Here is a 143,362-nt window from a genome sequence, read left to right as displayed (position 1 = left end):
GCACCTCACCAGGAATATTTTTAATCCAAATTTGTTTTAAAGTCTCCCAAACTAAGAAATCGACCTGATATCTCCTGATGTGATGCACTGAGACGAACACAACATCCTTCCTGGTGTTCTGGCCTCAAATGCACAGCCTGAGTCTGCTCAGGGCAAACAACAGACAGACCCAAACTGAGGGACATTCTGCAGAATAACCGGCCCGTGCTCTTCAAAAACGCCAATGTCGTGAAAGACAGAGAAAGCCTGAGGAACGGTTCCAGGACATTGTTGGGACGGTTAGTGAAATCTGAATCTGAATAAGGTCTGTAGATTAGATAATTGTATTGAATTAAGTTTCCTGAGTTGGGTAATTGCACTGTAGTTATATAAGAGAATATCCTTTATATTTTTAGGAATTATATAACTGAAGCTTTGGGGGTAAAGGACATCATATCTGCAACTTATTCTCATATGATTCAGAAAAATATATATATACACACACACACACAGAATCTGGGTGAAGAGTAAAAAAATTCTTTGTTCTATTCTTGGAATTTTTCCATAAGCCTGAAATTATGTTAAAATAAAAAGTTAAAAGAAAAATGATTCTGGCACAGCTCAGGCCCCACAGCGGCTGCAGCCCTCGGGGCTGCCCTCTCCTAACGCGCGCCTTTGGCTCCATGACAGGAACATCTCTCTCTCATCTGGGGTCTTGTCCTTCTCTCCCCTACAGCTCCAACTCCTTGCTGAACCTTCGGATTTCCATTTGGGACTCTCTCAGAATCCCTTTCTCTAATGAAGACAGAGAGGCCTTTCCAAATCCCGCTCTAAAGCAGGAACCCCTGCCGCCGTGGGTCCCCCTCAGCTAGCACAGTGGTTCTCCGCCTCCAAAGCTGAGAAAACACCCTGGGTCAGAATCTCTGGGCTGGGACCCCAGCGCCAGGGCTGTCGAACGCTCTCCAGGTAATTCTATTGAGTAGCCAAGACTTTGAGCAATCGACCGTGCATCCCACCTGGGGAGAGATGCCCAAGCTGCGTGGCAAACCAATCAACCAAGAGCTCTAGGGTTAGAACTCAAGGGACCGATTTAACTCCCCAGGAAATTATACCTCCATGATGCTGATTTTTAAATACAAAAATAAAAGAAACAATCGAAAACAAATCAGAAAATTCAGAAAAGCAATCAACTGGAAACAGGTAGTTTCAAAGAGCAGCCAAGTTTGAGAACTAGTGATTTGGAACAGCGGTTCTCATTAATGCAAACATCAGCTTGCAGCTGAATCGCCAGTAAGGCTGATAAAACACAGGCTGCTGGGTTCCACCCCAGAGGTTCTGATTCAGTAGGTCCAGGATGGGGCCCGAGAGCGTGCATTTCTAACAAGTCACTGGTGAGGGAATGCGAATGCTGCTGGTTTCAGGACCACACTCTGAGAATGACTGATTGAGACCATCTTGCTGTTTACGTTGTGACCCTGGGACCAGCAATGTGGTGACCTGGGAGCGTGTTAGGAACACAGATTCTGCACCCTCAGACCTCCTGAGGCCGAATCTGCGTACTCACAACATGTCCAGGTGATCTGTGCCCACAGGAAAGTTGAGAAGCGCTGCTTTAAAGGAAATCCACACCGTCTCACACGCATACAGGTGTGTTAGGGCCAAGAGCACTCGGGACTCTCGATGGGACAGCTGCAGGTGTGGAGAACAGTACGACTGAAAAAAACCCTCTAATAAAAGATTGTTAAATAACCCAGACAGGCAGAGGCAGCTGGTCTGCTGGACCCAGATGGGGGTTCCAGCTGGTCTGTGTTTTTCTAGCCCCTACTGTGGTCAGGACCCTGAGAGGGAGAGAGAGGGCGGAGGCCATGCAGGGGTTAACCGCCCAGAGAGCACAGGTGGGGTCCAGCCTCCTGGTATGCCCTTTGATTTTGACCTCTGGGTGAATGAAGTTGACACAGCAGCCTGACTCCTAGGCGACTGCTGACTAATCCATTTGCTTGCTGTTCTTGACCTTGGACTGTGTCCTCACCCTGGTTCAGCCCCCATGGAGACACGCAGCAGGAAGGCTGCTCAGAGCTGGGTGGTCTGTCCCTGCCAGGTGGCCGCCAGCAGAGGCCGCAGGGCCGTTTGTTGAGCACGTACTGTATGCTGGCTCTGCACTGAGGGCTGTGTTTCACTCCTCACCGTAGTCTTGCGGTTGGTGTCATTATCCCCAGTTTATTGAGAAAACTGAGACTCGGAGAGACGAACTCACGTGTCCAAGACCACAGCAGCAATTGAGTGGCAAGGCCAGAACTGACTCCCCAATCCCTCTGTCTCCACAGCCTTACACTAAACCAACCTGAAGTGGAATTGTCATTGGGGACATCGGTGAGGAGGGAACTTACTGGCTGCTGCCCTATTCTTACATTTCCTCTCTTGCTTCTCCTTTGCCAAAATGATAGAAACAAAAATTATTCTAAAGCTGTGCTGCTTGATACGGTGACCAGTGGGCACATGGAACTATTTAAGTTTAAGTTAATTAAAAATAAGTAAAATTTAACATTCAGTTTCTCAGCCACACTAGCCACAAGTCAAGTGCTCAATCATTACACGTGGCTGGTGGCTACTGACACTGGACAGCTCAGACTAGAACAAATTGCCAAACGTTCTATTGAACAGCGTTATTCCAAAAAATCTTACATACCTTTCACCACCCCTGGTCACTGTTCATTCAAAGTCAACATTTTTTTAAAAAAATAAAACCTCAAACCCACACAATTTACTTTTACAGTATTGTCGTTTGTCATATGGAAACCAAAAATTTTCAGCCATGGGAGCACCAGGTGTTAGAAGAGAGGCACCTACTGGCAGCATCTGGGATTACAACCTAGCACAATCAGACACTGGAAACGGGCCAGAGGCTGGGGTCCAACAGCCATCAGTGGGGTATCAAGGAATCCACAGCTGTGGGAGGAATCCCATACCAGGAAAGGATCAGGGATGAAGCGTGAGGAGGAGAAATTGAGTCAGAAAATCCATCCACCACGAATCTGAAATCTCCAGTATCATGTCCCTCATGCCATATCCCGTAATGCCTGGCACCAAGGAGATGAGTAATAAATGCTAGTTATTTGAACAAATAAGTAAATAACTGATTGATTAATTAATTCTGAGGATTCCATAACTGCACCACTGAACATTTTATCCTCTTCCTTAACGTTTTTTTCCCATTTGAACACATCTCTTATATTATGAAGTCAATGCAGAAAGGGGATTTACTGTTTCAAACAATTTAGCTGACACAAAAATGTTCAATCATCAAAGGAGGTTAGGACTTTACGAAATCATCAAGAACAAGAAGATGTCAAAATTTTTGAGTCTCTGGTAAAACGTGAAAAGACGTTCCTTTGTTTTCTTTGACCCAAGGTAGCAGACATGAAAGAGGGCTTTCCTGATTTGGAGATGAACGAGACCCTAAATCATTCATTTACCCATTCAGTTCACAGATATTGATTGGGCCACTTGGAAGCCAGGTGGCAAAGGAGACAAGCTGGAGGCTGCTTATCTGAGTCCTGCACATTGAAGAACAGAACGCACCCACGGTTAATCCCTGATCTGGACATCGTCCTGGGCTGGGAGGGCAGCCTGCAGTCTCCGAGGAACTCTTCTGGGGATCCAGGGGTCCAGATGCTGGGAGACCTCTGCCACTGGATGCAAATCTTGACTTCGAAGAAACTGGAGTATAAATAGTGATAAAATCCCAGGAGACTGTGGAGGACCTCAGCTACGGGAGAGGTTTTTCGTGGGATCCAAGCAGGCTATCAACAAGTCTGAATCAGGGCTGCGTTAGAAAGCTGGTGGCCTAAGGCTACTTATGGGCCAGTTGTCCAGAACTGGAGGGGACCAGGGTCTGGCCTTGCTTCAGAGGGACAGAAGAGTAGAAAGTGAAGAATATCGTTCATTCCAAGGTCCGTAACAGTCCACTTCCCCACCAAAAAGCAAAGGACAGTCCCCCATATCTGACGAACTTCTAGTGGGGTCCAGTTTCATGCCTGGCCCTGTTCTAGGTGCTGGGGAAATAGAGATCCATATGCTTGAGGGTCCTGGGGGGCAGATTCATTAAGAAGGGCCCTCCCTCTCATCCTCCTCTTCACGAGCCCGCCTAAGCTCCTCTCAATTCCTGGCAAAAGAAAGGCACGGTCTCCCAACACTTTTACCTTAATTAAAAGGTCTCAGATATCCAAGAGGAAAAAATGGGCAAACGACTTGGACAGGCACTTCACACAAAGGGACATCCAAATGGCCGGGAAACATATGAAAAGATGCCCAGCATCAATGATTACAGGGAAATTCAAATGAAAACTACAATGTGCTGTGACTACACACCCTCAGAATGGCTAAAATCAAACCTCTGAAAATATCAAGGGTGGATGAGGATGTGGGGCAACCAGAACTCTCATACACCGCCGGTGGGAGTGTCAACTGGGACCAGCACTTCAGAGAACTGTTTGGCAATTTTTTCTAAAATTGAACATGAAGATATGATGGAGCAGTTCCACTGCTGGGTATCTACTCAAAAGAAATGAGTGTTCATGCACACTGAAGAACACATACAACAATGTGCATCAGAGCTGAACTGGTAACAGCCCAAACCTAAATAAACCCAAATGCCCTTCAACAGAAGAATGGATAACTATATTGTGCGCAAACAGAAGGAAAATGAATGAACTGCTCTTAAACACAATAATATGGATGAATCTCAAAAACAAGGTTAGGGGCCAGCCCGGTGGGGCAGAGGTTAACATATTAAGCTCATACGTTCTGCTTCGGAGGCCTGGGGTTTGCTGGTTCGGATCCCGGGTGCAGACATGGCACCACTTGTCGAGCCATGCTGTGGCCCACGTCCTACATATAAAATCGAGGGAGATGGGCACGGATGTTAGCTCAGGGCCAATCTTCCTCAGGAAAAGAGGAGGATTGGCAGCAGATGTTAGCTCAGGGCTAATCTTCCTCAGGAAAAAAACAAAAAAACAAGGTTAAGAAAAAGAAACCAGACAAAAAAGAACACATCCCGTGTGACTAAATTTATAGGAAGTTCAAGATCAGGCAAACTCATCTACGGTGATAGAGGTCAGAATAGAGGTCATCTGTTGGGGCAGTGGCAGGTGGGGATTGACTGGAAAAAGGCTCCAGGGAACTTACTGGAATGATGGAAATGCTGATTTGGGTGTTACACAGGTGTATACATAGATAAAAATTCATCCAACCGTCTATGTAAGATTTGCGCATTTTACTATATGTAGATTATGCCTCAATAAAAGAGTAAAAGCAGTGAAAAGTCTTGGTGACCACATTTGATAGAAGCCAGCTGAATATCAAGTTTGCGTGTAATACAGTGAACGCAGTCATTGGGGAGCTTCGTAGAAGAGCCTCAAACACAGTCACAGTCCCAAAGCCCTTGGCAATAGTTTCAGACCTTACTGCTCACCGGCACTCAAAGGGACTTGTCCCTTTCCAGCCAAGGAGGCTGTGGCTCCACAGAGCTCTCCACGGACTAACTCCCCTGAGTTGTCCTCTTACTGCTCCGACAGCACCTGGGGCCCAGCACGCGTACTGCCAGCCTGGCCCGGCACCCCAGGAGGCTAGACCTGCTCAGAGACTCCGAGAGGGCCCTGCAGGTCCTTAGGAGAAACTTATGGGCACGCTGGATGTGTAGGGTTGGCCTGTAAGGAAAGATTAGACAAAGGAAGAAACCCTTTAGGAAGGTTCTGTATTTAAAAGGCCTTTTATTCCCCTGGAATTGTGCAGATCCAGCTGTGTTGCACCTCAGCCCATGGATGAGGAGTTCTCAACCTCAGCTGCACGTCAGAACCAGAGGGAGCTTCTGAACTGTAGGCTGCCTGGGCCTGCCCGACCCCAGACCAACTGAATCAGAACCTCTAGCACAGTGGTTCTCAAAGTGTGTTCTGGGAGAAGGAACTAGAAATGCAAATTCTAAGGCCCACTCCAGACCTACGGGGTTCTGGAGCCAGCCCCAGTAACCTCTGTTGTAATGGTTCTAACAAACCGTCCCAGTGACTTTGACGCACATACTCAAGTGGGGCCCTACTGCTTTAGTTAGAAATTTGCATTTCTAACAGGTTCCCTGGTGATGCAGATACTGCTGTTCTGGGGACCACACTTTGAGAACCACCACTGTCTAACTGCCCAATGGGTAGAGTCAAGCTCTGGTGGGCGGGGGCATGGCAGGAGGCTAAAGCTACCCAGGTGAGTGACTCTGATGCAGGTGAGGGTTAATAAATGCATCCATAGATTTTCATCATCTAATCTGGACAAGAAGCCCACACAGATGAGAATGTTCTGGGAAAAGAAATACAATTTGTTCCTCAATGTGACCTGTCTGGGACCCATTTTCATCCCCAAATATAGTAATTTTGGGTTCCTGATGTTGCAAGACTTACCTTTTAGGTGCCCATCCCTGAGAGTTTGTTCTGGCAATATAGGACCTGGAGAAGTTTCCGGCAGAACACTTTGCATAAAAACTTCAATTTGAGGAAAGTCCTGATTTTACCCTCAAAGGTTAATCTTTGGTCCAAGATAGACGGGAAACAAGAGCAGGAGAAATTAAGGAGTAAAGGAAATGAAAAGAGATTCATGTGGGGCTGGGTAAGAGACAGGGAACGGGGGAAGGAGAGAGAGAGCTGTAAGGGAGAAAGGCAGAAAGACACTTTCTTCTTCCCAGGGAGGCTGACCGGCTCCCTCTCTTTTCTTGTTGGTAATTGAGCACTGAGAAGGGTTTTGTGCAAGGTTGGAGGGAGGAGCTGGGCAAGCTGATCTGCAAAGCAGGAAAGAAAAGGATTGAAGGGAGTCAAGGGGGACCAAGAGGAGTGAGTGGGGCAGGAGGCCACACACTGGGGGAAAGGGACAGATTTCTTCAGGATTCAAACTTCCTGCCCTGAAAAGGCAAACCACAGCCTGGGGGGGAAATCTTCAAAACACGTATATCCGAAAAAAGACTTGTATTCAGAACATAGAAAGAACTTGGACAACTCACTAGTAGGAAGGCAAACCACTGAATGAAGAAAAATGGGCAAAAGACATGAATAGACACTTCACAAAGGCGATACAAATGGCCGACAAGCACATGAAAAGATGCTCAACATTATTAGTCATCAGGGAAATGCAAAATAAACCACAGCAAGATACCACATAACACCCAATAGAATGGCTAAAATCAAAGACTTGCAATACCAAGTGTTGGCTAGGATGGAGAGCAACTGGAATGCTCATATCTTGCTGGCAGGAATTGAAAATAGTACAGCCACTTGGGGAATGCTGGAGATTCTTTTAAAGTGAAACATACACCTATCACATGACCCAGCAATTCTACCCTTAGATACTCACCAAAGAGTGATTTAAAAAAATGTCCACAAAAAGACTTACACGCAAATATAAACAGCCACACGTAGCTAGTGACCACCAAGTTGGATTTGTGAACTCTATATTTTGTGGTTGCTCAAATGCTTGTGAAATTAAAATGCATGTTACCTTAAGAAAAAAAAAGACTCGTACACAAATGTGCATAGCAGCTTTATTCACAATTTCTAAAAACTGGAAACAATTCAAATATCCATCAACTAGGGAATGGGTAGACAAAATTTGGTACATCCATAGAAAGGATTGTACTAAAAATGGTGAAATGACCGAAAGATGCAACATCATGGATGAATCTCAGAATCACTGTGAGGAATAAAAGAAGCTAGATGCAAAAGACTGCAGGCCACATGAGCCCTTTTGTATAAATTTGTGCGTGTACGTGTGCGTGTGTGTGTGAGGAAGACTGGCCCTGAGCTATCATCTGTTGCCAATCTTCCTCTTTTTGCTTGAGGAAGATTGTCACTAAGCTAACGTCTGTGCCCATCTTCCTCTACTTTATGTGGGATGCTGCCACAGCATGGCTTGACAAGCAGTGCTAAGTCTGAACCCGGGATCTGAACGTGCGAACCCCGGGCTGTGAAAGCAGAGTGCACAGACTTAACCACTGCGCCACTGGGCCAGCCCCTAAAATTTTTAAACAAGCAAAACTGATGTACAGTAACAGAAAGCAGTACAGGGGCTCAGAACTGAGGGACTGCAGAGAAGGACTAAGGAACTTTCTGGGGCCATGGATAGGTTCTGGATCTTGTTAGGTGTACGTATTGGTCAGAAGTCACCAAACCGAGTGCTTAAAATGTATGAATGAATTTTATTGTATACAAATTATACTCAGTAAAGTTGATTTTTAAAAGAGTAAAAAATTTTTAAGTGTAAAAAACAAAAATAGCAAAAGAGAAAAGAGAACAAGCATTTTAAAAAACAAAAAAGAAAACCAAGAAAAAAACAGGGGTTATTCACCTAAAACTAATGTAATATTATATCTTAATTATATCTCAATTGAAAAAGAAGAGAGAGACTTAGTGGTAAAATAAACAATGAAGTGCTACAATGAGAAGAGAAATGGCCCCGGGCGGAGGCCCTGAAGAAGTATATGAGAAGAAAGAGCCCGGGGGCGAGAGGCGCAGGCAGTGGTCGGCATGAGCTCCCCTGGGGGTCAAGGAAGTAAGAGGCTGGGAGGAGAACAAAGACAGCGGAGACTAGAGAAAGCCGAGGGGCCTGGAAGCTTGGGGCGTGGGGCCGGCTGTGGGGTGAGGAATGGTGACGGAGGCCAAGAGTCAGGGAGAGCCCCGAAGCCGAGCGGCTTTGCCAGGAAGCTGGGGGAAGGAGGGTGGGCTCCCATGGGAGGTTGCTAGAAGAATTCCCAGGAAAACCCGCCCTGCCGCCTGGATTTCCTGACATCCGTCATGTGTCAGTTCTTGTTTCCTATGGAAGGATGGATATTGTTATTTTAACTGCTGCTCCCGGGCAAGGCATGCCCGAGGCCCCCGCCGCCTTCCCTTTGCCCCCAGGAAGGCTAAATGCCCTAGGTGACTTGTCCCACCTCAGGTTCCCAGGGGCGAGCCTGGCTTGCCCACCCAGTCTGCCTTTTCCACTTGCCTGTGTGGCAGGTGGAAGTATGTATTGGTAGAAGCTCCATGGGATGAAGTTTGGCACAATTTATCAAAATTACAAATGCACATACCCTACACTTCTGCCTTGAGGTATTTATTTTCCAGATAAACTTGTACACACATGAAACTGTGCATGTACCTGGTTATTTACCACCTTGCTGCTTATGACCCTATTTGTTCAGAAACAACCCAAATGCCCCTCAATAGGGGCATTAAATAAATATTAAAATTTATTAAATTATTTATATTGAATATTTGTTATGCTTATGTCTATTATTTAGTATATGTGTTTTTTAAAGTATGGCACACACAAGCAATGAATACTATTCAAGTACAAAAAAATAATGATGATGCTGTCTATGTACAGACATTGAAAGTTTTCCAAGATATCTTATTATATCTTTTTTTTGTTTTTCTGCTTTTTCTTCCCAAATCCCCCGGTACATAGTTGCATATTTTAGTTGTGGGTCCTTCTAGTTGTGGCATGTGGGACACCACCTCAGCATGGCCTGATGAGCAGTGTCATGTCCGCACCCAGGATCCTAACCAGTGAAACCCTGGGCCGCTGAAGCAGAGCGTGCGAACTTAGCCACTCAGCCATGGGGCCAGGCCCCAAAGTTTTCCAAGATGTCTTATCAAGGGGAAAGAAGGAAGATGCACAACAGTTGTACAGTATAAAACCACTTGTCCTAGAGCCAGCCATGTGGCATAGAGGTAAAGTTTGGCACACTCCGCTTCGGCGGCCCAGGTTCATAGTTTCGGATCCCAGGTGCAGACATACCCCACTCATTGGCCCTGCTGTGACAGAGACCCCATATAAGTGGAGGGAGATTGGCACAGATGTTAGCTTAGGGCTAATCTTCCTCAGGAAAAAAAACCCAAAACAACGTTTGTATTAAAAAATAATAAATAAAAGGTGTATAAGTAGGGTTCAGAAGATTATGTTTATTTATATATACCCCCAAAAAGTCGTTGCAAGTGTCCTCTACTGTCTTAGGTTTAGTGAGTGGGGGCCTGCAGATTAAACTGACAAAAGACAGATTAGCAAGAGAAAAGACAGAGCTTATTAACACAAAGAACACGCGTACATGGAGGAGCGCTCAACAATGAGTAACTTAACGTGCTCATTACAATTGGAGCCTTACATACTTACGTATCTAACTTGGTAGGAGAAAGGAAGGGGGAGAAAAAAGGCTTTTATGGGAAGAACAAATAGGTTTCTTTAGGAAAGACAAATGGGTTTTTAGGAGAACAGACCGGAGATACAGAAGGTTTATGATAATGTCTGTTTATGCAGATACGGGTGGTCTTTCCATCTTCTTCATGCCAAGCAACTCCCCCAAGGGCCTTTATGGGACGTTTCGTCTTGGTCTCTCTCCTGGAAGTAGAAGCTGCCAGCAAGAGGGAATTTACGGCAGCGCTTATTTCTCAGAAGTTTCTGCTTTTAGTCAGATAAGGGAAACTCTGAGATGGCTTCTTTTTGCGTCTGTTGAATCTCAAACGTCTGAGCTTAAATTAGTCTTAATACCAACTCTGGGTTCCTCGTGGGTCCTCACACAAGGACATGCAAGAAACTGAAAATAGTGGTTATGCCACTGGAGGGAGGGGATGGAGGCCAATGGGAAATGGGAGGCTGGGGCCAGCAGTGCAGGGAAGATGTTTCTTGGTACACTTTTTTATTTTGTTTTTATTAATTTCAGAAAGATATGAATTCATTGCCCATTCAAAAAAAATTTAAGTTCTAAGTGTGTTTCTAATCTACTTAAGGAATGGTTCCCCCCCACCACCTCCTTTAGGAAAAGATGGATTTTTGCCTCATTAGCGAAGCCTAATGGGATCCAGCCCTGAGGGGGGTGAGGTTTTTATCAGCACTGGCTGCGATTTTTACCCGGAAAGGTTATAATAGAGTCAGGTCAGCCTTTCCACTTCACTGGGAGGGACACTTAGAGCAATGTGTCAGCTGTAAGTCCAAGGCCCCTCCATCATTGTTCCTCTCGGGTCTCCAGGAACGTAAAGGCAGCTACAGAGGATGGAGGCGTGGCTCGGGGTGGAGCCAGGACCCAGCAGACAATGGAAACCCTCCCCCTTCAAGCAGATGGAGGAGGCGGTATTTGGGCTTTGCCTGTGGGAGGCCGGTGAGAGGAGCGGGGAAACTGACAAATGCCGGCACCTTGTCCTAACATCCAACTCATGGCCAAAATGAGAATCAAAGTACTTTCTAGCCCAGAGAGGGAGCCATTCCTGATCTGAAGAAGATTCCAAAATAGGAATTCAAGGTCATTGGAAGGTTTTTTGGAGAGAGTTCATGAGAAAGTCTTAAATGCCCTGGAATTCAAAAATACGAACCAGAAAGAGAATGGATCAAGGTTTTACTTCTGAGGACACATCTCAGTTCTGGAACATGCCAAACACATTCCCACCCGAGGGCATCTCAACTAACCGTCCCGTCCACCTAGAATCCTCATCTCTAAATCTTCTCAGGCTGGCCCCTGCTTCTCACCCTGATCTCAATTTAAATGTCCCCTCCTCAGAGAGGTCTCCTCTGATCACCCAAAATATAGGTCCACCCAAGCAGTCCATAACACATCCCCTTTTCTCATGTATTCTCTTATAGCCCTTACCACCATCAAATACTTTTTTATTTGCATGTCGTCTATCTCTCCCAACTAGGGTGTCCTTTAATGGTACAGTCAAAACTGGTTTGTTCTCCATGTCCCCAGTGTTTAGGACAGTTACCTAGTACATAGTGGGCACCCAGTTTTGCTCAATTAATGAACAAAAGAGTAATAGTTAAACTTGAGATGTCTGTGAAATACCCAAGGAGAGACGTCAAGTAAGAGAGCTGTCGAGTCATCAAGTGTGGGAAACATCCAGGCCGGAGGTGAGTGTTTGGACATCGTTAGAACAAATGCAGTTTTTAAATCCATACGAGTCAATGAACTCATGTGAGAAGAAAGAGTCTGAACTTCGACAAACCCAAATTTTGAAGCTGAGAGAGAAAAGGAGCAAGCACCAAAGAGTGAGAAGAGACAAGAGACATGGAAGGAAAACCAGAAGCACATGTCCTGGAGGCTTAGAGACAAAGTATTTGGAGAACAAGGGAGCAGCCATCTGTGTGGACCGCTGCAGGTGGGGAGCTGTCGGGAGCTTGACAAGAGCCATTTCAGCGCCGTCAGGGGCAGACGCCTGCAGGAACGGCTGGAAGAACAGGAAGGGAGGAAGTGGTAGAAGTGAGCATCCACGACTCTGTCCAGAAGTGTGGCTGAGCTAGAGGGCACATCACCTGGCTGTAGCTATAGGCTGATACGGATCAGGGGAAGCGTCTTCTTTTCTGCTCAACTTTTTATTTTGAAAAATTTCAAACCTGCAGAAAATCGAAAGAAGAGTACAATGCACACCTCTTCACGTTTACCTTAATTCATCATTTGTTAACACTTTGCCGCGTTTTCTGCCCCCCACATCCATAAATATTCATTTTAGGGTGAATTATTGGAAATAAAGTTGCAGATACTCCTAAATACTTCAGCATGCTTTTCCTAATATCAAGGCCATTCTCCTCAATGACATATCCCATCCAAAGAAATTTAACATTGAATCAGGAACTTCTTCTAATAAGCAGACCATATTCACACTTCCCCAACCGTGCAGAAACACTCTGGATAGCTGTGTTCTTTTTTCCTGGTCCGGGATCCAGTCGAGGTTCACGCATTCCATTTGGTTGCCATGTCTCTCTCGTCTGCTTTAATCTGAAACAGTCCGTGGTCTTCTTTCGTCCTTCCTGGCACTGACATGCTTGAAGAGTTCAAGCCAGCTGTCACGTAGCATGTCCCACATTCTGCATTTGTCTGGTTGTTTCCTCATGATTGGATTCAGGTTAAACATTTTTGGCAAGAATACCACATAGATGACGTGAACTTCTCTCAGGACAGTTTTTTTAAAGATAGAAAATACTCAGCCTATGTAAATGCTGATGTAAATGATGCAGTAGATTAGGGATGGATGATGGAAGGAAAGCGGGAAAATGAATGAGGCAATGAAGTCTTTGAATTGGCGGGGGAGCGTGGTGGAGAGGGTGGGGTGGAATCAGATGAAGGGGCTTGTCCCAGCCGGCAGTGGACATGTCTCCTTGCTTGTAGCACACAGGAAGGAGAAGGAAAATATGGCGTAAATGAATGAACGTAGTCTGGTGCAGGGAGGATGAATGAGTTTGAATTTGATGGCTTCTCCTTTCTCAGTGAAATGAGACAAACTCAGCACCTGAAGCTGAGAGTAAGAGTTTGGGACGGGAGGAGGGAGTTTTGTGGAAGAAACTACAGTATGACATTGTCATTGGTGGAAGTGGCAAAGTAGGCTTCCTAGAAAAATATAAAAATTTAGGCAGCACTGTTGGTGGGAATGTAAAATGGTGCAGCTGCTACGGAAAACAGTATGGAGGTTCCTCAAAAGATTAAACAGAGAATTATCATACAAACCAGCAATTCCGCTTCTGGGTATATATCCAAAAGAATTGAAAGCAGGGTCCCAAAGACACATCTACACACTCATGTTCATAGCAGTATTATTCACAACAGCCAAGAGGCGAAAGCAACCCACGTGTCCATGTATGGATGAATGGATTAAAGAAGATGTGGTGTATACACACAATGGCATGCTATTCAGCCTTAAAATGGAAGGAAATTCCGATATATGCTACATCATGCATAAACTTGGAGAACATTATGCTGAGTGAAATAAGTCTGCCACAAAAACTCAAGTCCTGTATGATTCCGCTTATATGAGGTACCTGGAGTAGTCAAATTCATGGAGATAGAAAGTAGAATGATGGTTGCCAGGGGCTGGTGGGAGGGGAATAGGGAGTTGTGTTTAATGGAATTTTAGTTGTGTTTAATGGAATTTCAGTTTTGCAAGGTGAAAAAGTTCTGGGGATTGGTTGCACAATAACGTGAAGATACTTAAAACCACTGAACTGTACAATTAGAAATGGTTAAGAAGGTAATTTTACATCATGCATTTTTATCATAATCAAAAATTAAATAGAAGTTAGGCAGGCCATGTTTAGTGTCCAGCTGAGGGTTGAGATAATTCATTTATAGAGATACAAGTCAGCTCAGTTGCACAATTTTCTCTGGTAATGTTCCGCTTCTCAGATATGTATAGAGAGAAGGTAAGTACCTGTGTTCACCCAGGATTAGGTTCTACAAAGCCGGGGAACTGAAGAAGTTTGTAAAGTGTAGTAGACGGTACCATTGTTGAGCAAATATTTTCTCTCTCTGCCCTCCCCCCATCCTAAGGGATGGAAGAGAGTTCCCCAGCCCAGTGACTTTGGGCTTGACCATTTGACTTGTTCTGACCATCAGGCCGGCAGAAGTGACAGTGTGCCTGTCCGAGTGTAACCCTTATGAGGTGACTTTATTGTGTAAAACACTGAGATTTGGGGGCTGTTTGTTACTGCAGCAAAGGCAGACTAATACAGAAATTATAATGGTAGACCTACAGTGGGAAGGAAAGAAAGTAGTGATGGACAGTGAGAAGCTGAGGGGTTATTAGAGTTCTTGAGGATGTGGAAGGATTCCAGCAGTGGGAGGACTTCCAGCAAGTGAGCTGGGAAGAGAAACAGTTGTCACAGAAGAGAAATGTTTGGAAACAAGATTTCCGCACTGGTGTGATTTCTAGTGATGACTTGGTCCAGGGTGTAATTGTAATGGTGGGTAGCTGGGGTAGACAGAGGAAAGTCTAACCGGGTTGGAAAGTTTATCTCATTAGTGTAGAGTTTGAATGGAAACAACTGATTGTGGTCACACAAGATATACACATTAGGAATGAGTCAGTTTTAACTGGTAGGGAGAGAACGGTAGCGCTCACTTTCCTGTGAGCGCAGTGATGGCCCCAAGGTTAAGACAGAGCATCTCATGGTGTTTTTAAAGTCATTGGAAGCTGTACTGCCACCTGATAGCCAGAGACCCTTTGCGGTTGAAAACTCCCTTATTTTCCAGAACCCATGATGCAGGGAGTTCCCAGAAACATGACTGAGGAAGAGAAAAGTGAGGGAAGGAAGAGTACATCTCCCTGAAGGTAAACAAGAGCCTCTGTGTTAGATGGAGGCTCACCCAGGTACTAATTGAAAAGGCTATCTCAAAACAAGCCCACAGGCTACAGCTGATTTTAAACGGGATAGAAGAATTTGGAGGCTGGAGGCAAATCGATTCTTACTAACTGTGTAGGCCTGAACAAATTACTCAAGGACTCTAAACCTCTTTGACTTTCTCATTGTAAAATTGGAATAATGCTGCTTGGCTTACAGGATCAAAGATAAATTATAGAGAGCCAGGCACATGACAGAAGGTAGAATGGAAACCATTTTTATTGTTGTTGTTGTCATTGTGTCCCTAAGCATGAAAGAACAAATGTCTCTTTAATAAAAGTACCTGGAACGTTATCGAATGTAGGAGTAGAAATTAAGTCAACTGGCTACACTGAGGAGGCCTAAGGAGGGCTAGTGAGGCCATAGGCAAGCTAGCAAACATGCATGGGTGGACTGGAAACCAAGTTCAGTAAGCTACACAGGGATGGACTGGTCAATCAAGAATTTGACCAAGTGCAATTTCAATTTCAATAAAGATATTCTATGCAATAAATTGAAAAACCATCAATATGTTTAAATCCATGAGTTTATAACAATATTTTTCTTAAATACTAACTGGTCATTGTATTAGTTTCCTATTCTGCTATAACAATTTACTGCAAATGTGGTGGCTGAGAAACAACACAGACTTATTCTCTTACAGTTCTGGAGGTTAGAAGTCTAAAATCAAAGTGTGAGCAGGGCTGTGTTCCTTCTGGAGCCTTCAAGAGAGAAGCAGATCCCTTGCCCTTTTCAGCTTCTGGAGGCTGCCTGCAAGCTTAGTTCACGGCCCCTCCTTCAGTCACTCCATCTCTTGCTTCTCTTGTCACAGGTCCCACTCCTAATGCTGATTTTCCTGCCTCCCTCTTTTAAGGACCCTTGTGATTACACTGGGTCCACCCAGAGAATTCAATATAATCTCCCCATCTCTTTTCTCACAGCAAAGAGAAAAAGAGACTGAAAAATGGAACAGAATATCTAAGAACTATGGAACAACTACAAAAAAAAAGGGTAACACATGCATAACAGGAATACCAGAAAGAGAGAATGGAACAGAAGAATATTTGAAACAGTAATGACTGAGAATTTCTCCTAAATTAATGTAGCAGGATCAATGCAAACAAACAAACAAAAAACCTACAACTAGGCATATCACATGCAAACTGCAGAAAAACAAAGATAAAGAAAAATCTTGAAAGTAGACAGAGAAAAAAACAATTTATCTATGGAAGAACAAAGATAAAAATTACATCCAACTTCTCCTTAGAAACCATAAAGCAAGAAGAGAGTGGAGTGAAATATTTAAACTGTTGGGGGAAAAAAAAAGCACCAACCTAGAATCCTGTATCCTGTGAATTTATCCTTTAAAAGTGAAGGAGAGCAGCCGCCCCATGGCCGAGTGGTTAAGTTCGCGCACTCTGCTTCGGCGGCCCAGGGTTTTACCAGTTTGGATCCTGGGCATGGACATGCCACCACTCATCAAGCCATGCTGAGACAGCATCCCACATGCCACAACTAGAAGGACCCACAACTAAAAGTATACAACTGTGTGCCAGGGGGATTGAGGGGTGGTGCTTTGGGAGAAAAAGGAAAAATAAAATCTTAAAAAAAAAAAAAGTGCTACACAAGTACTTAAAACAAAAAAAGTCAAGGAGAAATAAAGACTTTCTCAGGCAAACAAAAATTGAGGGAATTTGTTGCCAGTAGATCTGCCTTAAATAAATGCTAAAGGAAGTTTTTCAGAGAGAAAATTATATAGCCAGAAACTAGGATCTACATAAAGAAAGGAAGAGCATCAGAGAAGGAACAAGTGAAGCTAAAATAAAAAGTTTGATTTCTCTTTTCCTGAATTGCTCCAACAGTTAACAATTTGTTCAAAATAATGACAATGTATTCAATGATTGTAGCTTATCTATAAATGAAATGAATGACATAAATGATACAAGGGATGAGAGGGAGGAATTAGGATCACTTTGTTATTATAAGATACTTGCATTACTCATGAAGCAGTATAATGTAATTTGAAAGTGGACTTGGGTTAGTTGTAAATGTATATTGCAAACTCTAGAGCAATTACTGAAAAAAGCAAAAAAAAAAAAAAAAAGAAAAAAGGAATTGACAGGCCAAGAAAGGAGAGAATACAGAATCATATAAAACACTCAATTGAAATCACGAAAGGCAGAAAAAAGAGAAAAATATCAACAAAGAACAAGGGCAACAGATAGAAAACAGTAATGAATATGGTAGGTATTAATCCAATTATATTAATAATCACCTTGAACATCAAAGTCTAAAAGCATCAATTAAAAGACAGAAGATTATCATAGTGGATCAAAAAACAAGAGCCAACCAAATGTTGTCTACAAGAAGCCCACTTTAAATAGAAGTACACACATAGATTAAAAGTAAAGGGATGGAGAAAAATATACTATCCTAACCAATCGAAAGAAATCATGAGTAGTTATATTAATATCAGATGAGCAGACTTCAGAGCAAGGAAAGTTATCAGGTATAAACAGGAATATTACATAATGTAAAGAGATCAATTCTCCAAGAAGATGTAACAATCCTTAATGTGCATATGCCTAACAACAGAGCATCAAACTATGTGAGGCAAAAACTAATAGAATTGCAAAGAGAAACAGATAAACCCACTATCATAGTTGGAGACTTCAACACTCCTTGATCGGAAATGAACAGACCAAGAGGACATATCAGTATGTGTGTCCAAATCAGTAAGGACATAGCTGACTCAGCAGCACCATCAATCAACTGGATATATATAATTGGCATCTATGGAGACTACTTCATCCAACAACAGCAGACCACACATTCCTCTCGAGCTCACAAAGAACATTCACCAAGATAGACCACACTCTGGGCCATAAAACACATCCTAACAAATTTAAAAGAATAGAAATCAGACAGTGTCTGCTCTCAGACCACAATGGAATTAAACTAGAAGTCAATAACAGAAAGATAACTGGAAAATCCCATGTTATGTGGAGATTAAACAACATATTTCTAAATAACAATGGGCCATAAACAATTTAGAAATAACATTTCTAAATAACAAGAAGAAACCTCAAAAGAAACTTAAAAACGCTTTGAACTAGGGGCCAGCCCAGTGGTGTAGTGATTAAGTTCGCACACTCCGCTTCGGCAGCCTGGGGTTCATGGATTCAGATGGCATGTGCAGACCTATATACCATTCATCAAGCCATGCTGTGGCAGCATCCCACATACAAAATAGAGGAAGGTGGGCACGGATGTTAGCTCAAGGACAATCTTCCTCAAGCAAAAAGAGGAAGATTGACAACAGATGTTAGCTCAGGGCCAATCTTCCTCACCAAAAAACAAAAACAAAAACATTTTGAACTAAATGAAAATGAAAACACAACTTATTAAAATTTGTGGGATGCAGTAAAAGCAGTACCTACAGGGAAACTTATAGAATTGAATGCATATGTTAGAAAAGAGGAAAGATCTAAAATCAATAATCTAAGTTTCCACCTCAGGAAACTGGAAGAAGAACAACAAATTAAATCCAAAGTAAGCAGAAGACAATAAATAATAAGAAAGCAGAAATCAATGAAATTGAAAACAGGAAATGAATAGAGAAAATCAGTGAAATGAAAAGTTCGTTCTTTGAAAAGATCATTAAAATTGATAAGCCTCCAGTTAGTCTAATTAAGAAAAAAAAAGGAGAGGACACAAATTACTAATAGCAGAAATGAAATAGGGATCATCACTACAGATCTCATCAACATTAATAAATAATAATAAAGGAATACTATGAACAACTCTATGCTCACAAATTTGATAACCTAGATGAAATGGACCAATTCCTCGAAAGACATAACATGCCAAAACTCACACAAAGAAAAATAGACCATCTGAATGGCCTATATCTTTTAAAGAAATTGAATAAATAATTAGTAACCTTCCAAAACAGAAAGTAAAAGCCCAAATGATTTCACTGGTGAATTCTACCAAACATTTAAGAATGAGATTATACCAATTCTTACAATCTCTTTCTAAGTATAGAAGCAGAGAGAATACTTCCTAACTCATTCTATGAGGCCGGCATTACCCTACTTCCAAAACCAGACAAGAGATTACAAGAAAAGAAAACTACAGACCAATATCTCTCATGAACATAGATGCAGAAATTCTCAAAAAAATATTAACGAATTGAATCTAACAATGTATAAAAACAATTATACACCATGACCAAGTGGGATTTATCCCAGGTATGCAAGGCTGGTCAATAGTCAAAAATCAATTAATGTAATCCTTACATCAACAGGCTAAAAAAGAAAAATCACATGATCATATTAATAGATGCACAAAAAAATTTGACAAAATTCAACACCCATTCATGATAAAAACACTCACTCAGTAAACGAGGAATCTTCATTCTGAAAAAGAATATCTACAAAAAACCTACAGCTAATATCATACTTAATGGTGAAAAACCTGAAGCTTTCTTACTAAACTCAGGTACCAGGCAAGGATGTCCTCTCTTACCACTTCTTTTCAACATCATACAGGAGGTTTCAGCTAATGCACTAAGACAAAGAAAAGGATATAAAAGGTATATCTATTGGAAAGGAAGAAATAAAACTAAACTATTCACAAATGACATGATTGTCTATGTAGAAAATCTGAAACAATCAACAAAAAGACCCCTGGAACTAATAAGGAATTATAGAAAGTTACAGGATACAAGGTCAATACGTAAAAATCAATCACTTTTTTATATACCAGACATGAACAAGTGGAATTTGAAATTAAAAACACAATACCATTGGACTGCTGGGGACCAATGGTTCCAGATCCAGGAACCAAGTGGGCCTCTGGCCTGAGACCATCCTGCCCACACTCCCAAACTACCCATCTTCTCCAGCTGACCCGCAATAACCAAGGCACCCTCACACTCCCAACCCTTTCCATGTCCCTCCCTTGCCTCTGTCCTTGCCCCAGTGGCCACCACCACTTTAAAAAAATAAAGCCTATTTAAAGTGGGGGAAAAACCAGAGGAAAAACTAACCTGGAAGAAACAAACTAGTATCAGGAGCAGAAAAAATTTTCTCTAATATTATAATTACAAATTAAGTATCAGAGAGATATGAGAAAATATTACATCCAAGAAACAAGAATAAGATGTCAGGGGGAAAAGTAACAATTAGGAAACAAGAGTCTTTGGAAATTAAAAATATGATAGCCAAAATTTTTTTAATCAATAGAAGTGTACTTCCACTACCAGAAAGATGGAGTAGACATACTTCTCCTTATACTTCCTCTTGCATACAACTAAAAACCCTGAACATTATATATAAAAGAAAGATAAGAAGATTCTGAAAGGTTTAGAGAAGAAGGCACATGATTAGGGGCCTTGGAACCCAAAGAATGACATGGCAATGAGTTCCTTGGTTTTTCTTTTTGCCTTATGTATCCCGTTAGGTGCCTGAGAAGTCCAGAACCCAGAAATGCCAAAGGCACAGCCAAAAAACCCCAAGAAAGCACTGTTCTTTAGCCAAAGGCTTGGGGGAAAAGCAGCCTTGCAAGAAAAATTGGAAGATAGAACTCTAGAAATTACCTATTCTGAACAACAGAGAGAAAATAGACTTTAAAAAGGAGAACAAAGCCTCAGAGACCTATGGGACTGTAACAAAATACCTAGCATTTGTGTCATCAGAATCCTGGAAGGAAAGTAGAAAGAGCGCAGGACTGAAAAGTTGCTCAAAAAAATAATGGCTAAAAACTTCTCAAATTTGGCAAAAGACATAAACCTGTAGATTCAAGAAGTTCTGTAATCCCCAAACAAGATAAGTCCAAAGAAATCCACACCAAGACATATCATAATCAAACTTCTGAAAACTAAAGATAAGAAAAAAAGATCCTGAAAGCAGCTAGAGAAATGATGTGTTACTTTAAGGGGAAAATTTGAATGACAAGGGATTTCTCATCAAAAACTATGGAGGCCATAAGGAAGCGGTACAACATTTTTCAAGTGCCAAAAGGAAAGAACTGTCAACCCAGAGTCCTATATCCAGCAAAAATATCCTCCAGGAATAAAGAGGAATCATGACATTCTCAGACAAAGGGAATCTAAAAATTTGTCACCGGCAGACCTACACTAAAAGAATGGCAAAAGGAAGTTTTCTAAATAGTAAAGAATCAATAAAGGGAGGAATCTTGAAACGTTAGGAAGAAAGAAACAGTAAGCAAAAATATGAGCAAATACAATAGACTCTCCATTTACTCTTGAGCCTTCTAAATTACATTTGATAGTTGAAGCAAAAATTGCAACACTATCTGATGCAGTTACAACAATTGATAGAACAACTAAACAGAAAATCACAAGGATATAAAATAACTTAACGCCACCATCAAACGACAGAATCTAATACACATTTATGGAACACTTCACCCAACAGCAGCAGAATACACATTGTTTTCAAGTGACCACAGAACATATGCCAAGATAGACCATATCTTGGGCTATAAAACAAACTAACAAATTTAAAGGAATTGAAATTATACAAAGTGTGTTCTCAGACCACAGTGGAATCAAAATAGAAATCAATAAGAGAAAGTTAACAGGAAAATACCAAAACACTTGGAAAAAACACACTTCTAAATAATTCACGAATCAAAGAGAAAGTCCTAAGGGAAATTTAAAATATATTGCATTGAATGAAAATGAAAATACAACATATCAAAACTTCTGGGACACAGCTAAAGCAGTGGTGAGAGGGAAATTTATAGCACTAAATGCAGACATTAGAAAAGAGAAAAAGTCTCAAATTAATACACTAAGCTCCTACCTAAAGTACTCAGAAAAAGAAGAGCAAAATAAACTCAAATCAAGTAGAATAAAGGAAATAACAAAGAACAGAAATCAATGAAAATGAAAACAGGAATCTATAGAGAAAATCAAGTAGAATAAAGGAAATAATAAAGAACAGAAATCAATGAAAATGAAAACAGGAATCTATAGAGAAAATCAATAAAACAAAGAGTTCATTCTTTGAGAAGATCAACCAAATTGCCAAACCTCTACCAAGGCTGACAAAAAAAGAAAAGAAGACCCCAACTACCAATATTAGGAATGAAACGGGGGCTATCACTGTAGATTCTGCAGACATCAAAAGGACAAAAGGTGTGTTACAAACAGCTCCACACACATAAATTTGACAACTTAGATGAAATGGATCAACTCTTCAAAAAATACAATCATAACTCACCCTACGTGATATAAATAATTTAAAAATCTTTGTAACTATTAAGGAAATTGAATTTGTAACTTAAAAATTCCCCAAAAAGAAATCCCAAGCCCAGATGGTTTCACTGGAGAACTCTATGAAATATCTAAGGAAGAATTAACACCAATTCTACACAATCTCTTCCAGAAAATAGAATAGGAGGGAGCACTTCCCAATTCACTTTATGAAGCTAGTATTACCCTGAAACCAAGACCAGACAATGACAGTGCAATGAATGTAGATGCAACAACACTCAACAAATGTTAACAAGAAAAGTCAGGGGCTGGCCCCGTGGCCAAGTGGTCAAGTTCGTGAGCTTGGCTGAAGGCGGCCCAGTGTTTCATTGGTTCGAATCCTGGGTGCAGACATGGCACTGCTCATCAAACCACGCTGAGATGGCGTCCCACATGCCACAACTAGAAGGACCCACAATGAAGAATATACAACTATGTACCGGGGGCTTTGGGGAGAAAAAGGAAAATAAATAAATAAACAAATAACAAGAAAATTCAGCAATATATAAATTGAATTATACATAATGACCAAGTAAGGTTTATTTCAAACAATAAAATATTTGAATGCAAAGCTGGCTCAACGTTTAAAAAGTCTGTCAAGGTAATTTGCCATAGTAACAATTTTAAGAAAATCACATGATCACATCAATGCAGAAAAAGCATTTGACAAAATTCAACATCCATTGATGATTTTAAAAAAACTTTCAGAAAAATAGAATTAGAAGGAAACTTTCTCAGCTTGATAAAGAGTATCTACCAAAAAATTTACCACTAATCTTACCCTTAATGGCAGAAGACTGAATGTTTTCCCCATGAGATCAGGAAAAAGGCAAGCCAAGTTGTAGCCAGTGCAATAGGGCAAAACCAAAACAAAACAAAGCAAAACAAAAGAGTGAGAAGGGATAAAAGGCATACGACTAGAAAGGAAGAAATTAAAACTGTCCCTATTTGCAGATGACATGATTGTCTTTCTAGAAAATCCCAAGGAGTCTAATAAAAAAAAAGAATCCTAGAACTAATAAGTGAGTGCAACAAGGTCTCAGAATACAAGTTAAACACACAAAAATCAATTGTATTTTCATATACTAGTAATGAATAGTGGGCACTAAAATTAAAAATCAATATCATTCACAATTGCACCAAAAAAAGAAATAGGTGTACATCTAACAAAACTTATACAAGATCTGTATGCTGGGGCTGGCCCGGTGGCGCAGTGGTTAAGTTCGCATGTTCTGCTTCGGTGGGCTGGGGTTTGCCAGTTCAGATCCTGGGTGCAGCCAGACATGGCACCGCCTGGCAAGCCATGCCATGGCAGGCATCCCACATATAAAGTAGAAGAAGATGGGCATGGATGTTAGCTCAGAGCCAGTCTTCCTCAGCAAAAAGAGGAGGATTGGCAGCAGATGTCAGCTCAGGACTAATCTTCCTCAAAAAAAAAAAAGATCTGTCTGCTGAAACTACAAAATGCTGATGAAAGAAATCAAACCAGATCTAAATAAATGGAGAGATATAATATGTTCACGGATTAGAAGACCCAACATAATAAAGATGTCAATTCTCCACAAATTGATAGACAGGTTTAAAGCAACTTCCTCGAAATCCCAGCAAGACTTTTTTGTAGATTTTTCTTACCTGTACAAGAGTATTTTGAAATGTACATTGAAAAGCGAAGGAACTAGAATAGCTAAAACGATTGAGAAAGAAAATTAGAGAGGGAGGAATCAACCCATCAGATTTCAAGGCCTACTATAACACCACAGTAATCAAGGCTTTATGGTATTGGTGAAGGGACGGACATATAGATCAACGGAACAGAACAGAGAACTCACAAATAGATGCACGCAGACTTACCCAACTGATTTCTGACAATGGTTTCTAAGTGATTCAATGAAGGAAGGAGAGCCTTTTCAACAAGTGGTCCAGGAGTAATTGGACACCCATAGGCACAAAAAATGAACATCAACCTAAACCTCACACTTAATACAAAAAGTAACTCCAAATGGATCATGGACTTCAATATGAAATGGAAAACTGTGAAACTTTCAGAATTAAGCATACGAGAAAATCTCTGGGCTCTAGGAGTTACACTTGATACCAAAAGCACTGTCCATCAAAGGATAAATCAGTAAGTTGTATTCAACAAAATTAAAATATTTTGCTTTATAAAAGACCCTGTTAAGAGGATAAAAAGACAAGCTATAGACTGAGAGAAAACATTTGCAAACCACTTATCCAACAAAGGACTAGCAGCAAGGATATATAAAGAACTCTCGAAACTCAATAGTAAGAAAACAAACAATCCAATTAGAAAATGGGCAAAAGACATGAAGAGACATTTCTGAAGAGGACATACAGACAGCACATAAGCACATGAAAAAATGCTCAACATTATCAGCCATCAGGAAAATGCAAACGGAAACCTATGAGATAGCACATTTATCGGCATGGCTAAAATACAAAACAGTGACAACACCAAATGCTGGCAAGGATGCAGAGAAAATGAATCTCTCATATGTTGCTGGTGATACTGTAAAACGGAACAGCCACCCTGGAAAACAATTTGGCAGGGTCTTAAAAAATCTAAACATGCAAATCTGATATGACACAGCAGTTGCAGACCTGGGCAATTATCTCAGAGCAATGAGAATTTATGTCCAGACATAAACTTGTACAGGAAAGTTAATAGCAGCCTTATTCCTAATAGCCAAAACTGGAAACAAACCAAATTCCTTTAAGGAGCAAATAGTTCAAGAAATGGTAGTACATCCATACCATGGAATACTACTCAGCAATAAACAAGAATGGACTATTGATACAAGCAATAACCTGTATGAATCTCCAGAGAATTCTGCTGAGTGAAAAAAAGCCATTCGCAAAAGGTCACACACTGTGTGATTCCATTTATGATTCCTTTGTTGAAATGACAGAGTTATGGAAATGGACTAAGGAGGGAATGGCTGCGGGAGGTAAGTAGGTGTGGCCATACAAGGGCAAATGAGAGATCCTTGTGCTGACAGAGTGTTCTGTATCTTGACTATATCATTGTCAAATTCCTGGTTGTGATGTTTACAATTGTTTTGCACGATGTTACCATTGGGGGGAGGGGTAAAGGGTACACAGGTTCTCTCTGAATTATTTCTTACAACTATGTATACCTACAATGATCTCAAAATAAAAAGTCTAATTGAAAAAATCTGATAGAAACATAAGACGATAAAGCCAATGACAGTTTCCAAAAGTAGAACAGCAACCAAAAAATGATAAACTAGTAAATAGGAAAGAAAATGTAAGAAAAATACAGCGTTAATCCAGGCAGTCTGCCTTCCAGCTAAGAAGAATTCCTGAAAAAGAAAGAGCAGAGAAAACAGTGGGGGAGGAGATCATCAAGGATATTATATAATAAGACTACTGGAATGAAAAGAAGTAGTTTTCCATATTGAAAGATTCGTATGAGGGAAAATCATCATGAAATGTCCGGAGTCTGGGGTCAAAGAACTCAGAGAGGAGAAAATAAAAGGGCCCTTGGGGGGTTCTGTGGTGTAATTCACATAACTTTGCATTTCACCACTGCTAAGTCACCGACCACTCCTCCACCCACCTTCCAGCTCCATTCTCCTCATCTTTGTGGGTTTGTCTCCCTTTCTGTCTCTTGAGCCAGGGTTCAGGAGGAGCCGAGACTGTCTGTGCTCAATCTACCCTCAACTCAGGAACCAGGGGCCAGAATTTTACTCTACATTTGAATCTAAAACCCAAATTCTTTCTTCCACCTCTGGCCACCTTGCAAGAGGCTCCTATGGGGCTAGCCAACCAGCCAACCTCTGTCCCAGCCTCTGAGGCTGCACCCAGGGCCAGGGCGCCTTCTTTTCCAGTGAGTTCGTCCTTGATACTTACATCCCTTTAATCCACGTTCCACCTACATAGCAGAGTGGGTGGTGGGTCCCTCTGTTGGGAGGTAGGGAAGAATCCAGAAAAGTCGGTTTCTAGCATAACTCAAGGGGTGGGGAGGGGCTTCGGCCTGCCGTAGATCAACCTTGCCTAGATGTTAGATTTCTGAAATTACACAAGTAGTATTTGAGTGCGTTCTTTTCATAAAAATTAAACCATTACAAAAGATTCACCCTTTACCCACCATTCCTAATACCAGAGGCATCCATTTCCAGTCCCTTTTCTGTATATTTTCATACATATTCATGTACCCATAGGAAATACATGGTGGTGTTCTGTTTTGTTTTGTTTTGTTTCCTAAAGATTGGCACCTGAGCTAACAACTGCTGCCAATCTTTTTTCTTTTTTCTGCTTTTCCTCCCCAAATCCCCCTAGTACATAGTTGTATATTTTAGTTGTGGGTCCTTCTAGTTGTGGCATGTGGAACGCCTCCTCAGTGTGGCCTGATGAGCAGTGCCATGTCCGCGAGCAGGATCCAAATTGGAGAAAGCCTGGGCCACCAAAGCAGAGCGTGTGAACTTAACCACACAGGCACAGGGCCGGCCCCCTGGTGTTGTTTTATTGTGGATCTTTTTTTTTTTTTTTAAAGATTTTATTTTTTCCTTTTTCTCCCCAAAGCCTCCCGGTACATAGTTGTGTATTCTTCGTTGTGGGTTCTTCTAGTTGTGGCATGTGGGATGCTGCCTCAGCGTGGTCTGATGAGCAGTGCCATGTCCGCGCCCAGGATTCGAACTAACGAAACACTGGGCCGCCTGCAGCGGAGCGCGCGAACTTAACCACTCGGCCACGGGGCCAGCCCCATATTGTGGATCTTTTTTGACCTTTAATTTATGAGAAAATTGTGTATCATTTTGCAGGTTTTCTTTTCTTCTCACTCAAAAATGTGTTTCAGACAGCCTTCCACGTCAGGATTTACAAATCTCCCATCTTTATTTTTTATTGTTACATGGATTTTAGGATATGGCCATAATATGTTTATGTAGTTACTCTTTTATTGATAAGTATTTAGGTCCTTTCCAGTTTGGGTTTTTTTTCTTTTTGTTTTTGGAAGCAACAGAGCAGAGCAATGCTGCTTGAAGTCTGCGGTCCAGCGCCCAGCACAGCCCACGAGCTGTTTATCAGCAGTCGACGATGAAATAAGAACAGAGACTGGCGGTAAGCACTGAGGAACTTTCATAGCGATTTGGCAGAGTAATGTTATGTTGAATCCCCAAATGAAAATCGGGGGCTTCTATTTTGTAAGTCTTTGGTTTTTAAAATTTCATTTCTCTAGTAATTCATTTTTCTGTAAAAGTAAACCTGTACAGGGTTATAACAGACTGGAAACAAAGACTAGAACTTGCCTAGAAATTGTCGAGAAGCGCTGCTTTTGTGAACAGCCTCGTGCACACCTACCTCCTTATGTTCGTGTGCAAGGGTCTCTCCGCTGTAGATTTGAAGGAGTGATTCTCTGGGTTATAGGATATGGACATTTTTTATCTTAATAGATAGCGTCAACTTGGCCCCAAGAGGGGCCAGACTCCTCCATCACTAGTATCTTCTTGCAGTTTCCATCTTCCTGAATACCACTGAGGTGGAGCTTCTTTGTTTATGCTTATTGTCGTCTAGACGTTTCTTGGAGCCCAGGAAGTCAGCCAGGCCCTGGGTTGTGACAATCCTTTTGTGACCTTGTCTGCTAGGCAGTCCTAGGAGGTGGACTGGGCAGGGTGACTTCCTCTTTCAACGCTACTGTTCCGCCAGTGAGAAATGGAGGCTGGGCTGCACCTCAGCCCCCCACACACGTACACTTGTTGGCAGGACCAGGTCTCCTGGCCCAGATTTCCCCCTCCAGACTCACAAGGATGGGCCAGGTGCAAAAGTTCACCAGGGGAACAGGCTGGGACTATATGAGGGGCGGGGGGGTGGGGAGGGGTAGTCACAATAAGAACTAAGAGCTACATCTGAGAGGTCAGGAGGGGACAAGGGAACAGTGAGAAACTGGGACACACCACAGTGCAGCTCAGGGCTGGGAAATTCTATCTTCCGGAGGTATCATAGGAAGCTGGGACCAGAGACAAACAGATTCTCTGTCAGCCCAAAGTCTAAGCAAACAAGAAGCCAGAAGTTTCTTCCATCTATTCGCCTGATCTCCTAACACTGCTTATTAGTGTTTTGTTAGTGACGTAACTCACACCTTACTAGTGACATAGCTCAAGCCTCCTGAAGTAATACAGGGGCTTGTCCCCATCCAACTAAACAAGGAACTTGCAGCTCCCAAGACACCAGGCCAAACCATTGCTCGTCTTGTGGGGGCGTGCCTTTGTGCAAATACTCACTCTGCCAGGCCCAGGAGGCCGTTTCCAGGCCAGTCCACCTCATCAAAAGCAGGCAGCAGAGGAGGAACCTGGCATGAGAAGCAGAGGCAAGAAGGCAGAAGATTTCAGAGTTGAGTGGAGACTAGAGCCATCTAAGACAATCCTTATGCAAATTCACAGCTTCAGGTACCAGCTCTCAGTACCATTTCTAGACCCCAGATAAGTACTTAGCTTCTCTGCACCTCGATTTCTTCATCTGTAAAATGGCAATATGCCTGTAGTGGGTGTTATTGGTGCCCCACCTATGTCCTGTACACCCTCATTGTTTCTGAGCCCAACTTTGCCTGGGGACGTTCTCCAGCAGCAGAGCCCACTCTGCCTGCATGCTGAGAGGTGCTAGAGAAGTAACGTGCCCAGGAGCGGCCCTCAGCCACACACTAACGGGGGTTGATACACAAACACCCCAGCTCCCGAGGGACAGGAGACGTCTCGGGCATGACTTCTACACGGTCTCCCAGGCATCCCCAGCAGGACTGAGCCCCAGGCGCACATGGTGATGATGTGCTTGATAACACGATAATCCAATAATGGCTGCCCTCCGTTCCCTTCCCACTCCCCACTGAGATCACCTCCCATAGAAAGTACTTGCACTTGAATCCTTATAACAAGGTCACCTTCTGGCAGAACCCAAACTAAGAAGCTTCCCAATTTTCTCAGTTGTTGGTAAGATCAGGCGAAGCTCTCAGACAGAGGTCAAGGTTATCATCATGAAATCTTGCCACTATTCTGTATGCCAGGCAAACGGAGCTACAGGTCAACACGAGCTGGCTATTCCTGGGCTCTTGAACTCTATGTGTGCACTGTGGGGACTTAGGCAGAAGGAACATAAGCCGTAAAAGACAGTTGAATTGGCGCCTACCTGGGTCCTGCCTGGTTTTAGCTGCTCCCAACACAACGATCACAACTTCCAACCTCCAAATTTCAATTTCTTCCAAAGAAGCAATTCTGTCAACCCATCAATCAAGTAAGGAATATATTTTTAGCATAGTTTGGCCCATAATTGATATCAAGCAGAAGATGTGACCTGTGGCCTGAGTAACTCACAATCTATGCAGAACTCAAAGGAAATATCTAACAGTTAGCTGAGCAAGACCAGCAGAAAAATCTTGGAACTTTGTGTGGAACCAGACAAAGATGGGGGTTTGTTGAAAGAACACAGCAGCGCTGAAGGCGCTCCCAATGGCCAGGGTTGGAACAATGCGAATAATAAAATAAGCACTTATAGTATGGGATTATAACCCATAGAATAAAGTGTCCATGAGTCCCTACTGATCTCAGTAACTACTTGATCAGATAAATCGATGGAGCAGATGTGACAGCTCATTCTTGCAATGGAAATCCAATCGACAAATATGGAAGGAGAGAGGGAAGGAAGGGGAAACTGAATTGGGCAAACACCACAGAGGCGACTGCTGCAGACAAGATCTGCGGATAGATGCAAGAATCTGTGGAAGGTTTGAGGAGAAAAGGGTTTGAACAGCCTCAAGGTATCTCTCCTGAGAAGTTTGTTGACTAGGCGGAAGGAGTGGGAGCGTAAATATAACCTTACAGAGGAAACGCCCCTCCGGAGACCACTTGACCACAGATCCAGGCCATCGCTGCAGAAATCAATGCCATGACCCCTCTGGCACGGTACACTGCACCCCACATCTGTGGTCCCCTCGCCCAGGCTGCATGACCTCTACCCAATCACAAGAAGACCCACAAAGGCCTGAATTGAGGGACGTTCAGCAAAGTAACTGATCAATACTCTTTGTGGGTGTCCAAGGATTGAGTAAGGAACCATTGCAGACGGCAGGACCCCAGAAAGAAGAAACAACGAGAGGCAAATGTGGGTCCTGAATGTGTTCCTGGAGCAAAAGCAGGACATCAGTGGAAAGCATGGGGGGTTCTCGCAGCGTCTTTAGTTTGCTGACGGGTGTTAGTACCAAGGTCACTGTCCTGGGTTGCATCCCGGGGCTGTGGTTTGGGAGGCTGGGGGAGGGTATGCCATTCTGGCAGCGTTTGCCACTTCTTTCTACTACCATTTTCTAAATGTAGTTCAAAATAAAAAGTTAAAGAAACGGCAGCAAACATCCAGTTTGTCCGCAACGTCTTTATCAGAAAATGAACAGTCACCACATTTGACTTGATTTGAGCAATGCTCAAAACTGAAGCAATGGATCTCAAAATAGTTTGAAATGTGGGAGTGGGGAGGTAAGGACTGGGGTGTCGTCTGTCTGAAACACCCACCTTGGTTCAGGGAGGCAAAAATTCCAAGAGCTCATCTGAATAGATTTGGCAGAAAAAATGTTCAGCTTCTGTCCGAGGGCCAGTCGTATATTTATCAATAGGATTAGTGGCGCCATGTTCGCCGTTCAGGTCTCCCAGGCCCATGCCGTGGCATCACCCAACACTGGGATCTGATTTCATAGAAAATGATGGGCGCATCTGTCTCAAACTACATAACCTTTTCCCACAACCCCTTTGTGACTTGTTGAATTTGGTTCAGGAGCCAGTGCTGTAATCTCGAGTATTTTTGGTACATTTAGAATGTTCTAGGACCTCAGTTCTAGGCCTATAGGCCAGGCACGGTGTGTGCGGAGGCAGAGGACAGGGTCAAGGTGTCTCTGAAGGGCAGTGGAGTCAAGAGTGAAGTGAGAAAGCTCTTGCAAGCCCTCGGCCCCATGCTGAAGCCAGGGCAGAGGCAGGGCTGCCTGGCGAGCCCACTTGCAGAGAACAAGGCAGCCCCCGTGAAAGGCCAGGAAGCAGAGAGCAAGACAAGGAGGCAAGGTCTGCTGTGTCTGCTCCTCCCTTTAAGCAAATGCCAGGCTGTTGAAGGCCAGGGAAGAAGTAAACATTGACAAAGGTGAGGAGCAGCACCAGGCCAGCTGTCCGAGGGCCCGGGGAGGGTGGGGCGTGGCTTAGAAAGGACCCCCTGGAGAGATCGCTGAGGAAACCCCAGGGCCCTTGGACAGGCCTCTGTTACAGAATCTTTGACGCCTTCCGCTGATGCTTTAGGCCCCTGGGGGACTCCGGGTCAGGTGGCCAGGACGGTGAGCCACACCAGGGGTTCAGCAGCTAGTGTTTGGCAAAGGTGTGGCTCAAAGGGGCCACCCGCAATCTGATGATTTCCAGGGCTGGTAGGTCCTGGGTAAACATGGGTCCTGCTCTGGCAGGGTACCCGGCAGATCCCCTGGTCCAAAGGGCCTGTGGTGTTCTCGGGAGGAGCTCCTCGAGGTGCGGGCACAGGGCTCTCATCAGAGGTCCCTGGGGTGCTGGGTGAAATGCACCTTCCTGTGCCCCACCCACCGCCACATCAGCCCCTCCAGACCTCAGGGATGAAGCCCAGGCCTGTGCATTTTTAGCACCTTCCCTGGTGATTCTGATGCCTGTTCAGGTGTGAGGCCCGCTAGACCCACATCATAGAAAAGGAAGCTGAGGCCCAGAGAGAGGGCGCAACTCTCTGGCCACACGGAGGGAGGAGGGCCCCAGGTTCTGGCTCCCACTTCACCTCTCCGCAGCCTTGCGAGTGGAGCAGTCAGACCTGCTTCCTTGGCTTTGGCGGGGAATGCTCGTCCCTCCCTCCTTCCCAAAGTGTAACCCCTCTGGGCCGTGGGGTCTAACCCTTTCCTACAGGAAGGCTTCCTGACCCCCATCTCCAGTCCAGGGAAGGAGCCCTGGGGCCCCCCAGCCCCTGGGCCTCCTTCTCTCCCAGCACTGGCCACACTGAAGTATGACTAACCACCGAAACTTGGACCCCCACAGCAGCATGGGGCTGGCACGAGGACACAGGTGCTGGAGCGATGCCATCAGGAGTCTCTCTGTAGCGCCTCGCTCACCGCACTCCCACCTGGCAGCTCTAACAGACTAGGAGCTTGGCCCCAAACCAGCAGCCCAGCCAAAGTCCCAGGGCTGCCTCTTATCTGCCCATAGGGTCATGTCCTGTCTGTGGGCCAATCACTGTGGCTGGGGAGGAGGAAGTCTCTCCTGGGCCAGACCTCAGTAAGCAGAGGGGTCAACTCCACCAGAGGACGGGGCTGGGAATGGAGGAGAGGCTCCCCACGGGAAAATCAGAGGGGCTCTGCCACAAGGACGGAGGGCAGCAGGGTAACCCAGCACGTGTCCACCCAGCCCACTTCCTCTCTCCTGATATCATAAGGGGCTCACCCACTGGGAGGGCTGCTCTGATGATCAGTGCTCTTCAGAATCGAGTCCAAGCCTGTCTCCCTGTCTCTCCCACCCATCACAGCTGGGTCTGCCTTCTGGTGTCACCCAGAACAACCTCTCCTCTCGTCTGCCTGATTAAAGGATGCTGACCATCCCAAACTCCACTCCCTCACATCGGTGTATCCCTGGGCCCAGCACTCCCACTTCTTCTGCCCAGAATTCCAAACCCTCCCACACTGGCTGCCTGCCCAGCCGTGGACACCTACCCTTCATCATACATGGCCACTCCCCTACTCAAACCTTTAATGGCTCCCCATTACCTGCCATTGGAATCTTCACTCTTGGTGTTTAAGATTCATCTAAATCTTGCCCCCAAAAATATTACTGGCAATTGATCATTATTCTATAGCCTGTTCTGATTATTTGCGATAAAAAAGGTAAATACTCCTAGAGATTGGGCCTACTTGTGGCCACTCTTTTCTTCTACTTTATTCTCACGTGGGATAAAGAAGATACCAGCAACCTCTGAACCTTCCCCTCACTTTTGCTGTGAATCTAAAACTGCTCTAAAGAAATAAAGTCTTAAAAAAAAAAGAAGCTACCACTTCTTTTGAAAAAGTATTTGAGAGAGAGAGAGAGTGTGTGTGTGTGTGTGTGTGTGTGTGTGTGTGTGTGCGTGCGTGCGCGTGCGTTTGGAATGGGGGTGGAGGTCCACACTCGCCTGTGCGGGGAAAAAAGGCTGGAAGGATATTCTGGCATATCACCTCTGGATCCTGCTATTGCAGTGACTTAATTTGTTTTTCTGTATTTTCTACCTAAACATGTAATTTTGGTGAAATTAAAAAAATCAGTTTAAGAAACTTACTGGACAAGATGCAGTTTATATTAGAAGAGGTACCAACCGCGAGGTTAAACAGGCATGGGTTTGAATCTCAGCAGCTGTGTGGCCTTGGCCTCAGCACTTGTGGGCAAGTGACTTGTGCCTTTATCTCCCTCAGCCCTGCTATCTCCTCTGCAATGTGGGTGATTATAGTAAATTGCAAAAGTGGCCACAATCTTTGCAGCTCCTCCTATCAAAAAAAATGGAGTCGATTTTCCCTCCCCTTGAATCTAGACTGGGCTTGTGAGTTTTTTTGGCTAACAGAATGTGGCAGTAGTGATGGCATGCCAGTTCCAAGCCTGGGCCTCAAGGGCCTGAAGCTTTCACCTGCTTTCTTGGAAGCTAGCCCAGCTGCCATGAGCACAAGCCGGCTGGGAGATGAGAGGTCACATGGAGCAGAGACAAGCCATCCCAGCTGAGGCCATTCCTTTTTTTTTTTTTTTTTGGTGAGGACGATTCAGTCTGAGCTAACACCTGTTGTTAATCTTCCTCTTTTTTTGCTTGAGGAAGATTAGCCCTGAGCTAACATCTGTGCAAATCTTCCTCTATTTTGTATCTGGGTCACCACCACAGCATAGCTTGATGAGAGGTGTGGGTCACACTTGGAATCCAAACCCAAGAACCCAGGCTGCTGAAACAGAGCACACTGGACTTAACCACCATGCCACAGGGCCAGCCCCAGCTGAGGCCACTCTAAGCCACCAGCCCCAGATCATTTGGCAGCTGACCTCAGACAACTGAGTGAGCCCAGCTACCTAAAGAACTGCCCAGCTGAGCCCAGCCATTAAAAATCAACAGCTGCAGGGCCAGCCCCGTGGCTGAGTGGTTAAGTTCTCGTGTTCCGCTTCAGCAGCCCAGGGTTTCACCAGTTCGGATCCTGGGCACGGACACGGCACCACTTATCAAGCCATGCTGAGGCAGCATCCCACATGCCACAACTAGAAGGACCCACAACTAAAAATATACAACTATGTACAGGGGGCTTTGGGGAGAAAAAGGAAAAAACCAAAATCTTAAAAAAAAATCAACAGCTGCTATCTTAAGCCACTAAGTGTTGGGGTGGTTTGCTATGCAGCAATAGTTGACTGATATACACACTAAAGATGTCCCTACCTCATGACCCTTGCCCTTGCCGTTTCCTCAGCTTGGAACCCTCTTCCTGCTAACGTCCACATGCCTTTCTCCCCCCTCACCCCAGGTCTCTGCTCAGTGAGGCCACCCCTGGCTGGTCTACATGAAATAACACCTCCACTCCTGCTCACGCTCCCTGATACCTATCTCACCATAGCACTCATCATCACTCACCTCTTCACACATTGACTGATTTGTTTATCGTCTCTCTTGCCCCAACACACGCAGCACAATGCAAGCTCCGTGAAGTCAGGGATATTTTCTGTGTTGTCTACTGTTCTCCTGGGGCCCAGGACCTAGAAGGGCTCAGCTGTGTGGAATGAATGAATGAGCTCATCTCACACCCTAGTGATTCCTATCCAGCTGCTCGCAGACCACCACGTGGTAGATTTACTCTGGGCTCCCCCCATTGGCCCACCTTGCTCTGGGCCCTCATTCCCAGAGTCACAGTGGCCCCCACATTTGAATAATCCCTTTAGAGTGTAAAGCGACTTCCACCATCATCTGTTCGATCCTCCTTTCCCTCCATTTGCCAGTAGGGATACTCCCACCCCTATTTTTCAGATGAGAAAAGAGAGGCTGAGTGGCTTGGAATTAGGGTATTTTGATGCACATCCTGCCCAGAGCTCCCTCAGACCAATGGACAGAGGTACCTCCTGCTAGTGCCCAGGGCCCCATCAGGCCCCCCAGCCAGGAGATCCCACCCCAAGCTTTTGTTAGCACCTACAAACATAAGTTCTTTACCTGCCACATAAGAGGGGCCAAATAAAAACTAGAACACCATGGGCCAGCCGCCCACTGGTGCAGAGGTTAAGTGCGCACGTTCCGCTTTGGTGGCCCAGAGGTTCGCCAGCCCGGATCCTGGGTGCGGACATGGCACCGCTTGGCAAGCCATGCTGTGGTAGGCGTCCCACATATAAAGTAGAGGAAGATGGGCACGGATGTTAGCTCAGGGTCAGGCTTCCTCAGCAAAAAGAGGAGGATTGGCAGCAGTTAGCTCAGGGCTAATCTTCCTAAAAAAGAAAAAAAAAACCTCAAACGCCAGGCTTATGGCAAGGAAAGGGTTTTTGTTTCAGGTGATATCAGCCGGCAGACAAGAGCTAGCCCTCAAATTTGTCTCATTTTGTCTCTTCTTCCCAAAAGAGGGGAGGCGAGGAGTTTTAAAGGTTTGTGAGGAATGTGGCTGCCTGTAGAGAGGCGGGGGGAGTCAGTGGTCTGGCTGGTCAGAGCTTTCCCACCAGCCTGCGTTCAGCCTTGGGAGACTGTTTGCAGAGAGGAGGATAATAACAAAATTTGCAGGTGGGAGACCTTGGCTGTCCGCCTCCATGACGGATAGTGGATTCTAGAGCCAGGGAGTAAGCAGGGAAAGAGTGCTTTGGTTTTAACGCCATATATGCTGGGTTTAACATAGGGGAACTGATATAAGGGCCGGCACCACCTTCTCCCCTCCTCCCAGCCCTCACTGGAACCTGGCCTGTCCCTAACATGGAGAGATGGAAGGTCCTCCCCACGGTAAGATGCCTCTGATGGGCCCAGCACCTCATTAAGTTGAATTTTAACATCGTTTAATATGAATCCACCAAAGGAAAAGGACGCAACAGGGGCTGCTGGATCTCAGCCAGGGCCCCCGGCAGGCTCAGAGCTTGAGAGAGACTAAGGAAGAGGGGCAAGGAAAGGGGCTCCCCTGCAGCCTCCGGGCTGCCCCTACCTGCACCTCGACCTCTCTCCCTCCCTCCTGGATGCCCCAGGGAAAATCGTGGTAACAGGAGGAAAGCACAGAGTGCGGGTCTCTGGAGTTCACTGGTGACCGCTCAGTAATGGTGGCCTTAGTTGAGGCTCCTCCAGGAGCCGACCCAAGAGGAGGATCTGGGTGTAAGCATTTCATTTGAGAGGAGGCCCTAGGAAGCCCCGGCAGGGGTGTGGAGGTGAGACTGGGTCATCGAGCAGGGACTGTGTGGAGCCCACCTCCAGCAAGGACACACCAGCTCCGGCCCCTGGCTAGGGAGGGCCACTCCCAGAGCACTGACTGCGGGCATTCCCAGGCTGGCGGGGCAGGCCCTGCAGGCAGGCAGGCCTGGGACAGAGACGCAGGTCCTGAGGCAGGGCCAGTCTGTGTGCAGGAATGAGCTGCAGGGGGCCTCAGGGCCAGGGCCCTGGAGGAAACTGATAACAGTGTTGTTTAACCCAGGTACCTGCAGTGCCCCAGGGGACAGAGATCAAAGAATGGCTCCGGGGGGAGTATTTCAGCAGAGAAGACCCAGGCCAGGAGCAGGAGGGGCTTTGCCCACAAAGACACCTGGGCGAACTCAGCACTTTCGGAGGGCAGCTCCACGATCTGAGGGAGCAGGGCCCAGGCCATGGCAGGAGCTGTCTGCCTAGCCACAGCCAAGCCACCACCTGTCATCTCTGGTTACACTGTGGACCCTGAGGTAGGGACTCTCTGGCAGAGATGGGATTCCTAGAATGATCCCCCAAGTAAATGGCTCCAAACCACCGGTTCCAACAGCACTGACTAAGAGTCTGCATGTGCACAGCCCGCAGCCAGGAGACGGCCAGGGACCTGGAACGTGACCACAACTTCACGTTCATTAAGCCTTACTTCTAGGCCCTGTGCTTCTAAAGGCTTAGCATGAACCCCCGCTTCGGTCCACACAGCCCCTCGAGCTAGTCTGAACCATTATCCTCGTCTTAGACGGAAGAGGTCAGGTAAGGGCAGGCAGAAACTTTACCAACTGGACCCTGTTTTGGTGCTCAGAGTAAATCCCCCACTTCACAGGTGTGGAAAGGAGCGGGCCTCAGTAGTCTGTCCACGGTCCCCACTGCGGGGAGTGAAGCACAAACCAAGCCAGGCAACGCCTGGATGATTCCAAAGCATCACAAAGTCCTTTCCCACAGCAGCCACGGTCCAGTGGGGCCAAAAAGGAGGAAAATGAGCAAGAGAAGTTCAGCCCCAACAAGGCGGTAATACAGGAGAGGCGACAGCCTAGAGCCAGGCCTTGGGCACCACCCAGATGTCCCGCTCACTCCTCCTCCTGCGGCCTTCCCCTCCTCTCTACTAGTTCATGAAGTTTCTAAAGAAGCATCTGACAAAGTGTGGAGAAGGGGACTGGAAGGGGTTGTTGCCTCCTACCCTAAAACATTTGCCCACAGATTTTCCCACAAGCTGTCGGACTCCGGAGAGGAGAGTCAGCCGACGGCAGGAAAGCAGCCCCTTTCATTAAGCGGGGGCAGGGGGGCTCCCACTGGAAATGAGCCCCCAGGTCTTGGGAAACTGCTGGGGAGGCAATAAAATTAGAGAAGGGCTGTCAGCAAAAGTGGGTGGTCGAGAGCCTCTCATTAGCCTGATTAGCTATGGTAAGAGGCCCCATGCAGGGAGGAAGGCCCTGGGGGGTGGTTATCTACCTCCTGGGGGATGGAGGGCCCCTCCGAAGCCCAGGGGGCCCTTCCCCCAGCTTCTGCCTTCTGGTCAGACCCCATCCCCTCACGGCAGGGGGAGGACCCAAGGGAGCCCCAGATGCACATTTCTCTCCCTTGAGTCTGGGCACCTGGCCGAGCCTCCGAGCCTCATTTTCCTCACCTGTAAAATGGGGCCGGTGAGAATCCCTGGCCACAGGCAATGACCAGGAATCACCTAAACAAGTGGTTCTAATCCCACCTGTACAGCAGAACCGCCAGGTGAATCTTGTAAATGACCCACATGTGGACTGTACCCCCCACCACCCAGAAGCTTTGGGGGTGGGCCCCAGCAACAGCACTTAATACAGTGACAGCCCGGTGGAGACTAGACCGTGCCTGTGAAAGTGGCTACAACCCCTTGGTTCACATCACCAACACCAAGTTAAACCGCCCATCTCGGGGTTGCCCTCCCAGACCCTCATCCTTCTAGAAGAGAGGCTACTTGAGGACACGCCCCTCATCTGTCACAGCCACCTCTGTACCCCCAGCGCCTGGGACAGATCTGGCATACAGTGTTGGTTGAATGAATGTTTTAACAGAACAGAACCTTAAACTTACAGGGACTCTGGGGCAGTGAACCGCGGCAGTCATACTCGAGGGGCATCCACTTCACATTCGTTCACTCGTTCCAGGAATATCTACCGAGTACCATGTGTGATGGCCGTGCTCTCTTCTAGGCACCTGGGGTGCATCAGAGAACACCAGAGGCGAAGAGTCCTGCCTGCCCTCCTGGAGCTTAAAGTCCAGCAGAGACGGAAAATAAGCTATACATATAAAGAGTAAAGGCGAGGTTTGTGAAGAAAAATTTTTTAAAGATCTTAGAGTAAGGTAAAGTGAATCAGGAATGAAACAGGGTGTTCAGGGAAGGTCTCAAGGCAAGGTGGGAGTTGAGCAAACATAGGAAACAGCTGAGGGAACAAGCCAAAGCAATATAGGAGAGATTATTCCAGCCCAGGGAGCAGCAGGAGCAAAGGGCCTGAGGTAGAAGTGTGCCTGGGCTTCACTGGCGTGGAATGAGGGAGGGGTCCAAGGAGAGAAGGTCAGAGAGGTCAGAGGAGTTCCAGCTGCTGCTGCTGAGTGATGAGCCGCCACAGACTTAGTGCACGAAACCACCACCATCTTATCACAGTGAGGAATTCTGCGGGTCGAGTGTTTGGACAGGGTTTGGTGGGAATGGCTTTCCTCTGTTACACAATGTCTGGGGCTTCAGCGGGGAGGTGTGACTGTCTTGAGGTGACAAGAATGACTGGATCTGAAATTCTGTAGTGGGCTGTCCAATACAGGAGCCACAAGGCACATGTGGCCATTTAAATTTAAATTAATTAAAATTAAACAAAATTTAAAAGTCACTTCTTCAGTTGCACTAGCCACATTCCACATGCTAGACTTAGCAAATAAAAATGCAGGATGCCCAGTAAATTTGGATCTCAGATAAACGAACAACGTTTTAGTATAAGTATATCCCAAATGTTGCATGGGACGTCCTGACGCTAAAGAAGTATTGTTTATCTCAGATTCAAATTTAACAAGCTTTTCTGTGTTTTATCTAAGCCCTAGCTAACACATGATTATGGCAACTGTATTGGACAACACGAATATAGAACGTTGCTATCACGCAGAAGGTTGACGGACAACCTTCCATCAACGGCTGCTCTAGAGACTTCACTCACTGGGCTGGTTCCCGGGCCGGGACGACTTGAAGGCTGGGCTGAGCTGGGACACATGGCCTCTCCTACGTGTGGCTTGGCTTCTCCCAGCATGGCAGCTGGTTGAGAGAGAGAGACCTGAGGGAGCAAGGAGCAAGCATCCAGAGCAAGGCTCCCTCTGATCCATACTGGGAAGTGAACGCCCAGCGTCACTTCTGTCCCATTTCATGGATTACAAACGTCTCACTAAAGCCAGCCCAGATTCTAGGGGAGGGGAATTAGATTCCTGTGACGGGGAAGTGGGAAGGTCACCTTCCAGAAGAACACATGGGATCGGAACATTGTTGTGAACACCTTTGGAAAAATAAAACCTCTCAGTGGGAGCAGCAAATGAGGCGGGGCCTTGCAGTCCTAGGAAGGACTTGGGCCTTTATGTTGCCTCAAACGGGGAGTCATGGAAAGGTTTTTGTAGAGAGATCATGAACAGACTTAGGTTTTAAAATGAAACCTAAGGGGCGAAGGGAGGGATGGGAGCTTATCTAGGTTGTGGCTGGGCTGAACTCAGACCCCCGGGCTCCTGGAGCTGCCGGAGCACCATGACAATCCCAGCCTCCTGCCCCTCCCTCTCAGCTCAACAGGACACTTCCAATAGCTCCTCACGCCGGTTCCTCTCCCAGGCCAGTCACATCCAGTCAGTTTCATGTCCCCTGCCCCTTGTAGTCTGACAAGTGCTTTAACAAACAGGGCAAAAGGGGTCAAAAGCACCACAGACACAAACCAAACTTTAGAAAAACACTTTGTGCAAGCCCTGTAGGGCTTCCCAGCATGCATTTCAAGTTTCCCCCGCGGCCGCCCAGACTCGGGATTTCCTGTCTTCTGGGGCGTTGGCCGAGCAGGCCAAGATCAGCAGCACGGACGGAAGGAATGTGGCTTTATCTGTTGCCTGTTTGCGTGTGCTCCCTGGCTCCTTCTCCTCTCGTCCCGAGAGTCCTCTTCCTGTATTCCTCCTCCTCCTGCCACTTTTCCTGCCCCAAATACATGCCCGGCCACTGCCTCCCACCACCACCGAATCATGGGCTCATGATACAGTCAACAACTCGGAGGAGCAGAGAGGCCTCGGGAGCCCCAGCTGGAATCTTGAAGGCTGACTCTAGCTAGAAGTTTCCACACTTGAGCAAACTGCCCAAACGCGCTGCAGAAACCTCCCTTACCCTGGCAGCACAGGGGCAGTGGGGAATTGGGACTAATATCAACTATGCCAAGAATTACCGTGTGTAGCAGGCCTGAATCAGTAGTTGGCACTAGCCTAATACCCTTGCAGCATCATTTTTGTTTGCTGTTTCAAAATCTTGCCTTGCCTCAGGTTGATCATCCAATAGTCCCCTCCTGTGTTTTGCAGTGTGGTGGCGACATGACAAAGAATAGACACATGATGCCCATTCCATCTCCAAACTCCACCAAAATGACAGGAAAGCATCTGTGACGTGGCAGCTAAAAAATAAGTCCAGCAATAAACAGTTCCTAAAACATAAGCAGCTGGCCAGCCTTCCAAATCTTTGCAGCCATCTTTAGCGGAAATCCTACACCCTGACCCCCCAAATCTCTCCCCTCTTTGACAGATACTATAAAGCTGAGGGTGCACCAGACTAATTAATGCACGTGGGCAAGAATTGGAGGGCAACCACCAGAAATAAAAACGGCTGTGGGCTGGGATTATAGGCTCTCCTTTTCCTGAGTGTTTCGAAGATTATAGGCCCCCTGGTTTCACAAGCTTTAAAGGAGTTTTGTAGCGCATGAAAGTAAGACCCAATTAAAATTACAATCCTCCTAAAATACCATGTAAGTCAGTCACAGTCTAACAAATGAAGCCTTCACAGGAGGCTTGCTGGAGGGCCGAGGGTGGGAGGTCGTCTCCAAGGAGTCCTGCCCTTTCTGCTGGGACAGGTGGTGGAAAGACAAGGGTGCAAAAGAGGTGTTCAGATCTCTGGACCATGGAGACCATTCCAAAGGGACAGGCACTTAGCAGTCGGGAACCTCCAGAAACCACCCAACTCTGGCATCCTGACTCTCTGCAAAATACACCAGATACATAGATTAAGAAAAAATCAGAAACATATTTAATAACTGACTATGGGATGTGGTATAACAGAAGACTTACTTTCTCGTTTATAAATTTGTATTATTTGAACTCCTTAAAGTATGCACTGCTTTTGTAATCACAAATAAAGACGAAAAACAAAAAGTAAATGCCTTTGAACAGCGAAAAACCAAACCTTTGCTCTGCCCACCCAGGCAAGGGGGCCCTGTGTATCTGTGTGCGGAGGGGATGGGATGAGGGAGGGAGGGCGGTGCCCCTGGACCTTTCAGCTCCTGGCTGGCTGTTCCTTTCAGTCACGTCTTCCCAGGCAGGGCGCATGGCCCAGCCCTGAGCCTCTACCTCACTGCTGTTTGACACCAGGCCCAGGCGAGTCCCCTGAACAGGAGGAAGAGCTGCAGCCAACAGAGGTGTGTCTCGGGTCCCCAGGAATCTGAGGTCCACACAAATCCTAGAGAGGACTGCTGGTCTGGGAAGACCGTTGGACAGAACTTCAAATCTTGGATCCCATGACTTTTCTCTTCCTGCCTCAAGATAACCATTTGAGCAACCCTTCAGGAACAGGAGGTTTCTCCCCAGCTGTACCCAGAGAAGAGGCCCCCAAATTGTGGGCACGTGGCTGGCCTGGACACCTCTGCTACCTACAGGTGGAAGGCTGAGGGTGCAAGGTGCTTACTTCCTTGACTGCTGCAAACAGCTTCCAAACAGAAACCCACCCCTTACAGAGCTGGGTCTAGGCATCCTCAAATGAACCTGGCAACCAACCCCAAAAGGTGGGCATGGCAAATGTTGAGAAAACAGACCCAGAAAAATGGGGGGTGGAACAAGCAAACACATGAGGTAGCTGGCCTACTGCTTATGCTTTGTCACCACTAACAGCAACAAAGGCACCAAGTGACCTTGACTTTCTACCAAAGATTTACATACCAGAGGGGGTCTGCATCCCCTGCTCCTCCTTTGGGGAGAATGCCTTACCCATCAACTCCTAGGATCACTGGCTGTCAAGCCTCTCAAAGCATCAACCCAACAGCACTCCTGCTGAGGCTTTCAGACACCCCAAAAAGCCTCCCCACATATCACTCTTAAGTTGTCTCAAGTCACCCATTGGGGATTTAAGAAACCTTTCAGAATGTTTGGCTGAAGCCCACCTGCAATCCAGGAAGGCCCCTCAGCAGCTGGCTGCCCTGCCAGCTTCCCCTCCCACTGAGGCCCACACTGAAGCCCTCCCCTTTGGCCTGTGCTCCACCCCCACAGGCTCAGCAGCAGGCAGGACACGGCGGCATCCAGTCCCACAGCCTTATCTTCAGTTCAGGATGCTGGCTGCCGCTTCAGCCAGTTCACCTTGTTCCTCACAAACACTGAGCACAGGATCACACGTAACACCAGCAATCGCTTCTTCGACATGGGTGGGAAAGGGAAAGGGCCACAAACATCCCTCACCCACTCAGGACCCTGTGGAATTCCATGAATGACCATCACACACAATTCTAACTAAAAAATTATCCTTAGGGGCCTGCCCAGTGATGCAGGGACGTTTTGCTTTGGCGGCCCAGGGCTCACCAGTTCAGATCCTGGGTGCGGACATGTCACCACTTGTCAAGCCATGCCGTAGCAGGCATCCCACATATTAAGTAGAAGAAGATAAGTATGGATGTTAGCTCAGGGCTAATCTTCCTTCAAAAAGAGAAAAAAATTATCCACTCATTTTGCACAGCATACTTTCCAAGTGCGTAACACGAAGGGAGTAGAAACTATGTCTGGCCTGTATAGTTAAGTTTTAGCCACCTGTAACTGGCTGGGAGGCAAGACCTCAGTAGCACATCAATATAAGAAAAAACTCCCTGTGGTGTTCAAACACCAATGTTTTGCAATCCTCATACCAGTCACAACCGATTAAAACAAGAATAGAGGCCAACAACGGTATGTTTCTCAAAGCATCTCCTCAGTAGTTAATTACAAAGGTAAGACATGAAACTTCAGAGGAGAAAAGCTGGCAGACACCAGTGTTAGGTGCTCAGTAATCACCGACGACAGGACACAGGTATCCCTTCTGAAGACACAGCATCACTTAAGAGAACCATGCTCAGACAGGCAAGCCCAGCGCTGGGGACCTTCTAACAACTGGCCTGTAGGACTCAACAGTGTTAAGACAAGAAGGGGCCAGAAGTCTGGGCAGATACTGAAGCTCTCACCACTGCCCAGGCTTAGCTCAACGGCAGCCCAGGGACCCACTTGGCCTTATTTCCCACAAAAACACTCCATATGGTAGCATGGTTTATTACTTTATTATACATTTTTATAAAACGTCCAAACACACTCATACCCCCACTACCATTAGGGAGGGGCTTCACATCTTAATGCAGACCTGGTGATCTTCTAAAGCAGCCCGTACTGTTTTTATACTCTTAAGATACGCCTCTCCCCTCAAGTATTTATATCCCAACTACAAAAACGGAGCTGCAAAGGGTGTATAAAGATAAATGAGATTTTCCTTCTCTTGTTATAGTACAAACACTTCAGGTGACTAGAGAAGCACGAGTAAGAAGGGGGCGAAATCATCTAACTAAGGAACGGAATGTCTATGTTACCTGTAAGAAGCTGAATTACTGGCTGCAATGAAGCAAGTGGTTTGCAGGGACATGGGCACATCAAACAGCAAGACAACGCGTGCCAGGCAATTTGCTTCTACTTGTTTCCAGAAGGCACATGTTTCCTGCACCGTTTCTTAACAACGAAAGACAAATTAGAGGAGAATCCAGTATTTAGATTCTGCCCACTTTGAGGTATTAAACGTATAAGGAAAAGATTAGTTATGTCCAAATAGCATGCAATACAAATATTTTTAAACCAACATGGTTAAGAGTTAAGATTTTTAGAAATCAAAATATTTATTCACAACATGATTTTAAACTAAAGTCGAAGGTAATAAATCTTCCGTGGCAATGATTTAAGTGCAAGTGATGCTGGCTTTCTTCACATTCATGTCCTTCATTCGGAGAAGAGGAGATCAGTTGTTCTTGAACAGGTCAATGCAGCTCTGCAAGAGGGAGACATTGTTCTGGAAGAAAAACAACAAAGCAGAGCAATGAATCGCTGTGGAGTCCAAGACTTCCTATACATCTGTAAGAATTAAATTCACCAACTCAGCTTTTCACAAGTGACTTGAAGCCAACTAAAGTGGGCTGACGCTTTTCTTCATCCAATCACAACTGAGTCACAAACGTAAACCTTTTGCCCCAATTTCCTGTTGGCAAGCTCCTCTCCCTCAGAGGGTCTGGGAGTGCTGCCTGGGGGAGGCTCACCGCTAAAGAGCCAGCGGTCACCCCTCCAACACCTCTGCCGCCCCCACCCCAGGTGTGTCCCCAACACAGTCATGCCAACTGCACTTACTATGACTTAACCTACATGCTATATAAATGAGTTGTTCTGTGAAATCAAAGGCCCTGGAAAGACTGGATAAAAAGTTGCTGAAAATTAGTTATGGATGAGATTAACAAAAGATAAATATTCACATAGAACTTTGAACAAATTGCTTTACAAAGTTCTCACTTTTAGAAAACTTACAACACCCAGAACAGTATGGGTACGATTTATATATAAATCATACTTTAAATTCCAATTTAAAAGGTCATACACAGCATTGCTTTAACCAACGTTATGGCCAGTGCCAGCTCCCGCCTCCAACGGCTCCCTGCTGACCAAAGGGCCACCCTGGCTGCCTGGACCAGACTGCACTTTGCAGTACAATCCTGGCTCCACCCAGGAGCCACCCACCCAAAGGGCCATGCCCAGAAATTCTGAGTGAATGGGTCTGGGCTTCCAAAATTCTTTTAAAAGCTCCCTAATAGATTCTAATGTGCACCCAACATTGAGAACCACTGTTCTCTACCTTTTCTGCACTAAATTAAATTACAGATATTAACTACATAAGGAAGTTTTTCTTCCTTTCTAAGCCAAAAAGTAATTAGTATCAGAAGACACTTAGCAAACTATTTATTTTGAAAAAGGTTTTCCATGAAAATTCCACATAATGAAGAGCTTATAAAGGGTATGATGGATGCGTTCACAAATTATTAGAACAGGTTCTCCAGAGTGTGGCCCACAAGAACTTTGAGGAAGGCAGGGTAGCCACCATCAAGAGAGCTCTGTTCTTGTCAAAAGCAGTATTTCATCAAGACATTATGGATTTTCAGTGGAAAAAATACTTCAACAAATGGCTCTCACCTACAATAAAGGGGATTAAAACCACAAAGCAAACCCCACCTGCCTGATGAAACTGGGATCGTGAATTGGGAAATAACTAGAAAAAAAACCCCGAAAAAGCTGTTGGCTTGCTTTGAAGAAAACACTTACCCTGGCATGCTTTATTTCCAGTTCAGACATTTCAATTAGATTCTTTCTAAATGCTGCCACTCTCTTTCTTTTGAAGTTGACTAGTTCTACAAAAGAAAGTTTACCAAGAAAAGTTGAAAATTTTCATCTTTAACTTCCAAATACCATTCTTACAAATAAATGATCTCTGAAGCTCTGATGTACCACCATATTTTTACTATCGCTGCAATTGGGACACATACCAGACATTTTGGGGACACCAGTGATGTGCTTGCCATTGTCTTCACGTGAGCACTGAAATTTGGAGAATGGCCACTGACTACTTGGAGAATTCTGAACTGGGCAGCCTCACCCTTAACCTCTAGGCATCAACACCTGGAGAGAGGGCTGGGGAGATGTGAGCCATCAATGGCACCACTGTGCCTGCGCCAATGGCTTCTTTGGTTTTGTTTTTTAATGTATTATTTTTAAACTTTGAAAACTGTTACTCTCATGTTCAGACAGCTTTTTGGTAGATACAATCTGTAGGACATGCTACCTTTACAGTTATCCTTTCCTTTCCTACTGCCACTGTCAGAATTCAGTATTAATACCCTATTAGAAATTAGGCTAAACCAAAAGTATGTACTTACTCCCTTCTACACTTTCAAAACTTGGTGAACTGAAGCTCTCTGCCTTGCAGCTTTCACCATCACATCACTCCTTTGGTCACAACCCTCCCTAGCTCAAGCTGGTACTCCAAGGCACTCAGGAGCAAACTCACCCTCCTGTATCATTACAAGTACACAGCACTGTCCAGCAGAAATATAACACAAGCAGCCACATTAACAAGTAAAAACTCACAAAAGATTTTTATAGTAACGTGTTAATGACAATACCTTGAATATACGAGGTTAAATAGGTCTTCCCAGGTGTCAAGATAAACTCGCCTCCTCCCTCTGGGCCTTGTTCCTCAGGACCAGGACTCAATGCTATCCCACCTATCTCCCCCCACACCATTGTTTGTACTATGTTCATTCAACTGATTAATCAGTTCAGCCACAAATCTTAGAAGGAATTTGGACCAACAGCAGACAGGCTAAGACTCACTCAACTCAGCATTCTACAGAATGCTGTACTTTTAAATATACACCCAGGCTTACATATTGAATAAAGAAGATAAAATCTAACACAGGAACAAACCTTAGGCAATAAGGACAGGCAGGCCTACACTGGCACCATTTTAAAGCTTTGTGGTTTTTCTTTAAACTCTTCTAAAAGTGTCAGAGCCACTAAACTCTGGCCTACATAATAACCTAAGATTTCCACTCAGTTAATCATGAACTGTGTTTTCCTTATAAATTTAAATTAGGCGTTACAAAAGGGCAAGATTTTAAGAATATGGAAGCAAGGAGGTGCTTTCTTTGAAAGAATCCAAGACAGCCACGTGAGCATGTCTGCAAGCCATTTGCAAAGTTTTCATAGAGAGAAGCTGCCTCTTACAGTTAAGGCATGATAATCCTGAATAGAAATGAGCTGAGACAAAGGAATAGACCTCTGTGCACTGCTATTATCAGGACATTTCCAAATACGCCTACATTTCGGAACTATAGAGTTCTGAGAAAACAAAGTCTTAAAATGAGATAGGGATTTCTCATGGAAACTGAGTTTTGAGGGGGTGGAGGAACATTCTGAGGGTCAATCAAGTACAGAGTCCTACCATTACATTCACATTCCGGAGGAGTCTTTTTTTTTTTTTTAAAGATTGGCACCTGGGCTAACAACTGTTGCCAATCTTCCCCCCTTTTTCTTTCCTGCTTTATTTCCCACCACCCCGCCCCACCCCGGTACATAGTTGTATATCCTAGTTGCAGATCCCTCCAGTTGTGGGATGCCACCTCAAGGTGGCCTGACGAGCGGTGCCATGTCCGCGCCCAGCAACCGAACCCTGGGATACCACAGTGGAGCGTGCGAACTTAACCACTCGACCACGGAGCCGCCCCCCGGAGGAGTCTTTACACTTTATGCTCTGGCATGTTCTATGGCCCCTGAGAACTAGAGGGCAGTGAGCTCCCCCAAGGAAAAGACTACATATCACACTGATATTTAATGGAAATGGCACACCATCTCCCCATACACTTAAGCTATATTAAAAAGCCTCCTACTCTGGAATGGGGGAAGGCAAGAAAGAACCCTGCAGATAGGGACTGGAACTGAATCATCATTATGGACGCCTGATTCCTCAAGAGTGTGTGTTTAGCTATGTGTATGTGCATATACTCCTACTTTTCCTGGAAGGCAGCTGAAGGGCCTAGAAGCAGAGACACCCCAGGAGCAATGAGCACACTTAGCACCCAAATCTTGTTACTATTCTGTAAGTAAAAAGAACTTGGAAGAAATGGTGATTTCGAGGGCTAGAGGAGAAAGGTGTAAGATTAGCATAAAACTAATTGCGCAAAACAAAGGGACCACCAAAGGGACATGCCAACTTAAAGGTCTTCCCACTGGCTAAGTCTGGTCAATTTGAGCACCAAAATAACTTAGTACAATGAATTTTAACACTATTTTCAAAGATAGGAGTCCGTGACTCTAACACAGATGACAAAGGACATGCGGGAAAGGGAAGGCTTGTGCTTAAAGGATAATGCCAAGTGCTAACTTGGAAAGTGAAAGCGAGAACTGCAGGAGGCAAAAACCACCTTCCTGCAACCACCAGGGCAAAGGCTGGCTCAGGCAAGAATCAGCAACACAGGCTGAATTTGGGGAGGAAGAGTGATCAGGAGTAGGATATATACATGGTCTTAAATTGTCTCCTCAGACTAATTAGTGGCACAGGAAAAAAAGTATTAGGTACACAATGGAGAGAATTGGACAACACTGAATGAGTAATCAAAATTAACACCACAAATAAAGGAAAGATGAACACAACACACCCACAGATGCGATACCCTAAGAAGATGGATTATTTATGTAGCATTCTGTTGGAAATGCATAATCAGAATCTAACCATAAGGAAACAGACTAACTGCAAAGTGAGAAACATTCTATTTGCAAGTTGTTGTTATTACGGTCTTCAAAAAGGCAAATGTCACTGGAAAAAAAAAAAGGCTGCAAAGGGTTCCTTCTAAATTAAAGGAGACTTAAGAGCTATGATATCTACACACAATCCTAATCTGTAGGACATTACTGGGACAACAAAGTGAGAATACAGACAGTAGGTCGTATCGTATCAAAGTTCACCACAGTTGCTAACTGTACTGTAGGGATCTAAGAGATACACACAACAAAAATTTTAGGGATAAAGGACCACGGTGTGTACACCTTAACCTCAAATGGTTCAAGAACAAAAAGCCAGATGTGTGCATAAACACACACATGTGGGAGCACACGTGCATGTGCAAGTGACAAAGGGGCAAACCGGATAGCTAGGTGACTCCAAGGATATACGGGTGTTCCTCGTACTATTTGTGCCATTTCTCTCTGTAAGCTTGAAATTATTTTCAAATAAAAAGCAAAAAGTAAAGAGTAGCTCTGCTCAACCTTCTTTTGCAGATTCAGAAAGCTGTTCAAATTTCTGGCAGCATTCCTGCTGGTGTGCTTCAGCCAACTTGACGTCTCTGCTTTTTAACCGGGCCTTATCCAAGGCTTTGTTTGAGTTCTCATAGTCAATGAGGGCTTTAGTGCGTCTGTATAAGAGATCCTGAAAAGAAAATTAACATACATGACATGGTAGTTAAACCTATCCTAAAAAATCTCTAGAGAACAAAACAGGAAGAATAAACATCTAACCTACTCCAAAAAATAGCCCAAGTACCACAGTGCCAGTGCCCTGCCTGAAATGTTGGACCACAAGAATCCAACTAACTCTACCCCTCCCCATTATTCTTATTATTTTTAATCTCAAGATTAGGCTGTGAACAGCAAGTCTTACAGCACCGTCGAGAGCTTTTTCAGATTTCTTTATATGGATCAAGAAAAAACCCCCAACAGTGAAGACGAAAAGATTTTTTTTCCTAGTTGATTCAACTATTTTAAGTAATTTCAGCAAGTTAACCACTGTGTATCAGAACACGTACAGTTACTGCTGGGCAAGTCAAGCGAGGCCGTTAGAGCACAGGGGGGCAATGAGGTATGACAGACACATGAGGTTCAATATACAACTATGTCTACTGTTGTGCACACTCAAAAAACTTATGTTTTTTGTCCGCTCTCAAGTCCATTAAAGTAGAGGATGAACTATAACAGATACAGTCTAAACTGTATAAAAAATATCCAAATATAAGACTAAGGAAACATGAAAGACAAATTAACTACAATAAACCAAACTATGGGGAAAATAATGAATTTCTACTTCCTGATGTTTTCTCCTTAGATATTTGCCTGTGTAATTTTACGTTGCCTGATTTAGTATAATGTACGAAACTAATTGAAACATTTTTGTTCAGGGCAGCGTAGATAGTGAAGGCATGTTTCACTCCCAAAGGTCATCCTGTTTATCACTTAGTCTTGCTTCTGCTAAATAATGCTTTAGGACTCAAAGGCTGCGGTGATAACTGCAATTCAGGAAAAACTCAAACTGAAAAATATTTTCTGCCTCAGAAATGGCCCTTTGGGCTTGAGTTTAGTTATGTCCCGCATGTAATAACCTATTATCCCCCAAACTATTATCTGTCTACTCAGCACCATCCCTCCTGATCCCAAGCAATACAAAGTAAGGACACAATACAACAAAAAGGCATGTCCCCATGAAAAGATTTCAACCTGGGGCAGGCCCCGGGGCCAAGTGGTTAAGTTCACGCCCTCTGCTTCGGTGGCGCAGGGTTTCGTAGGTTTGGATCCTGGGTGTGTATATGGCACTGCTCGTCAAGCCATGCTGAGGCAGCATCCCACGTGCCACAACTAGAAGGACCCACAACTAAAAACACACAACTATGTTCTGGGGGACTTTGGGAGAAAAAGGAAAAACAAAATCTTAAAAAAAAAAAATTTCAACCTAAAACGGGACTGGAGGATAGGAAATGGAGAATCTCATGCATGTGCCCTCAGAGAGGAATTTAACTGAGAGACTGATTTCCCATAAAACACCTGATTTACAGAAGACCAAGACTCCTCTCTGAACCAATGAACTTACCGCTTGGACTCAGGCTGAACTTCCTACCATGTGTGCTCCTGGACCGCAAATACAGCCCACCACAAGCCCACAACGGACTCATCTGCAGCTTGCTACAGCCTAAGTTTCCTGAATCACAATTTCTCTGCTATTTCTGAATAAACCCAATTTCTGGTAACTTGAGCTTGCCTCAGTTTATCTCGTTAGGTTGATATCACTTATACAAACAATCCCGACAAATTCCTATCTTCCTTCATTTTTAACAAAAAGAATACATCACTAACACAAGACCTCTTCTGGGTCACAGCAAAGTGGTCTCGCAGTACTGAGAGTTAAAGAACTCCTGCCTTACCTTTGCAGCCTCTATGTTGAGCATGTAGTATCGAAGGAGTTCTGTCAGCTTTAAATCTTCGTCTGAGGAGACACGACTCTCTACTTTCTATTTAAAAAAGGAAAGGTCACCATCATTAGGCAGAATGCTACAGATTATGAAACGTGTTATGAAGACCAACATAAAAGTCCTTACCCTAAGTTTTTCAAAAAGTTCAGCAACCTTCAAGAGGTACCTGAAAATAAACACATGATTTTGGTTTATCAAAAGAATGATACCACATTTGGTATAGAAGTGCTGAGTCCCTGACAAATGTCCTAGAAGTGTCTGCTACGTTCAGAGGGTGTGTAAGATTTGAGTGCGGGAGACTATCGACTACACTTGATGAGCCTGTACTGAAGAGCGGAACTGAAACTATATAGTTATTACTCATTAGACTTTTCATTACACCACCCAGTGGTTTTCGACTAAGGGATTAGGAGAAATGCTTTTCCAACACAAACTTACTTTTTGATGACGGTGGGCTCTTCTAAAGCCAGGCTATGCAGACAGGCTGCAGTGTGGATATAGTCATCTGCAACATCTGCAGAAACAAGGACAGCCCTTTTTAGAGGAACAGAGCTGGTACATTAGCAAAGCTAAGTGGCTAGTGGGCAAATTCTATTTACTTTTATGAGATCTGGTCATTTTGTCAGCTTTTGCACACGAATCCTTGATCCTATTATAATAGTTAATGAGGAAATTCTTCTCTTGCTCAAAGAAGTCATCTACCTCCTAAAAGGGAGGAAAAAAAAGAAATTTAAGCAGCACAACTTTTAAGACTATACGTATTTTGTATTAGAAGAAACATTAAGGAAATAAGCTTATGCATAACAAGTATAACCTTTACAGACCAGGGAAATACAAACTGACAAGATACCATTTCATATTCAAGATTAGCAAAAATCAAGTGCTGGCAGGATAAGTCAACAGAGAACCATTTTAAAGAGCCATTTAGCAATGCCCAGGAAAACCTGGGGGTGGGGGAGGATGTGGCTGGTTCCAGACTGGGAGGCAATGCTGGCACCTGGTTGGCATGGACAGGGATGCCAAACATTTTGCAATGCACAAGAACAGGACAGTCTTGTACACTTTACACCAATGAGATAGTCCAAGAGTTTCCAAATTTCTGACAATGCCCTCTCTACTCAGCACCTATATTCTGGGCACCTTACTCAAACCCTAAAGTGGCAAAGGCAGACACCAGATAGTAACTGTTAAGGTAATTTAGTTTTAAGGGGGAGGGAAGTGCGGCTGAGGAGTGAAGAAATAAATAGCACCTGTGAAGGTAATAAGAGATTGTATATTGATTTCATTTGCTAGAACAGCACTATCCAATTCAAATACGTGAACCACACGAGCCATTTAAAAATTTTCTAGTAGTCACATTATACAAAGAAACAGGTGAAATTACTTTTAATATTCTACTTAACTCAGTATATCCGAAACACAAAACATTAGTGAGATATTTTACATTCTTCTCTTGGTATCAAGTCTTTAAAATCTAGTAGGTAAATGAAATTAAAAATTTAATCCCTTAATCGCACCAGCTATCTACATATCAACTGCCACATGTTACTGGGGATATACCAAAATGGACAGTGTAGTTATGGAGAATGGCATGAAATACTGATCTTGTAGCTTGTTTTTTTTCTTTTAAAAAAATAATGGAGTAATCTCTCTCCTTACAGAAAAGGAGAAAATAAAGACTTAAGTGTGGGGAGGTTCTTATCCCTTTCTCCTGGGAGAGAACAGGGTATTTTGGGAAAGTAAGTGAAAATCCAATGAGTAGATGAAAACTTCTCAAATTTATTTACATTTCTGAGGTTAATAGTACTTGTTTCACAAATCTCTCTTCTGAAGAAATAAAAGGCCATCTATTCACATTAAGAATTTTCTAAAACAGTGAAAGCCACTTACCTTAACTCCAGAAAAAAGGACTTCATCAGCACTTTTCACTACACTTTTGAAAAAGCCACCAAACATCTCTTTGGTATTTTTCCGCCTAACACTTAGCTGAAGAGAGAGAATTCCAAAATAAGAGTTTATGGTATGTATATTTTTCTAGGTTCTTTTAAAGACATCCTGAGTATATTCCAAGTAATACTGTTTACTAGTACAGGCATACACATAAGCTAACTTTGAGTCCATCTTAACCACCAGATCTAAAATACTGAATAAAGAGCTAAACCTAAACGCAGGGCATAATTCTAGAAGTGTGGCTTAAGAGGTATTTTGAAAAACTATCTAGGCACCAAGACTCAGGGGCTTTTAAATCCTTGTAGAATTATTGTCCTGTCTATGTTGTTTATCAAACTTCACTGGTTAGAGGACGTTGAGGAAATTTCTAAGTCAGGTCTTACCCTCATACATATTAAGTAACAAGAAACATATTTATTTTTAAAAAAGCATAGAAGTCTCCTTTCAACAAAAAGCCAAGAAGAAAACAAATGTGGATCAACTGAAGTTCCCTCCAACAATCCCAAACTTAACTGGAGGAGAAAACGAGTTTTTACAAGGGTTTCGAGAAAGTTCAAAATCTTTAAGCAATGTTTTATGAAAATCCCTACACTATGGATCTATGTGGAGGGGAAAGTGGCATCTAAAAAGGGCTTCCATTGTGTTGGTAAGTCAGATCTTTAAAAAGTATACTTTTAAGTATAGCTTTGTACATTTTAACTCAATCATTGAAAGGGAACAAAAGTGCCTTACATCCTGATCATATTCCAGGAAAACATGGAAGTTGCGATCTTTACTGAGAATAGGGTGCGAAGAGAGCCGCTGAAGAAAGACTTCGTGGGAGGACACAGTCTTCTTAAAGACAGCAAGATATTCACTGAAAGAGAAGTGCACAGGCATTCACTTGGCACCTCTCAACTAACTGACCGATCCCGACCCCAGTTATCTCATCATTATGCTCATGACACTAAGCAAAATAGCTGAAGTGGACCAAAACATTTTTAGCACAACTTTCTATCTAATTAGGTAAAAAGGCAAGCTGAAAATTTTGCAATCTGTGGAATGAGCTAACCAAAGGGAAACGTGGTATTGTAATGAGTTGACAGAACAAGTCTGTGAAGCCCCAAACCTACATGCAATTCCTGCTAGACACAATCCCTGTATCTAGCAGCCAAAGACCGCTAGTGTCTTTAAAACAATGAACACCCTTTACATTGGCAGCCATGGACGCAGCATTGAGTCTAACAAGGCTTGGAATTATCAGAAATTATAAAGTGACTTTAACTCAATCTAGAGACTAAAGATCACTCTAAACAACCCAGTGATAGGAACTTGAGCCCTTGGTGCTGATGCTTTATCCTCAGAGCTGAGCATTACAGTCACTCAAGTGTGTGCTGAATGATTCAGTACCTGGAGGCGTGTGACCGCCAGCCCTACATAATAAGGGCTTGGGACAGAGCCCTGAAGAGACCTGCGGAAATGGGCACCGGAATTCCAACACACTGATGGTGGAAGAGGGGCGGGAGCCAAGGTAAACAAGTCCAAAGATGGTTTCAGAACAAACTTTAACGCAACCCCCAACTATGATACAGAATAAAGAATCCTTTTTTATTTGAAATAATTAAATCACAACAGATAGAAGATACGCTTCCTGTGGGCCTGCACTTCTTTCAAACCATGAATGTGGTTATTATTTAGACTTTCTTTGTAACTGCATTCACTGCAATCTAGTTTCAAATATACTTTTAGTAACCAAGCTTCAGGGATGAAAGCTTCGTATATTATCCAAAGCCTGAAGAATTACTTATATGGGAAGGGGCCGGCCCTGTGGCCGGGTGGTTAAGATTGCACGCTCTGCTTTGGCAGCCCAGGGTTTCACCAGTTTGGATCCTGGGTGCAGACCTAGCAACGCTCATCATGTCATGCTGAGGCAGCGTCCCACACAGCACAACCAGAAGGACCTACAACTAGAATACGCAACTATGTACTGGGGGGCTTTGGGGAGAAGAAAAGAAAACAAAACACTAACAAAAAGGATTAGTAAAGATAGGAAGGTTTATTTACTTCTTCACTATGCCAGACCAGGATTCCATAACAAGTACCACCAACCCAGGGAGAACAACTAGTCTACCCAGTGCCACTAGTCTCAGGGAGTCGACGTCTAAAGTACAAAGACCATGCTCCACATTCCACAAGACGCAGTTTTAGAAGACAGCACTAGGCAACTAATTAACTGCTATACTTTTACAAAGTTAGTTATCCGGTTCTTTTTATTTCTGTACATCACCACTTTTCTTCTCCTCAGAAGATTTAAGCCCCATCAAGAAAACCCACTTACGCTTCCAACTCTTGCTTCATCTTGGCAAATTCTTCTTTGGTCATAGACCCTTCACCCTCTCCCAGTTTCTGCATCTTCTCTCGAGGGCCATCAAAGTCAGGCTTTGTAGGAGCAGGTGGAATCTGCAGCAGAGGCAGGAAACTCATGAGCATCCTCGTCCCAGCAGTTGCTGTTCTAGTCGGTGCCTATGCACAGGAGGCAGCTAGTCCAGCAGCTCCTCTCTTAACCATATTCCTTTGGCCATCTAAAAGTGTCCTCCCCACAACTGGGCGCTAACTTTGATATCATTTGTTCAGTTTACCCATTACAGACAATTGGTAGGGTACAAAAGCGTTTATCCTGCTTTAATGTCAGTTTAAAACACATATATTACAATCAATGCTAAAATGAAGCTGATGAAATACCATCAAGATCATACAGTCTCTAGCCTTCAAGAGGAATTTTTAATTCCAGAGGATAATCAAAAGATTCTAATTTTGAATGAACAGAACATTCTTCAACACAAGCATCAGCACTAATTTTGTTTAATTATTTGGCCGGATTCTTCAGTCTGTCTGGCAGGATAAGCCACACTTAATTCTTTAAAACTGGCTAAGTCTCATCCCATAGCCACACATCAGCTCTCAAGGGCTGAGCACAAAGACAAGTGCCTCATCACTCCTTAAGTCAAGTACAACACTTTTGATAAACCTATTGCATACCATCGCCAATACTGAGGTTTTCCTAGAAATCAATTCTACTTGATGCCTAAAGGAAAATGCCAGAGAAACAACGAACTCAAAAGTATAAGACTCAAATCATGAAAAGGTTTATCCTCGTATGTTGTACAGAATGTAAGACTCTGCTGCATCTCATAGCTGCTAACACTATTCTTATATATTTTAGACTTTACCAGAAACAGTACATAGTCTAGTTGGCAGATGAAATCACTGTTTTCACAATCCATTACAAAAAGTAGATAAAAGTCTCTTTAAGCAAAAGGAACAGCAAAGTAGAAGAAACAGCTTCAGTAATTATTTGATTTTCCAAAATGCACTTACAATAAGCCCAGCATAGTCTGTAGTTTCAATAAGAGTGTCATGTAGCCACACAAAGTCTTCATGTTGCCTCGTAACAGAAAACTCCGGGCTCTGAAACGCGGGCAGCGTGGTCTGTAGAGAAAGGAGTGAGGAGTTAACTGCTAACCACTTTTAGATAAGTGGAGTGGGTTTCCCCGGCTGCACTATGAGGAAACTCTGAATAAAACATCACACTGAGATCCAGCAAATAAAAAAGCAGCAACACATAATCTCCCTGCCACTAGGAAAGTCATCGCGAAAGATTCCAGTTTTTTTTTTAAGGAATTCTTTTCACAAAACTCCACCTTTCAGGTCAACTCAAACAGATATAATCGTGTAGTCTTCACGCTGCCTCCTGAGTAACTGAGGTATGCTAATCAAGCCACCAATGTATTAAGAGAAAACCACGTGGGGAAGGACCTTATAGACAGCACGGATCTATGCTGGAGGTGGCATACACCAAGAGCTCTAGCATCAAACTGCCTGATTCAAATTGTGCGGTAGCCACGTCCTTTATTTAACTGTGGGCCACGGTTTCCTCACTTGTAAAATGGGGATAATGGAATACCATCATAAGGCTGTTACAGAGCATTCAATGTATTTTTTTTTAAACTAGTGTGGAAGATAAAGGAGGCTGAAAACGTTCCTGGAAGGACCGACTCTGAGAAATTAAAACTTTCCATGTTTTTCAGATTGGCATATTGCTTTTGTCAAATTAAAAATTTGGAGGAAAAAAGTCTTTTGCATCACAAGAAATAGGGGGATGGAGCCAGCCCCATGGCATAGCAGTCAAGCTCGGCACCTTCCACTTTGGCAGCCAGGATTTGCAGGTTCAGATCCTGGGTGCAGACCTACACCACTCATCAGCCATGCTGTGGTGGCAACCCACATATAAAATGGAGGAAGACTGGCACAGATATTAGCTCAGGGCTAATATTCCTCAGCAAAAAAATTAGCTGGGGTGAAGGCCAGAAACTTAGTAAACATGGGAAAAGCAAGCACTTCCTAGGCATGCAAATTAAAAACAAAGGTGGAAGATTCGAGCTGTGCTGACAGGTGGCTCCACACACATCACTTTGCATGGTTTGCTTCCTCATGGAGTAGAGTTCAAGCCACACTTAATTACATCAGCAATGCCCACAGCCCTAGGGCTCCACCATAGTGGAAAATGCTGAAGCAAGAGCACTCATCTGACGCTCACTACAAGAAAGATAAGGGAAGTTCTCACTTGGCAGCAGTGCTACACTGCAAACAAATAGCAACCATTTCGGTTCAGGGTGTCTCCTTTCACATCCACTGTGAATAACAAAGCTGTAACCCAGCATTGTTTTTATGACTGAAGTCATTCTGTCACTTACCTTGGTGTGCACTGTAAATTTGACCTTATCTCTCTCACTGAGTGCATCAGGTATATCAATCTGAAGCGAGGGATCAATATTCAGGTCCACAGATACAGATCTCAGCTGAAATACAATTTTTGGGGGGGCTATTAGTCTCAAATTCATTTTATTCCTAAAAAAAAGTATTCTTCCAAAAGTAGGAGCTAGTAATTAAAAAGCAGTGTCTACAAGATCATTTAGAACCAAGCCAGTTGAGACATATTCTAAGTTTATTTGAAAGTGTGGGGAAACCTGCTCTTAAATGCACAGATGGATCCCAAGTATTCCTGTAATCAGAATGAAGTAACTATATGATTCCATTATCAGGTCTGTTACATTTTCTGTCTACATGAAAAATACATTTAATCAAATACTTAAACTGGACTAAGGCCTGAACTAGATAGAATGAAATCTTGAACTTCCTACATAAATGCCCAAACAAAGAACCTTCAAGAGACATTGATCAGAGTGTAGATCTATCCGAAAGAAGTTTAGAGACCAGGAAAACGCAGAGAAGGCACAGAGAACAGTCATGTGGTATGGGATCCTGGGTGGAAAGTTAAGAAAAATCCAACTCAAGAGTGGACCTATTTATATTCAGGGACTGTTTTCAAAGAGATGAAAAATCTAGACACAAGAGGTGAATTGTAAAAACTAACGAAGGTCTTAATTAGCAGAATCCCACCGTGATTACACGTAAGTGACAAGTGTGAACACTGTCCTGGAAGCAAAAGTAACTGATTTTGTGAGTTGGAAATTCAGAAGAAAATAACACCCAACTCCATTTTTGACAGTTTAAAAAAGAATTTTGGGGAGAACTGGAACGTTATGAACAAGTGATTAAAATGGTTTTCCCACTAAATTTAAAGTATGATAAATTCCCTAATTCTTAAAGCAGACAAAGCTGACGGTCAATCTGAGGACCTGCCACAGATGAGGCATAAGAAACTTCATGGGCTAAGCATCTCACGTCCTCCTGGCCTCTCCTCTTAAACTGTAAGCTAGTACTAAAGCAAAGCTGTCACAACACTGTAGACTACTGAACACAGGGCAAATGCCCAGTGAAGGCTGGAATTAAAAGGATGAGAGACGAGGCAATACTGAGGTATTTCCCTCTAAATCCCTTTGGATTCTTTTCTTCAAAATAAAAAGTTCAAGACGAAGGACTGATGAACTTAAACTTGTGAAACTAGAAAAACTAGTTGAATCACGTATATAAAAGGATTAAACAGAGGCTGGCCTGATGGTGTGGTGGTGAAGTTCGTGCCTTCCACTTCGGCAGCCAGAGGTTCGCAGGTTCCGATCCCAGGCGCAGACCCAGCACCGCTCGTCAAGCCATGCTGTGGCGGCATCCCACGTGAGACAGAGGAAGACTGGCACAGATGTTAGCTCAGGGCCAAACTTCCTCACACACAAAAAAGTTTTTAATTGCAAAAACCAGAGTTAACCCTACAACAATGGCTTTCCTCTAGGAGATAAGCTTCAAGTTCTGTTACCAGAACATGATTTTAACATCAGATGTTGGTCAAGATCACAATATAACAGTCCCTCCCATCTCAACCTAAATACTTCTTTCAAATGAATACTTGATGACTCCTATGAACTATTTGCTTATTTGGCTTAATTTCCACATGTCCATTTATGAGATCTCTGCAAACAAAGATAAAGCTTCAAGGTCAAGGATACTTCATTTTATCACAACTGTGACTCTAGCTCTGACTTATTTCTGATAAAAGCTTCCTTCCTTCTGATAATTTACCACTGGGCAAATACAGTTCAAAAAGACCTCAAAATATACACTAAAATCTGATCGTAGAGAATATTCACCACCCCACCTATCTTATGTTGACAGCTGTCAGAGTCAGTACAAGAATAAAGCAGGGCAGGTATAAAAGGGGCAACAGACACAGGTGGAAAGATACGGCAGCCCAAGGGACAAATCTAAGGTGCATTTCCCTGAGCTCAGCAACACCACCATGTTTCCTGAGACTCCGTTTCCTAAAGAAGTCACAAGTCCTGGTTTCTAGCCATCTCTCAGTTTCTGAACATGCTGACAAATCCATTTTGGTTCACTACAAGCCAAGCAAAATCAGTGAGCCTGAGAGCTCCACAAGGACCACCTTTGGAATCAGGGTTGGAGGATCCAAGGGGAACGTAATCTAGTAAATGGCATGCGTTAAAGCACCAGTCAAAGCTACAAAGGTCTTTACCAGCTGCTTTTCGTTCCACTGAACAATTATCTTCTGGTTTCACTTCTTTCCCCATACTCCCAACTGTTATTGAGGTAACAGTCCAGACTATTTACTATACAACTATCTTCCTTCCTTGTCAGCACAGAAATAGTTTTTCGGTATAAGAGTGCAATGAGGACAAAAAATAATGACAACTGATGGAGGTTTTGAAAGACTGCCCTACAACAGGATAATCAAGCACTCAAGCTTCTCCAGCAGTAAGCTTTTTTGCCTGGACCTATCACCAGAGGAAGAGTCAACTCAAACAAAAATCCAATCACATGACACGATAGCCCTAACCACCCAAAACCAAAACAACACAACACAAAATATAGACAACATGGAAAAGTCTGCATTTGGGCCTTAAGGAATTGTCTGAAAAGATCTTGGCAAAATTCTGAGCATTCAGGCCATGACCAACTCAGTGGTCCCCATTCACAAGTTAACTAACTTCCTCACATTGTAGCATACAAACCTCCAGACAATGAAGCAGATAAATCATCAAGGAGTAAAAAGTTGTGAAATGTTTAAAGCTTCAAAGTCAGTGCTGTATCCTCACTCCGGAAGCACCAAGTGTGATTAAAAGCTCAGCATTCCTCCTGCTTAGTCAATAAAACCAACATCCCAGAGCCCCATGCTACTTAGTATTTATATTTATATTCATATATTTAGTACTTGCTAAATAAATCACCAGGATGGAAGGGAAGGAGTGGGTGGCACCCTACCATATACTTCTCTCATAGCCACCTTTATCCCCTATCCTAAATAAGCACCTAGAGTACTACCTTGTCCTGCTGGACAAGGGTGAGTCTGACTTGGGCTATAGATGTCAAAATGCCTTGCTAGAATAGCTGTTTAAATCAGTGGGGATTCAGAACCAAGCCCAACCTTATGTATGTATGCTGATTTTTCCATTTCCCAGTTCTCTTAGGTCACTTCTGAGAACCAAATTTAAAACATACCTACTCTCAAAGGATGGAATGTTAAGTTTTAAAACTGACTTTTCATAGATTCCTACTGAAGCCACTGCATCACATACCCAAAGTTTTAGACAGAGTTTCAGTCCCCAACGTACTTCCCTCCTCCAGATTAATCCTTATAGTAAGGACAGAAGAAAACAAACGGGTAAACAAGCATTGCTTCATTTGGAAAGCAAATTTTTAAGTGTTTTTAAGAAATCCGAAAGCTTGGTAAGAGAGTCTAAAAAGGAAAAAAACTGATAGAAAAATTTCTGTGCATTTCCTCACCTGCTCATCAGCCTCCCAGTTGGGGCAGCTGACACTGGCTGCCACACAACTCCACAGGCACTCTCCCTGCTAAGGACCACTTTTGGTCCGAATCTCACTATGACTCACTTTGCTACAAGACTGAACACAATCTGCAAAACTCCCTCTTCAAGGGGTTTCATGGCTCACAGATGGCAAAGGGCATCTATGTGACTGGACAACACAGAAGGCTAGATTCTGAAATGCAAACCCAAGGTGGGAACAGAGAAGACATATACAGAAGGTAAAAAATGTTGTTACGGTGACTACAGACCTGAGTTTACACTAGTGCCATACGGCCAATGTGACAAGACACAATGGGAAGAAATCATCTCCACACTCACACTGATCTGCCAGAATGGGAGCTAGCTGAATAGCAATTTAAATCGAACCAGTTTTGTACACAATATTAACTAGTCAAATATGCCAGTCCCCACATTGTCAACTTAACTCGGCTGCAAGGAAACTACTATAAACAGGGAAAAAAAATAAAGACTACTTGTATACATTTAAATTACTTCCTAGTGTCCCTTCCCAAAGCAGAAATGCACTTAGCCACACAAGCTGCATTAGTGTGTCTTCCCTTCAAATTGTTTCTCTCGCCTCTCTAAGGATTTCGTTTTGTTATCCTTTACCCCACGGCCCAAAGAACTAAGACCCCTACACCAGGAAGAGGGCCAACATGACAAGTCATCCATGAATGGTAAATTGGCAGCATGGAGCCAAAACAGAGGCAAGAAGCCTGCCTTCTTTTGGTCACAGGAAGCAAGAAACAGGGTATATCTCAGCTAGAAAGGTATGCATACCTTGCCTAGTCCAATACTCACTAATGAGGAAATAAATCCAAAAATGTTACACTACACACTCTATGTATGCATTAATTTCCAAAAACAAGACTCACTGGATACATACTTATGAAACAACATGTATTACTTTGTTACTGTTTCAACTCAACAGGAAAGTGCTCTACAAGAAACTTTAAAACCATATCCTTTCTCCAAATCCCTTTATTGTACTTGAAATGTTAGTTTTCTTCCATCCTGAAGGTAACTAAAACCTGTTTATCTATATTCTATCCCAGCTTTTCATAGTGGCACTGGTGCGTACAAAACAACTGAATCGACTATAAGCAATATAGGAGCTCTGATTTCACAGGTATTTGTTCTCATCTCCTGCCCCACTCCCCCGACGCGGTTCTCCCCTTCCTATAATTTATACCTGCCAATAAATATCTTAGTCCACAAGGACAACAGAACCAAAGACTTCTAGAAAATCTCAGTCTACTAACATTGGTAACAGCTATGGAAGTTAGTCATAAGCTTGAAAAATTAGATAAAGAGCTGCAGCAAGTGATCAGATTTCCACCACTCATCTTGGTGAGATGAGACCCCAAGGGACCCATCCCTGCTGACACCAACCATTCTTACCAGTAGTCCACCAACACACAAGCTGTCCACAGTAGAACACCACAGACTGCCGGGTGTTTGGAGGCTACGTAACCCCGAGTTCCTAGAACAGGAACCGAGGCTTGGAAGAAGATCAGTGCAGCGCACTCAGCGAATGGATAAACTGAATCATCATTTCACAAGGCTGCAAGCCCATTACTAGTCAAATCCCAACACGGAACCAGAAAGAAGTTTAAACTAAATTCCTGGTTTAAATAACATTCAATGCAAAAAATCCATCTAGTTACTAGATACTTGGATTATCTTCAAATGAATTAACAAAGCAAGAGTTGAATTATTCGGATGTAAGATCTCCTAGCACAGAAATTCTACTGGAGTCAACACGTCACTGTTAGAGGAAGCAGCTACAACAAATGAAAAACTAATTTCTTACATTCAAGGCTGAAGTCCTTCACTTACTGCCCACTTCCACCAAGCATCCCTCCCAAAAGTTCCCTGGGGTATTAAGTTCACAGTACTCTGCTACAAATTTGACACGTCACACATTACTCATTGTTGATGAGGGTTATTTAAGAACATTCACTGCCTGACCTTTATGATCTACCCAAGATGAAATAGAAACAGGTTTGAGAATAAAAAACAATTTACCTTCACTACCAACAAAGATGACTCAGCAGGATGGATAGAGCTGTCTGAGCTTAAGCCTGTGTCATGTGTTTGAGACACAATTGGCATGAAAGAGAAAAGGATGCCTGCTTCGTGGTGGGATTTCTTCCACTTTGAGTGGGAGGTACTATACATTTCCCAGATCATTCAGATGTAAATATTCCACTACCTCATTTTATCACTCGGATATCTGACAGCCACTAGGACAATGTTCCAGCTTTGTACTGCTCTTCATGAAAGACCGAGAGAAAGCTGTAAAGCTGGTGATAGCTGCATTTGTACTCCTCACCATTTACACTGATGGGAATGAAGGCTTAAGGGTCTGCCTAAACACGTAAACTGTAAACTCTTCAGACAGAAGATGCATACCACAGATTACCATAAGCAGCTATTTCAGAGAAAATTATACTTTTCTCTCCAGACCACATAGCAGCGCCTGAAAAAGTTACATCAAATTTGCAAAAAGAAACAAAAGGGGGAGTGTCAAGCCAAGGACCCAATTTCTCCACCGAGTTCAGTTCAGTCCTTCCTCTACCTCTCAAACTGAAACTTACACACTCCTCCCTGGGTATTTACCGTCATGAAACAGTTGACAAATTCCATGTCCCTCTTTTAGGAGGGATGTCTTCTTAAGAGTAAGTCAATGGCCAACCAGAAAGTAAGTGTTGGCGGTGAAGTAGCAGCTTTTTGGAAGCTAGATCACGCAGAGAAACTTCTCAATTTATACTTTAAAAAATAAGTTTGCCACATTCATGTGAGACACAACATCCTATAGCCATCTTCCTTCACTGTTTCAAAAAGACAGAACTTGCAAAGCTCTGGAATACTTTCCTCAAAATAAGTGGGTTCAGTAAAAGTTACGTTGTTTCCCTAAATACTACCTAACTTCATTGCATGTGCCTTTCCCACTGGTTATCTGGAGCATTCAGGGTACTAACCTATGGGAGGTATCTTGCCTAACTTTCTCAAGCAATGAGGCCCTGACAACACAGAAAGCAAATTGTTCCAAAAGGAGGATTTTAAGCCAAATTTTACCCTGCAGCACATTTCTCAGTGAGCTTCAACTCTGGGCCACAATGCTTTGCGGGTGCTGTGGCATCAGGGCTTCAGGTTTCCCTTGTCCAAAGTGGGCATGAACTCTAACATAGGAACCGCCTGGCTGTCTCACTGTAACCCTCAACTGCCGAGAACCCGCTGAGGACAACCACTTTTTGATAGGGTTCCTCAGTATTAGGGGGGAAGCTAATTCCCAATAATTGACCAAAGACAGTCAATTATGCTTATGTTCTATACAGCACGCTATTTTCTTAGAATTTATCAATCGCAGACCTGAAAAAACTTGAGACAAACTGGCACACAAGATTAGCCTGTCATACGTTCTGTGTCACCCATAACATCACACCTTTTTAGAAGAGTTTAAACCAGTGATTCTCAACCAAGGGACACTTGAGAACGTCTGCATGTATTTTTGACTGTCACTACTGAAGGGAAAGGACCTACTGCCACCCAGTAGAGACCAGGGATCTTGCTAAACACTAGACACTGCACACGACAATTCCCCACAACAAAAAATTACCAAGCCCAAAACGCCAACAGTGTGCAGGCTGAGTAATCCTGGTTAAACTAAAGACTACACTAGATGTTAGTCACTTACTAGATCTCACACCAAACGAGAATTTAGATCTCAGAATCTAGAAAATTCTATAATAGCCTCCCTTGGCCATTTCTTCCTACAGTCAAAAAAAAAAAAAAAAAAAAAAGTGAGCAGATCGTGACCTGCTTAAGTAGTATTCACAAATGGGGATCTCAAGACACTGTGTGCAAGTTACTGATCCAGAACTAAGGCTTGGGCAGCTCTGATAAGTCATGCCTCCTGAGTTCAAAAAAGAAAAATGAACCCAAGCAATTAAGTGTAACAGAAAACTTTATAGTCCATAAAAATTAGTGAATTTGGACTTGCTGCAGTAGTGGGCAAAGTTCAGGATTGCTTCTATACTAACAAACTGTAGGACACTTCTATCCAAGCTAGTGAAGAGTACAGTATCCTTAGAGACAACTTCCACATGAGTTAACAAAAAGCTAGCTGCAAACCAGAGCACTAATGACTGGCTCTGCGAAGAGAAACCATCCACCCAAAGCCTGTGTAACCACCTAGTCAAACTTAAGGCCAAAGTGTAATAGCACCAGGCTGTAAGGGCTATCATCTAGCCTACGCAAAGCTTTTCCTAGCTGCTCAACTTATTCCAGTCCATTAGCAATTAAAAATCATAAAAAGTCTTGGGAGGCAATCACGAGCCACGTTCAATTTGCCATAGGTTTGCCAGACTAACGGGAACGAGACACATCACCACATTAAGATGCACACTGAATCTGTGAGTGGGAACCTATCCACAATGCCCAGCTATTTAAATGACTTTTTGGTAAAACAGAAGGCCTGAGACCTAGAAGGCGCAAAATGACTGAAGACCAGAGTAACTCTTAATTTTTATGGGAACAAGGTTCTGCACAATCTCCAATTATTTCCCTCAACCTACTGAAAACTCTAGACACCGGACAACTTTCATCCATTGGGGGCAGAGGGCGCTAAACAGTACTACTTTATCATGAAGATGAGGCCTAATGTTGCTAATACTTCAGTTAACCTTTTCAGGAGCCAGCTTTGGTAAAACCATACTTTTCTAAATTTAAAGATCAAAATACAATCTTTCCTATCAGTAGAAGACTAGTTAAAAACCAAGTTAATCGCACAACTCTTCCCCTAAACTGCTTTTTGGGAAAAGGGACAAATCCCAACACCCTCAACTAAAGGATGCAACTAAATGCAGTGTCAGGCTGCCAGATACAGGCTAATGCTCCTTCCAGTTTTGCTCAACTAGCCCAAAACAAGTACTGCACAAGGATTCAAAATCCTCAAGAATCAAGTACGTCCCCTACTTTATTAGTGAGTCAAAGCCCCAGGAACGCCTATCCTCATGGAAATTCCAAAGCAAATAATCAAAGTTTAAACTTAAGACATTTTGGTAAAAATGTAAAATATTTCAGTTGACTAACAAAGCTGTACTACAGAAAGAATAGTTTGCCCAAGATCTGGCCTCCTGTGATTTCACTCGTCTCAAACTTCCTTTTGGTGAAAAGTAAAAACCACCTAGAGCTGATCCACAGCACAGTAGTATCAGAGACCAGCAAGCAAAATGCAACCGTGCATTAAGGTAATACTTAATTTTTATTATTTCCTTATTTTTGTAATTAAAAAATCAGAAGGAAAATAATTATATATAATCCTTTCCTGTAGCCACTAAAGCCAGGAGGCAGGAAATAGCCTTCACAATCCTACTCAGGTTTTGCTGAAGGATCCGAGTGTTACGCAAATTACTTTAAAAAGCAGCAACGATGTACCGTACTAACAAATAGGAAGGTCGGTTAAAGCAGTTAAGTCCTTCTAAATAGCTGTCTAAAACAGATTCTGGATCAAGCAAAGAAGGTACCAAGAAAAACAAATTTTTAACTGCTATCAAAATTCCTATTCATTTAAACTTCTAGAGAAAACTACCCGGAGAATGTTCTAGAAAGAATAGTAGTCTTGAGTTTCCACTTTGTTTTAGTTAAAAAAAAAAAAAAAAAAACAATTTACTTCTTTCAACTTTCAAAGAATACCCCAACTAAGACCACACCTTCACGCACAACATGGCTTTCTGGTAACTAAGACAGCAATAACACCCTTGTTGCAACAATCCAGCGGCTGGGTGTGAACTTCACTACTTACTGGATGAAAAACAGTCTCCTGAAAGGTACTGTGGATGAAAGGCGCCTTTGACTTTTAAACAGATTTAACTTTTTAAGATGACTTCCAGGTTACTTAAATTTGGGCGCGCCTTGTATTTTTACATTACATTTCTTTTCCATTTCCCGTCAGAAAAACTTTCCTGTTGAAGATTCCGCACACAACGTTGTGGCTCACACCACCTCTACGCGTAAACTGTGAAAGCAATTTACACGTAAAGGACCAATAAAAGAGCGTAGACTTGTCTCTAAATCTTTAATTGGCTACGGTGACCTGAATTTACTGCATGAGTTACCTTCTAGATCTCAAGGTTTAATCAACACGAGGATAATTTACATAAATATGCAACTTTTAAAAGTAAAAACCAAGTCCAACGAATATTTGAGCACCTACTAAAAGCTGCAGAACTCGAGCAGTGACGCATTTAGCGTTAATAAGGTTGTAAGGATCGTGCTTCAGATGCTGACTTGATGGAACTTCCCCAGTATTTGGGCCAAAAAGTTTTTTCTCAAAGGGGGGAAGGGACAGTTTGGAGGCAACAAAACCAAACTCGGCCGTTTGTTGCATTTACGTGAACTTCCCGTTCACCGTCCAGTCTGCACGAAACCAAGCGAAGTTTTGGTAACTTTTTCCAAGAACAGTCTCAGGTCTCCTGAGACGAGCGCCGGAGGCTCGCCACGCGGCCGCTCGGTGTTGGGCCCCGCGTCCGCGGCTCTCCTCGGGGAGACCGGGGGCAGCTCTCTGCGCTCGGGGTCCGGCGGGTGCACGAGCAGCCCCAGAACCCCCAGGGTCGCGGAAGGAATGGGGGCTGCGGGACCGCCTGTCCTGGAGCCTGAGGGCGGGGAGGGCCTCACCTTGCTGCGGTCCTCCTCCTGCTGCTGCAGCAACTCGGGAACCGCGGCCATGGCGACGCGGGCCTCGAGCGGGGGCCGTCTGGCTGCGCGAGGAAAGAAGAGGCTGGGCCGCGGCCGCCGTCAGGGCGCCTCTCAGGGGCGGCTGCGGCCCCGCCTCCGCTAGCCTCCCTGCCCGACGGCGGTGGGAGGCCTCGGGACTCCGCCACCATCCCAGCAGCCCCGGGAAAGGCGAGCGGCACGCCACGTGCTCCCCCAGAGCGGCCTCCCCCGTCCCCGCGGCCGTCATCTTGGAGCCGGGCAAAGAAGCTACGCGGGGCCTACCCTCGCTCCGGGCCACGCGGAAACCGCCGACCGCAGGGGCACCACGGCGACGCGGAGCTACGGACACTGCCAACGAGGAGCGTTTCAAGAAAGACTACGCGGTAGCGTGGGGGAATTTATTGCTCAGCCAGAATCCAAGATGGCGGCGAGCTGTGACGTAATAAGATCTCGCGAGAGCGAAAGGGCGCGATTTGAAAGTTCCCGCGCTTCCGCCCGAGGGGAGGGACTCCCCAAGGATCGCCAGTCTATGAAGGTGATCGGAAGCTAGGGGTGGGGCGTGAGCGCCGCAGTGCGTGCTGGGACCGCCGTTCTGGGGCGGGGCCTAACTCGAGCCCAAAGCGCGGGACTAAGGAAAGTAAGGTCCAGGGAGGGTGTTGTCGTTCTGGAAGTTAAGCGAAGCGTGGTGGCTTCTGAGGTACCTACCCCTGCCGTTGGCCGGGCTTCTCTTTAAACCGTCGCTTCCTTAATCCTGACTCCCACCTGAGGGGCCACAGCCGTCCTGTCCTCACCTTGGTTCCACACGCATGGCGGCCCGCGAGGCTGCCTTCTGGGGATCACGGCGGTGGGCCCTGCCGACCGCCGCTTACTGGCTCGGGCCTGACGTCCCTTCCGAAGCTCGGGTCCGCCGGCTGTTACATGGGGTCGCAGTAGTACCCACCGGAGAGCGTGTGGGTTGCAGGAGAGGTCTCCGCACGGGATGCCCTGCACGGAACCCGGCGTTCAGGGGTCGGCGGGTAACGGGTGACTGCCCGTAATGGCCGCTGTGCGCGCGCTTTCCGTTTGTTCCCTGTCTCCCTCCCGATGCGTCCTGTCCTGCACGTTGAGTGTTGCGGCGCCTGCCCCAAGTTGTCTGCTCTTCGTCAGTTAAGCGCCAGTCCAGGGCCCGCGTGGTTGGGTTCGCGCGCTTGGCTGCGGGGCCCCGGGTTTCCCGGTTGGGATCCCGGGATCGGACATGGCGCCGCTCGTCAGGCCCGGCTGAGGTGGCGTCCCACATACTACAACTAGAAATGATGCGGGTCGGTGAGCTGAAGAGTCGAAAGAAAGATTTCTTGGACTTTCAAGGTCTGGCAGTAGTGCTCTTTTATTTAGAGAATAGTGTGGAATAGCACGGGGACAGGACCCATGGGCAGTCAGAGCTGCTGCTGCTGCATGGGGACAGGACCCATGGGCAGTCAGAGCTGCTGCTGCTGCTGCATGGGGACAGGACCCATGGGCAGTCAGAGCAGCTGCTGCTGCACGGGGACAGGACCCATGGGCAGTCAGAGCTGCTGCTGCTGCACGGGGACAGGACCCATGGGCAGTCAGAGCTGCTGCTGCTGCACGGGGACAGGACCCATGGGCAGTCAGAGCTGCTGCTGCTGCTGCTTGCGGATAGGACCCATGGGCAGTCAGAGCTGCTGCTGCTGCATGGGGACAGGACCCACTGGCAGGAGGAGCTGCTGCTGCCCCTGCAAACACGGGTTGAGAGTAGGGCTAAATTTAAGGTGTAGGTGTGTGAGTTATCTCTTTACAAGACAAAGGAAAGAATATGTAAAAAAGTCATTAAAATGGTATCAGTGCAGGTGGGGTCTTGTTATTGGGTGGTCTTATAACTTTTAGATAAGAATCAAACCGGATTAAGTAAATGGCAGAAGACGCCACCTTAAATATTATCTTCAGCTAAAGACAAAGGAGAATGTTGGGGGGGGTCACTTACTTGAGGTTACCAGACAGTAAACAACTTAAGTCCTTGCCTTCCCCAGGAAGCGTTTCCAGAGATAAGGTCATCCCCCTTCCCTCCTGGTGCAGAGAGTGCGACACCCCCCCACAGAGGGAGACTTCCTTCACAAATGCAAATGTCTCATCAGAGGGCAAGCAAATTCCACTCCTCAGAGCCTCCTCATCTGCATTTTTTTAAAAGTAACCAGCCTAAAATAATCCTCATCAGAAGGACCCACAGCTAGAATATACAACTGTGGGGGCGGGGGGACGGGGGGGGGGGGCGCCTTGGGGAGAAGAAAAGAAAGAGTTTGGCGGTAGATGTTAGCTCAGAGCCGATCTTAAAAAACAATAAGCGCGGTCCTTCTGGTATTGCCCAGAGGCTGTCTTTGAAAGCGCTTTGCCCGGACATGTTGGGAAAGCTTACTGCATACGGTCTTCGTGTGCGGCCTTCACCTCTACGATTCGCGGGTGCAACACGTTTGGGATCTAACACCACTTTTCTCTTTCTAGGGACACGAATTAAAAAGACCCTCGGCGCTGAAGTGGGCTAGAGGGAAGTGAAAAGCATCTGGAGATGAAGGCCTTTCAGAGCCTCTGCAGGCGGCTGAGCCGCTCGCCCGGGTCTCCTGCAGAGCCAGCCCCGAGCGCGGCCTTCTCCGCTTCCTCGTGCTCGTGGGGCCGGAAGAAAACAGTGAATCCTTACGGAAACGTGGACCAAGGGAAGTACTCTGATTTAGTGCAGTCCGTCTTGTCGTCCAGAGCTCGCGCGCAGACTCCGGAATCCTTGTTCGAGGAAGACGCTCTCCTCTACGGGCCTGTGAGTAAGGGGAAGCCCCCAGAGCGCGGTGGGGAAGCGGGAGCGCCGCAGAACTGGTTTCCTCTCTTCAGTCCGGAGAGGGGGCTGAGCCCACACGCCGCAAGTGATCCTGCAATCCCTTTGAAAATCCCTCTGCAAAGGACTGTGATTCCCAGTGTGACCCGCATCCTTCAGCAGACCATGACGTCGGAACAGCTGTTCTATTTGGAGAGGTGGAAACAGCGGATGATTCTGGAACTGGGAGAGGATGGCTTTGCAGAATATACTTCAAGTAATTACCTCAATCCTGGTTCCATATGATTTACTATGTTTTCTAGAGTATAGAACACCAGTGTCAAAAGAATGAGTTTTGGTTTTTTTTTTAACTTTTAACTAGTGAGGAACTACTTTCGAATGACAATAATTAGCATTAAACAGCACTTTATGTGTATTAAGTCACTTAATCCTCATGACAACCTCATGAAGCATGGATGCTATCATCCCCCTTTCACAGATGAAACTGAAGCACAGAGATCAAGTTCTCTGACTAAATGATGTATAAGATTCATTTATTTTGTAACTACAAACTTAAGTATTAGAATTGCATGTTTTCTTTGATTATGGAAAAGAGTCAATAGCCAGATGATAGAATTCTAGTTGTTTGCTAAGCATTCTGTTCAGAATCTAGTAAATACTGCCTTGCTCTACTGATCAGCATAGACTGACTTGTAAACAAGAAACCAGAACACATGATCTGTATCTAGATCTTGGTAAATTGAGATAATCAAATGCTCTTGATTAGGAACTGGGAATAAATAAACTTTAGCCTTCAACTCCTAACTTACTAACTTCTTAGACAAGTGAGAATAACTTCCTTAAAACAGATTCATTCAGGGGCAGGCCCCGTGGCCAAGTGGTTAAGTTCGTGCGCTCCGCTGCAGGCGGCCCAGTGTTTCGTTGTGTTCGAATCCTGGGCGAGGACATGGCACTGCTCATCAAACCACATTGAGGCAACGTCCCACATGCCACAACTAGAAGGATCCACAACGAAGAATATACAACTATGTACTGGGGGGTTTTGGGGAGAAAAAGGGAAAAAAAATAAAATTTAAAAAAAAACAGATTCATTCAAAAACAAGATGAAAGAAAAACATTGGCGTTGGTGAATTAGCTCGTCCCTATCAGGATTATATAGTTGTCTTTTGTTAAAGTTGTTTTGCTGTGATCATCCCTTAACCTGTGCCTCCCAGAGAGCAGTGTCTGTACCCCTAGTGGTACACAAGCACTTTTATTTTTAATTTTAAGAGTAATGTACTTATTTTGAAGTATTTTTAGAAAAACTGTATGTGTGTGCATAACACATTAAACCTGGTCACATGTGTTTTAAAGAAAAAAACTGTATAGGTGGCAGGGCATCTGGATATGGCAAAAATGGTCAAGGCCCTAGCCCCTTATAACATTCCTCAGCTGTTTGGGGCAAGGAGTATATGCAGGGGTCTAACTGCCTTCTTAAGATAGTTAATTAGTGACAACGACCAAACTATTCTGTTTTCTAAACAAGCAACATGAAAAAAAATCTTTTAATGACAGCTTAAGTTTTTTCTCTGTACAACTAGATTTTAGAATGGACATTATTTCCCCATGAGAAATTCTTTTGATTTTCCTTAAACCAGGAATGTCACAGCTTGTGGGACTCTAAGAAATGTAAAGGCAGAAACCTGTTGGCACATGTGGGAACCTAGGTCTGTAGCTCTTCACCCAAAATAAAGAAATGGTGGCCCCTTTGATAAAGGAGAGGAGTTTCTGTTTGGAATATGAATTAGCCCCACTATCCCAGGCAGAGAGAAAACTATGGTTGTTTTCCAGAGTCAACTGTTGATCTAGATTACTACTCTGATGTGTTTCGCAGTTAACTCAGGATCAACCTTAAGAAACAGGCAGAATCATGGTTTGGTTTTTTTTTCCATAAGGGGGCACTCACCTACAGATTAGTGTTGTGGCCCAAAAAAAGGAAGGAGAAGAAAGAAAGACAAAGAGCGTTTCATAACCTACAAAATTGATTAATGAGTCAGGAGTGGCAGTTTTAAAAATACTAGACTGATAGATTTTTTTTCTGCCTGGTCTTGCCAAAGTCCAGGGCATAGAGATGTGCCCAGTGCTGGCGTTCTCAAACACTCGGTCAGCTTCCCAAGCATCAGTTTACCTCTTGGATATTGCTGAGGATAAGAAAGTGTTGATCATAGTGGAAAGGGCTGGGGTTTATTTTTGCAGTTTTTTGCTACACTGATTTTTAAATCCTAAAATATTATCCATCCTATCAGTTCTGTCAGTCAGAATATTGGACATTCGTTATTTTTTTTTAATGGATGTTATATACTGGGACTTGAAAACATTTTACCTTTCATTCCTTTAATTTATTGAGTGAATACTCTGACTTGATGGTATCTGCAAATCTTGAATCTTTTTAAATTTATTTTGACAAATTGAATCATTTTTAATGTTCTGAGCCTTACAATCTAAAGGATCCTGTAATCTAGATCCCCATGTCATTGCCTCTTATACATGAAGAATCCACCCAGGAGTTAAGTCTGCAGTGGGAGATGAGTTGTCTGTTTGCTTGGTAGTAATATGGTTTGATACTGCCTCATTCGATGAGATTCTTTTCCTCGTTTTCTGTAGGTCTGTCTCCAAACAAATAGATTTCCTACTCTGTTTCTTTTCCTTTTTGTTTTTTTTAAAGGTTGGCACCTGAGCTAACAACTGTTGCCAGTCTTTTTTTTCTTCTTCTTTTTCTCCCCAAATCCCCCCAGTACATAGTTGTATATTCTAGTTGTGGTATGTGGGACGCCGCCTCAGCCTGGCCTAAGGGGCAGTGCCATGTCCGCTCCCAGGATCCGAACCTGCGACACCCTCAGCCGCCGAAGTGGAGCACATGAACTTAACCACTCGGCCACGGGGCTGACCCCCCTACTCTTTTTCTCTGTGTATCTAAATAATGGTCCCTGAGTTTGCCTCCCTCACTCTGCTGTGTGGTAGAGTGGAATGAACATAGACTGTGTGCCAGGCTGCCTGCCCAACTTTTTGCTTTTGGGCAAATTAGCAGCACTGTCTAGCCCTCAAAAAGTGTATGAGCAGATAAATTCAGAACAGAGCAACTGTCTTAGGCTGTTTTAGCCCTAAAAAATAGTGCAGGGGAAGAATATCACAAGTTCCCTGTGCTCAAGTCCCACAAGATCTACTTTCTTGTTTTTAATTTGTAGGTGCCTCGATTTTCATTTCTTGCCAGTCACTAGGCCTCTTAGTAAAAGGATTCCCCCACCTATGTTCATCGTTAAGTTTTGGTTGTAAAAAGAAGTATAAACAAAAGTGCAATTCCCTAAATTTCTTTCTTAGAACCAGTTAACTTACTAAAATGGATACTTAAATTCACCGTACCATAAACTAGGTGGGATTCTATCGCACCCGGATCTTCAGTTCTAGTTTTGGCCTAATTCTACCAGAAATACTTTATTTTAATCCCTTTTATTTTCTAAACTATTCTAGTCCCTTTGGTTTTCAAAGTGCATTCCTAGGTTTCACAAGAGTTTGAAATGTGGTGTGTTAGGGGTTGATACTTAAAGGTAACTTTTATGTAATTTTTAGTTTTACTGTTCAGAGTTTTTTAGAGTATTTGTTTTTTAGTGCTAGCTTTGGTTTTGTTTGGTTTTCCTTTTCCCCTGATTTTCCTTTCAGACATATTTTTACAAGGAAAACGATTCCATAAAGCCTTGGAAAGCATACTTTCACCCCAGGGAAACTTAAAAGAGAGTGATGAGAATCTCCTTGAGTCTGGCTACATCGAAAGTGTCCAGCATATTCTGAAAGATGTCAGTGGAGTGCGAGCTGTTGAAAGCGCTGTTCATCATGAGACCTTGAAGTATGTAGGTCTGCTGGACTGTGTGGCTGAGTATCAGTAAGTATTAGATTGTTTCCATCAAAGTGTAGAAGTGAGTGAATGCAGGGTGGGACAGATGGTGCCTGTCAAACACTACTTTTCCTCTTAACTCCTGCTTCAAGGTGCAGCCTCTGAAAGGTCGAAACCTATGTGATAAGTAACAGAATTGGGAACGGGGCTGGAGGTAAGGACAGATACAGGGTGAAGAGTCACGTAATCCATGTAAATCTGTGTTCCAAAATCACAGTGTTTGGTGGAGAAAAGGTAGAATTTTTCAATATCTCTAGGATAGCCTGTTTTCCAACATGTTTCTTCTCAAAGCAAGGTACCAGCCAGAAGACCCAATTTAATTCCTGCACTTTCTTTCCTGTTGCCCTAAAAATAGCATCTTGATATGTTAGCCCTGAAAATCCATTCTTTTCCTGGCTTCCAGGCAGTGTTTGACATGGATAGGAACTTTAAGCTTACCAAAGCTTCCTACAGTTTTCTAATTGCTGCTGTGTTACTGTTTTTCCCACTTACTCCAAATTCCAAGGGTGGATATAACCTGTAGATACCCCTATTCCAAAAAGAGAATGTGAGCAATACAACAGAATTGGGGGGAAAGTCTGTGAGTTTAACCCTTGGAACTCTAGTTAAAATTTAAATTTTTAAAAAATTGACAGAATATTTATTAGTCTGGAAACTGTGTTTAGGCTACCTAACAGTTTTCTGCCATAGGTACCTCATATCCAAGAAGAGCCATGTGTGCCTAGAAATTTCTATTTTTGGCTCCACTTTAGATTATCCAAGGGAGACATACAATCAGTTATACCTAAGGCCTACAAGAAGTTACTGACACCAAACACTTTTCATAGGGATTATAAAATATGTCCACAGTACTGCTGTTTATTTGGTATTTTTGCTCTTTAGGTTAAGAGCATTAACATTGAGAATATGAACATTGCACATTTTTGAAACTAAGGTTTTAGAAATTTAAAAAGAGTTTTTAATGGGTAATATATAGACTTGGTTAATTTAAGCTACTAGAAGTAAATCTCCCACCCCTACTCTTTAAAAAAAAAAATATTTTTAATGTGGTGAAATACACATGACATAAAATTTACCATAAAATTCACCATTTTTAAGTATACAGTTCAGTGGTATTAAATACATTCATAATGTAGTCTAAGCATCACTATCTATCTTCAGGACACTTTTCATCTTATAAAACTGAAACTCTGTACCCATGAACTAGGAACCCCTTCTATTCCCCCCTACTTCCAGCACCTGGCAACCTTTCATTCTACTTTCTGTTTCTATGAATTTGACTACTCTTAAGTACTTCATATAAGTGGAATGATACAGTATTTGTCTTTTTGTCACTGTCCTATTTCATTCAGCATAATGTCCTCAAGCTTCATCTATGTTGTAGCATATGTCAGAATTTTTTTCAGGCTCATTAATATTCCATCGTATGTATGTACTGAATTTTGCTTATCTATTCATCTGTCAATGGCCACTTGGATTGTTTTCATGTTTTAGTCATGAATAATGCTATTATAAACCTGGGTATACAAATACCTCTTCAGGCTCTTGCTTTCAGTTTTTTTGGATGTAGAGTCAAAAGTGGAATGGCTGGTTCATATGGTAATTCTATTTTTAAGTTGTTTAGGAACTGCCATACTATATTCCACAGGAGCTATACCATTTTATATTCCCACCAATGGTGTACAAGGGTTCCAATTTTTCCACATCTTTTTTTTTTTTTTTTTAAGATTTTATTTTTCCTTTTTCTCCCCAAAGTCCCTTGGTACATAGTTGTGTATTTTTAGTTGTGGATCCTTGTAGTTGTGGTGTGCAGGACGCCGCCTCAGCATGGCTTGATGAGTGGTGCCATGCCATGCCCAGGATCCGAACCAGCGAAACCCTGGGCCTTGAAGCAGAGCACGCAAACTTAACCACTCTGCCACTCCTTTTTAACACTTGTTATTTTCTGTTGCTTTGATAGTAGCCATCCTAATGGGTGTGAAGTGATATCTCATTGTAGTTTTGATTTGCATTTCCCTAATGATTAGTGGTGTTGAGCATCATTTCATGTGCTTATTGGCCATTTGTTGGAAAGACTGCCTTTTCGTGGGGCTGGCCCTATGGCCAGTGGTCAAGTTGGCGCACTCTGCTTCAACACGAGGGTTTACTTCAGGGCTCTCTATTTTGTTTCATTGGTCTATATGTCTGTCTTTATACTACTATCACTATTTTAATTACTGTAGCTTTGTAGTAAGTTTTGAAATCAGCAAGTGTGAATCCTCCAGCTTTGTTCTTTTTTAAGATTGTTTTGGCTATTTGGAGTTCCTTGAGATTCCATATGGATTTTAGGATGGGTTTTTCTGTTTTTGCAGAAAATGTCACTGGGATTGTCATAGAGATTGCATTAAATTTATAGATTGCTTTGGGTAGTATGAACATTGTAACAGTTAAATCTTCCAATTTATGTACATGGAATGTGTTTCCATTTCCATTTATTTATGTCTTTAATTTCTTTCAACAGTGATTTGTAGTTTTCATTGTAGGTGTCTTTCACTTCCTTGCTTAAGTTAATTCTCAAGTATTTTATTATTTTGATGGAATTATAAATGAAACTGTTTTTGTAATTTCCTTTTCAGGTTGCTTGATATTCATGTATAGAAATGAAGTTGATTTTCATGTGTTGACTTTATATCTTGCTACTTTTCTGGATTCATTTATTAGTTCTACCAGTTTTTTTTTTTATTCCTTCGGGTTTTCAACATGTAAAATCATATCATGCGTGAACAGAGATAATTTTACTTCTTCCTTTCCAATTTGCATGTGTTTTATTTCTTTCTCTTGCCCAGTTGCTCTGGCTAGAACATCTGGTACTCTTGTTGAATAGAAGTGGCTTTGAAAGCAGACAGCCTTGCCTTGTTGCTGATCTTAGAAGAAAACCTTCCACTCTTTCACTATTGAGACTGATGTTCGCTGTGGGTTTTTCATATATGGCTTTTATTTTGTTGAGGTAGTTTCTTTCTCTTCCTAGTTTGTTGAGTGTTTTTATCATTAAAGGGTATTTAATTTTGTTGAATGCTTTCTCTGCATCAATTGAGATAATTATGTAGTTTTCTTCATTCTATTAATATAGTATATTACATTGATTGATTTTTGTGTGTTGAACCATCCTTGCATTCCAGGAATAAATCCCACTTGGTCATAGTGTATAATCCTTTTAATATGCTGCTGAATTTGGCTTGCTAATATTTTGTTGAGGATTTTTGCATCAGTGTTCATAAGGGATGTTGCTCTGTGGTTTTATTTTCTTGTAGTGTCTTTGTCTGACTTTGGTATCAAGGTAATGCTGGATTTATAGAATGAGTTAGGAAGAGTTCCTTATTTTATGCCCTTTTTTGAAAAGTTTTAGAGGAGTTGATAATAGTTCTTCTTTGAATGTTTGATAGAATTCACCAGTAAAGCCATCAGGTCCAGGGCTTTCATTTGAGAGATTTTTGATTACTGATTCAATTTCCTTGCTAATTATAGATGTAGTCAGATATTCTATTTATTCCTGGTTTAGTCCTGGTAGGTTTTGTGTTTCTAGGAATTTGTCCATTTCATCTACGTTATCCACCTTTTTGGCATACAATTTTTCATGATATTCTCTTACCCTCTTTTTTTTAAAGATTTTATTTTTTCTTTCTTCTCCCCAAAGCCCCCTGGTACATAGTTGTATATTTTTAGTTGTGGGTCCTTCTAGTTGTGGCATGTGGGACACTGCCCCAGCATGGTCTGATGAGCAGTGCTAGGTCCATGCCTAGGATCCAAACCGGCAAAACCCCGGGCTGCCCAAGTGGAGCACACAAACTTAACCACTTGACCATGGGGCTGGGTACCCCCCAACCCCATACCTTTTGTTTTTTCTTCAGTAGAATCAGTAGTTTGTTCCAAATTCGTTTCTGATTTTTATAATTTGAATCTTCCCTCTTTTTTCTAAGTCAGTCCAGCTAAAGGTTTGTAATTTTGTTGATCTTTTCAGAGAACCAACTTTTGATTTCATTGACTTTTCTGTTTTCTATTTATTTTGTCTCTGCTCTAATTTTTTTTTATTTTCTTCCTTCTGCAAGCTTTGGCTTTGCGTCTTCATTTTCTAGTTCCTTAAGTTATAAGGTTATGTTATTGATTTGATTCTTTCTTGTTTTTTAGTGTAAGCGTTTATAGCTATAAATTTCCTCCTTAACACTGCTTTCACTGTGTCCCATAAGTTTTGGTACATTGTGTGTTTCTTTTCATTTGTCTCTAAGTATTTTCTAATTTCCCTTGTGATGTCTTTTTTGGTTGTTTAAGAATGTGTTTGATTTCCACAGTTTTGTTATTTTCCAGTTTTACTTCTGCTATTGATTTCTAATTTCATCCCATTGTGCAGAGAAGATACTTTGTATGATATCCGTCTTTTTAATTTGTGGCCTAACGTGTGGTTTGTCCTGGAAAGTGTCCTGTGTGCGCTTGAGAAGGTCTGCATCCTGTTGTTGGGAGTGTCCTGTGTGCGTCTAGTAGATCGAGTTAGTTTATGGTGTTGCTTGAAGTCTTCTGTCTGCTTGTTCTATCCATTATTGAGAATGGTGTATTAAAGTCTCCAACTATTATTGTAGAACTATATTTCCCCCATCAATTTTGTCAATTTTTGCTTCATATATCTTGCGACCTGTTATTTGGTGCATAAATGTTCATGATTGTTCTATCTTCTTGCTGTGTTGAAACTTTTATTAATATAGGATGTCTTTCTTTGTCTCTTGTCACCTTTTTTGATTTAAAGTCTAATTTGTCTGCTATTAGAGCCACCCCTACTCTCTTTCGGTTACTCTTTGCGTGGAATATCTATTTATATCCTTTCACCTTCAATCTATTTGCATCTTTGGATATACAGTGAGTCTCTTGTGGAGAGCTTATGGTTGGATCATGTATTTTTATGCATTCTGCCAGTCTCTGGCTTTGGCTTGGCAAGTTTAACCCATTTACATTTAAAGTAATTACTGATATAAGAAGGGACTTCTGTCATTTTTCTCTTTGTTTTCTGTATGCCTTATAGATTTTTTCTCTCTCATTTCCTGCATTTTACTGTGTTTTGTTCATTTTTTTGTAGTGAAATGTTTCAATTCCTTCCTCATTTTTTTTGTATATTATATAGCTATTTTTCTTGTGATGACCACAAGAATTACATTTAACATGCTAGTTGTAACACTCTAATTTGAATTTATACCAGCTTAACTTCAATAACATTCACGAACTCTGCTCCTTCGATAGCTCCGTCCCCATCCCTTTCAGTTGTTGATGTCACAAAATTATGTGTTTATATATTATGTGCCCCAAAACATAAACTAATGATTTTTTAGATGCATTAGTTTCTTAAATTACGTAGAAAACAAATGGAAATACAAACCAAAGTTACATTAATACTAGCTTTTAGACTAACTTTTTAAAAGTATTACTCTTTTAAATCACATAGGAACAAAAAAGTGGAGTTACAAGCCATTGTTACAATAATACTAGCTTTTATAATTGCCCATGTATTTACCTTTATTGAGATTGTTGAGCATCTTTAAAACTAAAAAAGCCTTTGTCTAGGACATATGCTATCACGTTTCCAGGGACAGTTTCTGTTGATTTACTTTTTTCCTTTGAATGGGCCATGCTTTCCTCTTTCTTTGTATGCCTTGTGATTTTTTGTTGAAAACTGGACATTTGAATCTGATATTGTGGTAACACTGGAAATCCTCGTCTCTCTGTACCCCCGAGGTTTGCTGGGTTTTGTATATTGTTTTGGGATTTTTATTGTAGGCTATCTCTGTGCTAAAAGTCAACCCTAAGGTGTAAACTTAAGATCTTCTCAGCTCTTTTCTGAGCCAGTGCCTTTCCCTGGACATGCACAGTCATTTTCTCATTCTCTCCAAATGTGCAGTTGCTTTTGGATGTGATAGTCTTTAGAGTTTGACTTCCAAAAGAGAAAAATGAAGTAGGGGCAGGGGGTGAAATGGTGCCAGCCTTTTAAATCCCCTGGAAGTCACTTCAGCCAGAGGAAGAAGGGCTTGCAACAGTAGGGGGAGAGGCAACAAAAATGGCCATCCTCCTCTTTGCCTACACCTCTGTGGTCAGAAACAGTGATAGAGCACAGATCCCTGATATTTGGAGGACTGGATGCTTTTTGTCCATTCTGACTGCCATAAGCTGTGTGTAAGCTGCTCCAGGAATATGTGCGTAGCTGCTACCATGCTAAGAGCTAATATTGAACAAAATTAACCACAATTTACCATCCAAGCCCTAAATAGACTCTAGATTTCTGTAATAGACAGATTTCTAGTTTTTCACAGTTACGAACTGTAGCAATGAACATGTCTCTTTGTACACTATTGTGAGAGTTTCTCTAGGCAGGTGCCCAGGTTCATTTGTTTGTTTTGGTGGGTGACACGCAGTTTGGATAAATTCAATTGATCTGAAGTAGGTCTAGACATGAATACTTCTTAAATTTCCAGGCGCTTGTCACTTGAACCTAGGATATCAAACCATTGCTCTCTGCTACATACCTAAAAGGGAAATTGTGGGGTCAAAGAGTATGTACATTTTAAATTATCACAGATATGAGTGTGCTTATTTTTGCACACCTTTAATAACACAATTTAATAATTTTAATAACATTGTATGTTGTAATTCCAGTCTGCATTTCATGTAAATTAGGTTGAGCATCTTCTCATTTGTTTAAGAGCTAATTGTGAACAGTCCTTTTGCAGTTTTTTTTTTTTTTTTTAAAGATTTTATTTTTTTCCTTTTTCTCCCCAAAGCCCCCCGGTACATAGTTGTATATTCTTCGTTGTGGGTCCTTCTAGTTGTGGCATGTGGGACGCTGCCTCAGCGTGGTCTGATGAGCAGTGCCATGTCCGCGCCCAGGATTCGAACCAACGAAACACTGGGCCGCCTGCAGCGGAGCGCGCGAACTTAACCACTCGGCCACGGGGCCAGCCCCAGTCCTTTTGCAGTTTTAATTTGGGTTTATACTATTAAGATTTTTTTTCACATTATTAAGTTCTACAAGTTACTAGTGTGTTGCTAGAAACAGTGGTCCATGGCAGAACTCTTTATTTTAGAAATGTTTATTTTGATTTATTCAAGGAAGAGAACTGGGAATGCTAGTCCCTGGGGTTACTCAAGCCCTCTCTTCATTTGCATAGATTGTCAAACTTTGTGATATTACAAAACAATTATAAAAAAATTACCTCTAGATCTGCACTGTCCAGTAGAGTAGCGACTAGTCACATACAGCCATTAAGCACTTGAGTGTGGCCAGTCCAAACTGAGGTATGCTGTAAATATACAAAGTAGATTTCAAGGACTTAGTACAAAAAAAGAACATAAAATATCCCTTTAAATACTTTTTTATATTGATTATATGTTGAAGTGATAATATTTTGGATGTGTTGGGCTAAATAAAATATTAAAACTTCACCTGTTTCTTTTTCATTTTCTTTTTTGATGTGGCTACTAGAAATTTAAAATTACGTGTAGCTCGCATTTTATTTCTTTTAGACAGTGCTACTCTAGACTGATATTCACTTGCATAAGTTGTAACTCTAAAGTTATGGTGACAGGTAGGTAACTTACATACTTTGTACAAAATCTCCCTCTAAACTGCTAATTTTGAAATTGAAGTCATGAAAGGCAGATTGAATAGATAGAGCCCTTTGAGAGTCACTAGTTATTAGTCCACTCGCCCTATGATCCTTTTGATATCTGCAGTTGGGAAGTATAAAATCCCACCAGGATGGGGGGAGTGGGAAGGAATGCACTGGTAATTTGACTTAAAAAAGTGGCAGGAGTTTTATTTTCCCAATATCCCTAATAGTAAGACTCCCTACCCTGTGTGTAAACTTTTAGGGCATGCACCAGGTCTCCTTATTTGTATTTCTGCATATAGGTGATGACTATTAAATGCTGATGGATGTGAACCCCAGCTTTGGTTTCTGAGCAAGAGAATTTCTGAGGCTCCATGATGTATAGTCCTTCATGATAGGAACTTTGCTACTCGTCTGTTGTGGTTCATTCTGATAGACATTTGAAGCAAAATCAACTAAGATAATGAGAAATGTAGTTTCTGTTCCCCTGTCAGCTGTTAAAGGAAAGGAGGCTGTGGAGGGCCAAAGGAACTTCGACAAAGTTTAGAAACTTGAACTTCGGAAAAGTTGTTTCCCAGCACTCCCATGTGTGCCTGCACCTGGAGCTCTCATCAGTGCACTTCAGGAAACATTTTCTGTCACACCCCTGACAGGCTCATTACTGACCTGACTAAAGGGCTCACAGGAAAGAGAACATCACACCTTTCTAGTCCTAAGGAGTAAAGCTCAGGGGAGCTGTGTTTTTGGAAAGTGGAGAATAGAAGCAACAGTCATTGGGTGACAGGTAGTAAACCACGTAAGAAGAGGGTTAACCTCAGTTTGAATTATTATGTACAAAGACTTCCTTTGGTTTCTCTTTAGGGGCAAGCTGTGTGTGATTGATTGGAAGACATCAGAGAAACCAAAACCTTTTATCCGAAATACATTTGACAACCCACTGCAAGTTGTGGCATACGTTGGTGCCATAAACCATGATGCCAACTATAGCTTTCAGGTCAGGACACTGAGCCTCTACTTACTTAAAGCTTTGCTGAATGATTTTTTATAGCTACTTAACTCCTTATAACTTCTGCTCTGTTTGTATCCTACTGCTTAATCTGTTCCTTGTCCTTCTACCACTTTAAAAAGTCCTTCCCCCCTCCTCTTCCTGGGCTTCCTGTTGTTGTTAATAGTTCCTTAGTGATCACAGTCCATTCTTCAATGTCTTAATTGTCGTCTTTGTGTTCTTATGTGCCCTAGTGCCATCTTTCATCAACCTATCGTATAAACTGAGTTAGGAGATTTTACTATAGATTGTTTTGTTCTGAGTTTGCCCTGGAGTAAGAAGAAAATGAATCTAAACTCTGGTCTTACTGTAGAAATACTGTAATTGCCCTGTGTTTCTTCCTAGGTTCAGTGTGGCTTAATTGTAGTGGCCTACAAAGATGGATCCCCTGCCCACCCACATTTCATGGATGCTGAGCTCTGTTCCCAGTACTGGGCAAAGTGGCTTCTTCGACTAGAAGAATATACAAAGAAGGAAAAGAAGCAGAATAGTCAGAAACCAGATTAGGGTCAGGATGCTGTTTGAGAACATTCAGCCCTTTCCTACAGTTTGGGAAGGTATATCACTGTTTACTGTGATCTAAAAATGGAGATGCTACAGGATCTGAGCGCTACATTAACATAAGCAGAAGTATTAATTTGTTGAAATTTCTTGCATCCAAAAGGACTGAAAAGCCAAAAAAGTTTAGATTTAAAGAGCTGGACTTCAGCACATAAAAGACCAACTGTGTTACCTCTGACTGTTATTTACCTGAAGAAAGAGCAAGCAGGATTAGCACAGTGTTGGTGGCTCTTGGACTTCCCTGTAGACTTTTCTGGGTCCTGGGCAGGACGCCCAGTGTCTGATTGAGATTGGAGGGCAGTGAGGCTTGGTGTGCCAAGCATTTCCCCAGGGTATGCCAGGAGGGAAGGGGCCATGCACCCCCAGGGTGTATGTGGAGGGAGAACTCCCATCAGCCAACTATTACTGCCAGTGCAGTTTCATAAAACTTGTTTTATATATTGGGGCTTTCTATATACTTCATTTGGGGAAAAAAATTTCATTTAACATTTTTGAAAAATAAGTGTGTGATTCCTTAGACTCAAGTAAACATTGCTGTCTGGAAAGATGGAGCCTATTTACCATGTCATTGGCAGTATCCCATGGCACACCACCAAATAACCCCCAGAAGTAGCCAGACTCCAATCTGAGAATCGTAATTGTACGTATCTTAGTAGCCATATTCTGGCTTGAGTCAATGAATCATGTACCTAGAGAAAATGTATCATTTGTAGACTTTTTCAACTATGGAAGACAACAAAATCTAATAATTTTTTGTACGTTTGATAAGTAATAAAAATTATTAGTTGTTACTGGGTTTGGAAAACTTAAATACCTACCATGGCCTTGTGGGGGGAGTCCCTGTTTTATGGAGTAGGTTAGCATTTTAGTTACAGTTGCTGTCTTAAAAAAGTTGGGTGCTGCGATTACTTTTTTCTTTCATTAGCCATTATAAGAAATAAAATATAAGATGTGAGTAAAGTAATAAGGCTTTGGTTTTGTTTCTTTTATTTAAAGTTCTGTGTTTATAGAATAATTTCATAAACCTGAGAATTGTTTAGATTTTGTTTTTAGATTTAGAAGTTTACCACTGGCCCAGTAGCGTTGGTATGTGTTCTTTGTAAATGCATACAAGAAGGAGGTGTCCTCAACCATGGTCACCTGGCAAGGAAAGGAAGATTCAGATGGGAGGGAGGAGGATTGAGGGAGACCTTTTATTGACTTTATACACTTCCGCATTTTTTTTTCAAGTAGCATATATTCCTGTAGCCTGTAATTTCCGAAGCTGGAAATTAAGTGAGATAATTAAAAGTTGTACCAGCAGATTTTGCTACACTGCTCTGATAAGCCTCACCTTAGAATTTAGAAGACTAGACCCAGCAAGACTTCATTTTAAGACAGTTCTCTTGGGTTAATGTAAATGTGCCTTGGACATTTCACTTTGTGCTGAGTCTCCCAAGCTGATGGTGCCGTGACGAGTTCCATGGAAGTCCCTCAGAGTCTGACCATGAAGAGGTGGTGTGTGGACAATGAAGGTAAATCCCAGGTGAAAGCCTGGTTCAGGCTTCCCTGAATCACACAGGGGAATACCAGTTTCTCACTGCAGTCCTGATACTCCTTAAATCTCACCAATTAAAGAGGTCTCAATCCTCTGGTTGAGTTATCTTCACTGCTAAGCCTTAAGAGGAGAGAGCCAAATTTGAGTTTCTAAATGAGTCACAACTTTTCAAGAATTAACATCAATCTTAGTAATTTTTGGAAACCACCTGTTCCCCTGTGTGATATATGGTGTAATAAACTCCAGTGAAATGAAACAGGATTTGTCAGGAGAGATTCTCTAATTAAGGGTAGTAATTAAAAAATATATATATATATATTTTTTTCTGGAAAACATTAGCTCTGAGCTAACATCTGTTGCCACTCTTTCCTCTCTCTTTTTTTCCTCCCCAGAGCCTCAGTATGTAGTCGTAGATTCTAGTTGTAAGTCCCTCTAGTTTTTTGTGAGCCGCCACCACAGCATGGCTGCTGACAGGTGAGTGGTGTGGTTCTGTGCCTGTGAACCAAACCCTGGGCCACCAAAGCGTAGCGCACCGAACTTTAACCTCTAGGCCATCGGGGCTGGCTTAAAATATTTTTTAAAGGAGGTATAATTGCTCTTCTGAGGAGGCTTCCGCACAAAAGTGCAGAAGGGAGCCTTCCCGTCTGGAGATTTGAGACTCCATTAGACTGAAAGCTAGCTGCATGTCCTTTTCTTCTGCGATTCCACACGTTCTTCATGCATTAAGCAGCCGACAAAAGCTCCCTGCTGGCACTAAAAACCAATTATTAATTGTTTCCAAAAACTTTAAGCCTTTTTTTCCCCCTCAGATCTGGCCTCTTAGAGCCATTAGCCCCTGTTAATCTGAGGACATTAACATCTATAAACCTATTACAGTTCTAGGAAAGCTTGTCAACCTGTGACCTCTTGTTTCATATGTGTGGACCCTGGTAAACACAGGAAGAGGGTTCATCAGAAGTGTTTCTAGGGAACCAGTTTGCCTGTCGGCTTTAACAGGAGTTGGAGAGGGGGAATTTGTTTTAATCACCGTGTCTTTCCACCTGAGCAATTAAACATTTCATTATAACCTCCCCCACCCCACACACAAAAAAAGTGAAGAAGGGAATAGTTGGAGCTTTTATTTTTAAAGAAACACTTCATCTGTTTGGAGCTGGTGCCCTGAAGAGGAACGTTGTCTTAAAGCAAACCAATCAATTACTAAGGAAAAGGCAGACCTGACCTGACCTGCCTCCCTGGCCCGCCGCCTCAGAGGCCCACAGGTTAGGCAGAGACGTGCTGCTGCTGGGAGTCTAACCTACAGACCCTCTTGGGTTATTTACACTATAGAAGGGAGCTTGAGAGAGTCTCTGGGGACAAGCCCCTGATCGAGCCTTGACCATAGTAGTTGTCAGGTTTGAGTGACGAATTTGTGAAGATCGCATGATAAAATGATATTCTGCGTTAGAGTGAGATTTAAGTTTTTTCCTTTTTGCTCAAGAGATGGGTAGAGAGGGAAAAAAATAGAACACTTTACTTAGAATCCCATTTTTCTCTCCTCTGAGACAAACCATCATAAATTTGTGTATCTTTCTGGTGTATCCTTTTATAGTTTGACCACCTGTGCTGGTCTCCATGAAGGATATACAGTTTTGCTTCTGTGTTTTGGTTTTCACTTGGTCTGAATATTTGTTTTTGAGATCTCTCCAGGGTGACCACTTCTAGATGTAGCGCATGGCATTTAACTGCTGTGCAGGACTCCCTCAGGCTTGTCTTGCCGTTGGACTGGTAGGCTAACAGTGTTTTGCTACTACAGACAATGCTGCAGTGATAAACACCCTGTGTGTGTTTCCCAGCACACGCGAGGCACATGCAGTGCAGTGGAAGTGGGATATGGACGTGGCGCTGCCACTTACTAGCTCTCAAAGCTCGAGCAAGTTACCTGACCTTTCTGTGCCTGATTTCCTCCTTTGTAAATTGGGGGGAAATAACAGCACCCACTTGTTAGAGTTGTGAGGATTAAATGAAGTAAGCGCTTAGAGCAGTACCTGACATGTCGTAGGAAGAAAATAGATGTTAGCCATCATCATCATCATAAAATGATCAAACCCAGACGTGTCTGCTGGGTCACAGCATATGCACAGCCCAAACGTTACTGCCAAATTCCTCTCCCAAAAGGTGATAGCAACTTGCGCTCCCACCAGTGGTTTCTGAAATTTTCTGCTTTCCCACATATTCATTCACACAAGAGTTTTAAGACTTTTTTTTTTTTTTTTTTGGCCAATACAGGGTGAAAACAGTTAATATTTGCTTCTTTGAACAGCAAAATAAGTCTGCTTAATAAATAAAGCTTGAATAAAATCTGCTTTAAAACGGGATTGCCATCTAGTGGTGGGAGAAGTAGACTGCAGTTATGGGGCAGAAGCCAAATGTGGGTGGGCCTACATGTACCTCAGGGGAATTGGGGCATTTTAGTCACTGACCCAGGTCTGGTTTGAATTAAAGCAACTGGGTGAGAATTCTATTCTTGTCTCCCCATGTTTAGGTAGCTGTGACTTTCTCCTTGCTTTTTGCAGTACAGCTACATAGAGACTTGTCTGCACAGCCTTGTGTGGTCTCTTACAGCCAAATGAATCTGGGTCACTGGCTCAGAAAAGAGAAAAAGAGGAGTGAGATGAATTAGGAATGAGGCTATTTACAAACTGGCAGCGCGGCTCCAAGCAGGGCAGGCTTTCCTTAAGCGATCCTAACCCTCCAGTGGAGAGATGGTCAAGTGCACGCATCGGGGCCATTCCCTCCAACCACCGCAGAGGACTGGCTAACTTCTTTCCAAATCAGGGGCTTGGACTCTCTGCTGCAGAGACTTCTAAAACTATGGTCTAACACGATTTAAGAGTGCATGAGGGGCCAGCCCCATTGCCGAGTGGTTAAATTCACGCCCTCTGCTTCAGCGGGCCAGGGTTTCATCGCTTTGGATCCTGGGCATGTACGTGGCACCGCTCATCAAGCCATGCTGAGGCAGCATCCCACATGCCACAACTAGAAGGACCCACAACTAAAAATATACAACTGTGTACCGGGGGGCTTTGGGGAGAAAAAGGAAAAATAAAATCTTTGAAAAAAAAAAAGAGTGCGTGAAAATGTTAGATATTAATCATCAAAGACAGATACATTTTAAAAGATCTGTACATGAAAGATAAGAGTGTAGAAAAAGCAATGTTGCTGAAATGTTAGTGTCTTTAAATAAGTACTGTCACTAAATTAATAGGATATTAAAAACTAAAAAAAGAGAATAAAGTCTAAACAACAAGCAAAGGTCAGCTGTGATAGAAGCATCCATTCAGGCCAACCTAGACTGTCCCGCAGCACCAGGCTCACGCCCATTTCTAAGCTGTTTGTGCCTATGCCATCGCCTAAAATAACTCCCCTGCATCCCTTTGTTCAGCCTCATCTTAATTTTCCAAGTGCTTGGACCTGAACCCCAATCCTACCTGATGCCCAGCTCAAGTCTTACCTTCTCCACAGGAAATGAGACGGCGTAGTGCAGACAGCAGGAGCCTCAGAATCAGGCAGACACGGGTTCAATCCCAGCCCTGGGATGTTGGGTGAGTCACTTCCCTTCCCGAGGCTGGTTTGTTTCCACACCAGTAATTTGGGGATAGCACTGACCCCGGTGATGTCAGAAAAATTAACATGGGGCAATGTGTTCCAGTGCTGGAAATGGAATAGGCACTGGGCAAATATGAGTTCCTCCTCCTCGGAGCTCACTGCAATCAGCACATGATGATTCCACCCTTCACGGAATTCCTATGGTGCCGTTTTTTACCGCCCACGTTGATTCTTATTTGTATTCTACCTTTTTCTGTTGCTTACCCATTTCAGATGTGTATCTTCTCCCTTGCTCATGGGACATATGTATATTGTCTGTCCAGTGCTGAACAAATGTGAAGCATTCAATACATATATACTGCTTGAACTGTCCCACATGTGAATGCTTCCTTTTCCATTACCGTGATCAGTAGTTACACATAAGGTATGGGGTTCTTTTAAATCCAAGACTTGGGTAATAACTACAGAACACAATACAAGGTATAGGTGGTCCCAAGATGAGAGGATTCAGTGCATCTTGAATTCAAAATCAAGAAAGTTAAAGAAGTAGACAGAAGCCACACAAAACAGTTTTAAGAGAGAAGAGAAGGGACAAAACAAACAACAAAGGGGAAACCACTCTGCCCCAGAACAGCAGAAAAAGAGCTGGGGATCAGAATGGCCCACCAGAGACGTTATGGTTAGAGACATCTGGTCAGCCCTTTGCTAAGAGGCTGTGGGTTCACTTGTAAGCTCAGTGATTGGAAGGTATAGGTAGAACTAGAGGAGTCAGACAGTAAATCAAGACTTGTAAATGGGGCTTGTGAGGCAATACAGAGGAGGACAGGATGGTGCAAAAAGCACGGGGTTCTAAGTTAGAGGTTAATTCACCCCTTCGCCCAACAAATGTTTATTGAGTGTCTGTTTCGTGCCAGCTTGTACAAGACATGAGGCTACGGACAGACGTGGAGTTTACAGTCTAGAAGAGAGGCAAACAACTAACAAGTGAAAAAAGTAGTAAGGAAATTACAGATTGAGAGGCACCATGAAGAAACAAAGACTCTGAGCCTGCGAGGGGCATTGCAAGTTTGGGTTGGGTGGTCAGGGCAGGCTCCTCAGGGCTGGCGCATAAGATGGAACCTGAGAGATGAAAGGTGGCCAGCAATGTAGAGCCACAGGAAGAGCCTCCCAGCAGAAGGATCAGGGAGGCCTAGAGGTAGGAAGGAGAGTTTACAGAGGAGAGGAAACTGCAAGAAGACAGGGCTGGTCAGAAAGCAGTGAGGAGGGGCTGGCCCTGTGGTCGAGCGGTTAAGTTTGTGCGCTCCGCTGCAGGTGGCCCAGTTTTTCGCTGCTTTGAATCCTGGGCGTGGATATGGCACTGCTCATCAAACCACACTGAGGCGGCGTCCCACATGCCACAACTAGAAGAACCCGCAATGAAGGATCTACAACTATGTACTGGGGGACTTTGGGGAGAAAAAGGAAAAAATAAAATCTTTAAAAAAAAAAGAAAAGAAAGCAGTGAGGAAAAGGAAGGAATTTCAGGCTCAAGGGCCGGGGGGTGGAGCCAGGTCATGTCAAACTCAACAGGCCATGAAAGGCCTTTGGATTTTGTTCTAAGTAAGAGGGAAAGGCAGGATAAGCAGGGGAATAACGTCATCCGATTCCCTTTCAAAAAGATCAGTCTTGCTTGGAGAGCAGAATGCGGGGGCAGGAAGCAGAGAAGGGTCAGACGGCTATTGCAGTAGTCTAGATCGGGGGTCAGCCAACCATAGCCCGTGGACCGAATCCACCTGCCGCCCATTTTGTACAGCCTGTGAGCTAAGAACTGTGCTCACGTTTTACATGGAATTGACTGTGAGGCCTCCACCTCTTTCTGGTATCGCTTCCTGGTCTGAATGCCTGGGGGACATGAACAGAGTTAGGAATTCCAGCCGTCCAACATCAGAAGGCACCACCATCAGTGCAGAAGCTGTGTGAACTGTTAGCTACATGTATGTAACCCTGAACTCGTGTCTGGCTCTCAAGACCCAGCTCACGTTCCTGCTCTGCAAAGCTTCCTGGTACCCTCAGTGGTGATCTGCCCCCCACAGCATTGGACACAGGCCTCTGTATTAGCATTCACCACGGCTGCTTGTATATGCATCTCCCCAGCTGGGCTATGAGCAAGGATCGGTTTGATATTTCCTCTGCCCCCAGTGCTAGCTCAGTGCCTGACCTGTGGCAGATGCACTGGCAGTGCTGGTTAGTGTAGCAAATGCGGGCTTGCCCTGTCCGTATTCCCTCAGCACTTGCCGTTCCAAACGATGGTGCAATGGACCGAATGCCTGTGCCCCCCACCCCAGTTCCTATGTGGAAGCCCTAATCCCAATGTGATGGTATTTGGAGGGGGAGCTTTGGGAGGTGATTAGGTCATGAGGATGGAGCCCTCATGAATGGGATCAGTGCCCTTATAGGAAGAAGCCAGAGAGCTAGCTCCCTCTTTCCACCAAGCGAGGATACGAGAAGTCAGCGGCAGTCTGCAGCCTGGAAGAGGGCCCTCACTAGAACTCGGCCATGCTGGCACTCTGCTCTCAGACTTCTAGCCTCCAGAACTGTGAGAAATAAATTTCTGTTGTTTGTAAACTACCCAGTCGATGGCCCTTTGTTACAGCAGCCCCAACTGACTGAGACAGATGGCTTCTTAGAAGAACCTGAGCACTGCCTGAAGGCTTTGTCTGGCTGCAGGGCAGGCTAAAGTTCCCCGGAGTTGACTCTCCTAGGGGTGACCCTTAGCCACCGAAACACAGGAGTTGGTGGATGAACAGCCCAGCTTCCTCAGTCCTCGGGGGGGGGGGGGGGGGACAACTCTGGGGCCTGTTCTACGTGGCCCCCTGGAGCTCCCCAGCTGGCTGGAGGCCCAGCTGCCCCAGCAGGAACCTGCTCACCAGCACACCCTGTGCTGGCTCCCTTCTCTTCCCTGGTTCACTTCCCCAGGACCACATCACACCCCCTGGGTTAAATTAACTCCTGTCTCAGGGTCTGCTTCTGGGACAGTTGGTGAGTTGGATGATTGGATATATGGATGAGGATGCTTAGCAGCAAAGAAAGAAATGGAAGCCAGCTTGTCCAATGTCCCCTAGCACATGCTGCTGCTTCCGCAGCGTGTCTAGACTACGTTGGAGCACGTGTACAGCTAACAGCTCTGGCACAGGAAAAAGCACTTCTCAGCTGTCCCCACCATCCTGCTATTTGTCATCCCATCCATCTGCTGTTCCCATGAAACACTCACCCACGTCAGCTAAAATGGTGTGCTAGGCTTGGAATCGGTTGAGAAAACGTCAGGCTGATGGACTGAAATAGCAATTGTGTGGACTGTGGTGGTGGCCACACAAATCTGCCCCTTTGCATAGAAGGCAGGACTCCTGGAGCCCAGGAGGCCTCTCTAGGGGAACTGTTAGGTAGCGAGGGTGCAGGACAGGCCCTGGGAGTCACGAGTAGCTGGGACAGGGCCCTGCCTTCACCTCCTCCCTGGGACTTGGTGTTCTTTGCCCCTTCTCCCAGCTAGCTTTGCATCAGTTACTGCTTCTTGCCCCTCTTTAGGAACACAGGGATTCCCCAAACACAGAACTGGATTTGCTTAAAGTTACTCTTTATTTTTAAATGTTTCTCTGTTAGTTTCCCAGTCAGTCTTCCATGTAGCAGAGTTCAACAAAAATGTGTGGATTTTCATGCCTAAGGTCAGTTGGAGGATGTACCTCACAGAACAGTATGTGCCTTGATGAGCTGGGGGCTGGATGTTTTTTCTCAGAGGAAAAGGGTCATTCTAAAACGAAGGGTATTTTGATCTTAGAATAGTGGATACTTACATAGTTACTCATTCAGGAGGTATTTACTGAGTGCCTACTATGAGCAGGCAGGGTCTTAAGCTCCAGGAATAAAGCAGTGAGCAGAACAAACGGAATTCCTCACCTCATGGGGATTATCGTCCAGTGGGAGAGACAGATAGTAAACAATGTATGTAAGAAGGTCAGGAAATTCTAAGTGCTGTGAAGAAACACAAAGCAGAAGTAAGGAAAGAGAGACATAGGCTGCACCTTGAGTGGGTGGTCAGGGAGTGTGTCCAGTTACCCATGCTGTGTGACACTCCACCTCACAACTAAGTGATCAAAACAACAGTCACTTTATTCTCTCTCCAGACTGTGTGTGCTGGCTGGGCTCCGCGAGGTGCTTCTTCTGCTCCCCATGGATTTTCACTGGGGCTGCAGTCGTCTGCAGAGTGGCCGGGATGACTCATTCACGTCTGGCGTCTTGGCAGCGTCGGTGAGAAGGCTGGGCTCTGCTGGGATGTTGGAACGGCTGGGCCCCTCTCTCCATGTAGGCTCTCCCTCTCCAGTGGCCCGTCCGGGTGGCCTCTCACGTAGCCTTTCCAGTGGGGTAGCCAGGGCTCCTCAAATTCGAAAGCAGAAGCTGCCAGGCTGTCTTAAGGCTTAGGCTTGGAGTTGGCACAGCATCATTTCTGACACATTCTGTTGATTAAAGCGAATCACAGGGCCAACTCAGATTCATTATGGGAGGGACTGCCCAAGACAGTGAGCACCGGGAGGCAGGGTTCATTGGGGGCCAGCTACCTAGAAAGCCTCATTGTGTGACATTGGAGCAGAAACCAGAATAAAGTGGAGGAGTGAGACATGCAGCAAGAAGAGGGTGTGCAAAGGCCCTGAGACAAGACTGTGCTTGGGTGTGTGAGGAAAGCAGACTCCATTGCGGCTGGAGCTGAGCAGTGAGTGAGGAGGTCAGGAGGCAGCCAGGGGCCAGACGCCCTCAGTGCTGCAGGCATGGGAAGAGATTTGGGAGTTATTCTTAGTGTAATGGGAAGCTCTGGCCATGCCACTAGATCTCGATGCTGTCTGGACACTAGATCTCAGCATCTGGGTTGAGACCCTCCTCATCTTCTCATTAAGGGCCCCCAGGGTCACCCTGTTTAGACACCGCCTCCTCTCCCTGGCAGTCTCCATGCGCCTTTGCTGCTTGATGACTTCCCCACAGCACTGAGCACCAACTCCAACTCGGTATTTTACTAATTTATCTTATCTGTTGTCCACCTTCCCCCTCGGGAATGTAAACTCGCAACAGGCAGGGGGTTTTGTCTGGTTGGTCTGCAGGCCCACAACTAATATGTGTTGTGTGAATGAACTGATCGGTCACTCTGTGGCCCCAGCTGGTCTAAAACAACGTTTGGAACACATGGGGAGAGGGGACCTAGTAAATACCAAATGACTGAATTAATTTGGCAACAAAGTAACTTTTATAGTTCCACTCTGCTTACCCAAAAGTCACCTTCCAGTAAGCATTTATCCAGGGAAATGAAGAAGAAAGAGAAAACGCCTTCAGAGCAGCCTAAATAGTAACTAAAGGTCAAAGGAGAGCCCCTCACTTCACCCACAACTCTAGTGTGCTCAAAAAGCTGGTTATCGGACAATTGTAGCCTGGAAAGCCCTGGATTTAAGGATGAGGGGCTGTGACAGGACAAGGAGAATGACAGCTGCCAGGAGGGGAGGGCAGAAAACTCAGAATGCAAACAGAAATGCGTGGCAGAGCAGTGGGGCTGCAGGCCTGCGGGCAGCAGTGGCCAGGAACCATGCCTACAAACAGCATCTGACAACAGGTGACATTTATAATGTGACCAAGTCTCTTTAACAGATCATATCGCGTTCACTGTCCTCTGTTTAAGATGAGGACGTACACATATCTAAGAGAGATTTTCATTAAAGCAAAGAGCAGGCTCCCACCCGGCGACAGAAAACACCTCTCCACTGTGCCCCCCACCCCCCTCACCATGGCCTCTACTCTCCTACAGTAGCTCCTTCATGTTCTCTGTGGTCGGCTCCTCTTCAGTCCCCAGCTTCTACTTGAGCGTGCCCAGGGGTCTTCTCATTGCTGGGATGTGACTGCATCCGGCCTCTGGCTTCATGCTTTCTCTGGTCTAGCAACACTCGAATTCCTATCTCTGCCTCAGACCTCCTCCTGGACTCCCACCACCTACTCCACTTGTGCTTGTGCTTACCAGACACTTGAATGTCTCTTAAGCAACCTGAAAAGATCCAAACCGGAACTCCTGATTCCACCCCTCCCCTCACCTGTTCCTCACAGTCCCTCCCATCTCATTAAATGGCACCTTGATTCTTCCAGTTGCTCAGGCCAAAAACCTTGGAGCCATTCTAGACTCCTCTCTTTTTCTCATAACCAGGGTGACCATGTCATTCATTATATAAGCTGGAACTGTCCCAGAAGAATAAGGATGTCTGTCCATTAACCCATATCCAGTTCATCAACAAAGCCAGTTAGCTCTATTCTAAAAAACATATCCAGCATCTGGCCGTTGGGAAGGTTGAGGAGAAAAGGGAACCCTCATACACGGCTGGTGGGAACACAAACTGGTGCAGCCACTATGAAAAACAGTATGGAGGTTTCTCAAAAATTAAAAATAGAAATACCATATGATCCAGCTATTCCACTTCTGGGTGTTTATCGAAAAAACGTGAAAACAATTAATTCGAAAAGATATATGCACCCTTATGTTCATTAAAGCATTATTCACAACAGCCAAGACTTGGAAACAACCTAAGTGTCCATCAACAGATGAATGGATAAAGATGTGGTATATATATATATACAATGGAATACTACTCAGCCAGAAAAAAGATTAAATCTTGCCATTTGCGACAACATGGATGGACCTTGAGGGTATTATGCTAAGCAAAATAAGTCAGACACAGAAACACAAACACCGTATGATTTCATTCATATGTGGAAAACAAACACACAAACACATAGATACAGAGAACAGATTGGTGATCGGCAGAGGGGAAGGAGGTGGGGGGAGAGGGGAAGAGGTAAAGGGGCACATATTTATCGTGACGGATGGAAACTAGACTTTTGGTGGTAAACATGATGCAGTGTATACAGTAGCCAAAATACAATGATGTACACCTGAATTTTACATAATGTTATAAACCAATGTCATGTCAATAAAATTTTTAAAAAATAGGTGAGATCATGTTACTCCTCTGCTTGAAATGCTCAATGGTTTCCCAACTCATTCAGAAGAAAAGCTGAAGTCTTTACAATAGCTGCAATGGTGACCTGCTCCCCAAGCCTCTCTGCCCTTGTCTCCACTCTCCCCACCTCTTCTCACCCAGCTGAAGCTGCGCTGCTCCTCCTGCTCTCCGAACAAGGCAAGCGCACTCCTGCTTCCTGGTCTCGGCCTTTGCGGTTCCCTCTGCCTGGTACACTTCCCCAGATAACCACAGGGCTTACTCCCTCACTGCTTTCAGGCCACACGTCCCTGACCGCACTATATAAAATACCAACATCACCTATCCATCCTCATCCCAGCCCTCCTTGCCTTACACGGCAGATTCTATTTTCTAAAAATGACCATAGCAACATGTACGGTCCTACAAGTTTTCCTAGAACCACTCCTCCCATCAAAAGGGAGTCTTACTCCCCTTCCCTTCAATATGGACCAGCCTTAGGAACTGGCTTCTAACATAAAATGTGGCAGAAGTGACACTGCAGAATTCCTGAGGCAGGCCCTTCATAGGTGATACAGCCTCCACTCTCTCTCTCAGGACACTGTCTCTTGGAACCCACCAGATCAGAGGAAGCCCAAACTAGCCCCCACAGAGAGACCATAAGGGGAGGCCCATGTGGGGAGGAATTGAGCCCCAGCCTACAGCCAGAATTACACCAGATGCACGAGTGAACAAGCTTTCAGATGGCTAGCAGACCCCAGCCTTCAAGTGTTCCAGCTGAGGCCCCAGGCATCGGAGAGAAGAGAAAAGCTGTCCCCTTGGCCCTCTGCTCTGCCCTGTCCAACTTCCTGACCTGCAGAACCCCTAAGTTTTGGCTCAATTTGTCACAGTCATAGTAACTTGGGCACCAAATTTGATTTCTCACTATAGTAGCCAACACAGTATAGATTTCCTTGCTTATTTCTTGCCTATCCCCCCGAGAGAATGGGAGCTCCTGGAGGGCAGGGGCTTGTGTCTATTTTTTCCTAGCCTCAGGATCTAGAAAAGTACCAGGCACACAGTGGGCACTCAGTAAATATTCGTTGAACAAATGAATCTTTGCTAATTAAAGAAAACTGCTCCTTACTATAATTTGCAACACCTTCTGCTGAGGCACGCGACCTTTTCCTGAAGAAAGTGTTCTCTGGTGTGTTTTGGACCAGCTCCCTGTTAAAAAATATCTCTTGTCAACCATCTGGAAAATGATAAAGTTGGATCCATACCTCCCACTATACGCCAGGAAATAGTCCAAACGGATCAAAGATTTATACGTGATAAAATGAAACCATTAAAGTCCTAGAAAAAAGCATGACAGAATTCCAATATAATCTTGGAGTGGGAAGGCCTTCCTAACTACGATTCAATCTCCAGCAGCCATAAAAGAGAAAGATGGATCAATTCAAACTACACAAAAATCACAAAACTTCTGCTTGGCCAAGAAAAACCAGCATGAGCAAAACTGAAATATAAATGACAATCTGGGAGGAAAATCAGTAGCTTTCATCACAAAGAGCTAAACTTCCTGATATATTTAAGCAAACAAAGTCCTAGAAGTTGGGCAGGGAAAAAAAGCCAACAACCCAGTAGAAATATGGGCATTCAGGCAGTTCACAGAAAAAGGAACTACCAAGGGCCCTTAATCATGGGAAAAGACATTCCACGTCTTTCTCTCACACCTAATAAGAGAAATGTAAAATAAAACTACACTGAGAAACTATTTCTCCCCTATCAGATTGGCCCACATCCCAAACTGGGCCACTACAACGTGGGCAGGATGGTGAGGAGAGAGGCAATCTGACAGACTACTGGTGCAATTGCAAGTTGGTACATCTCTGTGCCGGGGAGTTGGGCCATATTGATCAACGTTACTGTGCGTATACTCTCAGCCCTAACAATTGCATTTCTGTAAATTTCTCTCACAGATATGTTTGCACATATGTGAAATGACATATGGATAAAGTTATTCATTGTAGCATTGTTCATAGTAGCAAAACATTGGAAACAACATAAATGTCCCTCAGTAGAAGACGGATGACCTAAATTATGGTACGTCCATACAACACAATGCTAGATAGCTGTAAAGAAGAGAACATTCTTTTGTACTATTATGGAAAGAGCTACTAGATGTATTATTAAAAGAAAAATGCAAGGTTCCAAACAGTACGCATAATGCTATCTGCTAATTAAAAAAGAAAACAGTGGAGAACAAGAATATACATATACATATTTGCTTATATATGAGTAAAGAAACTCAAGAAAGTTACGCAAGAAGCTAACAGTGGTTGACTAGCATGGTAGAGGAGGGGCTCGGCAGACAAGAAACAGATTTGGAGAGAGGACTTTTCCATGCACACATTTTAATATATTTTTTCGTTTTCCCCCAAACACCACATAATTTGCAATAAGTGATTCACTCCTTTAGCTCCAAAAGAGATCCCTTCTCAAAATGTAAATATTCCATGGAGAAATAGCCACAGCCTATGGCCCTCAATCTTTTTCACCTCCAAGTATCCATTCCTGTGATTTTTCTTTTCTTCACCTTGGAAACCTCTGAGTGAACCAGCCCCCAGCTGCACCGCCCAAGAGATAACCCCGCAGCCAATGACTGGGCCCCTTGCCTCAAGGTGGGATAACATCCATGGTGCCATTCACACTCTAGCACTTCTCCTGGCATCAGGCTGAGGCTAGACTCCAGCTGAACCCACATCTTTGCCTGGTTTCCTCCTGTTGTACCTTGCTTCCCTCACCTCCTTATTGGTTTCTCCTGAGAGCCTCTCTCAATAAATCACTTACCCCAGAATCCCTGTCTCAGGCTCTGCTTCTAGAAATTCAACATAGGCAGCAACCAAATAAACCACACTGATTCATAACAGACCTCCTTCTCCAAAATGAACCATCAGTAGGCACTGCTGATGCGCATGAGCATGTTTCCACACTGTGCTGACCTAATACCAGCCAAAAGCAAAGATACTGCTGGGTGGACTCTGTCCAGGTTAATAAATGATTTCCGATGAGGGATATAAAACACTGACAATAGCTCATCCATCTCCATTCCCATCATCTGTGGACCTAAGTTTCCAGGGCTGCCAGCCTGAGAACCAGTGTTCTAAATCATGACCCCCAGGACTGTAGCTGGATTTCCTGACGATTGGCTGAGAGCAGGCCAGGCAAACAGGGCTGGGAGGAGGAGGGGTCAGAGGCAGGGGTGGACATCGTTGGGTTTGCCTGCCATGGCAGAGACGGCAAGTTGTCCACCATAATCTATTCCCCCATTCTGGCATACAAGAGTGTTTTGTTTGAGAAGGCTGCATTTTCCCGTCCCCAATTCGCCCCCCACCCCCCCAGAATGTAGGTGGAAGGGCTATATGCCACATTCAGGCGAGCAGCTTCAGAGAGTGGGCGTAACCCTTCCACACCTGTACCAGACCTGGTGCCCCCCCAGGGTTCCTCAGCATTCGGCTCTATGTGCTGAAGTCTGCTTATGGCCACCCTGAAACTCTACCTGAGGGCTTCTCCTAGCACAGGAAGCCTGCTTGGCCAGTGCACAGGGCAAGTTGGAAGGCCTAGAAATGAATGCTGCCAACGCTGGCACCCTCAACCAGTGATGGGTGGGGAGTTAGTGGACAAATGGTTTCCTATCCCTTCTAGTGGGGTAACCCTGAGGCACGCCTGTACTGTCTCCCAGAACTCCTAGGTGGGATTAAGCTCCAGTTGTCTACAGCAGTAACCTCCTTGATTATACTCCCTTTGTAAGCTGTCTTCTTTTTCCTGTCACACTTCCCCACTCCCCTACAGATGCTTCTTGGGATCACCTCCTAAGCAATCGACTTGAACTTGAACTCTTGCCTCACAATCAGCTTCCGGAGGAACCCAAACCAAGACAACACTCCTACAGGCTGAACCGCATAGAGATCCAACTTCAACCATGCACCTGCTGACAATGCTGTAGGGCATGGCAGAGCAACAAAGGAAAGAAGTCTGGGTCCCTGAGTGATGGCATGGAAGAGAACTGCCCAGAGCACGGTGATTGGCTCAGAGGCAGGCTTGAGAGCCAAATCAGGCCAATCAGAGACAAGAAGCGTCAGCCCAAGATCTCGGCTGAAAGACAAACGCTCCTGGTGGGCTGCTGCACTGTGGGATAGAAGTCCAGAGTGGAGGGTGGTCCTCTGGCCTCCACTTGAGCCTCCTAAGAAAGAAGCCACTCGGGGGAAAACCAAGTTAAAAGAGAGAAAGATGAGCGATGTCACATGGTTTAAGCACCCAGATCTTGCTACCCTTGAAGCTGGAACAGCTCTAGACTTCTCAGCTAATATATTCCCCCTTCTGTTAAAGTCATTTTAAACTGCGTTTCTGTTACTTGCAGTGAAAAAAGTTCAGTTTAATAAAAATCTGACCCTAAAGAGAATTCATAAATCCCAATGCAAAACAGGCAACAGGCCAGCTGCCGTGGCCAGTCATTTAGATATTCTCTTATAGGAATGTTTGTTTCTGTCTGAATTACCCAAGTAACTGAGGAAAGCAAATCAGCTGTCTTCTAGACTCTCTCTCCTCTGTATCAAGTGCTAGGAGACACAACAGACATCAGCAATTAGCCCACTGGAGCCAGGGCCAGGTCCTCAGCGCTGGCTCTGTCCCAGGAGGCTGCACCATGCAGCCACAACATCCCACTGTGGGTCCCAAGTACAACTCTCGCCACTGCTGATGCTCGAATGTGACCATAACTCAGGCCATGTGGTGCCGCAGCCTTAGCCCAAGCACCCAGAGCTTCAGATGAGGCAGTCTTGCCACTCAGAGAAGCCAGAAGGGTGAGGACCCCCACACCTGCCCCAGCCTCACGCCTGCCTCTTGTGTGTCCAAGTCGAGCTTAAAGTCTTTCCTTTCCTTTTTGAAGAGAGAGGGGAGAGAGACAGGGGGTTGTGAGCAGGTTTAGGATTCCTGGCTGCTTTCTCTGCCGCCAGCCGCCAGCCTCTGCAGTCCCAGGAATTCCTCCCCAGGAATGCTCTGAGGGTTGTTTCAGAGACGGCTGTGCAGAGAGGGGGGCCTCGCTCAGTGCCCCAAATGTCACAGGTACTCAACAAAAGGGTTTGTTTCCTTCCTTCTGAAAGAAAAGCGCTGAGTGAGGAGAGAAATGTTAACTCAAGTTACAGGATTTGCCACTTAAACGGCCCAGATCTTGCCATAATGCCTGGCCCACAATGTGGGAGAGAAGACAGAAGGCGGGGCGGGGTGGAGGTGGGGGGTGGATGATGGAAGAGGGAGGAAATAAGAAAATGGCCTCACCATCCACGTTTCCCTACACCAAGGAGTGGCCCGGTCCCAAAGCAAGATTATCTTGATCTTCCAGGTGGAAATGAACCTGAGACATGCAGCCCAGGTAATGCCCAGGACACAAGGGGAAGGCAGCGAAGGGACAGTGTGGTACAGGGTCAGCACTTCACTCAGTTCAGGGAGCAGCACGGGACCAGGGGAACCCTCTCTCCTGGCACCGTGGTTCCCTGAAGGCTCTGGGCCCTATCTGCTGCCCCTCATGTCCATCGCGGTCCATCATGGAAGGACCCTGGAAACCACCTCACCACCCCCTCTCCCATGGCCTGCTGCCTCCCTTTTGCCCTATCTCGGTCTCAAGTCGGCTTTATTGTTAACCTCCCAGGCCTCCCAGGTAAGGAGATGCGGGTGGCCAAAGGTCACTGCGCTAGGCAGTCACATGCCTGAAGGATGCTGCTGACACTGCTGTTCCTCCTGCAACTGCTCTCTGCGCCGGCGAGCATTCCTCACGCTCAGGCTCCTCACGCTCAGGCTCCGGCGTTTGCCACACGTTGGCCCCAGTGCCAGCCTCAAGGGAGGGAGAAGTGCCTTCTGCCAGCAAGTGCCAGGCCCAGAAAGCCAGAGGCATCTCTGCAGTCACCCCACGGCCACAAAAAACGACCACAGTGTTCCCTAGTCCCCTGCTGAGTCAACTCCAGGTGTCCCTGCCCATCAGCTGCGGGGCCGGTTGTTCAGTGCTGTCTTTTCATCAGCCATCTGTCCTCCTCCTAACGCTCAAGATCTGCTTCTTCAAACCCACCCACCAACACAAACACTCAACCTCCAAATAACCTGACGGCGAAAGGCACACAATAAGCTCTAACCAGGGAGGTAGATGGCTCAATGCTCTCCTGTGTTGTTTTCATAAGGAAAGTTTCACGAGAACATTTCATTTATTAAAGTAATTCCCATAAACTCTTTCTGAAAAATAAAATTCATTTTCCTTGCTTGAGCAGCATTTCAAGTGGAAGTACTTTTATTTCAAGGCACCATAAAATGGTAGTCTCTCTAAGAACACCTCTGCCTCCATGTGTGAAAACCCTAAAAAAAATCCCCCATGGTCATCACGGCCATCCACAAACTCGTTAACTGTGACTGTTCAATAGGACATGGGGTACGGGGGCCTGACGCCACTATTATAACTGACAACGTTGGAACAGATCCTCTTGCTGAGGCCCCAAAAGGACAGAGAGATGAACAGAACACTTGTAATTAGAAAGAGCCAGTGGGGCGGGATAGCCTCGAAACCCCAAATCTGTGTAAACGTGGCAGCGCTGGCGTCTCTCCCCACCCCCTCCTCACTTCTCCTCCTCCTCGCTCAGGTTGGCATTCCCCTGGAGTGTGGACGTCAGCTTGTTTTGCAAAAGGGCCGCCAATTTTTTGGAGGTCTTTTTGAGAAACGCGCTGCCCGGGTGGGCACTGTTCACATGCAGGTACAGGTCCTCCTGGGTGGGGCCAGTGTAGCCGCAGTCCTCGCAGACGTACAGCTTGTCCCGGCGTTGCTTGTAGGCGTACTGCTGCTGCACCCCGTGGATTTTCTTCAGGTGGGACTCCAAGGAGCAGCGCTGGGTGAAGGCCTTGTTGCAGACATCACACTTGTAGGGGCGAATGCCTGCAAGGGCGAGGGGCAGACACATCACCAGTCGGTCACAGCCAAGCCAGAGCCTCTCAACTACGAAGCCATTAAAAATCATCATGCACAACCCAATAACAAAAAACAAACCACCAGACCCAAAAACGGGCAGAGGAACTGGATAGACATTTTTCCAAAGAAGACATACTGATGGCCAACAGGTCTCTGAAAAGGTGCTCAACACCACTAATCATCGGGAAAATGCAAGTCACAGCTGCAGTGAGACTGCAATGAGTCACACCTGTTAGAATGACTATCATCAAAAAGATAAGAGATAACAAGTGTTGGAGAGGAAGTGGAGAAAGAGAACACTTGTGCACTGTTGGTGGGAATGTAAATTGATATAGCCATTATGGAAACCAGTATGGAGGTTTCTCAAAAAGTTAAAAATGGGACTACCACATGATCCAGCTATCCCACATCTAGGATATGTATTTCATATCCAAAGGAAATGAAAACAGGATCTCAAAGAGATATTTGCACTCCCATGTTCATTGCAGCATTATTTCACAACAGCCAAGACATGGAAACAACCTACGTGTCCATCAACGAATGAATGGATAAAAAAGATGTGATATATGGATATATACACAATGGAATATTATTCAGCCACGAGAAAGAAGGAAATCCTTCCATTTACGACAATACAGATGGACCTCAAGGGCATTGTGCTAAGTGAAATAAATCAGACACAGAAAGACAAACACCGCATGGTATCACTTACATGTGGAAACGTCAAGCTCACAGACATAGAGTAGAGAAATGGTTACCAGGGGCTGAGAGGTAGGGAATATAGGGGGAAAAAATCATCACCACCAAAGGTTCAAATTGAGGAAAATGATTAAGGCAGGAGACGAAACTGCTCACAAAGGTTCACAACATCCACAAGAACAAACATAACAAAAATGGATGCAAACATAGCCAAAACACACCACCTGGCTTTGGGAGGAGGAGCTTTATTCTTCCCACCTGTATGTCTTTATGTTTTGATTTTATAGTGGGCAAAGTAAACCATGTTTTTATTTTGGTTTGGGTTTCCCTGGAAACAGACCCTGCAACAAAGATTCCAGTACAAGGAGTTATCTGGGAGGTGACCCAGGAAGCCCTGGAGGGCAGTGAAGAAGTGAGACAGGGACACCCTCAGGCAGGGTTGCAGGTGTGCGCAGGTGTAATGTGGATGGATGTACCCAGCAATGGCAGGGGTTGGGGGTGTGGGCAGGACACTGACGACATCTGCTACAGTTATATCAGCATATATAGTGCATATCCAAACTAGATTTCGTGCTGGCTTTAGAACTGGACTGATATTGGTGGGGCTGGCGTTCTAGATGGAGAGTTCACATGTGCCATATGTACCAGGGAGCTCAACCTTATCAAAGCACAGTGATTCCTATTTCCACCATCAGTACTCATCTCAACTGTGTAAGGTCAGAATGTCAATAAAGAGATATAAGTAAGGTCTACCTTAGGCTCTAAAGGAGGGGATCCTGGCTGTGAAGGAATCAGTGTCACAGAAGCCTGGAAACCTGGGAGAGGGTGAGTATCATGTTGGGAGTACGTGGAGCAGAGAGGGGGCTGCGACCACAGTCAGACCATCTCAGAGCCCAGAGGCCAGGAGGGCCACCGCCTGGAATCCCCAAAGCCTCAGGCACAAAATTTAACGGTATGCCAAAAACTCATCAAATCAAGAAAAATAATATTTTAAAAGTGGAAATAAATACAAAAAAAATCCATGATGAACAAGTTATCAAAATTTTGTGTGTGTGTTTGTGTGAGGAAGATTGTCCCTGAGCTAACATCTTTGCCAATCTTCCTCTATTTTATATATGGGATGCTGCCATGGCATGGCTTGATGAGCGGGTGGGTGGATCTGCGCCCAAGATCCAAACCCACGAACCCAAGGCCACTGAAGTGGAGTGCACAAACTTAACCACTACACCACCAGGCTCGCCCCTTCATGTATTTTTCTTTTTGAGGAAGATTAGCCCTGAGCTAACATTTGCTGCCAATCCTCCTCTTTTTCCTGAGGAAGCCTGGCCCTGAGCTAACATCTGTGCCCATCTTCCTCCACTTTATATGTGGGACGCCTACCACAGCATGGCGTGCCAAGCGGCGCCATGTCTGCACTCGGGATCCGAACCGGCGAACCCCAGGCCACCGAGAAGTGCAACGTGCCCACTTAACTGCTGAGCCACCGGGCCAGCCCCTCTCATGTATTTTTTTAACGGTTATTTTTTTCCCCAGAATGTTCTAGTTGTTTAAAAAATATTGAACATTTGAAAAGCAGGTGTATTAAAACTCCGTGCAGAGTCTCAGCCCCAGCCCAGAACCTGAACCGCCAAGGGGTGGGGCCAGGACTCTGTGTTGGCAAGCCCCCAAGGTTTGAGAACCACTGCTTCCATATTCGATTCTGTAGGTCTGGGGTTGGGCCTGAGACTCTGCATTTCCAACAGGCTCCCAGGGGATGCAATCTGAGTTGCCAACACAGAGTCCTGGCCCCACCCCTTGGCGGTTCAGGTTCTGGGCTGGGGCTGAGACTCTGCATTTCTAACAAGTTCCCAGGTGACGCTGAGGCAGCTTGCACCAGGACCTCTTTGAGAGTCACAGGTCTACAGCAATGCCAAATTAAGAGTAAGGACAGCTCTTCAGGTATCTGAAGGTGGCCATGTCTTCTCTTCAAGGTTAAATGTCCCCAGTTCCTTAATGGTGGCTCGTGGAGGTGGGCCAGGAGAGCCACTCTGTTCATGAAGCTTTTTTAAGTACAAAGATGATAAAGAAGTCAAAATGGAAAGAAAATATCCTTCCCACTTCATCCAACCACCTGAACAAATCAAATCACTTTCACTTTTTTTCTGGTCCAATCCAGGGCACACATCATCTCCTGTATCACTCAGGGGAAAAAACTGCAGGATCAGTGTTTTGGTGAGATGTTACTCCAGCCTACTCAAGCAGAACGTGGGCCTACGTTATATTCACACATTCTAGAAAAACTGCCAAAAGTTAAGAAACTCCTCTATAATCCTCAGCACTTGGCACACAATAGGTGTTTAATAAATAGTTTTTAAATGAATGAATGAATGAACCCTACTGGCCTGGGGAGAGAGGCCACATCTTTGGGGCTAGTTTTCTACAAATTTAAGGAATATGCTCACTTATGTGTCACATGTGCACCATAGTGGGCTTTGTGTTTCTCCAGGCCTTCTGGGCTCTGGCTGGCTCCCCACCTCTCCGGCAGATCAAGCAACACACGTGATTTCAAACCCATGGCTGATAAGAACAGAAATTCACCCAGAGACCTGTTGCTCCTTTCAACAGTTATTGGAAATAGCCCGCTACTATTTTAAAACATCCGAACTAAACCTGTGGGGAAACCAGCACTTAGACCAGGCTTTAACTTGGATGCAGCGAACTCCTGGATGTCCTACTCATGGAGGTTCCCACCCCCAGCGGTGACCTGAAAGGTGATCTGGAAGTGGATGCATTGCTTTGCCCTGGGATCCCTGCCCCTGGGAGAGGCGAGCGTGCCAGGACCGAGTCCAGGATGCCCAGGACCGCGTCTCCTTCCTCTCTTCCTTTAGCAGGTCAGCTGGGCCTCTTCCACGAGCAGAGCACCCAGCAAGGCCTAGACAGCAAAGGCCAGAATTTCAGAGCCCTGCATCGTATGCACGATGGAGAGAATGGGGATGACCCCTACATGGGTCTTTTTTTTTCCCCAGGGAGGAGTGGGATTTGAGCCTGGCTTGGAGGATGGGTGACCTGCGCTCACAGAGATGGAAAGGAGAAGACAGCAGGCCCTGAGAGCCCTGGTGATGGCAATACTGACTGTTGCAAACCTGCTCCCCTCCTCGCTCTGTAAACACCACATTCATCCCTCACCTATCGGTGCAGGCAGCATTGTCACCAGCAGCCCCTTGGTGACCCTTTCTGGGCTTGGAAACAAGCCTCTCCCTCCTGGAGTCCCCCATCCCCCATGCACTGGGGGGATGAAGGTGGCCAGAGAGGAGCCCTAGACGAGGGAGACTCATGCCAAGTCCTCCCCGACACCGGGGCCTCACCCGCCTCAGTGCTCTCGAGCAAAGGCCAGTCTTGTCTGCGTGTGGAGTGGGAGACCGGAACCGAAAACGCCATCCCTGCAGACATCATTAACCCACTGACACCAACACTGAAACAGTCCAAGGCCACTGAAAACCCAGGCATCACACATCTGCCACTCATTAACTGAGTCTGCGGTCTGACTGCTGAACCCCTCCAGCCTCAGTTTCCCCACCTGTACAGTGGGGATGATATTCATACCCCCATGTAAGGCTGCTGAGGACTAACCAAGGCTTCACAGGCACAGGGCCCAGCACACACTGAGTGCCCAGGGACCCAGCTTCCAGAGCTGCACTCCAGCCCAGCAGAGTGCAGACGCTCCACTCAGAAGCTGGCTGGTGGGAGCGTATTTAGTATTTGTCTTTAAACTGTGCCTGTAGGTACACTTTTTGTATCTGTATGCACTTTTGGATGTATTACTTATTTTACAACAAAAAAAGGTTCATTTTTAAAAATGTGGTCACTAGGTGTCTGGTGGAGGAAGGAGGGAAGAGACTTCTGCACGGTCCGCCCTTCCGAATGTCCTGCCCAGGCCAGCATTACCTAGTCCAAAAATACTGTGTGATGGGTTATCAAAAAGGGTTTCTTGTTTTCAACTTTCTGTTCCTTCTCCCAAAATCAAGCTTCATGTGACACCTTCCTGAAGAAAATTCTTCCCTCTTGGTGCTTTCTGCTTGCGCTCCTTGCTGTCGCTAAGTGCTCCTTTATTGAACTTTATCCAAACGTGAACTTCAACAAGCTTTGGACAGGCCTCCTTGTGGGAGCAGATATTTAGGGCAACTCCCTCGGAAGGCCATGCGGCAAAGTGCATAAAAAGTCATCACGTGTCTGCCCTCGGGCTCACCTCAGGGAAATCATCTTCAGAAAGGTAGGCAAAGTTATACAAGAATATTCATGGTAGTACTGTCTGAAATGTTAAACAAAAGAAAAAAACCCTGAAAATAGAAATGAGTGTCATCAACTGGGGCAAAGGAAAATGATGATGCCTCCATATTTGAAATTACATCACAACTCCATATTAAGAAATACTCTAACAAATGTTAAAAAGGGTGAGGGGCGTCTACCTGTGCAAATAGGAAACCATCTGTAAGATACCTATCACACGAAACAAGCAATGTCTATTAACAACATCGGGGAAAGAAAATTAAATGGTGGTTGGCTTCCAGGACAGGACCGGAGGCTTGGCGCGGAGAAGGAGGCTCACTTTGTTTTTCTTTCTTTCATTTTTTCCCCTACCTATTACTTGTTTAGCTAAAAAGTAAGTCGAAATGCAAATAAAAAATAAAACAGAGGAGAGACAGTTGGGCGAGTGAAGCAGGCAACTCCACAAGACGCAGCAGCTTGGCAGGCGCCGGTGCCTTTATTCCTTCCCCATCCGCCCCTCTCCCAACTTCTCCCAATCTGCATTCTCCCCAATCCAGTCAATCCTTCCCTTTAGGCTCCAAACAAAGACACCATTGTTTCCTCTTCTTCACTCAAGATGGGATCTGTTTGCCTTCTGTCCCTCTCAATGTGGCCCCGATGGAAGATAAGCCGGAGGGCGTCCTGGGGGCGGGGCAGACACTGCAGCTCCGGCCAGTGCCCCCTCCCCACTTCCCTGACCTCAAATCTGAATTCCTCAGCTTCGCTCTGTGGAACTCAGAAGCTTCCACAGGAACGGCAGGCACCTTGAACTGACTCCTTTATTCTAGTCAGAGTCGTAAAGTTACAAGCAACAGGGGTTACACCCCTGGCACCTGCCCACAAAGACTGAGCTGGGGACCCCACAGACCTGTGTGCCCTTTTCAGCAGTTTATAGTGGCTCACACTTCCTTCTCTAGAGCTTATATTGGCTGAAGTCTTTTACAGAATAAGGAGTCATTTTACAAATGAGAAAAATAAAATACTTGCAATAACTGCTGTGCGTGTCTGAAGAGCCTGGACATCTGGTCACCCTGGTAAACAATGCCCGGACCACACCAGACACATTGCAGCCCCCAGTAAATGGGATTCTGCATTTCCAACACGCTCCCAGGTGCTGCTGCTGCTGGTCCAGAGTAGCGAGGATGGAGACACTTAGTGCTGAGTCTGGCTCATGCAAGTGCTGGTTATTATCTTTCACTCCAATACACAGGTCTCCCCCCACCAAAAGCAAACCATTTCCTTCCACGGATGGCCATTCTTAGGATGCATTCCAGCTGGTTCAACCTAAACACTTAAATGAACCCAAAAGAGTATTCTCTAAAAACAGGCCCGTGATGTTTTTCACAGGCTGTGAACTGAATATATATTTGTTTCTTTAAAGCTCAGGCCCCCACCTCTCTATTTTGACCTGAGGTGGGTTAACAGCCATAATTTCCCATGTTGGCCTCAGTGATCCAGTCAGCTCCACCTAAATAGGGCCATTCCTTCTATTATGTGTGTAGTGGATGCTGTCAGTCCCTCATCCAGATCCCCCCTATTCTGGGCCAGTGCTTCGTTCCCCAGCTGGCATGTGTGTTGGCAACTAACAGCTCCCGGCTGTCCCCTTCTCCAAGGAATGGGCACTGGGCAATTGACCTCCCTGCCCAGGAGAGAGGCAGCCCTTAGCCAATGTCTGAGTGACATGGGCATAGAAGTGTCCCCCACTTGCCTGTGGACAGGACAACGCAGTGGTGCCATTCACACTTCAGAGCCCCTGTGGGATCAGGCTGGGGCCAGACTCCAGCCGAGGCCACATCCCTGGTCAGCTCCTTCCTCTACCCTGTCGGGCTCCCTGCCACCCTTACAGGTTTCTCCTGAGCGCTCTCCCTCAATAAATCATTTTGTAAGAATCACCATCTCAGAATGTGCTTCTAGGGAACCTGACCTAATACAATTTGGATTGAAAATAGCCACTTGTTTGCTGATATATTTTCCCAAAGTGTTAAGGAGTTTTTCTGCACCAGTTTCTCTCTTCTAATCTTGAACCAGATGTCATTTGACTAGCATTCTCCTTCCCCATCTCACACACACCTCGGATTTACTCTTTTCTTGGCGAAGTCATATCCAAAGAAGACATCTTAATCTTTTCTTTCATCTGCTTGGATATTACGGTCAGACATTTTCAGGCTCTCGTTTCCCTGGACCTTTTCCAAGATGTTTTCTTGTGTTTTGAGTCTTTCCTTAGACGCCCTGTTCTCTCAGAGGTTGCAGAGGACAGGAGGAGATATGGGGCAAGGGATTAATCCCAATTTTCTCAGACACTGTCCTCGCCCACCTCATCAATACTGTGGCTACAACTCTCAGAAGAAGGGTCCTGAGGTCCCAGATGAGTCTTTAAATTGGTCATGGCCTGGTCTAATCGGACTGTAAGCAAACATACCTTCATTCACTGGCTACTGGATTTGTGTGAACAGTGTCATACCTTTGCTTCTGGTATAAATACAACATTTACTTGTAATAGTCAATGGCAAAAATCCAACACTCACGTCTCAATCAAAGGCAAGACTGAATTTGCAGAATTCTAGTGAGATCTTTTGGAGCCAGTGATGTTGTTCACAAGAACTTAACAAATGTCTGAGAACCCCCATTTTTGCTCTTTTTGCTGATTACCCCTTTTGCACAGAGCTCAAGAGATGGAGGGGGGCCTCTCACGCCATGCGGCCAGGCCTGCTCCTGAGCCTCCTGGCAGTGTGCCCAGGGCTGGGGCTCCTTCTGAAGTTTGCAAGCAGCCAATGGGTCAGTGAGCCCTGCGCTCCTCTTCCCGGCTCATCATTTCCTGGAGGCACGTCTCCATCAGGAAATAGCCAGGGCAGGGAAAGCAGGCTCAAGACATCTCCATAATTCTGTTGATCACTTTAGGAGTCAAAATTATGATTAGAAAAATTTTAAATGGTTATCTGCAGATTCAACAATCTCAGTCAGTGCTGTCCAATAGAAATGAAAATACAAGTCATTTTGTAATGTAAAAATGTCTCGTAGCCTCATTAAAAATAAGTAAAAAGAAACAGGTGAAATTAATTTTAACGGTTTTTTTAACCCAATATATTCAAAATATTAACATTTCAACATGAAATCAACATTAAAAATTAAGATATTTTCTATTCTTTTTTTGCATTAAGTTTTCAAAATCCAGTGTCTGTTTTGGACTTACAACACACCTCAATCAGACCTGCCCCATGGCGGGGGCTCGGCAGCCCCACGCAGCCCGAGTGGCGCAGGCTTCCCCCGACGCCTCCTGAGCGTGAGCCTCCCCACCGGACAGAGGGAACTCTGGGCAAGCGCAGGTGGAAGGCATTCTTATTCACAACTACAGTGATTTTCAGCCCCTCCTATAAGAGTCGCTCTAAGTGTGACCTTTGAGAAGCAGGAGATGGAGGAGTGCAGGGGTCGGGGGCGGTGGGGGGGTGTGCAGGCCAGCCCCTTTCTTGCTCACTCTGTGGTGAGAGGCCACCTTGGCCCCACTGAACACACACATTCAGGTTCCTCCACAACCTGCTAAACCCCAGGGTGGAGTGTGCAGTTTGCGCCAGGCCTGAGTTTCCCTTTATCTCACCTTGCAGAGCAAGCAGGCTTCTAGAAACTGAAGGGGGGCAGGCTGGCGAGGCCCCAGCCTCAGGGAGAATGCTGAGGAGGCAATAGGAGGCAAAGGGGGCAGAGAAGGGGGCTCTAGAGAAAAGAGAAGATTTCGAGCTGCAGGAGCAGTCAATCGTAGTTCCCAGCTCCCCCACCTTCGGTTGTCTGACCTCTGGAGCTGGGCCGCCTCCTCTGTTAAACGGGGGTAATACCAGCACCGACTCCTCGGGCTTGCCTGAGATAACAGAATAAATGCCATGGGCCTGGCATGGAGGACAATGACCAGTTGTAGCTTGCTGCCGTCTGAAGAGGATGCGTTAACTCTCTGAAGGGCCTCCCATTCTCTGTGAGCCACGCCCTCACTTGCTAACCCTCTTCCTCTCTGGGGCCAACACCATCAAGCCCCGGCCCCAAACCCCTCAGCCCACCACCAGGTCCTCTCAGAGAGTTCCCGTATGGCCAGCAGCTTCCTGCCTCTCCTGCCCGGAAAAGGTTCCCCAGCAAATAGGATGGGCCTAAATGGGGCTGGGGGGTTTGCTGAGGAGTTGAGGGTCCCAGGATGGACCCCCAAGCAAGGAAAGATGGGAGTTGAGCAATTCTAGGCTGCATTCTATATCTTTCTTCAGAGGGACCCCAGTGGGGTTGAGCCCAGTTGCCCACAGTGGTAAGCCACTCAGTAGCTCGCTCTCACTGGCGTCTTCTCTCTCTTTCTCGCCTCCCCCTACCTCCTGGGATCACATCCCAGATACACTGCTTACACAGTCAGCTAACTCAGATCAGAGTTCTTAACTACTACACCACCAACTCAACCTGCACACTCTTCCCCGAGAAGAAGTCAGTCCCTAACACTCCCTCTCCGTCAATGGAGAATTAACTCAGTCACAGACGAGGCAGCTCCAGCAGCTCAGTGTTTACTCAACTGAAGGTACCAAGAGCCAGCAATGCTCCCTGATCCCCCTGTACTCTTAAAGGCCAGGGTGAGGAAGTGACCACAGAGCCTACCAGGCAAGGGACATCCTCAGATCGAGATGAAAAGCTGAGAAACTCTCCAAGACAACCAACAACAAATGACTGAAGAAGTGGTCCCCAATTTCCCCCAGCCCCTTGGGTCAGTTGTCTATGAGCCTTAGGACCCTCCCCCAGCTACAGGACCCCCCACCATTCCCCAGGACCCTCCCCCACTCTGCCACTCCCTAAGCATTCTCCCCACCCCAACCTAAGGTGCCAGCCTGGCCACACAGAGCTCAACCTTTGACTGATTCACTGGTGCTATGGACTAAAAAAGCCACATAGCCAGACCAAAAGAGTACACACCATAGGATTCCATTTCAACCACGTTTAAAACCAGGCAACAGGAATTTATGCCGTTAGAAGTCGAGATGGTGGCTCCTCTTGGAGGGAAGGAGTTAGTGACAGGGAGGGGGCAGTGACTTCTAGGGGCTGGAAATAGTCTGTTCCTTGGTCTGGGTGCTAGCTATGCGGGTGTGTTCACTTTGTAAGAATTTCTAAATTTGTTGAACTATGCATTTATGTCTTGTGTGCTTTTCTGGATGTATGTTACATTTAAATGAAAAACTCCCTTCAGAAAAAGTTTTTAAAAAGCAAAAAAGAAAAGAAACCTTTTAGTGTGCCAGCCCACTCTAAGGAGGATGCCTCGCAGCCCAGGAAGGCATCATGCCCAAGATTCTAAGAACAAAAAAGTGTGATAAGGGCCATAAAAGAAATCTGAATACAGAGGCTCTGAGGAGGGCCCTGTGTGGGGCATGAGGGGCTGGGAGCCCCATCTGGAGGGAGGAGTGGACATCTTGCCATCCCCACCAAAATGCCAGGGGAAACCCTAAACCCTGGAAGGGCTTCAGGGATCAGGGAGAGCATATATAGTATATTCTATGAGGCAGTCAGAAGAGTGGGTGGCGACCAGGATGGGGTTAAATGGTTAGGATGGGATGGATTTAAATGAGATGAAATGTGGTGAGATGTAAAGAGACAGGATGGGATGGGATGGGAGGGGGAGGTGAAGACGGGACCCAGATTGTGAGGAACTTACATGAAGCCCATCAGGTTGGGGAGTCTGGATTTCACCCTGCCCAGAGTTGGGGGAGCTTTTTTAGCAGGGCAGTGGCATCCTTAGAATTCTCCTCGAGGGATCTCTCTGGCAAAGGAGTGGACTGTGGACCTCAAAAAGCCTAGAGGACAGATGTTTCTAAGATAAAACTAATGAGGCCGGAACCAATCAGAAGAGCTGGAAGAGAGGTCAGTGGGCACCCCCAGGAGTCTGTGTGAAATGAGCTGGTGAGGACCCAGATGTACCCTTCATAAGGAGGGAAACTGAGGAAGGCCCAACGGATGAAGACACTTGCCTGCCACCCTCAAGTAGGAGGCTCGGTGAGCTCTAAGTGAGCTGAGCATCTTCGTCCCTTTTTGAGCTCTCCGGAGGAACATGATGCTATTCTGAGACAGGCTTACTTCCCAAGAAATGAGCTTAAAACACCACCAGTGGGACCACAGGAACCACATTCCAGCAGTCAGCCGGGACCGAGGGCTGAACATGATCTCCCGCAGCACTGTGTCAGGCATCCATTCTCAGGAGACTTGCAGCCAGATTTCTCTTGAGCTGTACTAGAATGTGCATCATTATCCCCATCTCACAGGGGCGAAAACAGGCTAAGAGACGGGGCTTGCCTGGCCCAAGGTGACACAGTCGGCAGGTGGCAGAGCAAGGAGGTAAACCCAGTCTGGCCCCAAATGCCCCATCCTGTGATCTTTCCAGAAATATAACACTGCTCCATGCTCTTGACTTGTTTCTTTGGTGGGAAATGAACAGAACTCTTGGCCAGAAAAACAAAACCAAAATCGAAGCACATGCCCCCTTCCTCACCTGTATGCGTGCGGACGTGCCTCTTCAGGTCGAAGGTGTCGTTGAAGCCCTTGCCGCAGAAGGTGCACAGGTGCCTCTTCACCTGGTTGTGGCACTTGAGGTGCCGGTTGAGCATGCGCTGCAGGCGGAAGCCCTTGCCGCACAGGTCACAGCTGTGAACCGCCGAGTCGCTGCACGTGCCTGTGGTGAACTGGGACAGAGAGAGGCCGTGAGGACCCAGTGCAGGTGGGCGTGTCCAGTGCGCTTACTCCAGGAGGGCACCTCCCTGGGTCTCTACGCTTGGCCTGGTGGCAGCTTCTGCCCCTAAAATTTTGTAGCAGGTTTTGGTTTTGGGGAAGGTGAAACAACTGGCAGCTCCTTCCTACAGTCATTCTCCCCTTCCTCCTTAGAACAGACCTCTGATTTCTTGCTGGGCACACGGCCCCAGCTAAACATCTCTCTTTCCCAGCCTTACAGCAAGTCACAGCCATGGGACTACTTGGCTGATGCAATACACCCTCTCTAAGGGGGAAGGATGGTGCCCTCTTCCTCCTTTACTCCCTCCTGCTGGCTAGAGCTCAACAGCTCTGTGAGAGGGAAGCCAGTGCTGAGAATGGAAGAGCAGAAAGAAAGGAGGAGTCTAGGTCCTGTTGATGTCATGGAGCCTATCATACAGAGTCCCCAAAGACAGCCACAATCAATTCCTTCCTCCCTGTGCCTGCATATTGCTCCATCCATCAGGAGATGAAGACCATTTCCTCTCCCCTTGGATTTGGGCAGGGCTTGCATCAATTCCAGATCTTTAGGAGACCTTGCAGCTTCCACGTCCTCCCTCTTGGAAACCAGCTGCCACATAAGAAGTCCAAGACCACCATGCTGTAAGGAAGCTCAAGCAGCCAGGTGGAGGGAGAGAGAGGCCACACGGTGGAGCATTGAGGTGCCAGATATGAATAACGCCTCAGCGGATCTTCCATCCCAGCCCATGGGGGCCACCAGCTGAGTGAGTGACCTAGCCAACGCTGCCAGAGGAGAACCACCTAGCCCAGCCGTGCCCTAGTTCCTGACCCACAAAATCGTGAACAAATAAAATGATCATTTTGGAAAGTGACTTGGTCAGGATCCCACAGCTTCATTATCAGCAAAACCATAACCGAATCACAGGCTCTGGCCTCCTGGACCAGTGTTCTTCCAACACCGCCTCTAAGGGAGACAATGGAGTCTCTAACTATGTGATGGAAAAACACCAGAGCTGATACAGTCCTCAAAGGTTTCCTAGTTACCAAATCAGACCTTTCAGAAGATTGATCCACTTGCTCTGCCAAAATTCTATTCAGAAAAGGTCCTAAAAAACATTTTCAGAGAAATATAATTAGCCAGAAGAGCTGGTCCTCTCCTGGCTCAACACCATCCTAGCCTCAAATACCCTCCGCCTCTCATCCACCCTGGTACTGCCCTCCACTGAGGCCAGCTCAACCGTTCTCTGCACCCCCAGACCAGCGCCTCTCAAACCCCAGTGTGCACACGAAGCCCCTGGGGGTCTTGTTAAATGCAGGTTCTGACTCAGAAAGTCAGGTGGGGTCTAGATGCTGCATTTCTAACCAGCGCCTGGGAGACACCACTGAGGCGGTCCATGGACCACCCTTGAGATGTGACGCGGAGCAGTGGCCCTCACACAGCTCAGTACTTTACTCCATCTCATTCCAGAGGGTTTCATTACACACAAATGCTTTCTCAGAGTTCATCTAGTTTTCTCAACTAAATGCCCTGTGGAAGTGCTTGTGCACATTCCTGCCCCCAGGCCCCAAGCCCACACTCAGGCCACTGCACTGTCTCAAAGTGTTGTTGGGCAGTGGAACACAGGTGGCAGGATGCAGAAAGACTCGAGGGAGCCGCAAGACCCCAGAACAGAGTTTTCCAGTCAGCGTCCTCCACCGGTTCAGTCTCATCTGCTTGGAGCTTGATTAGCCTCAGCTGACACTGATGTGAGCCTGATCTGGAAGAAGCCCTGTGCCCAGAGCTGGAGGAGGTACAAGGACTGCTTGCCCCCAAGAAGCTGCCAGTCTAGTGGGGGAGCAGAGCAGTCAACAGGCCACTGACCTCTGGGGAGCCCCGGGTGCAATGGGCACCTCAGAGGGGCGCCTACCCCAGACGTGGAGTGTGAGGGAAGGTGCTTCCAGAGGAAGTGAGCTCCTCAGCCAGGCACAGACGAGGAGGAAGAGATGGGGAAAGCAAAGAATATTCCAGGAGAGGGTGGCGGGAAATGGAGGAATTGTGCGTGGTCCCGCATGGCCAGCCTGAGCCCCAGGAAAGCAGTTAATGAGCAGAGCTGTGGTAGCAGAGAAAGGCTCGACCTTGGGGGCCCTAAAGTAGCTCAACTCTATTCAGAGGGCAAGGGGGGGCTGTCGGAAGATACAGGAGGACATCCGCAGGGGGTGAGTTTGATGACCCAATTGGGTGGCCGTCCTGGGTCCCCGACTACCTCAGACCCCACCTCTGCCCTGTGTCCCGCAAAAAGGCTAGGGACTGGCACTCATGCAGAGGGAGACTCAGCTGTGCCGAAGGCTTTCCTATTCCTACCATCAGGACAGGTCATGGTCTCCTCCTTGTCCAGCAGTTCCCATTCTGGCCATTGCCTCCCTTGAAGGGATGTGAAAAGACTAAATATGGCCCAAGTATTGGCAAACTGAATTCTTTGAGTTTCTCAAGGCCAAGTCTACACAGGATAAAGGTCATCTGAGAGGTAGTGAGGGACTAACAAAATACAACATAGACAAACGACCCTGGTAATTCCAATCAAAATTGTGTAGAAAGCTAGAACTGTCTTTTGAAAGTCCTGCAGAGATCCAGCCCTGATGGCCTAGTGGTTAAAAGTTTGGTGATCTCACCACTTCGGTGGCCCGAGTGCAGTCCTGGTTACAGAACCAAACCACTCATCTGTCAGTGGCCATGCTGTGGCAGCGGCTCACATAGAAGAACTAGAAGGACCTACAACTAATATACAACCATGTACTGAGGCTTGGGGAGGAAAAAAAAGAAGAGGAAGATTGGCAACAGATGTTAGCTCAGGGTGAATCTTCCCCAGCAAAAAAGAAAAAGAAAAGGAAAGTCCTGCAGAATGTGCCAAGGACTTGCCAACTATAGGTCATACCCGAAATCTTCTTTACTTTAATCCTTTTGGCAAATTCCTATTTTTAAAATGTTCTGCATGTAATATGGATACCTTCGATCTATTACAATCCAGGATGAAAATCTCAAATCACTGGCATTATTTTGTTTGAAAAGAATAAAATCTTGAAGGGCAGAGGGAAGGGAGATTAGTGACAATTTAAGGGAGTACAGGGCCATGGATCATCCGATCAAGATACAGAAAGCTTTTTAACACAGGGGAGAAAATTAGAGTGGGGGAAGGAATTGGAGACTTAGAGCACCACGTTTCCAGGGGGAAGGTGCCTGTTGCTTCCTTAGAGCAAAAACAGAAGTTCTCCAACTGTGCCTCAGCAAAGGCAATTTTTCCATTTCTCCACCTTTATGTACACTCCCATTTCCCAGCATGGAAAACTGAGCCAGCACAAACTGATTCATTCAGGGAATTCTCCTAAAGTGCACCCTCCAGTCCATGAAGTGCTGCTTGCCACCTATATACGTCTATGACCAATCCAGCCCCTAGACGTTAGCAGCTTATATCTGAAGCCGTAAGAGAGGCTTGCTGAAAGAAGATGTCAGGTGAATTAACCGGCAAAGGACCATGGCTGATGGAGCGAGCTTCTGCCAGACTATTCCACTTCCCAGAAAGGAAAGGATATTTGTGGGATAAATTCCTAAACGTGATAGTGCATTTCACATGTCATGTGCTTTGAAATTTGGTAATAGCAAAAGACTGGAAACGACCTACACGTCGTCAACAGAGACTTGTTAAAAAAAGATGGTAGAACCATATAATTAAAGTAGCTAAAATAAGGAAAGAGGTCAACTGCCAGCCACATGAATGAGCCTTCTTGAATGTCCAGCAGCCCAGTCAAGCCCACAGAAGACTCAGGACCTTACTGTCACATGACTGCAACTATAAGAGGAACCCCAGGCAAGAACCGCCCAGCTGAGCCCAGTCATTCCAGAGAACTAGAAGACATAACAGTAAATTGTTTTAAGCTCCTAAATCTGTGGTTATTTGTGAAGCAGCAATAGATTAACTAAAACAGTAATAGATGTGTCATAGTCCCTTCAGAACACCAGATATGCCACGTTTCTCAGTGTTCTCTCCCAGGATGGGCCGCACAATGCAGAAGACACACCTGGTTTCCTGCAATGATGTCCCACGCGCCAGAGGACTGGCAGTCCCTCCCTGGGTCACGTGTCTGCTCATGGGACCATCTTTATTACGCTCACACAGGTTTACATGTAACACTCTACCTCCTAAAAGTTCAAAATAGGGTTAACCAATCTTACCTTGTTACTCTTCTCTGCAGGTAGTTGACCACAACTAGTTACATCTTAGTTATCTTAGTTACAAAATCAAAGTGGAATGTAGAGTCAAGAAATGCTAAGGATCAAATAAAAACCTAGCCCTGGCCGGCTATGTGATGTCATCGAACATCCCTGGGCCACACTTTCCCAGATGTAAACGATAAAATGGTATTAGAAGTTCTCTTTTCCTAAGTTCAAATTCTGCTCCACGTCTTTGGGACGTAGGCTAGTTACTCAACCTCTCCAAGCCTTAATTTCATCACCTGTAAAATGGGATAATAACGATATTTGCCTCTTGGGATTGTTAAGGAATTAAATAAGAAAAGCTACTTAAAAAGGAGCTGGTGTTCAATGAGTCCTACCTCTTAGAGTTTGACAGCTCCAAAATCCCGTGATCCTAAATAAAAGTTAATTAGTCAAAACCCCTTGTTTCTCCATTTGGCTTTAAAATTTCTCTCTTTCTGATGGAAGGAAAAGGGAACTAACCTTCAGTGTGAACCCCCAGCCTCTAGTCTTTCCTCCACAACTCTGAAATCCACAAAGCTCTGAAACCCAATGTTCCCTCCTATCTCCCTTGGCAGTAAGAACCGCCCCACACAGACATGAAGCTGTGCAGACTTCACCCTGTTTGCTGTCAACATTCACGTTTTGATATGGAAATTATTAATGTTTTAATTACAGAGTACTGCTCCAGACCTGGCGGTGGGGGGGAGGGGGGGCGGTATTTATACCATGCTACCTTCTGAAAACGCTTCATAGTCTCACCCTTAATCCAAAATTAACACTCTGCAAAATGCTTGTTAATGAAGTGAGGAAGCTACTGTGGAGGGTGGGAGATGACCTCAGTCTGGAGATTAACTCAGGGCAGGAGAGATGAAGAGAGACTGAGTAATTCTCCAACCCCACAGTTTGGTGCTTTCTTGCTTGCCGTCCTGTTTTCTGCAGGATCTCGGCTTTCATTTTAAAAAACACACAAAGTTCCCCTGTAGGTCTTGTGAAAAACAGGCCTCTGCAGCAGAAACAAACTGATCATTGTATCAGTGCTGCTGACACTTCAGAGCCTCCAGAGAGGCAGGGATGTTGGCTGGCCCTCTGATCAACCTCAAAGCTAGCTGAGGTCACTCACCTGTCAAATTTCTGAAGGACAAAAAAAAAGTTCTTTATTTTCTGTGATGCTTCCACCAGATAAGTTCTTTAAATTAATGATCCTTGTTCCTGTGGGCGGGTACTGTGAGTCCAGGCTACCTTCTGGTGGCCATTTGGACAAGATTTCCACTGACAAATTTGCTATCCTTGAGTGCTCAAAACATGCTAAGCATATTCCCCTAATTCCTTGGTACAAAAATTTTCCTCTTGGTCCCAGCTACCATTTCCTTAGGCTTCACAACTCCCCTAAATGGCAGGATGGAGAACTTTCTCAAATGCAGGGATGATGAAGGGAATACATCCTAATAATCCAGAAGAAACTGACGCTCAGAGAACTGTAAGCTGCTCATGCCCACATGACTTGCAGGGGCCCACACTGAGATTTTGAGTATTGCTTGTTGTCTGCAAAGCTTGTGCCTATACTCCCACCCAGACAGGCCCATGGGTCTGCGCGTGATGTGGGGGAGACGGAGAGGATGAACCTTGTTGCTTGTCTCATATCATGGTGAGAAAGAGCTTCAGATTCCTTTCACGTTGGACTGTCAAGAGTAATGGCTAAAGTGTCAACGATACCTTCCACAATGCAATACAAGAATGCTAAAAGAGTAAGGATCCCTGGTTTGGGCTTTGCCACTAACAGCCGAGAGGAATTCAACAAAACCTCTCTGAGGTCTACCTTTCTCCCCTTGAAAATGAGGAGACTGGACCACATAATATTTTAGGGGCCCTGTAGTAGATCCTATGGATGGACATGCTCAGCATCTATTCCTTCTCCTTCTGGTGGGCCTTCCTGTACTGCAGAGGCTAGAATGCTAGAAACTACATTTCCCTTTCAGCTAAGATTTTCAGCTGTGAGTTGGGTTCTATCAATGACATGCACTATCAAGAGATTTGAACTCAGGCCTGAGCAGATGCAGATGCACGGCAATTATTTTACACTCTGCATTTGCAGAAGTACCATCATGCACAAGCAGGAGCCAAAGAGGCAGCAGCTGCAGCTCCCTAGGTGGCCCAGTCTGCAGTGTGGCTCTGGGAGCTCAGCCTGGTCTTTCTTTAGTCCATTTAGTACCCTATAGTTAACAATTCTCTGCTTAAGCTACCTACAGTGGATTCTGTTGTCTGCAAGGAAACCCATGCAGTCCCTTCCAACAATAAAATCCCACTTAGCCTATATTCAAATTAAAAGCTGGTATAGCTAACATTTATATCATTCTCCTATTCCTTCTCTTTTCTCTTTTAATTAACTTATTAACCTTTTTCAAGCATCCATTCCAAGCATCTTCCTAGATCTCTCTTTTCTTCTCACTTCCTGTGTTTTCCTCCAAATGCTTTCATTTCTGTCTAGGGACTGCTGACTCCTTCTTCCCTACCCATATCTCTGTTCTATGTTGACTTATGTCCTCTTACGAGTCAGGCATTACTGTACAGGGTGCTGGGGACACAAGCCCAGTAGGAAGTGTTCCCTGCCTCTGGTCGATCTAGAGTCGAGGAGTCTGGTTAGCCAAAGGTGCGGCCAAGGAGATGGTCAGTGACTTACAATGGAGGCCGGGGAGACGGACATCCTATTCTGTCTCAGGAGACAGAAGACAATAGGCAAGGAGGTAGGAATGGAGCTATGTTCCCAAATATCAAATGGATAGGTTTTTTTAAAACTACTTAAATCTATGATTCACAACAATACTTAAAAATAAACTAACTGACCATCACTAGAGAATTCTGGTAAGCCAACTGATTACCTTGAAAACTGGTAAATAACAGGAATCTCATTCTGCCTTTCCTAAATGAACTGCCTCACTGGGAAACCAAATAGCAGATGAGGGGAAGAGTTTCTCTACAGAAGAATGTCAGCTAATAAATGAAGGATGGAAATAGAAGATCACTGTTCTGCAACCCCTGGTACCCTGAAGTATTCAGACCGTGAGCATCAATGGCTGCTAACATCACAAAGAGACAAGCAAACATCATGCGTCTCTTGATGGAAACAGACAACCCTTACTGTGACAGATTTTAGCTAATATAAAATAAACCTGATCAAGCATCTAGGGCAATGTTATCCAATGGAATTTTTTGCAACAATACAATGATAGAAATGTTCTAATCTGTCCCATCCAATACAGTAGCCCCTAGTCACACATGGCTATTGAGCACTTGAAATGTGGCTCATGCAACTGAGGAAATTAATTTTTACTTTTACTTAATTTAAATTTTTTCTTTTTAAAGATTGGTGCCTGAGCTAACATCTGCTGCCAATCTTCTTTCTTTTTTTATTCTTCTCCCCAAAGCCCCCCAGTACATAGGTGTATATTCTAGCTGTAGGTCCTTCTGGTTCTGCTCTGTGGGACACATGATGATCAGTGCCATGTCTGCGCCCAGGATCCAAACCAGCGCAACCTTGGGCTACCGAAGCAGAGTGCGTGGACTTAACCACTCAGCCACCAGGCTGGCCCCTCTTAATTTAAATTTAAAGTCACATGTGACTATGGCTACCACAGTGCAGCTGCAGATCCACCTACCCATTCAGAGAAAACACAGGGGACAAAGGAACATCAGACATCATGGTGACACATTCTGCAAAATCCAGATTGCTGGAAACTCTACAAAACACATTACCCAGCTCTTCAACAATTGACTTGTAACATGAAAAAGAAATCAAGGGAAAATGTATAAATTAAAAGAGATTTGAAAGACATGTCAATCAATTATAATGTATGGACATTATATGGATCCGATTCAGCAAACTGAAAGAAAAAAAAGGATGAATGTATGAGACAATTAGCAATGTAAACACCATTGTAAACGTGGGTGTGACAATGTATTCTTATCTTTATCTATTAGAGGCACATTCTGAAGGATTTATGGTTGAAACAGTACAATGTCAGGTGCCAGCCCTGTGGTGTGGCGGTCGAGTTGGAGCACTCCACTTCGGTGGCCTGGGGTTTGTAGGTTTGGATCCGGGGCGTAGACCTATACACTGCTCATCAAGCCATGCTGTGGTGGCGTCCCACATACAAAGTAGAGGAAGATTGTCACAGATGTTAGGTCAGGGATAATCTTCCTCAAGCAAAAAGAGGAGGATTAGAACAAATGTTAGCTCAGGGCCACTCTTCCTCACAAAAAAAGAAAGAAAGAAAGAGAAGAAATAGTATAATGTCTAAGATCTGCCTCAAAATTGTGTCAGGGGAGGGATGAGCAGGACTGGTCCTGGGCTCACGGTTGTTGGGGCCAGGTGACAGGTGCTGTGCCTTTGAAACTCTCCATAATAAAAAATGAGGAAAAAAAAGACTACTCCATATTCACAAATCTGTCACTACTGGAGACTCGGACTACAGAGCCAGGTAAAAGGCCAGGAATACATCTGACAGAATTCTAAACCCAATTCCTTTCGAAGAATCCTTGGGAGAGGCCAAAGGAAGAGAGAAAAGAATGAGATGAGCTGAGAAGACAAATTCACTTGCTAGTCCATACCAGCCACTGAGTCAGGAATGAATAACATCACCTCTACCCCACAGCTGGAGACCTGCAAACGGGTCCAGCACAAAGGGAGGTAAAGTGGCCTGGACCTCCGGCATGAACACTTTCCCAGATGCACATCATCTCCCTAGCCCGATCTGTTCTATCAATTGGCCTCCTCAGTAGTAGAGACCTGAGACACACAGTCAAAAGGCAGATAGGCTTGGAAAGGCGACACTTCCTAACCCAGACCTCTGACTCCTTTCCAGAGCCGCTTCTCAGCACAAGCAGGCTGGCAAATCGCTTGTCCCGACCGTGGGCAACAAAATATTGGACGGTGACAAAACTAATGCCCTCTCGGGCAGTTTACATGCGCACAAAAGTGCTAACCATTTGCCATCATTATCTCATTTAATCTACACTTCTGAGAGGCCCGTTCTATTTTTTCTCCATTTTACAGATCAGGGAACTGAGGCTCAGAAGAGATAACATATCCCCAACCACAGCTGGTCAGACAGACCCAATCGAGGTTTTTCCTTCTCACAAACCTTCCAGAGCCCCTCCTCTGACCACCGAGGAGCATCCACACTTCTTGGCTTGGCCCCTTTACCATCTCGCCTGTCCCGGCTACGATTCCAGCTCAGAATCTCCCCCTCCCCCTGACCCCTGCAGGCCCGTTTTCCCATTCTCCAGCCACCACAGCGCTAGTCCTTTCCTCACTGAAGCTCTGGGCTCAGCTTATACCACCCTAAAGCCGGCCTCTCGCCCTCCTCCACAGCCCTCAAATCCACACTGAGAAAGCTTCCCCTGCCCAGAATTGATCACATCTTTGCTTGTGCTTCTGGTTTAGCGTTCACTTTCCTATAATAGAGTTAATAATTAATATTTGTGTCTGTCCACCAATCCAAATAATTACAGCTGGAGTTACTGGGCACCTACTGTTTTCTACTCTTAACGCATTTATCCTCATAATTCTATGAGGTGAGTATCATTATTACCTCCATTTTACAGACAAGCAAACTGAGGTTCAGAGGGATAAGCAACTTGCCCAAGGTCACACAAGGAAGAACTAACAATGTTGGAGCCTAGAGGCTTAACTGTGACTATCAGATGATTCTGAAACAAAGATGGGAACAGTTTTATTTGCTGGCTGCCTCCTCCACGGCAGGCACTCCACAAGTTAAACGGGATGTGGCCTCTCTCTGCAGGGCACTGGCTGAAACCTGCCCTTCCTCTGGTCCTAAGAGCCAACTGCCTGGGGAGTGTCTTCAAGTCATTCAAACTGTCATTAAAACAATGCATCATGTTTGTGCCTCATCCTTGAGCGGCTTCCCTCTTCTTCTGGATAAAAAGCTAATTCCTAGAGTTCAGCAGCTTTGCACAAAATTCCAGAGTTACACACACAACAATTCAGCCAGCCACTTGAAAACGGCCAACACCATGGCCAATAATTCGGGAGGCCTGGAGCGTCTTAACACCAAGATGTCCCCTATCTGTGAGGAGCTGAGAGAGAGAAGGAACCTGAACATCCTGGAAGCTAAATTAATGGTCGAGGAGCAAATTCTGTGCCCCACCCCCACCCCTGGGGGCAGTATTTAGGCAATGATCATGGAAACAAGATTGGTTTATTCATCTCCTTAATCCAGGGCTCCAATGGCACTGTTTTGCCCGGAGCAGCAAACAGACATCTCCTAAAATGTTGGTCAAGGGATTGGATATTTTTCCTCTGCCACTTTTCTCTCCAGGGTCACCTGGGCAATTGGGGGACAGAGGGGCAAACTGGCTACAGTCAATCCCAAAACAACATTGCAATTGTCTTTACAGCCTGGTGATAAATATGCAAGTGAGACACTTTGTAGAATTTCCTGAAGGGCAGAGCCACCAGTCACAGGCAAACTGCCCTCCCACTTAACCCCTTGTGGCCCAGAAAGGCCCCAGGCCGCTGATCTTAACACCAAGCAGCAGGCCGGCCCCTAGTGAAGCTATCTTTCCTAAGGATTCCAGCTCAAGCCTCCAGCCTCAATTCATAACCAAATGCACCTCAGCCCACCCCCGAGCCAAGCCCCGGGAGCCAGGAATATGCAGAGGGGAGGGATGGCCTCTCCCAGGAAAACTAACGGGGGCTTTGCCACTCCACAGCAAACGCTGGGTTCCTCCTCCCCATCGCCCCCACCGGCCTGGATAGCGGGGCTGCGGGACCGTCCCGGGGCGCCCAAGAATTATTACCTACACTGAGGACCTGGAGCCCGCAAAGCGTCACACTGTGGCCCAGCCGGCTCGCAACTGGGGTCAGGTGACTCCTAAACCGCCACTCCCAGGTCCCAGCTGGCTGGGAGTCGGTGGAATGGGATTCCTCAATCTGAGCGGGCAACGGATACTTTTGAGCAATCATGGAAGTTCTACCAGGAAAGGGCAGATGGGCGTCCCGATAATCGGTCTCTTACAGCTCTAGAAGACGGGGTGGCGGTGGGCGTGTGAAGCGCCGTGATGGACGAGCACAAACACTCCAACCGACTGGGGGCAGGTCACTGAGGCAGTATGCAGTTGAACCCGTTTGTCCATCAATTTAATTCAAGAAGACTTGAGAGACATGACAGATTTAAAGCGCCCAGCACAGACCTCCTGTCTAACGGATACGCACGCCATAATTGGCACTGGGAATAGCTGTTGTTGTGAGAGGCCTACTGTGTGCTAACTACCACCACCGTTTCCAGAACGCAAGGAAGGGTGTGAAACTCTCAGAATTCACATACCGCTAGGAAACGCACCCCGAAGGTGGAAGCTGGGAACCTGGGTCCCTCCTTTCTGAACTGGGAACCCCGACGGCCTGGTTATTCCTTGGGCCTTGAGCACAGAATGAGCTGCTGGAGGGAGGAAGCTGCGCCTGAATCTTTTAGGCAGTTCCTGAAGCCACCTCGGAAGACTATGCCCGCTCGAGAAGCCGGCCTCGGGGCGCAGGGGCGCGGGCGTCTGGCTACCCGGCAGGCGGGAGGACGCGCGGAGGCGCCCTGGCCGCCGCCCAGGGGCAGGTGCAGGAGCTGCGCGGCGGGCGCGCTCCGTGCACTGGTGCCCGGCGCGCGGGCGGGCGCGGCAGGGAGGGGCGCGGACACCGGGAGCCTGACGCCAGGGCGTGGTGCAGGTGGCGGCGAGGGTAGAGTCGACACTGTACCTTGATTTTCGACCTGGCGACCGGGCGCTGCTTCGCCGCCAGGTGTCCACCTGGGCCGTCGGCGTCGCGGGGTTCGGGGGTTTCGCGCTCGGGGGCGCGCGGGGACAAGCTGCTCTCGGCGCCTCCGGGCTCCCCCGCGCTGCTGCTGCTGCTGCTGCCGCCGCCGCTGCTGCTACCGCCGTCGCTGCGGCAGTCCTCCGGGGGGTCGTGGAGCAGACTGCCCAGGCCCACTGCGGAGGGAGGGGCCGCGCCCCGACACACAGACACGCGGCGTCAGGCTCCGGCGCCCGCGGCAGTTTGACCTGCGGGCGGTGCCGCAGCCGCCCCGCCCCGGACCTGGGCACTTCGCCAAGTGGGCAAAGCCGCGGGGGTGGGCAAGCAAGCCCCCGGCTTGGCCTCCCGAACCAGCTCAGGGTTCTGGGGGCCGCTCCTTGGTCCCAGTTCTCGCGGCCACGAGGAACCGAAGGCCATGAGCGGCGGGAGACCACGCGCGCCAAGTTTCCTCTCCCTGGAATGGGGGTAGGAGGGTCTGACCTCTATCCACCTAACCCCAAAGGGGTTGACGGATCCTTGTGCAACCCTGTGAGGACATGGGACTGCTGGTAGCCCCTAATGGCCTTCAATCCCCCCCAACCCCTCCTGGGCCACCTCGGCCCGCGCTGAGCCAACGGTCCCGCCGCCGGGCAATTAGAGGCGCCCACTAGGGGGAAGGGGGCGCAAGGCGTCCCTGGTTTCCCAGCCTCTTAGTCTCGATCCTCTCGCACCTCAGAGACCTTCTCCTCCCCGCTGAAGGGGGTGGGGAGTCCAGCCCCTGCCGATGAGCAGAGGGGACCTGGCCAGCCCTGCCCCCACCTTGGGAGCCCCGCGCCCAGGCCCGGCCCCCGCGCGGCGCTCACCTGGGATGTAGGTGTCTGCCCTTTCCTCATCCGGGAGCTCATCCCAGCTGCGGACCGAGACCCCCAGGCTCCTCCTCTTCACCAGGAAGACTTTGGGCATGGTGGGACCCCCTCCCCGACTTCGGCCCCCTCCACTTGGCTGCTCCCCGCTAGGGACGGCGGCAGTGGCTCGGTCTCCGGCTCCAGGCGGCCAGAGCCCACCTTCCCGCCTCGCCTGCCCTCTCCCTCCGCCCCCCGCCGCGGCGCGGCCCAGGCCTCTCCCCCGCACGCCCGGCGACTCCCAGCCGCCCTGCTCGGCGACACCTATGCCTTAAATCGCGGGTGAGACCACGCCGAGGAAAAAGTTTCATAAGGTGGAATAGAAAAGGCACCAGGAAACTTGGGAGTGAGCATGCGCCCTGCAACATAACGGTGTCAACAAGCTCGCTACCTGTCCGACCGGTTCCGGCGGCCAGGGCTGCCTGTTCCAGCCCTTCCTTAGGCATGAATGTTTGCAAAAGAATTTAACGTCTGATTCTCCCCCCCTCCCCTTTTTAAAAAGGGAAGAACGTTTGTTAATCAACCCCCTTTCCCCATTCCCCCATCACAGGCACCTCAGGGCGAACTCTTTTAGGTAAACCCCAGGACCGCTTCCCAGGGCATCCCTCTCAAGAGTTGGGGCCTCCTGAGAGCTGCCCCCGCCCCCCCTCCCCCCAGTGGATTTGTCTCCGACAAGCAAGCCTGAAAATGGCTCAGTTCCTCTGCACCTTGTGGATCATTCCCGCGGCTCGTTGAAATCTCGGCGAGCGGAGGGGGAGGCGGCGGGGAGATTCTTCAGGACTCTGGAAAAGGGGAACTTGGGGGCCCCCATCATCTACAACAGTCCCCCAAATAAACATAGTAATAATAAATTTAAAAATTCAGCATCTTTAGAACACGTTATTTCACAGATTTGTGCCATACAATCTAAGAAAAACGTCAGCTTGCTCCGCCAAACCAGCTCCCACCCCAAGACCTTGCACCCCAAGAGCACCCTCACCGCAAATAAACACACAATGGAAACAAAAGCCAAGCGCATGTTAGCAAACGCAGCTTCCAAACACATTTTTTATCCTCGCCACTCCCATTATTGCCTCCTCTAACCGCCCGCTCCCCAAATTCTGAGACTGGGAAATACCTTTCCAGGAAGCCAGTAAAGTGAAGATGGGCTACATCCCCTTGCTGCCCCTGCTGGGGAGGTGGCTGGAGAACTTTGTATTTATTTGTGTTTTGGTTTTTCCTATCTACCTTTATACCTGGAGGGGGGAGGGAGGGAAAGAAGGGGAGACGGTAAAAGAAAGACGCCAAATTTCTAAGAGCGGCTGTGCCCGCGTTGGGGGGCGCGCTGCCCCTCCACGGCCCCTGCTCGCGTGCGCCTAGGGACGCACAGCACTAGCTCCAGGGCCGCGGCGGGCACCCGCCTTCGGGGGGTGATGAGACGTGCGCCAGCTCCGGGGGCTGCGAGGCCGCGTCTGGCCGGGGGTGCGTTGGCTTCAGCAGCTCGCTGATCAGCCAGACTCACCTGTCTGTAACCTGACCGGCTGCGCGCCCAGCCCACAAGGCCGGGGAATCAACACAGCGGTTTTCCCCGTCCTCTTCCGCCTTCGAATGGCCCTTGGGGACACGGCAGCCTGGTAACGGATTTCGCGGCTTGGCTGGAGTACTCTCCCGGCGCACGGAGAGGGGGCGCAGCTCTGCCGGGACTCCGGAGGGAACAGACGCGTCCTGCCTCCCGGCCTGCCCTCAAGGGGTCACCCTCTCTGGGCTCAACCTTGTCAGGGCTCCAGATTTTCCCTGAGGACAACCAAGTAAGAATGAAAAAGACTTGGAGCCAAGTGAGCCTGGGCAGGAGCAGGAGGAAGACATTTTCATCGCGGCACAGGGAAACGAGCCTTGTTTCTGGTCTGTGAGGCTGATGGCGCAGCTCTTGGGAGATTCTGCGAAGGTATTTTTATCTCCCAACAAACTGGAGATTTCCCAGAGAGAAGGAGCTTGGTTGAATGAAAGTAAAAATAAAGTCAAACTATGAAATCACAGAATTATTATCCCCATCTCATAAAACTCTTTCAAACTTCATTCAAAATTCCTTATTTTACCAAAAAGGCAGTCTACTCCATTAACGGAGCTTTTTTCTTTCTTTCTTTCACTGGATTTCAAATCAGTGCGTGCCTGGACCACTTTGCCGATTATCTGAAAAAGTTACAGAATGATAGGATTTATGGCTAGAAACTGCAAAAGGCAACGCAACCGTTTCGGGGCGGGGGTGGGGTGGGGTGGAGGGGGAGAGCCAGAGGGGACACGCTGCTGTTCAGTGACTGTTAGATGCACGCCTGCTGTGATATTGGATGGATGTTTCTTTGGGAGAAAGGAATTCTAATCTGTTATGTTTCTTTTTCTCTTCATCAGACTTGAGAGAGGTTTGTCAATATTATTAATAATTTCAAAGAATTAGTTTTACCTTTGTTGATTTTTCTCTATTGTGAGGTCAGTTTTCTAAGGATTATGAGAGGAGTTGATAGAGCTTCTCTAAAAGTAGGATAAGAAATGACCCCAATTCTTTAAAAATCTCAAAGCTTAAAGAGTCGGAAGAGACAGAAGACAGGATATGGTCCACACCCCACCCCATATTACGGGGAGGGTGGCCCTGCATTGCGTCTTGGTAAGTGTGTACCCAGCCCTGCTTGAATACTTCCAGTGCTGGGGAGCTCACTTTTTCAGAAAGCTGCCTATTCTCCGGTTAAACAACCATGATGTTAGGAAGCTTTTCCTTCTGCTTTATGGAAATCTGTTTCCCTGCATCCCTTCTCGCGTCCACATTCTGCCCTCAGGGGCTGCTGACACTGCCTGCACCCCCTCTCCCCAGTGGTTCTTCAAATGCATGAAAAGAGCCATTGGTGTTCTCGCATAGGACTTCTTTTCTCCAGTAATGTATAGTCAGTTGAAAATAGACGGGTACAAACCTGCTCAGTGGCATCTTCACAGCATATAGTTACAAGGAGAGGTTAGGATGTTGGGGAAATAGTCCTTTTAAAAAATCTTTTTTTTTGTACTTTTCACTGAAGTATAATATAGTGTTGGAAACAAATGCACAAATCATAAGTACCCAGCTAGATAAACTCTCACAAACTGAATTCACCTGTGGAGACAGCCCTCCAGAACAAGACACAGCTGCCTGCTCTCATACTCCATTCAACTTTAGACAGGCTTCCCTGCGGGTACATAAGACAAAAAAGAAGAAATAAAAGTATAAGGACTATAAAGGAAAAAACAAAACTATCATTATTTGTAGTCAGAATGATTGTCTATATGGAAAACTCAAGAGAATCTACAGATTAATTAAAGAATTAATAAAACAGCAAGATTGTTTTGTAGAAAATGTATGTGTGTGATTGGGTGGGTGGGTGTGTGAGTCAGTTGTGTTTCTACATATCAGTAACAGAAAAATTATAGCAGTCTAATGAAAAAACAGAACAGCAACCAAAACAGAAAGTGCCTTTAAATAAATTTTTTAAAATATCGTTCAAGGTCTTTGCAGATAAAATTAGAAAACTTTTGTTGGAAGACATTAAAAAGACACGTTAAGGGGAATGATGAGCCAAACAACAAACTGAGAGAACATTTTGAAACACATTTATCCTACAAATGATTAGAATCCAGAATATATAAAGAACTCTTATGAATGAAAAAGAAAAAGAGAAACAAAAAAAAAAGTGGCAAAAAACATGAAGAGGTGTTTCCCAGAAGAGGAAACAAGAATGGCCTATCAACACTTAACAGGATGCTCAATCTCATTAGTAAACAGGAAAATGCAAATTAAAATGACAATGAAATACTATTCATGTTTACTGGACTAGCAAAATTTACAAGTTTGACAATATTAAGTGTTGTTGAAGATATGGAACAATGAGACTGTTTGTACATTGCTAATGGGAATATAGATTCATTCAAACATTTTGGAAAAGAATTTGACTTTATCTAGTAAAATTGAACATACACATATTAAATGAGCCAGAAATTCTGCTCCAAGTTTTGTAATCTAGAAAATGTCTAGAACTTTGGCACCAAGAGTCACAGGCAAGGATATTCATAGTAGCATCATTCATCATACTCAAAAAATAAAAACCTGAACACAACCCGAATGCCCATCAATAACTGATGGGGTTAACATACAGTGATAAGTGCCACAGCCACACACATTAACAAAGGGAAATCTCAAAAACTTATTGTTGCGTGCAAAAAGCAAGTTACAGAAGAATTGTACTATAAGACTCACATTATTTTTAAAAACAGATCAAAGTAAACAATATTTTTTTGAAGAATGCAAACCCATATGTTAAAACCATTAGGTAAGCAAGCAACAAGTTGGAAGAATCTCTAGAGAACTATGCCGAGTAAGAAAAGCAATCCCAAAAGTTGTGTATTATATGATTCCATTTATGTAACGTTCCTGAAAGGACTAAATCATAAAAACGGAGAAAAGATTAGTGGTTATCAGGACTTAGGACTTTGTAAGGACAACATGAGAAATCCTTGTGGTGGTGGAACTGCTCAGTAACTGTAGTAGTTGATACATGAACCTACACATGTGATAAAATTGTATAGAACTAAATACCCCCCCCCACCAACACACACCATGGAGCACAGGTAAAACTGGGTAAATCTGAATGAGACCTGTGGACTGTCTCAATGTCAGTATCCTACTGGCGATACTGTTCTCTAGTTCTGCAAAATTTACCAATGGGGGAAACTGGATGAATGGCACACATGAATCTACATAATCTCAAAATTAGTTTAATAAAAACCAAACAAACATTGAAAGTTGCTAAGAGGGAAAACCTTAAAACTTCTCATTACCAAAACAACTGTAAGCATGGGTGGTGATGGATGTTAACTAAACTTATTGTAGGGGATACGTGCCACGCTTGAGGAAACCCATTTGCACAGCTTTACTTTGAGGCAATTTCCCCTTGTGAGTCTCACCTCCTGGCAAAGGAGCCAGCAAATTGCTCTCCTAGACTCCCTTGCTGCTGTGTGACCCAGGTTCTATGGCTAGGACATAGCCACACACTCCATTTAGGAACGAGGCGGTGGTCAGCGTCCTTGTGGTCAGCCAGGATGATAGTCTCGGAGGTGCCCTGGTCCAGACATGGCTGCAACAGAGCCCCTGTTGGAGAGCCTAAAACTGCAATTTGCACAACGTTTAGGGTGGCTGGCTCCTCTGGTCTCCTGGAGATTCCAAGAGCTCCCTAAAATCCTTTAATAAATTCCTTTTCTGATTAAACAAGCTCGAGTGGGTACTGTTGCCGCATCTCAGGTCATTTATTCTGCAATTGGCGTTGTCCCCAGGACCGCATTAAGACTTCAGCTGTCTTCTAATCAAGGACAAGATTAGAGTGTCTCATCCCCACCCTACTGTAATTCAAAATAAAAGCAATACTAAACCATAGAATATGTACACTTAATTTAAATTTCTTCTTTCTTGACTAATTTGCAAGGTTTTGGTTAAATTCATTGAAGCAAAATCTCTCTCTCTCTCTTCCCTCTGCCCCTCTATTTCACGCTCCTGCTTTTCTGGAGCCCTAAATGTATGCTTAACCCGCCTCTAGTCCTGCACTGTCCAAAAGAAGCCTGCCAGTTGGTCTTACGTGGCTGTTGAGCACTTGAAAGGTGGCTGGTCTGAACTGAGGTGTGCTATAAGCGTAAAATACATACCAGATTTGGAAGACTTACTATGAAAAAAAGACTATAAAATACTTCTTAGTTTTGTATATTGATTTACATGTTGAAATGATAATATTTTGGATATATTAGGTTAAATAAAATATAATATTAAAGTCAATTTCAGGGTGTTTTTTTTTTTTTGCTTTTTTAAAGATTTTATTTTTCCTTTTTCTCCCCAAAGCCCCTCGGTACAAGTTGTGCATTTTTAGTTGTGAGTCCTTCTGGTTGTGGCATGTGGGACGCCACCTCAGCATAGCTTGGTGAGCAGTGCCATGTCCGCGCCCAGGATCTGAACCGGCGAAACCCTGGGCCACCGAAGCAGAACGTGCAAACTTAACCACTTCGCCACGGGGCCAGCCCTTTTTTTGCTTTTTTATACAACTACTGGAAAATTTAACGTTACGTTTGTGGTTTGCATCGTATTTCTATTGGACAGTGTTGGTCTAGACTATTCAAGGTTGACATGAAGAGCCTGTGTTGTTCTGCAAGACTGTCCTTAGGCATCCCAACATTTTCATGGTCAGCATTGTGATTTGGGGGGGTGACAGGGAGATGGCATCGGGAGGCCAATGACTTGGCTTTGAAACCCAGCTCTGCCATTTACAAGCTGTAGGAACACAGCAAAATCATTTAAGTTCTCTGAGCTTCTGTGTCTCCAACCGTAAAATGGGACAATAATGTGTCTCTTATCTACTTCACAGGGTTACTTCAAGAATCAAATGGAATCATTTTTGTGAATGTGCTTGTAGGAAGCATTTTCCTAATGTTCAAATAACAGTGACCAACGTTAATCAAACGCCTTCTATGATCTGGACGCTGCCCTAGACACATTGTTTGACTAAGCAACCGTTTGTGGGAGAAAAATACTCTTTTTATTCCCATTTCACAAGTAAGAAAACTAAGGCTTAGAAAGGTCAAGAACCCCTGTTCTTAAGCTCCTCATTAGGGATGCACCACAATGCTGAGAATGAGTATCCTGACCTCAGCAGAAACCAGCAGTGTTCAACAGGGCCCCCAGTCTGCCTGGGATGTACCGTGTGGGGACCCCCTCGCCTGACGGTTACTCAGTCTACAAACGCACTCAGAATTTTCCAAGAACAGATTTAGGTGTCTGCTCCACACTAACAAGTTCTCCCTCCTCCTGGGAGCACCTGTGTCTGGGGAAGGGAAGAGTCTACCTGTGGAGGACACCTGGTGTTTTCACCTGCCCTCCGGCATCTATTCCCCCATCTTCCTGTAACTGAACCTGCAGTTCTGGACAGGCTGACTCCACCCCTCCTGGGAGGTGGGCATTTAACCTGGCTAATTAGAGCCTTCAACTTGGCCACAGCAATTGCTTCAAGGGCAGAAGTGAGATCCAAACTGAACCTGCACCCGAGAGGATCTGTTGCTGAGTTTCCCTTTCCCCTGCTGTTGAGGGAGGATGTGACGCAAGCCTGGGGCAGGCAGCCACCTTTGCCACCAGCAGCTGCCCGAGAATGATGCCAAGACAGAGGAGAGCAAAGCCTAGAGATAGAGAGAGCAAGACTGAGTCCTAATGACAGTACTCCATCTAGCCCTGCCTGAAGCAAGTCTACCCCTGGATTGGTCAAATAAATTCTCTCTCTCTTTCTTGCTTAAGGCAGTTGGAGTTGTGATTTCTCACTTGCTACCAACAGTTTCAACTAAATAGCTATTAAAATGACACTTGCTCACTTCTCTGCTCTCCTGTGACTCATGGAAAAGACACTGTGTCCTTTCCCAATGAACTATAAGCTGGTTCTGCAAAGGCCACCAGACGACAATTACTTTTTGGCTTACTCCTATGAGACAGAGGGTATGGTTCTGTAATTTAAGGACCTACATGTGAAACAACAGATCTCCATTCTTTGGGGTATCATAAAAATATCAATGTAAATAGGTAGATGGCTTGGGAATGAGTTGATTATCATTATGAGTTACTGATTTAATCTTCTTAAGATGCTTATAGGTATACATGAATCCAGATCCACAAACTCTGGTGTGTGGATATCACATAATTTTGTTCTCTTTAACCGGACTCTGTGGTCCCATCCCCATGTGATGGGTTTGCCATGAAGCCGCCTTCTTTCCTCTCCCCTCTAGATCCTGCCCCCAGTTAGGGGCATGAAAGCCCTCACTGCTTCTGGATCCTGGGCCTCTGTCCCCCTCCCCAGCCTGAGCAACCTCCCTGCTCTCCCCCCACACTCTTGCGTCCACATCTCTCTTCCCCACTCACGAGTTTAGGCTTTCTTTTTTTTTTAATGTAGAGATAGTTTTTTTTTTTGGTGAGGAGATTGGCCATAAGCTAACATGTGTTGCCAATCTTCCTCTTTTTTTCTCCCCAAAGCCCAAGTGCATACTTGTATATCCTAGCTGTAGGTCATTCCACTTCCTCTACGTGGGATGCTGCCAAAGCATGGCTTGCTGAGCGGTGCATAGGTCTGCGCCTGAGATCTGAACCGGGAGAAGCAGAGCACATGAACTTAACCACTCAGCCACAGGGCTGGCCCCTAGGCTTTCTTTTTTTTCCCTTTTTGCCAATCTTTTTTTTCCCCTTCTTATTCTCATCAAAACCCCCCAGTCCACAGCTGTATATTCTAGTTGTAGGTCCTGGCTCTGCTATGTGGGATGCTGCCTCAGCATGGCTTGATGAGCGGTGCTAGGTCGGCGCCCAGGATCTGAACCCTCAAAACTCTGGGTCACCAAAGCAGAGCGCACAAACTTAACTGCTTGGCTGTGGGGCCAGCCCCTAGGCTTTCTTTAAAGACCACAAGAGAGATGCCTTCAAAAGACTTTGCTTTTTCAAAACACAGACCTCCCCAAAGACTGGAAAGCATGAAGGACCATCTACCTGATGGGTACTGATGGAGGAAAAATTATGGTAGAACAAAACACAAATTAATATCTCAATCTTTTCCTGCTAAAAGGCTTCCCAACAATGAACTCAACATTGTTGCCTGTAAACAACCAAGGCTCTGTGACTGTCTGAGGGGTATTCACTGGCCTATGGTAAATGTTAGCATGAGGGCCCCAACTGAGAAAGTTATTTTCTTTTTGGTTCTCTTTTGATACTTCTGATTAGGTCCAGGAGAAAGTCTTAGCTTGGTGCTAATAGGTCTTTAATACCTTTTTAGCACTGGCTAGGATCTCTTTAATGAACAAGCCAACCTCAGACTTTGATCCTCTGGCAGGCAAGCAATGGGTACCTGGCTAACATTTAATAACATCATTTTGTTGATCTATATTGCTGTCTGTATTTTCAGCTTTCTCTCTGCTTATGGCAAGTGATGTTGGCTTTCTATTTCTGGTAGTGATGTAAAATGTAAAATTTCCTTTTTGTTGTTGTTGTTGGAATCATCCAAGCAGGTTTTTTTTTTTTTTTTTTTTTTTTGCTGGGAAAGATTCACCCTGATCTACCATCTGTTGCCAAATATTTTTTCCCCTCTCCAAAGCCCCAGTACATAGCTGTATATTCTAGTTGTAAGTCCTTTTAGTTCTTCTAAGTGAGCTGCCACCACAGCACAGCTACTGACAAATGAGTGGTATGGTTCTGAAACTGGGAACTGAACCCAGGCCAACAAAGAGGAGCGTGACAGACTTTAACCACTTGGCCATCAGGGCCGGCTCAAAAATTTCCTTTTTAAGTGCATTTATTTAATGATGACTTATTTAAAGATAAGTACTAGGCAGGTAATATACGTTAGTCTAGATTGTCCGAGAAGCAGATACCAAAATGGGATTAAACGTGCCAGGAATTTATTAGGGGCTATGCCTGAGAGACAATGGAGGGGAACCGGAAGAGGTTCGGAGAGCTGTCCGACCAGGATAAACATTTGACCCCAGTGAAGCAGAGCAGGAAGGAAGGGAGGGAGGTTGGGTGGAAGCGTCTTAGAGTGCCGGGCAGTTCCTAGGAAGATTCAGCAAGGCCTTCAGGGAGTCCTCAGCTGAAGTCACCTGGCAAAGGAGTCCTCTGTCTCCCAGGGCAGGGCTGCCTCAGTATCCCTGCTGTGCTGAGTCACTGGCTGGAGCAACCTGTGTGAAGCACGGTCTCACCCACAACACAGTGATGGACCTCAGAGTGCAGCCGCCCAGGCGCAGGGCCAATCACACTGCCTGCAGTGAGTTACGTGAGAGGCACATTCTCATGGCCACCAAGTGGCAGCATGAGTGGTGCATACATAGAGCTAAAATCCTGCAGGTGATGTCAGAAAGAATGATTTGGGGGCGATACTGTTCTAGAGGAAGGCGGCCTTTCAAGTGGGGGAGGCTGATGTTGTCACAGGATGAGGGGTAGGGAATCTCCCTTACAGAAGGTGACCTGGAATCCTGACTTCTCAATCCACGATGGCCACCATCTATCAAACATAGGTGTATATTTACTGCTTACCGAGTACTGAGCAATGAGCTGCATACATAAATGTGGCTAACATAATGTGGCAAACAGTTTTTTCCTATTAAATGTCGATTCCCCACCTTTTCCTTGATAATAGACCTCCAATTTTATGTGGCATAGTAATGTACCGATTCTCTCTTCCCCTGCCTCCTTTTCAGCCAGTTATGGCCATGTGATATAGTTTTATTCAATTAGTCCTAAGCAGAACTCTGCTCAGATTTGATGTCTGGAGGTGTGACTGCCATCTTGTGACCATGAGGATACCAGAATGATGATGAAAGCCCATATGCCAAGGTTGGCAGAGCAGAGAGAAGGAGTGTGGGCCTTTGAAGGCACCCTTGAGCAGTTAAAGCAATGCCTGCAACCGTCCATTTCCATATTCTTTGTAATGAGAGAAAAATGCCCTCTACTGTTTAAGTCACTGATATTTCTTGCAGTCAAAGGAGCACCTAACACATTAATATCTTGAGAAATTCTGATTTAGAAGATGCTGTAGAGGAGGAAGAAAGAGAGACTGGTGGCGAGGTTGCTTTTATAATAGAGAGTAGGGTTTATTTCACGGCTGAATGACTGAGACTTTCTCCCTGGTACTTCACTAAGTCCCCTCCTTTGGAATCCTGGCAGGCTCTGTGACAACTTTGACCAATAGAATATAGTGGAAGTGATGTGCCAGCCTCCAAGCTGTGGAGATCAGAAGTTTACACTTTCTGTCTCGTTGAATGCTTGCTCTGGGGGAAGCCAGCTGCCATGTAAGAAGCCCAAGTATCCCGAGAGGAAGCCTGAGCTACCTGTGGGGAGAGGCCACATGGAGAGAGAGAGATGCTCAACCAGCATCCCAGTCTAGAGCCAGGCATCTGAGTGAAGGCAGCCTTCACCCTGGGCACATCTGACTGCAACCTCTTGGGGGACCCCAAGCAACAGCCGCCCAGCTGAGACCATCAACCCTTAGAACCACAGTATATAATAGTGTTTCAAGCTCCTCAATTTTGGGGTGGATGGTTACATAGTAATAAGTACCTGGGACAGGTAGAAACTATTATTATTGTCATTTTAGAGATGGGGAGATGGAGAATGAGAGCGATTCTCCAGCAAGACCCTGCCAAGATGTGGCCGGCCTGGATGTGAGCCCTTGTTGTCTGACTCCAGTGATCCTGGTTTGGAGGGAGTTTGAAGGGAGGATGTAGCCCACAGTGTCAAGGGAGTTGAGGGCAGAAAAGTAGTTCCTGACTGTGGAGGTCCTGGGGATGTTATCCTGAGCAGGTGTGGAAAAGGAACATGGGTGGATGCCAGACTGCACAGTTAGAGGCACAAGCAGAAAGTAAGGATGTGGAGAAAGAGCAGAGACCATTCCTTCAAGAAGCTTGGCTATAAAAGGAAGGAGAGAGGCAGCTTCATATCCAGAAAGAGTATCCAGGGTAGGAAAGGTTATTTTATTTAACCTTTCATTATGCAAAATTTCAAATGCTCATAAAGTAGAAAGAATAGTATAATGAAGCTCCAGGTACCCATCGCCAGCTACACTAATCATCAGATGGCCCCCTCTTCTTTCATTTATGCCCCCGCCACTGGGATTATTTTGAAATACATCCCAGATGTGCAATTTCACCTGTTAATATTTCAGTATGTATTCCTAAACTATGGGGACACCTAAAGTACATAACTACAATATCATTATTGTTGATGTGTCTCTTAAATCTCTTCTAGGTTCCCTCCCCATCTCCTTTTTTCCCTTGCAATTAATTTGTTGAAGAAACCAAGCTGTTTATCTGGTAGAATTTCCCACAGTCTGGTTTTACTGATTCTCTCCCCCTGGTGCTAACGTGTTCTGTAAATTGGTTGTTGGATCCAGAAGCCTGATCATACTCAGGGTTGATTTTTTGGCAAGGATACATCAGGTGGTGTTGAGTTCTTCCATCAAGAGGCACAAAATGTCTTGTCCCTTTTTTTGTGGTTTTAGCAGCAATTAATGAGCATTGCCAATATCCATTACTTCATTAGGGACTTAGAGATGGGTGATGCTCTCATCTACCACTCCTTCTTTATTAGCTGGAATATTGTATAAAGAGAAACTTCCCCTTGTCAACAACTTATCCCTGAGCTACAGTTTATAGAAAAAGTAAGACAAATGCTTTATTCTGGAAGGGTCATTTTTACAGTGGGACACTTTGAGATCCTCTTGGCTCCATTGCTCTTCTTGTCCGGTGCCCTGCACTGGACATTCGCCAAGACCATAACCACGTGAGCCAATTCCAGAATAAGTCTCTCTCGCGCTCCATATACTGGTATTGGTTCTGACTCTCTGAGAACCCTGACTAATACATGGATGAAGGTTGGATTTGCTGCCGCCATCTTGCCAGCCTGTCTGAAAGTGGAGCCAACAGAGAAGGGCTGCTAGATGTTGAGAGATAGACCAGGCCCCACAGTGGTGTCTGAGCCCCTGAATCAGACTGTGCTTCAAGCCGGAATTATTCCTAGAGTTTTCGGGTAAATGAGCCAGGAATTCCCCATTTAGTTTAAACCCAGTTTGAGTTGCAACTAAGATTTCTAATGGATCCAAGATGGGAATGGAAAAGGCCTTCCCTGGGGTCTCCTTTCTGAGAGACAGAGAGAGAGATTTGCCTACCTTGGCTCCATGCCATTAGCAGGTGTGTGCAGAGAGCCAGGGTGGGAATCGTTCTCTGCTTCCATAGGGGAGAAAACCCACATGGGCTGCTCTGGGCCTTGAGGGGCCAGGCACCCCAGCCCAGGGGGTTAGTCCAGGGGAAGGAGGATGCCAGCAGGTGCCCCAGGGCTACTCCTTGAGGGCACTCTGAATCCAGAATCGAACCAGCTGACAGCCGCTCCCAATGAGCACACCGCAATCTCACTCCAGGTGGGGTTAAAAGGCAGCAGATCTCTACTTATCTTCCAAGAATATCTGAGGCCAAAATAGATCAGGATTTACACGAAAGCCCTCTATCCCTTGAAGGTGACTTCAGGGGAACAGGAAGCTTTCCCTTACTCCAAAAACACCCACCCACCGATTGCCCTGTGCCAATGCTAGGACACAATGCTCCAATACCCCCCCCGCCCCCCACCAAGTACTGTCCCAAGTCAAAATACAAATGCCGCTGGGAGAGGTGGCACTATTAGCTGTTATCAGATTTTAATACCATAGTGAGAGGAATTTATTACAGAATTTCACAGAGAGCAGATTCTGTAGAGAGCGGGTAGGGGGCGAGGTAAGGAACCTAGAGGGAGGGGCTCAGCCACAGAGGCTAAAGGACTCAGAACTGGGAGCCTGAGAGTGCCCAGCATAGACTTTCAGACTGACCAGAGGGGAGACGGAGACTCAGGGAACATTCTGTTTCTCGAAAATAAGAAAATCATTTTGCCCCAAATTCTTATTTTTGAGAAACAGAATGTTCCCCTGAAGTCATCTTCAAGGGACAGACTGCTTTCATCTCAAATCTCTTCTCCATCTTCCTGGTCCAGGGCTGCCTAACAAGAAGCAGCATGTTCCAGCCTCTCACATAGGGCCAATGGGCAGCAGGCAGAAGTGAGTGAAATGAGCGGCTTTCTGGTTATCTCCAACTGACGATGAGCCCCTTGTCACACACTTGTGCTTTTACCCTTTCTCAGGTGCTTGAATGTGGAGGTGGCAAGGACCAGCCTATGACCATGCAGACAAGAATAACATCCTAGGGAACTGAAAACAGAGACACAAAATGGAAAGAAAACAGGTCCCTGAATGCCCATGTGACCCAGAATCACCCTGTCATCCTGGATCAGCTGGGATGTTGGCATGAGAGAAACAAACCTCGCTCTTATAGAAACTGCTATATTTTGGGGTCCTTTTGCTACAACAGCTAAGCCTCTGCCATTTCCCAGACGTTTCACAGCGCAGCTGTCATCATACACCCACGAGCAGCAGGAATTGGGGCCCATGGGCTGCAGCTGTGGAATTACCTAATGGGCTGAAGTCAGTCAGAATTGCCATGTAGTCTGGGGCCTTTGCAGCCATAATTGTAGGATGGAGCATTGAAAGAAATGGCATTATGGTAAGTATTGATATACTAAGGTTAGAGGAGCACTTCTCAGAGCGTGCCCCCCAGAACCGCAGCATCAGTCTCATGGGAGCTGGTTAGAAATGCAAATTATTGGGTCCCACCCCGGATGGAATGACTCAGAGACTCGGGGGATGGGGCTTAGCAGTGTGTGTGTGTGTGTGTGTGTGTGTGTGTGTGTTAGCAAGCCCTCCAGGGATTCTAATGCACTCAAGTTTGGGAACCACTGGCTTAGAGGGGTCAGTAAACTTTTTCTGCCAAGGGTCAGATAGTAAATATTTTAGGCTCTGTGAGCCATATAGTGTCCACGGCAATGACTCAGCTCCACCATTGTTGTGCCAAAGCGGCTGTAGATTATATGTACATGAGTGGGCGTGGCTGGATTTGGCTTAAGGTGGGCCTTAGAGAATCAGGTAAATGCTTAGAGGACTTTGTTGGAAAGCACATGGGCGGACCAACTTTCATTTTCAAAAGCCACAGGGTGCCCGGAGAGACACATTGTGCAATATGTGAATATGACAGCTCGTCCAGTGCTCTCATTCACTGGAACAGAGAGCTGAATTGGCAGCCCAACAAATTTTATAGTCTAGGTATAAAATCTGGAGATTTCCTATAAAAATCTGGCTATTTTGCCTCTGGAAAAAAAACAGAAGATCTAGCAACACAGGGCCCATATTCCCTCGTGAGTCTTATTGAC

General features: G+C 45.3%; 3 protein-coding genes and 1 non-coding gene across 15 annotated transcripts; 1 reads left to right on the top strand and 3 right to left on the bottom strand.

Annotated features, from left to right (window-relative positions):
* Positions 1-44,336: 44,336 nt before the first annotated feature.
* On the bottom strand, positions 44,337-69,271 carry SNX5 (sorting nexin 5). Of its 4 annotated transcripts, XM_008525378.2 has the most exons (14): positions 69,120-69,271; positions 68,799-68,881; positions 58,575-58,679; positions 57,199-57,309; positions 56,159-56,280; positions 54,574-54,697; positions 53,782-53,877; positions 52,491-52,596; positions 52,330-52,405; positions 52,018-52,057; positions 51,844-51,930; positions 49,922-50,081; positions 46,424-46,509; positions 44,337-45,128 (listed from the first exon to the last, which is right to left on the bottom strand). In XM_008525378.2, the coding sequence occupies exons 2-14, from the start codon at positions 68,847-68,849 to the stop codon at positions 45,078-45,080; spliced, it is 1,215 nt and encodes a 404-aa protein (XP_008523600.1). In that variant the 5' UTR covers positions 68,850-68,881; positions 69,120-69,271; the 3' UTR covers positions 44,337-45,077. The 4 variants fall into 4 exon arrangements, with proteins under 4 accessions (XP_008523600.1, XP_070445627.1, XP_070445626.1 ...); XM_070589526.1 differs by lacking the exon at positions 68,799-68,881 and having other exon boundaries at positions 69,120-69,253; XM_070589525.1 differs by lacking the exons at positions 68,799-68,881; positions 69,120-69,271 and adding an exon at positions 67,927-68,532.
* Positions 63,441-63,677, bottom strand: LOC139078340 (small nucleolar RNA SNORD17). Its single transcript, XR_011531278.1, has one exon. It is a non-coding gene; the product is annotated as a small nucleolar RNA SNORD17 (small nucleolar RNA).
* MGME1 (mitochondrial genome maintenance exonuclease 1) lies at positions 68,892-85,775 on the top strand. Of its 3 annotated transcripts, none has more exons than XM_008525380.2 (5): positions 68,892-69,372; positions 71,331-71,908; positions 75,349-75,568; positions 84,064-84,196; positions 84,593-85,775. In XM_008525380.2, exons 2-5 carry the CDS (start codon positions 71,395-71,397, stop codon positions 84,752-84,754), a joined length of 1,029 nt encoding a protein of 342 aa, XP_008523602.1. In that variant the 5' UTR covers positions 68,892-69,372; positions 71,331-71,394; the 3' UTR covers positions 84,755-85,775. The 3 variants fall into 3 exon arrangements, with proteins under 3 accessions (XP_008523602.1, XP_008523603.1, XP_008523601.1); XM_008525381.2 differs by having other exon boundaries at positions 69,294-70,181; XM_008525379.2 differs by having other exon boundaries at positions 69,343-69,534.
* A 17,451-nt stretch (positions 85,776-103,226) lies between these two features.
* OVOL2 (ovo like zinc finger 2) lies at positions 103,227-130,775 on the bottom strand. 7 transcript variants are annotated; one of them, XM_070589527.1, is made up of 7 exons: positions 130,028-130,404; positions 129,644-129,761; positions 129,234-129,340; positions 128,488-128,636; positions 127,592-127,821; positions 115,387-115,576; positions 103,227-103,880 (listed from the first exon to the last, which is right to left on the bottom strand). In XM_070589527.1, exons 4-7 carry the CDS (start codon positions 128,585-128,587, stop codon positions 103,567-103,569), a joined length of 834 nt encoding a protein of 277 aa, XP_070445628.1. In that variant the 5' UTR covers positions 128,588-128,636; positions 129,234-129,340; positions 129,644-129,761; positions 130,028-130,404; the 3' UTR covers positions 103,227-103,566. The 7 variants fall into 7 exon arrangements, with proteins under 7 accessions (XP_070445628.1, XP_070445629.1, XP_070445630.1 ...); XM_070589528.1 differs by having other exon boundaries at positions 129,234-129,308; positions 130,028-130,166; XM_070589529.1 differs by lacking the exons at positions 129,234-129,340; positions 129,644-129,761; positions 130,028-130,404 and having other exon boundaries at positions 128,488-128,860.
* Positions 130,776-143,362: the final 12,587 nt, after the last annotated feature.

This window comes from Equus przewalskii, chromosome 21 (assembly GCF_037783145.1).
Source record: "Equus przewalskii isolate Varuska chromosome 21, EquPr2, whole genome shotgun sequence".
In the NCBI taxonomy this organism is placed as follows: Eukaryota; Metazoa; Chordata; class Mammalia; order Perissodactyla; family Equidae; genus Equus; species Equus przewalskii.
The sequence above is the reverse complement of the archived record's forward strand: the minus strand, read 5'-3'. Positions and strand labels throughout refer to the sequence as shown.

What these genes read in the sequence shown, in the direction of transcription:
- MGME1 (XM_008525380.2), top strand. Translation starts at nt 71,395, where the DNA reads ATGAAGGCCTTTCAGAGCCTCTGCAGGCGGCTGAGCCGCTCGCCCGGG. An exon ending in CTTTGCAGAATATACTTCAA is followed by an intron (nt 71,909 to 75,348) that starts GTAATTACCTCA and finishes TTTTCCTTTCAG; the next exon opens with ACATATTTTTACAAGGAAAA. An exon ending in ATGCCAACTATAGCTTTCAG is followed by an intron (nt 84,197 to 84,592) that starts GTCAGGACACTG and finishes GTTTCTTCCTAG; the next exon opens with GTTCAGTGTGGCTTAATTGT.
- SNX5 (XM_070589524.1), bottom strand. Translation starts at nt 68,511, where the DNA reads ATGCAACAAACGGCCGAGTTTGGTTTTGTTGCCTCCAAACTGTCCCTT. An exon ending in AACTTTTTGAAAAACTTAGG is followed by an intron (nt 51,931 to 52,017) that starts GTAAGGACTTTT and finishes TTTTTTAAATAG; the next exon opens with AAAGTAGAGAGTCGTGTCTC. An exon ending in TCAACATAGAGGCTGCAAAG is followed by an intron (nt 50,082 to 51,843) that starts GTAAGGCAGGAG and finishes TTTTCTTTTCAG; the next exon opens with GATCTCTTATACAGACGCAC.
- OVOL2 (XM_070589527.1), bottom strand. Translation starts at nt 128,587, where the DNA reads ATGCCCAAAGTCTTCCTGGTGAAGAGGAGGAGCCTGGGGGTCTCGGTC. An exon ending in GGCAGACACCTACATCCCAG is followed by an intron (nt 127,822 to 128,487) that starts GTGAGCGCCGCG and finishes CTCCCTCCGCAG; the next exon opens with TGGGCCTGGGCAGTCTGCTC. An exon ending in TCGCCAGGTCGAAAATCAAG is followed by an intron (nt 115,577 to 127,591) that starts GTACAGTGTCGA and finishes TCTCTGTCCCAG; the next exon opens with TTCACCACAGGCACGTGCAG.